The following is a 144,179-nucleotide window of genomic DNA, read 5'->3' as shown; positions in this document are numbered from 1 at the left end:
CAGTTGGAGTTGTGAAAAAAAATCAACTGCAAACCACAATGACTTTTGGGGGTACTGTCCAGTCATGGTTGATGTGTACGTGTATCTTTGTATGTGTTTAAATAAATTTATTTTGACTTCACTTTCAATTTTCATTCCTCAGTCCCCTAACTTTCAAAGAAGGTAGTAAAATGAGTTAGCTGCTAATAAGACTGGGTTGAAGTCCAAGAAATACACTTTGTAAAGTACATTAAGCCTTTTGGAAATGTTTTAACAAACAATTGCAAAGGTCATGGACAGCTGACTCTTTGGGTTAATGACATTCTGTTAGGATTGCATATATAAAAAAAATGACAGATTATATAGAGAAATAGCCTGTAGTGACCAAAAGAAGTACTTTCTAACATTTACTCTGCATATGCAGACTACCTAAAATATTTCCTAGTTATTTCTTTCATTGTGACTGGAGGTTTGAACATACCTCACCAGCCAATACATGTGGTGTTTCAGGTATCCGATTGAATTATAATCTGTGTGAATTGTATGAGTCTTGTTATAAAGAAGTCATGGTGACTTGATCAATGGTTTTCAGATCAAATTCTGAGCATGTTGCCCAGATCCTGACAGATTAATACTATCAACTTTATAGCTTATATAAAAAAATCACTGGAAATGATTTTGAGATGTTAAAAGTTATCAGGAAATCTCTTTCTACATCATTAAAATATCCAAGTGAATTTAAATGGTTAATTTAATTACTCACAGTCTTGTAAACTGCTTCTATGGATAATACACCAACAGTCTACAGTGGATGTCCTTCACTACCCTGCAAAACCTGGTTGGAGGTTTTCCAAAATCTGAGAATTTTTATGAGAGCCTATTGTACATGTGAGAATTGTTTCATGTTAAAAAAGAAGATAAGGACTGTTGCTGTAATCAGTAGAAAGCCATTGGTTGGCTGTATTCAGGGATGGAGAATGATTTTAAGTAGCTTTAGGGTTAAGACTCCATCTGAGTTATATATGTGTGGCAGGTGAGTGTAAGAAGAGAACCAGGGGTTAGTAGACCAAAGACCAATAGACCAAAGAGAAGAATGAGTCCTGTAACAGTCTAAACTAATAGCCTAATATAGGAAAAGAATGAAAAGATTTGTGAAATCTTAGGGAAGTATCAGCTATAAAATTAGTGCTATCCAACTCTGTTCTACAGAAATGGGAATTCCATATGACTTGACCTAAATGAATTCAAGACTTAGTAATTAACCTATTGTGAAGAATGAAGAAAAAAAAGCAATTAGGATGTTGGATGCATCATGTCTTCATGGTATAGTATAGATAGAGTATAACTAGGCATAAGGCAATAATAATTATAATTGTTGCTTGTATTTTTATTTAAATTCAATTAGCCAACATGAGCATATCATTAGTTTCAGAGATGCGTGTCATTAATTCGTCAGCTGCATATAATACCAAGTGCTCATCACATCATGTGTCCTCTTTAATGCCGATCACCCAGTTAGTTACTCCATCTCCCTACCCTCTTTCCATTCCGCAACCCTCAGTTTGTTTTCCAGAGTCAAGAGACTTTCATCTTTGTCTCCTGAGGTTTCCTGTCTCACATTGATGTCTTTCAACTTTGAGTTTCTTTTTGTGTATGGTGAAAGAAAATGGTCCAGTTTCATTATTCTGCATGTGGTTGTCCAGTTTTCCCAGCACCATTTGTTGAAGAGACTGTCTTTTTTCATTGGATATTCTCTCCTGTTTTGTGGAAGATTAGTGGACCATAGATTTGAGGATCCATTTCTGGGATATCTATTCTGTTCCGTTGATCTATATGTCTGCTTTTGTGCCAATAGCATACTGTCTTGAAGATTACAAGTTTGTAATAGAGCTTGAAGTCCAGCATTGTGGTGCCATGAGCTTTGGTTTTATTTTTCAACATTCCTTTGGTTATTGGGGGTCTTTTCAGGTTACACACAAATTTTGGGATTGTTTGTTCCAGCTCCTTGAAAAATATCGATGGTATTTTGATAGGGATTATATTGAATGTGTAGATTGCTCTAGTAGCATAGACACTTTAACACTATTTATTCTTCCAATCCATGAGTATGGAATGGTTTTCCATTTCTTTGTGTCTTCCTCATTTCCTTTCATAAGTGTTCTGTAGATTTTAGAGTACATATCCTTTACCTCTTTGGTTAGGTTTATTATGGTTTTTGGTGCGATTGTAAATGGGATTGATTCCTAAATTTCACTCCCTTCTGTCCCATTGTTAGTGTATAGAAATACAACTAATTTATTTGCATTGATGTTATATCCTGACACATTACTGAATTCCTTATGAGTTCTAACAATTTTGGGGTGGAGCCTTTTGGTTTTTCACATAAAGTACTATGTCATTTGTGAAGAGTGAGATTTTGACTTCTTCTTTGTCAATTTCAATGCCTTTTATTATTTTTTTTTGTCTGGTTATTGAGGCCAGGACTTCTAGTATACTGTTGAAGAACAGTGGACATCTCTGTCATGCTCCTGACCTTAGGGAAAAAGCTCTCAGTTTTTACCCATTGAGAATGATACCTGCTGTGGGCTTTTGGTAAATGGCTTTTATGATATTGAAGTATCTTTTCTCTACCCTTACACTGTGGAGAGTTTTAATCAGGAAAGGATGCTGTATATTGCCAAATGCTTTTTCTGCATCAATTGTGAGGATCATATGGTTCTTATCATTTCTTTTGTTAATGTTATGTATCACATTGATTGATATGCAAATGTTGAACTAACCTTGCAGCTCAGGAATAAATCTCACTTGGTCCTGGTGAATAATCCTTTCATACTTACTAGTATCTTGGTGAGAATTTTGGCACCATATTCATCGGGATATTAGTCTGTAATTCTCCTTTTTGATGGGGTCTTTGTCTGGTTTTGGAATCTAGGTAATGCTGGCCTCATAGAATGAGATTAGAAATTTCTTTCCCGGGCGCCTGGGTGGCTCAGTGGGTTAAGCCATTGCCTTCGGCTCAGGTCATGATCTCAGGGTCCTGGGATCGAGTCCCGCATTGGGCTCTCTGCTCAGCAGGGAGCCTGCTTCCCTCTCTCTCTCTCTCTCTCTCTTTCTCTCTCTGCCTGCCTCTCTGCCTACTTCTGATCTCTCTCTGTCAAATAAATAAATAAAATCTTTAAAAAAAAAAAAAAGAAATTTCTTTCCCTATTTGAAATGGTTTCAGAAGATAGGTTTTAGTTCTTCTTTGAAGGTTTGATAGAATTCCCCTGGGAGGGGTGCCTGGGTGGCTCAGTGGGTTGGGGCCTCTGCCTTCGGCTCAGGTCATGATCCCAGCATCCTGGGATTGAGCCCCGCATCCAGCTCTCTGCTCTGTGGAGAGCCTGCTTCCTCCTCTCTCTCTGCCTGCCTCTCTGCCTACTTGTGATCTCTGTCTGTCAAATAAATAAAATCTTTAAAAAAAATTAAGAATTCCCCTGGGAACATGTCTGGCCCCAGACTCTTATTTTTAGGGAGATTTTTGGTTACTGCTTCACTTTCCTTGCTAGTTTTGGATCTGTTCAGGTTTTCTATTTCTTCCTGATTCAGTTCTGGTAGTTTATGCATTTTATGAATACATCTATTTCTTCCAGATTGCCTAATTTGTTGACATATAGTCACTCATAATATGTTCTTAAAATTGTATTTCCTTGGTGTTGGCGGTGATCTCTCCTCTTTTATTCATGATTTTATTAATTTGGGTTCTTTCTCTTTTATTTGATAAGTCTGGCTAAGGGCTTATCTATATTATTCATTCTTCCAAAGAACAAGCTCCTACTTTTGTTGATCTGTTCTATTGTTCTATGGGTTTCTATTTCATTGATTTCTGCTCTAATCTTTATTATATCTCTTCTCCTGATTGCTTTAGGCTTTATTTGCTGTTCTTTATCCAGCTCCTTTATGTGTATGGTTAGGTTGTATATTTGAGGCTTTTCTAATTTCTTGAGAAAGACTTGTATTTCTGTTACTTCCCTCATAGGACTGCCATCGTTGCATCACAGTGGTTTTGAACAGTTGTGTGTTTTGTTTTGTTTTTTGTTTTTTTTTTCAGTAAGTTGTTGGCTTTTTTTAAAAAAATTATTTTAATTTTTAATTTTTTATAAACATATAATATATTTTTATCCCCAGGGGTACAGGTTTGTGAATCGCCAGGTTTACACACTTCACAGCACTCACCATAGCACATACCCTCCCCAATGTCCATAACCCCACCCTTCTTCTCCCAACCCCCCTCCCCCAGCAACCCTCAGTTTGTTTTGTGAGCTTAAGAGTCACTTATGGTTTGTCTCCCTCCCAATCCCATATTGTTTCATTTATTCTTCTCCTACCCCCTTAAGCCCCCATGTTGCATCACCACTTCTTCATATCAGGGAGATCATATGATAGTTGTCTTTCTCTGCTTGACTTATTTCGCTAAGCATGATACGCTCTAGTTCCATCCACGTTGTTGCAAATGGCAAGATTTCATTTTTTTTTGATGCAGTTGTGTGTTTTTAAAAAGATTTTATTTATTTATTTGAGAGAGAGAATGAACATGGAGAGCAGCAGATGAAAAGGGATAAGAAGGCTTCTTGCTGAGCAGGGAACATGATGCAGGACTCAATCCCAGGATGCTGGGATCATGACCTGAGCAGAAGGCAGATGACCAACTGACTGAGCCACCTGGTTGCTCAACAGTTGTGTTTTCTTTTTCCTTTTTTTCCATGAAATGTTTAATTTATCTTTAATTTCCTGGTTGACCCATTCATTCTACAGTAGGATGCTCTTTAACTTCCAAGTATTTGAGTTCCTTCCAATTTCCTTTTGTGATTGAGTTCAAGTTTCAAAGTTCTGTGGTCTGAAAATACACAAGAAATAATCCCTGTCTTTTGCTACTGGTTGAGACCTGATTTATGCCATGGTATGTGAGCAATTCTGGAGAATATTCCAGAAAGAACCCAAATTAATAAAATCATGAATAAAAGAGGAGATATCACGGCCAACACCAAGGAAATACAATTTTAAGAACATATTATGAGTGACTATATGATATATATATATCGAAAGAGAGAATTTGATCCTAAAACAACAGAATATACATTCTTCTCAAGTGCACCTGGAATAAATATATATATATATATATATATATATATATATATATATATATATAATCTGTGAAGTCCATCTGGTACAGTGTGTCATTCAAAGCCCTTGTTTCCTTGTTGATCTTCTGCTTAGATGATCTGTCCATTGCTATGAGTGGAGTGTTGATGTCCCCTACTGTTTATTATTATCAACATGTTTCTTTAATTTTATTATTAATTGTTTTATATAACTGTCTGCTTGCAAGTTAGAAGCATAAATATTTATAATTGGTAGATGTCCTTGTTAAATAGACACTTTAAGTATAATACAGTGTGCCTCTATGTCCCTTACTACAGTCTTTGGTTTAAATCTAATTTGCCTGAAATGAGGACTGTTACCCCAGTTTTCTTTTGATGTCCATTAGCATGATAAATGATTCTCCACCCCCTCCCCTTCAATGTGGAAGTGTCTTGGGTCTAAAATGAGTCTCTTGTAGACAGTGTATGGATGGATCCTGCTTTTTCTATATAATCCCTGTGTCATTTGGTTAGAGTTTTTAGCCCATTTACATTCAGAATAACTACTGAAAGATATGAATATATTGTCATTGTATTACCTCTAAAATCACTGTTTTTGTGTATTGTCTCTGTTCCCTTTGGTCTATGTTACTTTTGGGCCTCTTCACTTACAGGATCCCCTTTAATATTTCTTGCAAGCCTGGTTTAGTGATCACAAAATCTTTTAGTTTCTGCTTGTCCTGGAAGCTCTCTATCTCTCCTTCCATTCTGAATGAAAGCCTTGCTTGATAAAGTATACTTGATTGCATTTTTTCCTCATTTACTACCCTGATTATATCATGTCTGCTTTTTTTCTCGCTTGCCAAGTGTCTATGGATGGGTCTACTGTCAGTCTAATGTTTCTACCCCTGTAGGTTAGAGACCTCTTGTCTCAAGTTGCTTTCTTTTTTTTTTTAAAGATTTTATTTATTTATTTGACAGAGAGAAATCACAAGTAGATGGAGAGGCAGGCAGAGAGAGAGAGAGGGAAGCGGGCTCCCTGCTGAGCAGAGAGCCCGATGCGGGACTCGATCCCAGGACCCTGAGATCATGACCTGAGCCGAAGGCAGCGGCTTAACCCACTGAGCCACCCAGGCGCCCTCAAGTTGCTTTCAAGATTGCCTCTCTATCTCTGAAATTTGTAAGCTTCACTATTATATGTTGGGATGCTGATGCATTTTTATTGATTTTGAGGGGAGTTCTCTGTGCCTCCTGGACTTGAATGCCTGTTTCCTTCCTCAGTTTAGGGAGGGTCCCAGCTACAATTTGCTCAAATGTACCATCTGCACCTCTCTGTCTCTTTCTTCTTCCTCTGGAACCCCCAAAACTCTAATATTGTTTCACTTTATTTTATCACTGATCTCTTGAATTCTCCCTCATGGTCCAGTAATTGTTTATCTCTCCTTTGCTCAATTTCTTTATTCTCCATAATTTTATCTTCTATGTAACTTATTTTCTCTGTTGCCTCATTTGTTGTAGCAGTAAGAGCCTCCACTGTTGATTGCATCTCAGCAATACCTCTTTGATTTCAACCTTTTAGATCTTAGTTCTATTAGTTATCCAGAAAGGGATACTCTAGTGTCCTTTATACTTTTTTCAAGCCCAGCTATTATCTTTATAATCATTATTCTGAATTCTAGCTCTGACATTTTACCAATATCCATATTTATTAAGTCTCTGGCAGTGATTTCACTCTCGACCCTTTTTCTAGGAATTTCTCCTTCTGGTCATTTTGTCCAGAGAGGAATAGATTAACAAGAGTACAAAAAAGAAATAAAAGATAAAAAAAATATCAACCATGACCCCAGCGAAAGATACACTGAAATCAAAAAAGGAGGGGAAAAAAAGGAAAAACTAGAGACTAAAATCAAACTGGTAGACAATCAGGTTGATACACTTTGTCCTGGGTGTATTTTGGTCTGTTTGTTAGAACAAACAAACTTCAATCAGTGACAGCATTTTATTTTACCTTATGTTTATATCAAATTTCTAAAATAGATAGGTATAGATATAGATATAGATATAGATGTAGATATAGATATAGATATTGCTCTTTCTATAGAATGGCTTCTTAGAAGTATGTCTCCTGGCTCATTGAGTGTGCATATTTCAAATTTTTATAGATTTTGCCAAATAACTATTCCAAATCTTTACCAATTAACAGTCTCATCAACAATATATGAAAGCGTATGTCTCCCTCCTTAAGCCTAAGTAAGAATGGGTCCAGAGGATCACAATCTGGGAGAGGGTTACAGTCCAAGTTTCTTGAGCACAATTGAAGAACATGAGAATATTGAACCTGGAAAGGAGAAAACTCAAAATGACATAATAGTGGCCTACATATCTCTGAAAGACAGAGAATATAAACCTAATGAGAATATTCTCAAAGCACAGAAACATCAGATAAGTGGATTCTGTCTATTTGGCATAAGAGTGCTTCCTAACAGATTTGTCTTGAGATGGAACAGTCTATATCTGAGGAAAGTGTACTCCACATTGCTGGAGAAGCACAAGCAGAGGTTTAAAGGTCATCTGACAGGTATAGCAAGCCTTGTAAGTGGAACTGGATTAGAGAATCTTGTCTACCCTGTTTTTTTTTTTTTAACCTGAAAGTCTATTAGAAAATACATTTTTTAGTCCATTCCCATTTTATTTTATTTTGTTTTATTTATTTTTTTGTGTTCCAAAATTCTTTGTTTATGTACCTCAACCAGGGCTCCAAGCAACACATGCCCTCCTTAATACCCAGCACCAGGCTCACCCATTCCCCCCACCACTCCCCTCTAAAACCCTGTTTGTTTCTCAAAGTCCACAGTCTCTCATGGCTCATTTCTCTCTCCGATTTCCCCCAATTTACTTTTCCTTTCCTTCTCCTAATATACTCCATGTTATTCTCTATTTTCCATAAGTATATGAAACCATATGTTAATTGACTTTCTCTGCTTCACTTATTTCACTCAGCATAATCTCCTCCAGTCTCATCCATGTTGCTACAAAAGTTGGGTATTCATCCTTTCTGATGGCCACATCTTCTTTATCAATTCATCTGTTGAAGGGCATCTCAGCTCTTTCCACAGTTTGGCTATTGTGGACATTGCTGCTATGAACATTGGGATAGATATGGTCCTTCTTTTTACTACATCTGTATCTTTGGGGGGTAAATACTAGTAGAACAATTTTTGAAGTGGGAGGAAGAGAAGGAAAACCAAGAGTTCTACTTTGCACCCAGAATTGCAGTGTTTCTGGGTAATAGGTCTGGGGACTCTTTTATTCCTGCATTCTTAGGTAAAGGCAGATTTCCAAAAGCCCAACAGGCATTTTTTTTTTCTGAAGGTCAAGCAAAGCTTTATTTTGCACCAAGCATCAGGAATCAGACCGACCATCAAACAGACCAGTCGGGACCGCCCCTCCAGAGAGGACGACCCCTCCCAACAGGCATGTTTATATGCTGCAGAAAACCTCTGCTAACTTCTCTTAGATGTTTTCCCCAGCTAGCATTATGGGACAATTTATAGGCCAAAGAACTCATCTTGAATGAAGTCAGAAAATCATTGTCTGTACAGAATGGCAGTTAACCTTGGACCATAAGTTAACTGAGTTTGATACTCTAAGCCAGAAACCAAGCTCTGCCACTGGCTGGTTGAATGGTCTTGGACAAATCCCTTCAATATTATGGGTCTCACTTTTTTCATCTGTACAAAGAAGGGGTTGGACTGAATATTCTGTTTTTTTTTTTCAACCCTGATGTTTTATGAGCCTATATGTCTTTCTGTCATGTGACCTTCCTCTATGCTTCTGTAGCATACTGTCCTGGCCTCCATCACTCCACTTACTACTTTGTGTTGAAATTCTGTTTACTCTTTCTCCCTTTAAGCTATGAACATCTTGGCTTAACACATGGTCTGTCATTTAGTAGGCATTAAGTTCAATGTTTATTGAAATGGCATTCAGTTAAATGTTTATTAAAATAAACTTGAATTCTTTTTTTAAAAGATTTTATTTATTTATTTGACAGATAGAGGTCACAATTAGGCAGAGAGGCAGGCAAAGAGAGGGAGAGGAAGGGAAGAAGGCTCCCTGCTGAGCAGAGAACCTAATGCGGGGCTTGATCCCAGGACCCCAAGATCATGACCTGAGCTGAAGGCAGAAGCTTTATCCCACTGAGCCATCCAGGCACCCCTTGAATTCTTTTTTAAATATTTTATTTACCTGAGCAAGAGAGAGGGGGAACAAGGGGAGGGGCAGGAGAAGAATCAGATTCCCTGCTGAGCAGGGAGCCCAATGCAGGGATTGATCCTGGAACCTTGAGATCATGGCCTGAGCCAAAGGCAGATGCTTAACCACCTCAGCCACCCAGGCATCCTGAAATTGAATTCTTTATGTTGTGTCTATAAGACTTGGTCTCTGGAAAAACTTGAAATTTGATATTATAGAGTCCAAGGGGATTTTATTCTTGAGCACCACTCCTTTCTCTGTTAGCTCCTCAGCAATGAACAAATGGAAATAGGGTCAGTAGTAAAAAGGGGCAGCAGCCTGATAGAGGAATGACTCCTTGCATTCTCTGATGTCATGTTTACTGCTTCTTTTCCTAGCTTATTTCAGCAGTTTGAGCTCAAAGTTCCTTTCCTTTCTCCTTTCTACAGTTCCAATGGAATCAGTCAGAGTCTATTTTCTGAGGATTCTCCTTCAGTGTCTCACCCTTGGAAACCACATTACTGCCAAAGAATTCATATCTTCTATGGAGGTTTACCTTTTTTGCACCCCTTTCATTGCTAAAACAAAGAAAAGATTCTCATTCCATTATGTTCTTTGGCTCAGTCTCTACCCAGCCCAGGATCAGGATTCCTGGTAGGAAGCATAAGCCAAGGCTTGCCCTTGCCCTATCTTCTTCTGAGATACCAGATGTAAAGCAAGTGGTGACAGCAACACTATTCCCTGTACTTCAGGATCTGGCTGGAGGCAATTTCATTTATATTTAGACTTGTTCCAACCACAAAATTAACAGAAGAATAAATAAAGATGGAAGGAGAGATATTAGAGAGCACAATTTGGTGAGAGAAACATTTAAAATCTATTTACTTTCTAATTTTGGAGACTGGCCCATCTTTCCTAAATAGTAACCCCCTCCCACATAGCCCTGAATACTGCCCAGTGGGAATGAGAAAAAATATCATGATAATAGTTAGGGTTTCCCTTTCTGCCACCACAAAGCTAGAGACTGGAATTAAAACAGACTAAAGCAATGCCAGAAGTAGAAGGCAGAGATCAGTCGCTATGATCTTTCTTTGCCTGCATAATGACCATGCCTGGGAGAATGAAGAAGGATCTCAAAACAGTCCTCTTCAGGTAGGACACTCCTCTCTATGCCTGTCAACTCTTAGACTATCAGTACTAGGGATCTCAGGATAATTTAGTCTGTTTGGGATTTTGTTGTTGCTGGTAGTGGTGGTCAGTTTGATGGTTGGTCGGTTGATGAAGTCATTTCCTCAAAAAAAAAAATCTTACATTTAATTAAACATTCACAAGAGAAAATGAAGAATGGGTTTGGATGAGTAGGGATATGGACCTAGAGCCCTCTTAATAAGTCTCCTTTTGTTTCCTGGAGTGTCTTCTGAAGTTGTTCTCCAGGGGCCCAAGGAAACATATTGATCTAGCCCACTTTTCTCATGTTATAGATGAAAAAGCTAAGGCTTTAAGTCACACTGAGATTTCGTTCATTCCAGATCTAGTACCCAGATTTCTTGATTAGTAAGCTAAGGGTCTTTTATGACTCCATATTTCATCTTCTTAAATTATTATGGGCTAGAATAGATTTTCCAAAACAGCAAGAATGAAAACTGAGGTCCCACTAATAAAATTGGTTTTGCAGAGAGCATTGCAGTGGTACAGTTTTTATTCTATAAACATCAATAAGACAATCCCAGATTTCTAAAGCTTGTGAATAAAATTGATATACAACTTCAAGAGAAAACATCTGTCTAAATAAAAAAAAAGGCTTAATTGCTTGTAACATGTAAAGGGAGAACCTATGAATCAGGAAGAGGGGAGATCATTATGAACACAGAAATACAAGGTGTCAGAAAGATCCTAGTTGGTGGTGTCTATTCAGAAAAGTTGAAATAACCACCAGAATCTGAAGAGTCTTCTAACTCAAGTTACTAGACAAAGTGTTTCTAAGAGGTGGAAATGCTCTGAATAAACTCCTTTCAATTTACCACTCTCATTTTTTTGTCTGGCTCCTTGCTTATTAAGAAAACTTCTCATTTGTTCAATAATTTGGCTTTCCAGGAGGTGATAGTGTTCCCTCTTTGCAGGCTCTTGCCTGTCTTAAGTTCTCCTTTCACTCTACACTCTTACTGGGCAATTATTTCTACTGCCACAGTTTCTAATTCCTCCTATAGCCAATGAATACCAAATATCTAACTCTCCTTTCGTCCTCTATCCTGAGCTCCAAATCATTTGTCCAGTTATCTATTACTGTATGGCTCTAAGCCCTACATGACCTTCAAATGCAATCTGTTAGAAACAGTGAATTAGTTGGGGTCCTAACTGAGCACAGAGCACACTCAATATATAATTATTTAAGCTAAGGTTTTTGTTTTGTTTTGTTTGTTTTTGGTTTTGTTTTTACAGAAGATGCTATTTACAAAGTGATAGACGTAGAGGAACTCAAAGGATTGAGGCAGTATGCCAAATTAGTAGCCCCTGAGCTGTTATGACCCCTAAGGGAGGGTTAAAGGAGGAGAAGTTGCTAGAATCTGGAAGAAGATAAAGTTCTGTAGAGTTGGCCACCTTGAAAGGAGTAGTGTTTTTCAGTTGAGAGACTCATGCAGCCCAAGACAAGTTCTCTTATTCTGCATTTTGTGAACAAAGCTATTTTCCCCTTCTTCAAGTCCTTCATGATAATGGTCTTTTTGATTTTTACTCCCTCTCAGTCTCTGTCTTTTAATCCAGAAAACACACGGAACTGAGTTAGGAGTGGCATTAAGGCTAAGCACTACTAATGAGCTGCACAGTATTCTTGAGCAAGTCATATTTATGGTCCTCAATTCCTTGATCTGTAAAAGTAAAGGAGCAGGTGCTGGAAAATAGCTCAGTAGATGCTTGGATGTTTTCTTAGAATCTGTGACTTAGAATTCTTGGGCTTAACATAGGATTCTCAATGTACCTGCTTCTTGATTTTACATAAGATCAAGTTGATGATAGGTAAGGAGGTCATGTGCTGTTTCTTATATATATATTTTTCCAATTATGAGGGAGGATGAGTAAATTTTACTTATTTCAAATCCATCACGGTAATTTCAAAACTTTTAGTGTGTTGCCTTATATTTACCCATGTTAAAACTCATCTCCCATCTTTCTGCTCTCTCATGTAGCATCCTAGAGAGAACCCTGACATTTATTTTTGTAAGGTGGTCATTTTCCTACCTGCAAGAGTAACATTTAAGCTAAAAGCCCTATTCTATGCAATTTATAGGGATATTAAGATATACTCAGAGCAACAGAAGAGCTTCAAGTTTTTAGCTTAATATACCAAATCATTTTTCTTCTGCTATTTTATTCTGAAAATTTGAAATGTACAGATAATTGAAAAGGTGCTGGATATCTCTATCACATCATCATCCTGAAGAAAATCATTAATTCAATAATATAATCTAATATATAGACCATATTGAAATTTCCCCAATTGTCCCCCAAATATAATTTTTTCAGGCCTTTATCCAAGCAGTATTCATAAATGCACATTTGTTGTTTCTGTAGTTTCTTTTAACCTAGAAGAGTTCCCCTAATCTCTTTTTATTTGAAGAGCTCAGATGATCTATTTGGTTTATAGAATTTCATATATTCTAATTGTTTCTTTATGATTATGACTCAGGTTAAACATGTTTGATAAGAATTCATCATTGGCAGAGTTTTGGATTTTTCATGGCATTACATTCAGAGGTGTATAACATCAGGTTATCCTTCTATTGGTGATGCTAATGTGAACACTTGATCAAAACTGTGGCCATCAAATCTCTATCAGATTTCTACAATCCATTCTTTTTAATTACTAAGTAATTAGCAACAGTTTATGGCCATGTGAATACCTTGTTCATTAACAATGTTTTGCTAAATAATGTTAGTATTGACTGATGATACTAAATGACTGAATCAGTCATACAGTGAAGGAGACAGAATGGTGTTTTATCATTCTTTCATTATTTATTAGTGGCTATTCTTTCATAAAGAATAGTATTGTACCACCATATACAGAGATTTTCTAAATTTAATCTTCTTCCCCTTCCCCCACAATGAAAGTATTTAAAGAGTATTGCAATGAAGGCATGATATATTTTTCTTTTAATTTTGAAGTGTTATAGTACAACCATAGGCGTTCTTTTTATGATAAAACTGTCTGAAACGTGACCAGTAACAACTCCCAAAAGCCAACTCCAGTGTCTTTTTGACATTATCTCATTAGACATTAAGCATGTCCTCTCTTTATGATATTGCCAAATTATTTTAATAACATTCATGTTTTACAAAAAAATATACAATATACATAATTTTAGTATCATGACGTAACCATTGTTACCTATTTTTTCTTAACAGTACTACCAGTCTCCTACTCTTGCCACTTTTATTCCATAGTAGAATAGTAAAAGTCCTAGTGGAAGCAATCAGACAAGAAAAAGAAACTAAAGTCATCCAAATTGATAGGGAAATAGTTAAAGTGTTACTATGTTCAGATAATACAATAATACACATTAAAACTCCTAAAGACTACAGCAAAAAATTACCAAAAGTAATAAATGAATTCAGTAAATCGGCAGGATACAAAATTAATATCCAGAAATTTGTACCATTTCTATACTCTAATAAAGAGAAACTAAGAAAACAGCTCCTTTAGAATTGGACCAAAAAAAACAAAATACCTTGGAATAAATTTAAGCAAGGAGGTGAAATACTAATACTCTGAAAACTAGAAAACATTGATGAAAGAAATTGAAGATAAAAGAAACAAATGAGAAGATATTCCATGCTCGTGAATTACAAGAATTAATAGTGTCAAAGTGTCCATATTGTCCAAGGAAATCTGAAGATTCAATATAATCCTTATCAAAATATGAACAACATTTTTTTCACAGAATTAGAACAAATAATTCTAAAATTTGTATGGACCCACAATTAACCTCAAGTAGGTAAAACAATGTTGAGAAAGAAGAGCAAAAATGGGGGTACCTGAGTGACTCAGTCAGTTAAGTGTCTGACTTTAGCTGAGCTCATGAACTTGGAATCCTGGAATTTAGCCCCACATTGGGCTTCCTGCTCAGCAGGGAGCCTGTTTCTTCCTCTCCCCCTTGCTTGTGTTCTCTCTCACTTTCTCTCTTTCAAATAAATAAAATATTTTTTTAAAAAAAGAAGAGCAAAAATGGAGGCATCACAACCCAGATTTGAAGATATAAATTTGTAGTAATCAAAACAGTTTAACGCTAGTACACAAATAGAAAAAAAGAATCAATGTAACAGAATGCAGTCCAGAAATAAACCCTTTATATGGTTCATTAATCTACGACAAAGGAGGAAATAATATGCAATGGGGAAAATACTGTCTCTTTAATAAATGGTGCTTGAAAAACTGGACAGCTACATGTTAAAGAATGACACCAGACTGCATTCTACTACCATACATAAAAATAAACTCAAAATGGATTGTATACCTTAATTTGAGACCTGAAACCATAAAAAACTGTAGATGAGAACATAGACAGTAATTTCTCTGGATATTATACATAACAACATTTTTCTAGATATGTCTCCTAAAGCAAGAGAAACAAAAGCAAAAATAAACTAAAAAATAAAAATAAACTAAAAAAAATGAATTGGAGGAAATCGGAGTGGGCAACAAACTATGAAAGACTGTGGACTCAGAAACAAACTGAGGGTTTTGGAGGGGAGGGGGTGGGGGCTTGGGTGAGCCTGGTGTTGGGTATTAAGGAGGGCATGTATTGCATGGAACACTGAGTGTGGTGCATAACAATCAATTTTGGAACACTGAAAAATAAAATAAAATAATGCATCACTATATTGTACACCTGAACCTAATACTGTAATTAAAAATTAAAAACTTAATAAAAAAGTTACTTGTAAAAAAGTTACTCACAAACTACATTCAGCACCATGTTATTTTTCTGAATAGACATGATACCCATTCTATAATATCTATAGTAAAGTTTTTAAGAACAATTCTAAACAAAATAAAATTAAAAAAAAAAAGACTCTGGCACAGCAAAGGAACCCATCAGCAAAGCAAAAGGACAACTTACTGAATGGGAAAAGATATTTACAAATGATACATCTAAAATCTATAAAGAACTTTAACAACTCAACATCAAAAAAAATTAAAAAATGAACAGAATGCCTGAATATTTTTTCAAAAGAAAAAACAAAGATGGCCAACAGACACACAGAAAGATGCTCAACATCACTAATCAAGGGAATGCAAATCGAAACCACAATTATATATCAACTTTCACTTTTTAGAATGGCTAAAATTAAAAAGATGAGAAAAAGCAAGGCAAGGATGTGGAGAAAAAGGAATTCTCATGTACTGTTGATGGGAGTAAAATTGGGTACAACCACTGTGGAAAAGAGTATGGAGGTTTCTCCCAAATTAAAAATACCAGGGTGTCTGGGTTGCTGGGTCATTAAGCATCTGCCTTTGGCCCAGGTCATGATCAACCAGGGTCCTGAGATTGAGCCTCACATCAGGCTTCCTGCTGAGCAGGAAGCCTCCTTCTCCCTCTCCCACTTCTCCTGCTTCTATTCCCTCTTTCACTGTCTCTCTCTCTGTCAAATAAATAAATAAGCAAATAAAATCTTTTAAAAAATTAAAAATAGAAACACCATATGATCCAATGATTTCATTACTGTGTGTTTACCCAAAGAAAATAAAGACATTAATTTTAAAAATATATATGCACCCCTGTGTTTATTGCAAATTTATTTACAATAGCCAAGATATTGAATCAACTGAAGTATCCATAGACAAATGGATAAGGTAGATATGGTTTATATATATAATGGAATACAACACAACCATAAAAATGATAGCCTTGTGTCATTTGAAACAACAGAGATGAACCTAGTGGGTGTTATACTAAGTGAAATAAGTTAGAGAAAGATGACTTTTTCATCCTCTTCCCTATCCTCCTCTCCTTTTCTTCTTCTTCCTCTTCCTCTCTTCTTTCTCTTCCCCTTCTTACCTCTCATCCTTCTTTTTTTCTTCTTCCTCTTCCTTATTTGTCTTATCATCATCATCATCATTGTCTTTGTCATCATGTTCTTTTCTTTTGTTTAGTTCTAGTCTTGCATTTTCATATAAATTTTAGAATTTACAACCCAGTGTCCAACCATAGATGGATAGGAAAATAAGTATATATATAGCCACAAAAAATAATAGAATCTTGCCATCTGCAACAACATGAATGGATCTAGAGGGTATACTACTAAGTGAAATAAGTCAAAGAAAGACAAATACCATAATACTTTACTCATATGTGGAATTTAGGGGGATAAATGAAGAAAAAAAAAAAAGAAGAGACAAACAAAAAGCCACACTCTTAAATATAGAGAACAAACTGGTGGTTACCAGAGGGGAGGTGAGTGGAGGGAAGGTTGAAATAGGTTAAGGGGACTAAGAGTACACTTATCATGATGAACACTAAGGATGGATAAAAATATAGAATCACTATATTGTACATCTGAATCTAATATAGCAATATGCTTTAATTATACTTGAATGAAAAATAGAATTAGGTTACAATTTATTTTTCTTAAAAAAAAAGGAAAAAAAATCCTGGGATTTTTATTGTGTTTGTGTAGATTGTGTGGGAAACTATATATCAATTTGGGAAGAATAGATATCTTAATAACACTGAGTGTTCTGAGACATTAATATGATATAGCTCTCCATTTATTATTGCTTTTAAAAACATTATCCCAACAATGTTTTGTAGTTTCTGCATGTTTTTCTACATATTTTGCTAAATTCTCCCCAAATAGTTCATTTGGAAATTTACTGTAAGTGTTAATGAATTTTAAATTGTATTTTCCAATTGTTCATTTCTAGCACATAGAAATACAATTAGTCTCTTGTAAGGAGCATATCAACTCTCTCTCTCTCTCTCCCTCTCTCTTTCTTTCTCCACACACAAACACGCACACACACACATACACTGGAATATTACTCAGCCATCAAAAAAATGAAATTGTGCCATTTGCAATGATGTGGGTGGAACTAGAAGGTACTATGCTAAGTGAACTAAGTCAGAGAAAGACAAATACCATATGATTTCACTCACATATGGAATTTAAGAAGCCGAACAGATAAGCATTAGGGGAAGGAAAGGAAAAATAAATCCAGAGGAAAAGAAGAGAGGGAGGGAAACCACAAGAGACTTTAACCATAGGGAACAAATTGAGGGTTGATGGAGGGGAGGCAGGTGGGGGGATGGGGTAACTGGGTGATGGGCATTAAGAAGGATAATTTTTTAATGTGTTATTTTAGTCAACATAAGATACATCATTAGTTTTTGATGCAGTGTTCCAAGGTTCATTGTTTACATATAACACCCAGTGCTCCAATGCAATACATGCCCTCCTTAATATCCACAACCAGGCTCAAGCATCCACTCACCCTCTTCCCCTCTAAAACCCTCAGTTTGTTTGAAGTAATGAGCACCATGTGTTGTAAGCAATGATGAATCACTGAATTCTACCTCTGAAACTAATAATACAGTATATGTTCATTAAATTGAATTTAAATAAAAAAGGAAATACAATCAAGGTTTGTATATTGACCTTGTATCCTGTGCACCTAAAGTTACTTATCAGTTCTTATAACTTTTCTGTGATCCTTCTAATTTGTTTGGTGATATCACCGGTGAATAAAGACAGTGCTACTTTTTCACATATTGAGTCACTAAAGCCTTTTTTTTTTCCTTTGCTTTATTGTACTTGTTAGGACCTCCAGAACAATGTTCAATAAAAGTGGTGAGAGTGGAAATCCTTGACTTATTTCCTATTATGGGGAAAGCTTCCTTTTTTTAAGATTATTTATTTGAGAGAGAGAGAGAGAATCAAGAGAGGGGAAGAGGGAAAGAAAATCCTCAACAAGACTCCCCACTGAACACAGAGCCTGATGCTGGGCTCTATTCTAGGACCATAAGTTCAGACGAGATCGGGCGCGTTCAGGGTGGTATGGCCGTAGACTAGGACCATAAGTTCATAACCTGAAATGACACCAAGAATTGGCTGCTTAACCAGCTGAGCCACCAAGGTGCCCCAGTGGAAAAGCATTCTATATTTAATCATTAAGTATCATTTAAGCTTTAGGTATGTAGATACCCTTTATAGGGTTAGGGAACTTTCTTTATATTCCTTGAATTTTAACCACAATAATATTTTATTATAAGTGTGTGTTCATTTCACTTACCAAACCATTTATCATTAATAAGTTCTGTGACATTATTTTTAAACATCTATTGAGATAATAAAATGGTTTTCCTTTTATAGTCTTTAAATAAGATGAATTAAATTGATTTTTAAGTGTTTATTGAGATATAATTTTTATGTTGGGGTATCTGGTGGCTCATTCAGTTCAATGTCTGACTCTGATTTCTGCTCAGATCATGATATCAGGGCCCTCAGATTGAGCCTTGCTTCTGGCTCCACATGTAGCAGGGAGTCTCCTTGAGGATTCTCTCCCTTTCCTTTTGTCCCTCCCCTTGCTCATGCTTTCTCTCTATAATAAATAAATAAATCATAAAAAGAGAGATATAATTTGTATTCCATAAAGTCCACCCACTTAAAGTATAGAATGTAATAGATTTTGGTATATTCACAGAATTTTAAATCATCAAAACTATCTAGTTTTAAATATTTCCCTAAGGGTGCCTTGGTGGCTCAGTCAGTTAGGCCTCTGCCTTAAGCTCAGGTCATGATCCCAGGGTCATGGGATTGAGTCCCACATCAGGATCCCTGCTGAGCAGGAGCCTGCTTCTCCCTTTGCCTGCTGCTCCCTCTGCTTTTGCTCACTCTCTCACTCTCTCTCTCTCTGACAAATAAATAAGTAAAATCTTTAAAAAAAAGGTAAATTCTGTCTGTTAGTAGTCATTTCCCATTGACACCTCCTCTCCTATACCAGCAACCTCTAGTATGCTTTCTATCACTATGGATTTGATTTGCCTATTCCAGACATTTAAAAAATATAATCATATAATATATACTATTTTATGACTGGACTCTTTCATTTTACCACATTGTGTTCAGGGTTCATTGTAACATATATTTGATATTTGTTACTTTTTTATTGCTGGATAATATTCCATTATATAGAAAAATCATTTTTATCCATTCACCGATTGATGGACATTTGGGTCATTTTCATTTGGACACTATTATGGATACTACTACTATGAACATTTACATATTATTTTGGGGTACATATAAATTTACATTTCTCTTATACCTTAAAGTACATTACTGAGTCACTTGATAAGTATTTTCAAGTTTTTATAGACACTTTTGAGAAAGTGTCTATAACAATTTGTATTCTCACCAACAATGTATCATGGTTGAATCTATGCACGTCCTTGCCAATACTTATTTTGTCTTTCTTTTTGGTGTTTATTTAAATTCCAGTTAGTTAACAAACAGTGTAATACCAGTTTCAGGTGTACAATATAGTGATTCAACACCCATCCAATACCTGGTGCTCATCACAAGTATATCCCTAATCCCCATCACCTATTTAACCCATCCTTCTCATCTCCCTCTGGTAACCACCAATTTGTTCTCTATAGTTAATGTTGGGCCCCAAGAGGCTAAGATGGCGCCGGGTGGCCTTCTCTTCCGGATCGGGAACCCACATGGCCGACCACAAAGGCGCCAAAGTGGCGGTTTCGGTTTCCCATCAGTTTTGTTTCCAGGGAGTCTCCACCCCCTGCAGGGCGTGTCTCTCCCAACTCCCGCCGACAGGGCACATCCCCATTGGCCCCCACTTTGCTGACCTCACTTCCCTTCCCTCACCCCATATAAGCCGCTGCCCTGCTCAATAAAGCGAGATCCTGCTTCGACAGACCTCCCGAGCCCGGTGTCTTCTGTGGGTGCGTTCCGGGTTCACGACACTCGCCATCCCGCTCAGCCCCAAGGAGAGGCCTCCGGCTGGCCCGGGCGCCTCCTCCCCTCGGCGGGGAGCCCAACAACTGGTGCCCCGTGTGAGGAACCTCGCTCTTCTCGCTGACGGGCCAATCGGTCTACGGGTGAGTGTACCCCCATAAGCTATGGGGCAGTCCTTTTCTAAAAATGACCCTTCCTTAGAATCCCTACGCTTCCTTCTGAAGAGCCGTGGTCTTTCCCTCACCGACTCCCAGGCTCTCAAAACATGGGAAACCCTTATTAAAGCCGCCCCTTGGCTGCCTGAAAGTAATCTCTTTGACTGGGACACCTGGGACCGTATCGAACAATTAGTTCGCAAAGCCCATGTCAACCCTCCCGAAGCAGCTGCCCCAAATGAATCCCACCAGCCCTCAAAGGAGCCCGCCTCCACCGTCTCAAACACCACTGGAGACCCCCCTGTTAAACCAAAGAGGCTCTATCCCTCCCTAGATCCCTTTGATGCAGCTCCTTGGCCCCCGGATCTCCAACCCAAATCTCGGGCTGAAGGCCCTCCTACGCGCCCCCCTTCTACTAACCCCTTCCTCCAACCATCAGCGCCCACTCCTCCGCCTCCTTATTGCCCCCCCTCCGGAGCATAGGACAATGTTTTATCCTTATCGCACGCGAGGACGCCTCTTCACTGTCAGCGCTGGATTCAGCTGCCTCCACCTTTCGTAACTCCCTTATACGTCCCTACCCTGACCAATATTGACCGGAGCAGGTAGGGACAGCTCTACGCCCCTATTCAGCATGAAGAAGTTACAGAAGATGAGACCTTCCACCTTCAACCACCTTAGAGATTTAAGGGTCAAAATTGTTCAGGGGGGAATGATGAGGGAGCAGGAGGCTGGCTGAGGACAAAGCAAAAGCTGGCGCCTTGCACCCCCCCTTCACCCGCTCCCCTCCATATGTGTAGCATTCCTCAGGCACCCCTGACTGCCATAAAACGATAAATAGCTAACTTGCAGAAATCACAGTCCTGCAGGGTAAGAGTCTCCCTTGGTTTGCAAATGTCCTTGAGATTTACAACAAAGAAGTTACCTTATCAATAGCCCTAATGTCACCCTACCCTCCATGAAAAACTGAAGGAGGCGGAGGTAGAAGGAAAGGTAAATAAAGTTAAATTTCTTCTAAACCTAAATCTCATTAACAAGGATGTTTGATAGCAGGAATGTAACATTCCACCAGGAGACTCCCAATTGTAACCAGGCCTTCAATATCACTGCCTTAGAAAAATCCCTAACCTCCCTCTCCGAGGTGGTCCTACAAAACAGGAGAGGGCTGGACCTATTGTTCTTGAGAGAGGGGGGATTATGCGTAGCCCTCAAGGAAGAATGTTGTTTTTATGCGACCATACAGGGGTTGTTAGGGAAACCATGGATAAACTCAGAGAAAGACTAGCCCAAAGAAAAAAGGATTTTGAATCCCACCAGGGCTGGTTTGAAAATTGGTTTAATCGATCTCCTTGGCTCACCACCTTACTATCCACCATCTTAGGGCCCCTTATTATACTTCTACTAAACCTCTCCATCGGCCCTTGTATCTTAAATAAACTCGTACAGTTTATAAAAGACCGCTTGTCAGTAATCCAGACCATGGTACTGACGCAGCAATATCAACTCCTTAAACAAACCGAGCCCCAGACTGAACAGGACAAATGGATATAAGATTCTATCCATGATAAAGAAAAAGGGGGGGAATGAAAGACCCTTCCCCCAGTTGTTAACTAATTAACTGCTCTTTTGCCTTCTTGTAACCGCTTGTGCAAGAATACCCCTCCTCCCCTTGCAATGAAAGACCCTTCCCCCAGTTGTTGACCAATTTAACCGCTCTTTTGCCTTTCTGTAACCGCTTGGCTTTTAGGGTGTGACATTTGTCTCCTGTTTGAACAAGATACCTTCTGCTAATAGCTGAGGCATAGTCACGTAGGCAGGGGTCCACATAGTCACGTAGGCAGGATGCTTCTCTGCTGAGTAATAAGGTCCAACTCCCCCTCCTCACTCCCCCTTCCCGCCTTTTTCTTCGCGCGCACGGGTCCTCCAAAGCCAATCCACTAACACCAAGTAAATTGTCAGCCAATCAGCTCCGCCCCACCCAAAACTTGTTTGTACCTGTCTATAAAAATCCTGCACCACCCCAGCCTGGGGTGCTCAGCTAGCAGGAGCTGCTGACCACCCGCAGGCGCCTGCGATACAATAAAGATCATTGGACTCCTGCCCAAGGACCCAACTGACTCCCACCGGGAGGTAAGCTGGCCAGCACTTGTGTTTCGATATCGATGTTCCTGTTCCCCTGTTCATCTGTCTCGTCTGTCAGTTATTGGTGCTCTGTTTTCTGTTTCGTACAACAACGTTGTTGCTTCGTATTTTGGGCAGCTTGAGAAGGAGTTGACGAACTCGGACTTCTCCCCTGCCACCCTGGGGGACGCCCCAGGGATTAGAGGGGCCCGCTTTTTCGGGGCCCCATTCGTTTGTGGGCCACAGGGGAAACTCGCGGTTCCCCTTGGCTGTTTGAATTTGTACTTTCGGTTCTGTACCGAAATCGCACAGCGTCTTTCTTTGCCGGCTCGTTAATTGTTTTGTGTGTCTTTCTCGTTGCCCTTTGTGTTTCCCTTGATTAAGGTTACATTCTGTTTAAGGGGAGGATGTCTGCCCCGTTTGAATCTGAGGACATCGTACATGTCGGGAGGGAATATAAGAGATAGGTATTAAGAGCTAAAACCAGATTCGGTGAGTCAACTAGTAAATTTCCTCCTGACATATTGGATAATAATTATGCAAATAAGCCTTCTTCTAGTGCTTTCTTCTAGTAAACCCAGGTTGCTGGGCCATCCCTAACAAAGGGGACTCTTGCTGTATTTCTCTCTGTTTCTCCTAATAGATGTGGGGGCTTCTCCCTCACTCACTTCCCGTGTTAATGGCTATAACTGGAGCCAACTGGGGTTGGTCTAACTCGAGACAGAGACTATAGGGAATATTCCCAAGCAGCTGCCGAAACTCTCTTTGTTTCGGGGAAGTTTCCCTGTGTTCTCTGGCCTGACTTGGACTGCCTAACCCCTCCCCCCTGGCTGATGGGAAAGCATGGTGTCTGCTCCTCTGTTGGGCCTTATGAGCTCTAAAACCGGGAATCTTTTCTCTGCCTCCTGGCAGCACTTTGTTTACGTTAACCCAGGAGGCAACCGTCCGGCTCCTTGGTACCCATGGGAACCTGGGGACCTTAAGGAGCTCAAAAAGGCAGTATTAGAGGACGGGCCCAATGCCCCATGGACAGAAACCATCCTCCGAGGTCTGGCCCATGCCCCATGTACAGCAGCTGACTGGCGGTCGCTAGCTAGGGCCGTTCTTCCAGGGGCCTTATATATAAAGTGGACAGCCCTATACAAGGAGGAATGCCAACAAATTGCAGAGAGAAATGCTCGAGCCAATCCCGCCATCCCTCTCTTATTGGGGCTCGGCATCACTGCTGGGGTAGCCACTGGGTCGGCCGGTTTGGGCACCTCTCTCCATTTTTATAAAACACTCTCCCAACAAATGATTGATGATCTCCAAACAATAGCGGGAACCATCTTAAACCTCCAGGAACAATTGGACTCCTTAGCCACTGTGGTACTCCAAAACCGGCGAGGCTTAGATCTATTAACAGCCGAAAAGGGAGGCATATGTTTGTTTTTACAGGAGGAATGTTGTTTCTTTGCCAACCGGTCAGGTATTGTATGAGACAAAATCAAGAAGCTACAGGAGGACCTAGAGAAGCGCCGCCACGCCCTGATGACCTCCCCCTTCTGGACAAGCTTTAATGGCTTACTTCCCTTTCTCCTCCCCCTCCTGGGACCCATCCTAACCCTACTTCTCCTGCTGACCTTTGGCCCCTGTATTATCAATAAGATTGCCCAATTCGTCCAAAAAAGAGTGGAGGCCATTCAACTCATGAACGTCCATGTTCAATACCAGAGACTGGCCACCCGTGACGACGAGTCCTACGAGGGGCCCCATCAATAGTCTCACGACCTATGGCAGATGGGATTCCTTGCAGGAACAACCCACGCCAGGTCAGGGACCAAACCCCTATACAGGTATGATATTCAATGACGGGTAAGACCGGCGGGGGACGCAGAGCAACCTAAGACAGGGGGTACACCAAAGCAATGTGATTCCCCAATGATGGGTAAGCCTGAAGGCCCGCCGCCGGCGACCTAAGACAGAAGTCATGCATACAAAAACAAAAGGGGGAGATGTTGGGCCCCAAGAGGCTAAGATGGCGCCCGGTGGCCTTCTCTTCCGGATCGGGAACCCACATGGCCGACCACAAAGGCGCCAAAGTGGTGGTTTCGGTTTCCCATCAGTTTCGTTTCTGTGAGTCTCCACCCCCTGCAGGGCGTGTCTCTCCCAACTCCCGCCGACAGGGCACATCCCCATTGGCCCCCACTTTGCTGACCTCACTTCCCTTCCCTCACCCCATATAAGCCGCTGCCCTGCTCAATAAAGCGAGATCCTGCTTCGACAGACCTCCCGAGCCCGGTGTCTTCTGTGGGTGCGTTCCGGGTTCGCGACACTCGCCATCCCGCTCAGCCCCAAGGAGAGGCCTCCGGCTGGCCCGGGCGCCTCCTCCCCTCGGCGGGGAGCCCAACAAGTTAAAAGTCTGTTTCTTGATTTGTGTGTGTTTGTGTGTCTATGTCTTTTTTCCTTTTGCTCATTTGTTTTGTTTCTTAAATTCTACATAGATTATAGCCATCCTAATGGGTGTGAAGTATTATCATGTTGTCTTTTTTATTTCCATTTCCTTGATGGCTAATTATTTGAGGGTTTTTTTTTCCCCATGGGCTTATTAGCCATTTGTACATCTACCTGGGATAATGCCTACTCAAAGTCTTTGCTCATTTTTTAACTGGGGTATTTGTCTTTTTATTGTTGAGGTTAGCTTCTTCAGATCAGGCTGCTATAAGAAAATAATACAGACCAAGTGACTTAGCAGGCTTTTATTTCTCAAAGATCTGGAAACTGAGAGGTCTGAAATCGGAGTGCCAAAAAGGTTGAAGTCAGGTGAGGGCTCTCTTCTTGGTTGGCAGAAGGTGTCATCTTGCTGAGTCCATATTAGTGAAAAAAGAGTGGTCTCTGGTCTCTGCTTTTTATAAAGTCACTAATCCCATCACATGGGGGTTCCTTGGACTATGTCAAATGATTTTTGCATGTCTATTGAGATCATGTATTTTTTAGTCATTTGTCCTTTTAATATGGTATATTATGTTAATTGATTTTCATGCTTTAATCCAACCTTCAATTTCTGAGATAAATTCCACTTGATCATAGTTTGTAATCCTTTTTATATATTGCTGGTTTGGTTTTCTAGTATTTAGTTGAGGATGTTTTCATTTATATTCAAAAGGGATGATAATTTCTAGTTTACTTTCCTTTTGATGTCCTTGGTTTTGACATGTGAGTAATATTGGTCTTGTAGAATGAATAGAGGAGTGTTCCTTCATCTTATATATATTTTTTGAAAGACTTTGGAGATATTGGTATTAATTCAATATAAATGTTTCATAGAATTAATCAGCGAGGCTATTTGAGCTGAAGTCTTTTTTGCTAAGAATTTTTAAAATTTCTAATTCATTATCTTTATTATTCAAACTTTAAGATTTTTGTTCTTCCTTGAATTTTGATTGTGTCTTTATAGAAATTTGTTTATTTCATCTCAGTTATCTGATATAACTTTTCATTTAAGTTATATTTGTTAGCATATAGTTTTTCATAATATTCCACTATGCTCCTTTTTACTTCTGTAAGATTTAGAGTGATGTTTCCTCTTACCTCTTTTATTCTTTTTTTTTAAAGTTTCAACTTTTTTGTTTATACTCTAGCTTGCTAATATACAGTGCAATACTGGTTTCAGGAGTAGAATTTAGTGACCTATCACTTACATGTAACACCCAGTGCTCATGACAAAAAACACACTCTTTAACACCCATCACCCATTAAGCCCATCCTCCACCCACCTCCCCACCATCAACCCTCAGTTTTTTCTCTATAGTTAAGAGTTTCTTGCTCACCATCACCAGGACCTACTATCATTCTTTATCAAGTTAACAGGTATAAATGATGTTAGGTGAGCTTTTTATTTTATTTATTTTCTTTTTTTAAAGATTTTATTTATTTGTTTGACAGATAGGGATCACAAGTAGGCAGAGAGACAGGCAGAGATAGGGGGAAGCAGACTCCCTGCTGAGCAGAGGGCCCTATATGGGGTTTGATCCCAGGAAACCGAGATCATGACCTGAGCCGAAGACAGAGGCTTTAACCCACTGAGCCACACAGGCCCCTCTAGGTAACTCTGGCCTCATAAAATGAGTTAAAAAGTGTTCCCCTGTCGGAGGAGTCAAGATGGTGGAGAAGTAGCAGGCTGAGACTACTTCAGCTAGCAGGAGATCAGCTAGATAGCTTATCTAAAGATTGCAAACACCTGAAAATCCATCGGCAGATCGAAGAGAAGAAGAACAGCAATTCTGGAAACAGAAAAACAACCACTTTCTGAAAGGTAAGACTGGCAGAGAAGTGAATCCAAAGCGACGGGAAGATAGACCCCGGGGGGAGGGGCCGGCTCCCGGCAAGCGGCAGAGCAACGGCACACAAAATCAGGACTTTTAAAAGTCTGTTCCCCTGAGGGTCATCCCTCCAGAGGCTAAACCGGGGCGAAGCCCACGCGGGGTCAGTGTGGCCTCAGGTCCCACAGGGTCACAGAAGGATCGGGGGTGTCTGAGTGTCGCAGACCTTGCGGGTATTGGAATGGGAAAGCCGGCTACAGAGACAGAGCTGACAGTAAAATCACAGCTCGGGGTTACCTTGAACTGGTCGCAGGCTCGGTGAGCTCAGAGCGTGGCCAAGGTCAGGCAGATGGGAGTAACTGGGTGCTGTTCTCTGAGGACACACTGAAGAGTGGGGCCCCGGGCTCTCGGCTCCTCCGGGCCGGAGACCAGGAGGCCGCCATTTGTATTTCCATCCATCGGAACTCTACAGAAAGTGCTCAGGGAACAAAAGCTCCTGAAAGCAAACCCGAGCAGATTACTCAGCCCTTGGTAAGGGCGGTGCAATTCCGCCTGGGGCAAAGACACTTGAGAATCACTACACCAGGCCCCTCCCCCAGAAGATCAATAAGAAATCCAGGCAAGACCAAGTTCAACTATCAAGGAGTGCAGTTTCAATAAAAAGGAGAGCAGCATAATTCCAGAAGAGGAGAAAGCAAAACACGGAACTCATGGCTTTCTCCCTGTGATTTTTTTAGTCTTGCAGTTAATTTAATTTTTTTCTTTTTCATTTTTTTTCTTTTTCTGCTAATTTTTTTTAACTTTTACCCTTTTCTTTTTTAACGTTTTTTAACTAGTTTATCTAATATATATATTTTTTCTTTTTTATATTTTTCTTTATTCATTTTCTTTTTTTTAATTCTTTCTTTTCTTTCTTTTTCTTTCTTTCTTTCTTTTTGAACATCTTTTTATCCCCTTTCTCCCCTCTCACGATTTGGGATCTCTTCTGATTTGGTTAAAGCATATTTTCCTGGGGTTGTTGCCACCGTTTTAGTATTTTACTTGCTCCTCCATATACTCTTATCTGGACAAAATGAAAAGGTGGAAAAATTCACCACAAAAAAAAGAACAAGACGCAGTACCGAAGGCTAGGGACCTAATCAATACAGACATTGGTAATATGTCAGATCTAGAGTTCAGAATGACAATTCTCAAGGCATGGAAGATATTAGAGAAACCCTCTCGGGAGATATAAAAGCCCTTTCTGGAGAAATAAAAGAACTAAAATCTAACCAAGTTGAAATCAAAAAAGCTATTAATGAGGTGCAATCAAAAATGGAGGCTCTCACTGATAGGATAAATGAGGCAGAAGAAAGAATTAGTGATATAGAAGACCAAATGACAGAGAATAAAGAAGCTGAGCAAAAGAGGGACAAACAGCTACTGGACCACGAGGGGAGAATTCGAGAGATAAGTGACACCATAAGACGAAACAACATCAGAATAATTGGGATTCCAGAAGAAGAAGAAAGAGAGAGGGGAGCAGAAGGTATACTGGAGAGAATTATTGGGGAGAATTTCCCAAATATGGCAAAGGGAACGAGCATCAAAATTCAGAGAACATCCCTCAAAATCAATAAGAATAGGGCCACACCCCGTCACCTAATAGTAAAATTTACAAGTCTCAGTGACAAATAGAAAATCCTGAAAGCAGCCCGGGAAAAGAAGTCTGTAACATACAATGGTAAAAATATTAGATTGACACTGACTTATCCACAGAGACCTGGCAGGCCAGAAAGAGCTGGCATGATATTTTCAGAGCACTAAACGAGAAAAACATGCAGCCAAGAATACTATATCCAGCTAGGCTATCATTGAAAATAGAAGGAGAGATTTAAAGCTTCCAGGACAAACAAAAACTGAAAGAATTTGGAAACACCAAACCAGCTCTACAGGAAATATTGAAAGGGGTCCTCTAAGTAAAGAGAGAGCCTACAAGTGGTAGATCAGAAAGGAACAGAGACCATATACAGTAACAGTCACCTTACAGGCAATACAATGGCACTAAATTCATATCTCTCAATAGTTACCCTGAATGTTAATGGGCTAAATGCCCCTGTCAAAAGACACAGGGTATCAGAATGGATAAAAAAACAAAACCCATCTATATGTTGCCTCCAAGAAACTCATTTTAAGCCCGAAGACACCTCCAGATTTAAAGTGAGGGGTTGGAAAAGAATTTACCATGCTAATGGACATCAGAAGAAAGCAGGAGTGGCAATCGTTGTATCAGATCAATTAGATTTTAAGCCAAAGACTATAATAGGAGATGAGGAAGGACACTATACCATACTCAAAGGGTCTGTCCAACAAGAAGATCTAACAATTTTAAATATCTATGCCCCCAACGTGGGAGCAGCCAGCTATATAAACCAATTAATAACAAAATCAAAGAAACACATCAACAATAATACAATAATAGTAGGGGACTTTAACACTCCCCTCACTGAAATGGACAGATCATCCAAGCAAAACATCAGCAAGGAAATAAAGGCCTTAAATGACACACTGGACCAGATGGACATCACAGATATATTCAGAACATTTCATCCCAAAGCAACAGATACACATTCTTCTCTAGTGCACATGGAACATTCTCCAGAATAGATCTAAATGCTCTAAATCTAGAACTCAACCACAAGAGGAAGTTTGGAAAGAACCCAAATACATGGAGACTAAACAGCATCCTTCTAAAGAATGAATGGGTCAACCGGAAAATTAAAGAAGAATTGAAAAAAAATCATGGAGACAAATGATAATGAAAATACAACGGTTCAAAATCTGTGGGACACAACAAAGGCAGTCCTGAGAGGAAAATATATAGCGGTACAAGCCTTTCTCAAGAAACAAGAAAGGTCTCAGGTACACAACCTAACCCTACACGTAAAGGAGCTGGAGAAAGAACAAGAAAGAAACCCTAAGCCCAGCAGGAGACGAGAAATCATAAAGATCAGAGCAGAAATCAATGAAACAGAAACAACAACAACAAAAAAACAATAGAACAAATCAACGAAACTAGGAGCTGGTTCTTTGAAAGAATAAATAAAATTGATAAACCCCTGGCCAGACCTATCAAAAAGAAAAGAGAAAGGACCCAAATAAATAAAATCATGAATGAAAGAGGAGAGATCACAACTACACCAAAGAAATACAAACTATTATAAGGACATACTATGAGCAACTCTATGCCAACAAATTGGACAATATGGAAGAAATGGATGCATTCCTAGAAACATATAAACTACCACAACTGAACCAGGAAGAAATAGAAAGCCTGAACAGACCCATAACCTGTAAGGAGATTGAAACAGTCATTAAAAATCTCCAAACAAACAAAAGCCCAGGGCCAGACGGCTTCCCGGGGGAATTCTACCAAACATTTAAAGAAGAACTAATTCCTATTCTCCTGAAACTGTTCCAAAAAATAGAAATGGAAGGAAAACTTCCAAACTCATTTTCTGAGGCCAGCTTCACCTTGATCGCAAAACCAATATCCTTGATGAACACAGATGCGAAAATTCACACCAAAATACTAGCCAATAGGATTCAACAGTACATTAAAAGGATTATTCACCACGGCCAAGTGGGATTTATTCCAGGGCTGCAAGGTTGGTTCAACATCTGCAAATCCGACAGTGTGATACAACACATCAATAAAAGAAAGAACAGGAATCATATGATACTCTCAATAGATGCTGAAAAAGCATTTGACAAAGTACAGCATCCATTCCTGATCAAAACTCTTCAAAGTGTAGGGATAGAGGGCACATACCTCAATATCATCAAAGCCATCTATGAAAAGCCCACTGCAAATATCATTCTCAATGGAGAAAAACTAAAAGCTTTTCCTCTAAGGTCAAGAACACGGTAGGGATGTCCAGTATCACCACTGCTATTCAACATAGTACTAGAAGTCCTAGCCTCAGCAATCAGACAACAAAAGGAAATTAAAGGCATCCAAATCGGCAAAGAAGAAGTCAAATTATCACTCTTCGCAGATGATATGATACTATATGTGGAAAACCCAAAAGACTCCACTCCAAAACTGCTAGAACTTATACAGGAATTCAGTAAAGTGTCAGGATATAAAATCAATGCACAGAAATCAGTTGCATTTCTCTACACCAACAACAAGACAGAAGAAAGAGAAATTAAGGAGTCAATCCCATTTACAATTGCACCCCAAACTATAAGATACCTAGGAATAAACCTAACCAAAGAGGCACAGAATCTATACTCAGAAAACTATAAAGTACTCATGAAAGAAATTGAGGAAGACACAAAGAAATGGAAAAATGTTCCATGCTCCTGGATTGGAAGAATAAATATTGTGAAAATGTCTCTGCTCCCTAAAGCAATCTACACATTTAATGCAATTCCTATCAAAGTACCATCCATCTTTTTCAAAGAAATGGAACAAATAATTCTAAAATTTATATGGAACCAGAAAAGACCTCGAATAGCCAAAGGGATATTGAAAAAGAAAGCCAACGTTGGTGGCATCACAATTCCGGACCTCAAGCTCTATTACAAAACTGTCATCATCAAGACAACATGGTACTGGCACAAAAACAGACACATAGATCAATGGAACAGAATAGAGAGCCCAGAAATAGACCCTCAACTCTATGGTCAACTAATCTTTGACAAAGCAGGAAAGAATGTCCAATGGAAAAAAGACAGCCTCTTCAATAAATGGTGTTGGGAAAATGGACAGCCACATGCAGAAAAATGAAATTGGACCATTTCCTTACACCACACACGAAAATAGACTCAAAATGGATGAAGGACCTCAATGTGCAAAAGGAATCCATCAAAATCCTTGAGGAGAACACAGGCAGCAACCTCTTCGACCTCAGCCGCAGCAACATCTTCCTAGGAACATCGCCAAAGGCAAGGGAAGCAAGGGCAAAAATGAACTATTGGGATCTTATAAAGATCAAAAGCTTTTGAACATCAAAGGAAACAGTTAACAAAATCAAAAGACAACTGACAGAATGGGAGAAGATATTTGCAAATGACATATCAGATAAAGGACTAGTGTCCAAAATCTATAAAGAACTTAGCAAACTTAACACCCAAAGAACAAATAATGCAATCAAGAAATGGGCAGAGGACATGTACAGACATTTCTGCAAAGAAGACATCCAGATGGCCAACAGAAACATGAAAAAGTGCTCCATATCACTTGGCATCAGGGAAATACAAATCAAAACCACAATGAGATATCACCTCACACCAGTCAGAATGGCTAAAATCAACAAGTCAGGAAATGACAGATGCTGGCGAGGATGTGGAGAAAGGGGAACCCTCCTACACTGTTGGTGGGAATGCAAGCTGGTGCATCCACTCTGGAAAACAGCATGGATGTTCCTCAAAATGTTGAAAATAGAACTGCCCTATGACCCAGCAATTGCACTACTGGGTATTTACCCTAAAGATACAAACGTAGTGATCCAAAGGGGCACGTTCACCCGAATGTTTATAGCAGCAATGTCCACAATAGCCAAACTATGGAAAGAACCTAGATGTCCATCAACAGATGAATGGATCGAGAAGATGTGGTATATATGCACAATGGAATACTATGCAGCCATCAAAAGAAATGAAATCTTGCCATTTGCGACAACATGGATGGAACTAGAGCGTATCATGCTTAGCGAAATAAGTCAAGCAGAGAAAGACAACTATCATATGATCTCCCTGATATGAGGAAGTGGTGATGCAACATGGGGGCTTAAGTGTGTAGGAGAAGAATCAATGAAACAAGATGGGATTGAGAGGGAGACAAACCATAAGTGACTCTTAATCTCACAAATCAAACTGAGGGTTGCTGGGCGGAGGGGTGTTTGGAGAAGGGGGGTGGGGTTATGGACATTGGGGAGGGTATGTGCTTTGGTGAGTGCTGTGAAGTGTGTAAACCTGGCGATTCACAGACCTGTACTCCTGGGGATAAAAATATATGTTTATAAAAAATAAAAAATAAAAAAAAATAGTTTTTTATGGTTTGCCTCCCTCTTTTGCTTTCCCCTTCCTCTATGTTCATCTGCTTTTTTTCCTTAAATTCCTCATATGAATGAAATCATATAGTATTTTTCTTTCTCTGACTGACTTGTTTTGCTTAGTATAGTATAGTTTAGCTACATCCACATTGTTATGAATGACAAGATTTCATTCTTTTTTATGGCTAAGTAATACCAACTCTTCTTTATCCTTTCATTGTTGCATGGACATTTGTGCTCTGTCTATAATTTGGCTATATTTGATATTAAACGTTGGGATGCATATATCCCTTTGATTCAGTATTTTTGTACCAGTAGGTAAATACCTAGTAGTGCAATTGCTGGATTTTTGGGTAGTTCTGTTTTTAACTTTTTGAGGAAGCTTCATGCTGTTTTGTTGATAGGTATGTACTTACTGCTATTTGTTGTTTTCTGGTTGATTTTGTAGTTATCTGACCCTTTCTTCTCTTGCTCTCTTGTTTTGTCATTGATTTTCTTTACTGTTATGCTTGGATTCCTTTCTCTTTTTTTGTGTGTTTCTATTATAGACCTTTGGTTTTTGATTACCATGAGGTTTGCATATAGCATCCTAATTATATAGTAGCCTATATTAAGTTGATGGTAACTTAATTTCAAACACATTCTAGGAGAATTATATGTGTACTCCCCCACCCACATTTTATGTATATGATGTCCTATTTTACATTTTCCTTTATTTTGTAAGCCCCTTAACTATTTTTGTAGATATAACTGACTTTTGTTACTTTATTTTTTTCACTTTATTTTATTTCTTTTCAGTGTTCCAGACTATTTTAAACTTTCATACTGCTTTTGTTTGTGATTAATTACTACATTTTTTTCAGATACTTCTACTTTGGTGAAATGGGTAAAGGGTAGTGGGTATTGTCCAAGTGTGTCACAGTGAATGTCATGCTGGGTTCACTTTATGGAGACTCCTTGAGGGAATATCTATGGCTAATTCCAGCTAGGGTCCAAGGGCTTGATGAGGTGACAGGTCTGGCAGGGTACACATACCCTGCTCTTGTCTGTACCTCAAGCTGCAGGGGCGATTTAAACAATGGTGCTTGCCTGCTTGTCTGAACACAGCGAATGTTCTGCAGCAGGCCTGACATTTGGCAGAGCTCTTGGGCTTTTAAAATTTTTTTTCTTAATTCCAGTTTCTCTTTCAAGCAGCGACTTAATTAAAGTGTCTATTTAGCAAGAATATTTAACAATTATAAATATTTATTCTCTTAACTTGGGAGCAGCACATTATATAAACCAATTAATAACAAAATTAAAGAAACACATTGATAATAATACAATAATAGTAGGGACTTCAGGCCCCTACTCACAGCAATGGGCAGATCATCTAAGCAGAAGATCAAGAAGGAAATAAGGCCTTTGAATGCCATACTGGACCAAATGGACTTAACAGATATAGAGAGATCATTTCATCCTAAAGCAGCAGAATACACATTCTTCTCAAATGCATATGGAACATTCTCCAGAAGAGATCACATACTGGGTCACAAATCGGGTCTTAACTAGTAGCAAAAGACTAGGATTATTCCTTACATGTTTTCAGATGAAAGTGTTTTGTAACTTGAACTCAATCACAAGAGGATTGGAAGGAACCCAAACACTGGAGGTTAAAGAACTCCTATTAAAGAGTGAATGGGTCAACCAGGAAATTAAAGAAGAATTTAAAAAATACATGGAAAGATAAGAAAATGAAAACACAACTTTTCAAAACCTCTGGGATGCAGCAAAGACAGTCATAAGAAGGAAGTATATAATAATACAAGCCCTTCTTAAGAAAATAGAAAATCTCAAATAACCAACCTACCATACACATAAAAAACAAAACAAAACAAAACAAAACAAAACAAAAAAACAGCAGGAGGAAACAAAATGGCGAGGAGGTATGAGGAGAAGCCATTTCAAACTATACTTGAGAGTGAGCTGATTACCTACCAAAGAACTCCAATCACCCATGAAATCAGCCTGAGATCAGAATTACACACGTCTGGACCTCTATGGGGGCAGAAGATGCCAGTGGGCAGGAAAAGTAGAGTGGGAACATCAGACTGATATCAAAAGATAAACAAAAGGGGGAGGGAGCCACCAGAAGTGACCCATTGGAAAGTAATACCCCAATACGAGAGTGCCCTGCGTCTGGGGATCATCATTAACTTGGAGTCTGGTTAAAAACACTCAAAAAGAGCAAAGGATCATGGGGGGAAATTGTGGGAATTAGGGTGGTTACGGACAGGGGCTTAAGTCCCCAGACCCAGGACAGCCACCCCTGGCGCTGAGCCAGAGAGAATGGGTTGGAGAAACCAATTCTTGGTCCCTGAGCTGCAGCGTGCCTGAAAGGCATAGGGTCCAGCTCCAATGAGGGGCTGGGAGCCTCACCAGCAGGCAGAAGCACAGACTTTTTACAGTCTTCATGCGAGTGCCATGTCGTGCTATCAGAGTCTGAGCTACGGCCAGTGACCTCCCCTGAGAGAGGTGTGTGCAGGTGCCAGCCAGGAGCTCTCAGACCCGGAAAGACCAGGCACTCCCAGGCCAGGCCAGTGGAAAAATCTCAGTGTGCAGTCGCTGCTTGGAACCTCTCTGGAGGTCTGGAGCTGCTCACACAGCCGCCACTGTCATGGTTTTGGGTACAAACAGGAGTTCCTGTGTTCCCAGGGACCGCGAATCAGACGTGCTCTGCCAGCAGCCAAGGGGGAACTTATGTGATCTGGAGCACTCACAGCGGAACAGACTGAGGCTTCCCTCTGAGAGGGAGGTCTGGGTGCAGTATGCTTTCCTCTGAACCTCCAAAAACCATCAAATCTGTCAAGGCGAGAGAAAAAAACAAACAAACAACAACAAGAAAAAAAAAGCAAACAAAACAAAATAACAACAACAACAAAAAAGAACAAACAAACATAAAAACAACCAGAGAACAAAAGCCTGAAAAACCGGTTTACTCAGAGCCCACCCTCTTGAGGGGTGCGGGAAGACTTAACTCAGGGAACATTGCCTGAAAACACATGTGGCAGACCACTCCCCCAGAAAGCAAACCAGGAAAAAAAAAAAAAAAAGGAAAAAAAAAAACTACAAGAGAACAACCACCACTACTTCATAGATACAACTTTTATTTTTAATTCATTCCCACAATTCTGGTTCATTTTTTATGTAGATAATTTTTTAACCTATTTACCATCACAGTGAGATGTCAAGTACATCAAATTCTGTAATAACCTTTCAACTTGAACATTTTGATACATATACCCATGTTTTTCTTTTGATTTTCTATTTTTTTTATTATTTTTTTAAATGTTAGTTTAGTTTAGTTTATACTTTTTTATTTTATTTTTTATTTACTTTTAGCATAACAGTATTCATTATTTTTGCACCACACCCACTGCTCAATACAATCCATGCCCTCTATAATACCCACCATCTGGTACCCCAACCTCCCACCCCACCCCCGCCACTTCAAACCCCTCAGATTGTTTTTCAGAGTCCATAGTCTCTCATGAATCACCTCCCCTTCCAATGTCCCCCAACTCCCTTCTCCTCTCTAGCTCCCCATGTCCTCCAAGCTACTTGTTATGCTCCACAAATAAGGGAAACCATATGATAATTGACTCTCTCTGCTTGACTTATTTCACTCAGCATAATCTCTTCTAGTCCCGTCCATGTTGGAACAAAAGTTGGGTATTCATCCTTACTGATGGAGGCATAATACTCCATAGTGGATATGGACCACATCTTCCTTATCCATTCATCCGTTGAAGGGCATCTTGGTTCTTTCCACAGTTTAGCAAACATGGCCATTGCTGCTATAAACATTGGGGTACAGATGGCCCTTCTTTTCACGACATCTGTATCTTTGGGGTAAATATCCAGGGGTGAAATGGCAGGGTCATAGGGAAGTTTTATTTTTAATTTCTTGAGGAATCTCCACACTGTTCTCCAAAGAGGCTGCACCAACTTGCATTCCCACCAACAGTGGAAGAGGGATCCCCTTTCTCCACATGCACTCCACCACATGTTGTTTCCTGTCTTGCTAATTTTGGCCATTCTAACTGGTGTAAGGTGATATCTCAATGTGGTTTTAATTTGAATCTCCCTGATGGCTAGTGATGATGAATATTTTTTCAGTGTCTGATAGCCATTTGTATGTCTTTAATGGAGAAGTGTCTGTCCATATCTTCTGCCCATTTTTTGATATGATTGTCTGTTTTGTGTGTGTTGAGTTTGAGGGGTTCATTATAGATCCTGGATATCAACCTCTTGTCTGTACTGTCATTTGTAAATATCTTCTCCTATTCCATGGGTTGCCTCTTTGTTCTTTTGACTGTTTCCTTTGCTTTGCAGAATATTTTGATTTTGATGAAGTCCCAAAAGTTTATTTTTGATTTTTTTCTTTTGTCTTTGGAGACATATCTTGAAAGAAGTTGCTGTGGCTGATATCGAAGAGATTACTACCTCTGTTCTCCTCTAGGATTCTGATGGATTCCTGTCTCATGTTGAGGTCTTTTATCCCTTTTGAGTTTATCATTGTGTATGGTGTAAGAGAATGGTCGAGTTTCATTCTTCTACAGATAGCTGTCCAGTTTATCCAGCACCATTTATTGAAGAGGCTGTCTTTTTTCCACTGTATGTTTTTTTCTGTTTTGTCAAAGATTAATTGACCATAGATTTGAGGGTCCATATCTGGGCTCTCTACTCTGTTCCACTTGTCTATGTGTCTGTTTTTATGCCAGTACCATGCTGTATTGGTGATCACAGCTTTGTAGTAAAGCTTGAAATCAGGTAACGTGATGCCCCCATTTTTATTTTTGATTTTCAACATTTCCTTAGCAATTCGGTGTCTCTTCTGATTCCATACAAAATTTTGGATTATTTGTTCCAACTTTTTGAAAAATACTGGTGGAATTTTGCTCAGAATGGCATTAAAAGTATACGTTGCTCTAGACAGTATAGACATTTTAACAATGTTATGGTTTTCCATCTTTCTGTGTCTTCTTCAATTTCTTGCATGAGTTTTCTGTAGTTCCTCGAGTACAGATCCTTTACCTCTTTGGTTAGGTTTATTCCCAGGTATCTTATGGTTCTTGGTGCTAGAGTAAATGGAATCAATTCTCTAATTTCCCTTTCTGTATTTCATTGTTAGTGTATATGAAATCAACTGATTTATGTACATTGACTATATATCCTACCACGATACTGAATTGCTGTATGCGTTCTAGTAGTTTGGGGGTGGAGTCTTTGGGGTTTTCCATATAAAGAATCACGTCATCTACAAATAGAGAGAGTTTGACTTCTTCATTGCCAATTTGGATACCTTTAATTTCTCTTTGTTTTCTGATTGCTGTTGCTAGGACTTCTAATACTATGTTGAACAAAAGTAGTGAGAGTGGGCATCCTTGTTGTGTTCCTGATCTCAACAGGTAGGCTGTGAGCCTTTTCCAATTGAGGATGATATTTGCTGTGGGTCTTTCATAGATAGATTTGATGAAGTTCAGGAATGTTCCCTCTATACCTATACTTTGAAGTGTTTTAATCGGGAACGGATGATGGATTTTGTCAAATGCCTTTTTTGCATCAATTGAGAGGACTGTGAGTTTCTTCTCTCTTCTCTTACTGATTTGTTCTATCACATTGATTGATTTGTGAATGTTGAACCATCCTTGTAGCCCAGGAATGAGTCCCACCTGGTCATGGTGGATAAACTTTTTAATGTGTTGTTGGATCCTGTTTGCTAGGATCTTGTTGAGAATCTTAGCATCCATATTCATCAGTGATATTGATGTAAATTTCTCCTTTTTGGTTGGGTCTTTGCCTGGTTTGGGGATCAGGGTAATGCTGGCTTCATAGAAAGAGTCTGGAAGTTTTTCTTCTGCTTCAATTTTTTGAAACAACTTCAAGAGAATAGTTTGGTAGAATTCCCCGGGGAATCCGGCATGTTCTGGGCTCTTGTTTTTTGGGAAGTTTTTGGTCACTGCTTCAATCTTGTTACTACACATCGGTCTATTCAGGTTGTCATTTTCTTCCTGGTTCAATTTTGGAAGTTTATAGTTTTCCAGGAATGCATCGATTTCATCTAGGTTGCTTAACTTTTTGACAAATAACTTTTGATAATAACTCCTGATGATTGTTTTGACTACCTTGGTGTTAGTTTTAATCTCTCCTTTTCCATTCATAATTTTGTTAATTTGAGCTTTCTCTCTTTTCTTTTGGATTAGTGTGGCCAATGGTTTATCGATCTTTTGATTCTTTCAAAAAACCAGTTTCTAATTTCATTGATATGTTCTATTGTATCTCTAGTTTCTTCAACATTGATCTCTGCTCTAATTTTGATTATTTCCCTTCTTATGTGTGGAGTTAGTTTAACTTGTTGTTGATTCTCCAGTTCTTTAAGGTGTCGAGAGAGCTGGTGTATTCTGGATTTTTTTTTTTTTTTTGAGGGAGGCTTAGATGGCTATCTATTTCCCCCTTAGGACCGCCTTTGCTGTATCCCATAGGTTTTGGACTTAAGTGTATTCATTCTCATAGGTTTCCATGAATTGTTTCAGTTCTTCTTTGATCTCCTGGTTGATGCAAGCATTCTTAAGCAAGGTAGTCTTTAGCTTCCAGGTGTTTGAGATCCTTCCAACCTTTTCCTTGTGATTGAGCTCCAGTTTCAAAGCATTGTGTTCTCTGAATATGCAGGGGAAATCTCAGTCTCTTGGTACTAGTTGATTCCTGTTGTGATCCAGTATGTGGTCTATTCTGGAGAAGGCTCCATGTTCACTTGAGAAGAATGAGTGTTCTGTTGTTTTAGCGTCCTGTATATATCTATGAGGCCCATCTGGTCTAATGTGTCATTCATTGTTTCTTTATTGATTTTCTGCTTGGATGATCTGTCTATTGCTGAGAGAGGCATGTTAAGATCTCCTACTATTAATGTACTCATATCAATATGACTCTTTATCTTGATTAACAGTTTTCTTATGTAATTGGCCACTCCCATATTGGGGGCATAGATATTTACAATTGTTATATCATCTTTGTGGATAGTCCCTTTAAGAATTATGTAGTGTCGGGGCACCTGGATGGCTCAGTGTGTTAAAGCCTCTGCCTTCAGCTCAGGTCATGATCCCAGGGTCCTGGGATCGAGCCCCACATCAGGCTCTGTGTTCAGCAGGGAGCCTTCTTGCCCCTCTCTCTCTCTGCCTGCCTCTCTGCCTACTTGGGATCTCTGTCTGTCAAATAAATAAATAAAATCTTTAAGAAAAAAAAGAATTATGTAGTGTCTTTCTTTATCTCTGACTACAGTCTTTAGTTTAAAATCTAATTTATCTGATATGAGAATTGCTACCCCGGCCTTCTTTTGAGGCCCATTGGCATGGAAGATGCTTCTCCATCCCTTCACTTTCAGTCTGGGTGTATCATTAGGATCAACATGGGTCTCTTGTAGACAACATATGGGTGGGTCCTGTCATTTTATCCAATCTGCAACCCTGTGCCGTTTTATGGGCGCATTTAGGCCATTCACATTGAGAGTGATTATTGAGAGATACGTTTTTATTGACATCGTGTTACCTTTAAAGTCTTTCTTTCTGTAGGTTTTCTCTATATTTCTGTTCAATGCTATTCTTGGAATTTTTCCTCTTTTATAGAACCCCCCTTAATATTTCCTGCAGTGTTGGCTTGGTGGTTGCATAGTTTTTTAAGCCTTGCCAGTCTTGGAAACTCTTTATCTCTCCATCCATTTTGAATGTCAGTCTTGCTGGATAAAGTGTTCTTGGATGCATGTTCTTCTCATTTAGTGCCCTGAATACATCTTGCCAGCCCTTTCTGGCTTGCCAGGTCTCTGTGGACAGGTCTGACATTATTCTGATGGGCTTTCCTCTGTAAGTAAGGAGCCTCTTTGTCCTAGCAGCATTCAAGAGTTTGTATCTATAATTCTGATTTCCAATTTTAATATCCCATGCCTTGATTTTTTTTTTTTTAGAATCTATAATCTTGGGGGGAGACCATTCAGCCTCTAGTACATGAAAACTGGTTTCATTCATGAGATTGGGAAAATTTTCATGAAGAACTTCTTCCACTATATCTTCTAGACTTCTTTCTTTCTCCTCCCCTTCAGGGATTTCAATGATTCTGATGTTGGAACTTTTCATGGAATCATTTATTTCCCTGATTCTGTTTTTGTGGTTTCTAAGCTGTTTGTTCCAGGCTTCCTCCTGATCTTTTCTCTCTATCTGTTTGTCCTCCAGATCACTAATTCTATCTTCTGTCTCAGTTACCCTAGCTTTGAGAGAATTTAGATTAGATTGGAACTCATTGAGAGCATTTTGAACATCATCCCTGGTGGCTTTCAGTTCTGCCCTAACATTGTGTACATCATCCCTGGTGGCTTTCAGTTCTGCCCTAATCAATTCCATTTGGTCATCCATGGCTTTCTCCAACCTAGCTATTTCCTGGAAAATTGTTTGCCTGAATTCTCTTTCTGACATATTGTCTATGTTGATAGCATTTAGCTCTGCTGCAGAAAGTCCATCCTCTGAATTTTTCTTCTGTTGGGCATTCCTCTTCCTAGTCATTTTGGTGAGAGATGGCTGAACGGATGTAGCTGGATGTATCAGTTGTGGTGCAGTCAAGTTGAACCCTGGAACGTTTCTGAGCAATCAGGAGTCCCCACCCAAATGAAAGAAAAAAGAAAGAGACAAAAAAGAAAAGAAAAAGAAAAAGAAAAGAGAGAGAGAGGAAAAAAATTAAAGAAAGATAAAAGAGAAGGCTTAGCCCAAATGGGCCCCAAGGTAAGATTTATGACATATACAAACAAAAACAGACAAACAATAAAACTGATAGAACCATAAGTATAAGATTTATATACTATCAGGACAAACACAAATACACAGAAACACTGGTAGAAGAAAACCTAGAAGAGTGGTTATAAGTTCTCAGTGTGGGTGAGGAGGGTTATTTTGATTCTTCTTGGATGTATCTTGTTAAAGGACTCAACTTTCCTAGGATAAGGGGGGCTTAAAAATTGGTTTACCTATAGGGGTAGCATTGATTGGGGAAAGGGATTTACCTTGAAGTTAACTCTACATGAATGTTAAAAAATAAAAATAAAGGGGGAAAGATGGCGGGGAAGTAGGAAGAGGCGCCTTTTCAACCTGTACCCTAAAGTGAGCTGATTACCTACCAAAGAAGTCCAATCACCCATGAAATCAGCCTGAGATCAGAATTATACATGTCTGGATCTCTACAGGGGCAGAAGATGCCAGTGGGCAGGTAAAGCCAATTGGAAAAGGCGGACTCATAGTGTAAGATAAACAAAAGGGGGAGGGAGCCACCAGAGGTGACTGATTGGAAAATAATACCCCTCAATACGAGCAAGAGTGCCCTGCGTCTGGGGACCAGCATTAACTTGGAGACAAGTTGAAAGCACTCCAAAAGAGCAAAGGATCACAGGGGAGAAACTGTGGGAATCGGGGCGGCTAAGGACAGGGGCTTAAGTCCCTGTTCCCAGGACAGCCTCCCCTGGCGCTGAGCCAGAGAGAGTGCAGTGGAGAAACCAGGTCTTGGTCTTAAGCCACCAGCAGGCCCGAGAACACGTGGGGTCCGGCTCCTGTGAGGGGCTGGAAGTCTCGCCAGATGACAGAAGTTGCAAGCCCTGCTATAGTGCCTGAGATGCGCGCACCCCTCATACTCCCCTGAGAGAAGTACAGAAAGGCCCAGCCGGCGCTCTTTCACCCATGCCATTGTTTCAGAACCTAAGACGCGCGCCCCAAACTCTCCCCTGAGAGAGGTGTCTGAAGGCCCAGCCTGGTGCTTTCGGACCCGTTCTCAGAGCCTGAGACATACGCGTGACCCACAGCCTTCCCTGAAAGAGGTGCGTGCAAGCCGGGTGCTCTTAGACCCAGGAAGACCAGGCACTCCCAGCCTGGGCCAGCGGGAAAATCTCAGGGTGCAATTGCAGCTTGGAACCTCTCTGGCTGTCTGGAGCTGCCCAGACAGCCACCGGGGCAGTGGTTTTCGGTACAATCAAAAGATCCTACCTCCACAGGGACCGCAACTCGGAACCTGCTCTGCCAGCGCCCAAGGGGGAACTTATTTGGGCTCTGCAGCCAGACTGAGGCTTCTCTCTGAGAGGGAGGTCAGGGTGCAGTTTGTTTTCCACTAAAACAACGAAAACCATCAAAAGCGGTCAAGGTGAGAGAAAAAAAAAGTGAACAAACATAAAAACTGCCAGAGAACAAAAGCCTGAAAAAAACCAGTTTCCTCAGAGCCCACCCCCTTGAGGGGGGCGGGAGGACTTAACTCGGGGAACATCACTGACTGACAACTCACGTGGCAGGCCCCTCCCCCAGAAAACAAACCAAGAAAGGAAAATTTAAAAAAAGACAAGAGAACAACCTCCACTATTTCATAGGACAACTTTTATTTTTAACCATTCCCACTATTCTGCTTCATATTTTTTATATAGATATTTTTTTAACCTATTTACCATCACAGTGAGCTATCCAGTACATCAAATACCATAATAGCCTTATAACCTGAACTTTTTGATACATACACCTGTGTTTTGCTTTTGCATTTCTATTTTTTGAATTTCTTTTTTTTTCAATTTTAGTTTAGTCTAGTTTATTCCTTTTTATTTTTATTTTCTAATATTCATATAGAGTTATACTTCAAAGTAATCCCCTTTCCCCAATCAATACTACCCCTACAGGTAAACCAATTTGTAATCCCCCTTTATCTTAGGAAAGTTGAGTCCTTTAACAAAGATATCAAGATACATCCAGGAAGAATCAAGACAAACTCCTCGCCCACACTGAGAATGTATAACCATTCTCCCGGTTTTTTCTTCCACCGCTGTTTCTGTGTTTTTGTATTTGTCCTGATAGTATATAAATCTTACACTTGGGGTTCTTTTTGAAGAGGTTCTTCTTTTATTTGCCTATACATATATATATAGATATAGATACATATATATCTAGATATATTAATAGTAGGAGATCTTCACATGCCTCTCTCAGAAATAGACAGATCATCGAAGCAGAAAATCAATAAAGAAACAAGAGCATTGAATGACACATTGGACTAGATGGACCTCATAGATATATACAGACCACCAGAATACTCATTCTTCTCTCTCTCTCTCTCTCTCTCTCTATATATATATATATATATATATATATATATATATATAATTTTTTTCTCTTGTCATATACATTTATCAGTCTTTTTGTTTGTCTGTTTTTGTTTGTATACTTCATAAATTTTACCTTAGGGCCCATTTGGCCTGAACCTTCTCTTTCATCTTCCTTTCTTTCCTGTCTCTCTCTCTCCCTCTCTTTTTTTTTTCTTTTTATTTTCTTTTATCTCTCATTTGGGTGGGGAATCCTGATAGCTCAAAAGTGTTCCAGGTTGCACCTTGACTGAACCACGGTCGATATCTCCAGCTACATCTATTCAGTCATCTCTCAGCAAAAGGACAAGGAGGAGGAATGCCCTACAGAAGAAGAATACAGAGGATGGACCTTCTGCAACAGAGCTAATGGCTATCAACATAGACAATATGTCGAAAAGAGAATTCAGGCTAACAATTATCCAGGCAATAGCTAGGCTGGAGAAAGCCATGGATGACCAAACAGAATTGATTAGGGCTGAGGTGAAAGCGACCAGAGATGATGTTCACAATGTTAGGGCAGAGCTAAAAGCTATCAGGGCTGAGGTTCACAATGCTCTCAGTGAGTTGCAATCTAATTTAAATTCTCTAAAAGCTGGGGTAACTGAGACAGAAGATAGAATTAGTGATCTGGATGACAAACAGATAGAGAGAAAGGATCAGGAGGAAGCCTGGAACAAATAGCTTAGAAACCACAAAAACAGAATCAGGGAAATAAATGATGCCATGAAACTTTCCAACATCAGAATTAATGGAATCCCTGAAGGGGAAGAGAAAGAAAGAAGTCTAGAAGATATAGTGGAACAAGTTCTTCATGAAAATTTTCCCAATCTCGCGAGTGGAACCAGCGTTCATGTACTAGAGGCCAAATGGTCTCCACCCAAGATTATAGATTCCAAAAAAACATCACGGCACCTGATAGTCAAATTGAGGAATGATAATTGTAGTTATAATCTCTTGAAAGCCGCTAGGACAAAGAGGCTCCTTACTTACAGAGCAAAGCCCATCAGAATAACGTCAGACCTGTCCACAGAGACCTGGCAAGCCAGAAAGGGCTGCCAATATATATTCAGGGCACTAAATGAGAAGAACATACATCCAAGAATACTTTATCCAGCAAGACTGACATTCAAAATAGATGGAGAGATAAAGAGTTTCCAAGACTGGGTAGGCTTAAAAGACTATGCAACCACCAAGCCGATACTGCAGGAAATATGAAGGGGGGTTCTATAAAAGAGAAAAATATCCTAAGAATACCATTTAACAGAAATATAGAGACAACACAGAAAGAAAGACTTCAAAGGTAACACGATGTCAATAGAAACGTATCTATCAATAATCACTCTCAATGCGAATGGCCTAAATGCACCCAGAAAACATCACAGGGTTGCAGATTAGAAAAATGACAGGACCCATCCATATGTTGTCTACAAGAGACCCATTTTGAACCTAAAGATACATCCAGACTGAAAGTGAAGGGATGGAGAAGCATCTTTCATGCTAATAGGCCTCAAAAGAAGGCTGGGGTAGTGATTCTCATATCAGATAAATTAGATTTTAAACTAAAGACTGTAGTCAGAGATACAGAAGAACACTACATCATTCTTAAAGGGACTATCCACCAAGATGATCTAAGAATTGTAAATATCTATGCCCTAATAAGGGACCAGCCAGTTACATAAGCAAACTGTTAATTGAGATAAAGAGTCATATTGATATGAATACATTAATAGTAGGAGATCTTCACATGCCTCTCTCAGAAATAGACAGATCATCGAAGCAGAAAATCAATAAAGAAACAAGAGCATTGAATGACACATTGGACCAGATGGACCTCATAGATATATACAGAACATTCCACCCTAAAACAACAGAATACTCATTCTTCTCAAGTGCACATGGAACCTTCTCCATAATAGACCACATACTGGGTCACACATCAGGACTCAACCAATACCAAAAGACTAAGATTATTCCCTGCATATTCTCAGATCACATTGATTTGCAACTGGAGCTCAACCACAAGGAAAAGTTCCTAAGGAACTCAAACACCTGAAAGCTCAAGACCATCTTGCTTAAGAATGTTTGGGCCAACCAGTAGATCAAGGAAGAACTGAAACAATTCATGTAAACCATTGAGAATGAAGACACTTAGTCCAAAACCTATGCGATACAGAAAAGGCTGTCCTAAGAGGAAAATACATAGCCATCCAAGCAGCTCTCAAAAAAATTGAAAAATCCAGAATACACTAGCTGTCGTTACACCTTAAAGAACTGGAGAATCAAGAAGAAATCAAACCAACTCCACACATGAGAAGGGAAATAATCAAGATTAGAGCTGAGATCAGTTAGGTAGAAACCAGAGATACAGTAGAACATATCAATGAAACTAGAAGCTGGTTTTTTGAAAGAATCGATACGATCAATAAACCATTGGCCACACTAATCCAAAAGAAAAGAGAGAAAGCTCAAATTCATAAAATTATGAATGAGAAGGGAGAGATCACAACTAACAACAAGGAAGTAGAGACAGTCATCAGAAGTTATTATCAACAGTTATATGCCAATAAGCTAAGCAACCTAGATGAAATGGATGCATTCTTGGAAAACTACAAACTCCCAAAATTGAACCAGGAAGAAACTGACAACCTGAATAGACCAATATGTAGTAACAAGATTGGAGCAGTGATCAAAAACCTCCCAATACACAAGAGCCCAGGACCTGATGGATTCCCTGGGGAATTCTACCAAACCTTCAAAGAAGAAAAAAGCCCTATTCTTCTGAAGCTGTTTTAAAAAATTGAAGCAGAAGGAAAACTTCCAGAGTCTTTCTATGAAGCCAGCATTACCCTGATCCCCAAACCAGGCAAAGACCCTATCAAAAAGGAGAATTTCACACCAATATCACTGATGAATATGGATGCTGAGATTATCAACAAGATCCTAGCAAACAGGACCCAACAGTACATTAAAAAGATTATTCACCATGACCAGGTGGGATTCATCCCTGGGCTACAAGGATGGTTCAACATTCGCAAATCAATCAATGTGAGAGAACAAATCAATAAGAGAAGAGAAAAGATCCACATGGTACTCTCAATTGATGCAGAAAAAGCATTTGAAAAAATCCAACATCCATTCCCGATTAAAACACTTCAAAGTATACAGATAGAGGGAACATTCCTGAACTTCATCAAATCTATCTATGAAAGACCCACAGCAAATATCATCCTCAATGGGAAAAAGCTTGCAGCCTTCCATTTGAGATCAGGAACACGTCAAGGATGTCCACACTCACCATCTTGTTCAACATAGTATTAGATGTCCTAGCAACAGCAATCAGAAAACAAAGAGAAATTAAAGGTATCCAAATTGGCAATGAAGAAGTCAAACTCTCTCTCTTCGCAGATGGCATGATTCTTTATATGGAAAACCCAAAAGACTCCACCCAAAAACTACTAGAACTCATACAGCAATTCGGTATCGTGGTAGGATATAAAGTCAATGTACATAAATCAGTTGATTTCTTATACACTAACAATGAAATACAGAAAGGGAAATTAGAGAATCGATTCCATTTACTATAGCACCAAGAACCATAAGATACCTGGGAATAAACCTAACCAAAGTGGTAAAGGATCTGTACTCGAGGAACTACAGAATACTCATGCAAGAAATTGAAGAAGACACAAAAAGTTGGAAGACCATTCCATGCTCTTGGATCAGAAGAATAAACATTGTTAAAATATCTACACTTCCTAGAGCAATCTATACTTTTAATGCCATTCCAATCAAAATTCCACCGATATTCTTTAAAGACCTGGAGCAAATATACCAAAGATTTGTATGGAATCAGAACAGACCCTGAATCGCTAAGGAAATATGGATATGGTCCCAGATATGGACCCTCAACTCTATGGTCAAATAGTCTTCGACAAAACAGGAAAAGATATACAGTGGAAAAAAGACAGTCTCTTCAATAAATGGTGCTGTGAATATTGGACGACTATATGTAGAAGAATGAAGCTCGACCATTTTCTTACCCTGTACACAAAGATAAACTCGAAATGGATAAAATACCTCAATGTGAGACAGGAATCCTTCAGAGTCCTAAAGGAGAACATAGGCAGTAACCTCTTCTATATAAGTCACAGCAACTTCTTTCAAGACATGTCTCCAAAAGCAAAGGAAACAAAAGCGAAAATGAACTTTTGGGACTTCATCAAGATCAAAAGTTTCTGCAGAGCCAAGGAAACAGTGAACCAAAAAAGAAGCAACCCACAGAATGGGAGAAGATATTTGCAAATGACAGTATAGACAAAAGGTTGATATCCAGGATCTATAAAGAACTCCTCAAACTCAACACACACAAAATAGACAATCATATAAAAAATGCCAGAAGATATGACAGACACTTTTTCAATGAAGACATACAAATGGCTATCAGACACATGAAAAAAATGTTCATCATAACTAGGCATTAGGGAGATTCAAATTAAAACCACATTGAGATACTACTTTATACCAGTCAGAGTGGCCAAAATTAGCAAGACAGGAAACAACATGTCTTGGAGGGGTTGTGGATAAAGGGGAACCCTCTTCCACTGTTGGTGGGAATGCAAATTGGTGCAGCCACTTTGGAGAACAGTGTGGAGATTCCTTAAGAAATTAAAAATAGAGCTTCCCTATGACCCTGCAATTGCACCACTGGGTATTTACCCCAAAGATACAGATGTAGTGAAAAGAAGGGCCATCTGTACCTCAATGTTTATAGCAGCAATGGCCACGGTCACCAAACTGTGGAAAGAACAAGGATGCCCTTCAATGGACAAATGGGTAAGGAAGATGTGGTCCATATACATATACACTATGGAGTATTATGCCTCCATCAGAAAGGATGAATACCCAACTTTTGTATCAACATGGATGGGACTGGAAGAGATTATGCTGAATGAAATAAGTCAAGCAAAGAGAGTCAAGTATCATATGGTTTCACTTATTTGTGGAGCATAACAAATAACATGGAGGATGTAGGGAGATGGAGAGGAGATCAGAGTTGAGGGAAATTGGAAGGGGAGGTGAACCATGAGAGACTATGGACTCTGAAAAACAATCTGAGGGTTTTAAGGAGTAGGGGGTGGGAGGTTGGGGGAGCCAGGTGGAGGTTATTATGGAGGGTACGTATTGCATGGAGCACTGCATGTGGTGCAAAAACAGTGAATTCTGTTATGCTGAAAAGAAATAAAAAAAAATAGCAAATACAGGCTAAACCAAGCAGGAAGAAAGATATAATAAAGGTTAGAGCAGAAATCAATGAAATGGACACCAAAAGAACAAAGAACAGATCAATGAAACTAGGAGATGGTACTTGGAAAGAATGAATATGAACGATAAACTGCTATGCAGACTGAAACAGAAAGAAATAGAAAACCTGAATCAAAACCCATACGATACATAAGAATAAATTTAACTGAAGAGTTAAAGTATCTGCACTTTAAAATCTACAGAACACTTATGAAAGAAATTGAGGACGACACAAATAGATAGAAAAACATTCTCTGCTCCTGGACTGGAAGAACAAATATTGTTAAATTGACTATGCTACCCAGAGCAATCTATACGATCAATGCAATCTCTATCAAAATATCATCAATGTTTTCAAAGACCTGGAAAAAACAATCCTAAAATTTGTATGCAACCAGAAAAGACTCCCAATAGCCAGAGGAATGTTAAAAAATAAAACCAAGGCTGGTGGCACCACAATGCTGGACTTCAAGCTCTTTTACAGAACTATAATCATCAGGACAGTATGGTACTGGCATGAATACAAACCCATAGATCAATGGAACAGAGAAGAGAACCCAGAAATGGACCTTCAAATCTATGATCCACTATTCTTCCACAAAACAGGGAAAAATATCCCATGCGGAAAAAAGACAGTGTCTTCAACAAATGGTGCTGGCAAAACTGGACAGTCACCTGCAGAAGAATGAAATTGGACCATTTTCTTTTACCATACATAAATATAAGCTCAAAATGGATGAAAGAGCTCAATGTGAGACAGGAAACCACCAAAATCCTTGAGGAGAAAACAGGCAGCAACCTCTTTGACATCAGCCACAGAAACTTCTTTCAAGATGTGTCTCTAAAGGCAAAGGAAACAAAAAAATTAATTTTGGGGACTTCATCAAGATAAAAGTCTTTTGCATAGCAAAGGAAACAGTCAACAAACCCAAAAGGCAGCCTATAGAATGGGAGAAGATATTTGAAAATGACATATCAGATAAAGGGCTAGTATCTCATATCTATAAAGAGCTTATCAGACTCAACATCCAAAAAAAAATAATAGAGTCAAGAAATGGGCAGAAGACATAATCAGACATTTTTCCAAAGAAGACACACAAATGGCCAACAGACACATGAAGAAATGCTCCATGTCACTTGGCATTAGGGAAATACAAATCAAAACCACAATGAAGTATCACCTCACACCAGAATGGCTGAAATTAACAAGTCAGGAAACAAGATGTTGAAAAGATGAAAAGAATTGGGAGCCTTCTTATACTCTTGGTGGGAATTCAATCTGGTACAGCCACTCTGGAAAACAGTATGGAGGTTCTTCAAGAAGTCGAAAATAGAGATAGCCTACAACCTAGCAATTACACTACTGGGTACTTACTCCAAAGATACAAATGTAGTGATCTGAAGGGGCACCTGCACCCCAATGTTTACTGCAGAAATTTCTACAAGAATCTAATTAACAAATAGGCAGTGTTTTCTATTCTGTTCTATTGGTCTATGTATACATTTTTGTGTCCATACCATGTTTTGATTGAAATAAGTCTGTAATATAACTTGAAGAACAAAAACTCCAAAAATAATCCCACAATGGTATGGTAAATTAATCCTTGACAGAGCAGGGAAGAATATCCAGTTGGAAAGACAGTCTCCTCAAAATATGGCATTGGGGAAACTGGAAAGAAACATGCAAAAGATGAAACTGGAACACATTCCTAAACCAAACACAAAAATAAATTCAAAATGTTAAAGGTCTAAGACCAGAACCATAAGATACCTGGGAATAAACCTAACCAAAGAGGTAAAGGATCTGTACTCGAGGAACTACAGAACACTCATGAAAGAAATTGAAGAAGACACAGAAAGATGGAAGACCATTCCATGCTCTTGGATCAGAAGAATAAACATTGTTAAAATGTCTATACTGCCTAGAACAATCTATACTTTTAACGCTATTCCGATCAAAATTCCACCGGTATTCTTCAAAGAGCTGGAGAAAATAATCTAAAAATTTGTATGGAATCAGAAGAGACCCTGAATCGCTGAGGAAATGTTGAAAAACAAAAATAAAACAGGGGGCATCATGTTACCTGATTTCAAGCTTTATTACAAAGCTGTGATCACCAAGACAGCATGGTACTGGCATAAAAACAGACACATAGACCAGTGGAACAGAGTAGAGAGCCCAGATATGGACCCTCAACTCTATGGTCAAATAATCTTCGACAAAGCAGGAAAAAATATACAGTGGAAAAAAGACAGTCTCTTCAAAATGGTGCTGGGAAACCTGGGCAGCTATATGTAGAAGAATGAAACTTGACCATTCTCTTTTACACCGTACACTAAAATAAACTCAAAATGGATAATGTGAGACAGGAATCCATCAGAATCCTAGAGGAGAACATAGGAAGTAATCTCTTCGATATCAGCCACAGCAACTTCTTTCAAGATATGTCTCCAAAGGCAAAGGAAACAAAAGCGAAAATGAACTTTTGGGACTTCATCAAAATCAAAAGCTTCTGCACAGCAAAGGAAACAGTCAAAAAAACAAAACAAAAACAAAAACAAAAACAAAAACAAAGAGGCAACCCACGGAATGGGAGAAGATATTTGCAAATGACTGTACAGACAAAAGGTTGATATCCAGGATCTATAATGAACTCCTCAAACTCAACACAAAACAGACAATCATATCAAAAAATGGGCAGAAGATATGGACACTTCTCCAATGAAGACATACAAATGGCTATCAGACACATGAAAAAATGTTCATCATCACTAGCCATCAGGGAGATTCAAATTAAAAGTACATTGAGATATCACCTTACACCAGTTAGAATGGCTAAAATTAGCAAGACAGGAAACAACATGTGTTGGAGAGGATGTGGAGAAAGGGGAGCCCTCTTCCACTGTTGGTGGGAATGCAAGTTGGTGCAGCCTCTTTGAAGAACAGTGTGGAGATTCCTCAAGAAATTAAAAATAGAACTTCCCTATGACCCTGCCATTGCAATCCTGGGTATTTACCCCAAAGATACAGATGTAGTGAAAAGAAGGGCCATCTGTACCCCAATGTTTATAGCAGCAATGGCCACGGTCGCCAAACTGTGGAAAGAACCAAGATGTCCTTCAACGGATGAATGAATAAGGAAAATGTGCTTTATATACACTATGGAGTATTATGACTCCATCAGAAAGGACGAATACCCAACTTTTGTAGCAACATGGATGGGACTGGAAGAGATTACGCTGAGTGAAATAAGTCAAGCAGAGAGAGTAAATTATCATATGGTTTAACTTATTTGTTGAGCATAACGAAAAGCATGGAGGACATGGGGAGTTAGAGAGAAGGGGTTTGGGGTAAATTGGAAAGGGAGGTGAATCATGAGAGACTATGGACTCTGAAAAACAATCTGAGGGATTTGAAGTGGCGGGGGGGGTGGGAGGTCAGGGTACCAGGTGGTGGGTATTATAGAGGGCATGGATTGCATGGAGCACTGGGTGTGGTGAAAAAATAATGATACTGTTATGCTGAAAATAAATTAAAAAAAAAGAAAAGAAACCACAAAAATGCTAGAACAAAACAGAGGCAGTAACTTCTTTTGCATCAGGTGTACCAATTTCTATATATGTTTCCTGAGATGAGGGAAACAAAAGCAAAAATAAACTTCTGGGACATCCCCAAAATAAAAGGTTTCTGCACAAGAAAGGAAACAGTCAACAAAACTAAAAGTCAACCTACAGAATGGGAGAAGATATTTGCAAATGACATGTCTGATAGAGGGTTTATATCCAAAATATATAAAGAATTTATAACACTCCAACACCCCAAAAAACGAATACTCCAATTAAAAACTGAGTAGAGGACATGAACAGACATTTTCTTCTTTTTTTTATTTTTTAAGATTTTATTTATTTATTTATTTGGCAGACAGAGATCACAAACAGACAGAGAGGCAGGCAGAGAGAGAGAAAGGGAAGCAGGCTCCCCGCTGAACAGAGAGCCCAATGTGGGGCTTGATCCCAGGACCCTGAGATCATGACCTGAGCTGAAGGCAGAGGCTTTAACCCACTGAGCCACCCAGGCGCCCCTGAACAGACATTTTTCAAAAGAATACATACACATGGCCAATACACACATGAGAAGATGCTCAACATCACTTATCACCAGGGAAATTCATATAGTAACTACAGCAGTGGACCTTAACTATGAAGAACAAACTGAAGGTTGCTGGAGGGGAGGTCGGTGGGAGGACAGGCCAAATTGGTGATGGGCATCAAGGAGGGCACTTGTTGGCATGAGTACTGGGTGTTATAGTTAAATGATGAATCACTAAATTCTACTCCTGAAACCAATACTATACTATATATTAACTGATTTGAATTTAAATAAAAGTAAATAAATAAAAAAATAAACCATGGCAATAACAACAAAAATAACTGCAGTAAACTAAGTAAAACAAAACAAAACAAAACAAAACAAAAAACACTACAGTGAGATATCACCTCACACAAGTCAGAATGGCTAAAATACAAAACTCAAGAAACAAATGGTGCTGGTGAGGATGTGGAGATTGGGTAACACTTCTGCACTATTGGTGGGGATGTACACTTGTGCAGATACTGTGGAAAAGCATATGGGGATTACTCAAAAATTTAAAAATATAGCTACCCTATGAGCCAGTAATCACACTAGTAAGATACAAGAACACTAATTTGAAGGGATATGTGCACCCCTATGTTATTGCAGCATTATTTACAACAGCTAAATTATGAAAGCAGCCCAAGTTTCCATTGATAAATAAATGGATAAGAGCTAAAATTTTATATATGTGAATATTATTCAATCATGAAAAAGAACAAAATCTTGCCATTCGCAACAATATAGATGGAACTAGAAAGTATAATGCTAACTGAAATAAGTCAGTCAGAGAAAGACAAATGCCATATGATTTCATTCATATATGGAATTTAAGAAACAAAACAAATGAAGGGCAAAGGACAGAAAGAGATAAACCAAGAGACAAATTCTTACCTATAGAGAAAAAACTAGCAGTCACCTGGGAGGGGAGTTGGCAGGGAGATGGGTGAAATATATGATGGAGAGTAAAGAGTACAATTATCTTGAGCACTGAGAAATGAATAGAATTGGTGAACCACTGTGTTGTACACTTCAAACTTGTATAACACTGTATTTTAACTATACTGGAATTGATTTTTAAAAACAGTAAAATTAAAAAAAACTCAATAAAAAATTAAAGAATCAAAAAATATCAGAAGTAACAAAATAAGTAACTAAGTATAAAAACATACTAAGTATCAATATTTTCCATGTATACCATTATTAACAACTTTAATGAAATTATGAATAACAGATAAGTCAAGATGGTGGAGGAGTAGAGGACCCCATTTAAACTGTTACCTGGAGTTTAGCTGGATATCTGTAAAACCATTTGAACCCCAAAACATCAACTGGAGTTGTGAAAATATATATCCAGATCTTTACAAGCAGAAGGGCAGCTGCTTTTAGCAAGGTAGGAAAAGCAGAGTCTTGAATCAGCAAGGATATATCAGAAGGTAAACAGGAGGAAGGAGCCATCATAAGTTATGCCTGGAAAGTGATGTAATACTTGAGTGCAAAATTGGAACCCTGAGAAATCTGTTCTAGTAAAAGATATCCCTCCCTGAATGGGGACTTTGAAAATTCAAAGGTAGAATTCTAAGTAGGGCATTGTGAGGGACCACAGAGCAAACAGAGATTCCTGAAGTGGTAGAAGGCCCAAGCATTGGAGTCAGGAAGCAGGTTATGGTCAGTAAATGCAGGAAGGAACTCTCAATGAGAATCATCAGAAACCTCGAACCAGGTGGGTCACTAACCACTCATTCCTTGAACAGCCTGAAAAAGTTTGGAACCAGCACATGTAGAAGAGCCATAGTGGCTGGGAAAGTGCATTAATATAGAACCAGGCCTGATGCCAGAGCTTCATGTGCGTGTGTGAGTCCCCAGCCATTTCATGGTTTTAAAATCACAAAAGGCAGAGGTAATTCTGGGTCCCTGAGAACACCTCTGAGCATAGATGTAGGCATGTACCATGGGAAGTGGTGGTTTTCAGTGGTGCAAACGTAAGTTGAGAATGTTTGTTCTACAGAGTTCATTAAAGAGGGCAGACTGAATTTTCTGTTCCCAGCTAGAGGTTTGGTCGCAGCCATTTCTGCTTTGATCCCCTGAAGAGGTGTGGAAAGGTCCCAGGGTACAAAAGACACTCAAAATTCCAGTTTCCACAGAACCCCTCCAGAAAAGGGGGTGGGGAAACTCTGCACAGGCAGGATTATCTGAGAAACAGAGGGGCAAGAAGGACAAGTGGATGACAATCCTTTTGAGTCCTATAGGACTGTAAAATCCCAACACTAGGGAAAAATTCAATATTGAGCTCAAGGTGTGGCCTCATGACTTATTTATTTTTTAGATATAATTTTCCTTTTCTTCTCATTTTTTCTTTCTTTTTGTTTTCTTCACCTTTTCTCATGCTGTTTGCCCCTGCTGTTTTCTTCTTTATGCCTTCTACTCATTTCAACTACATGTCTATTATACCAATTAATTTCTTCATAGGTGCTTTTAACCTTGTATTTTTGCACTCGTATTTTTTATTGATACATGCTTTACTTTAGCCCAGTTTTCATTCTACTTAGTTTTACGATATATATATATATATATATATATATTTTAACTTTCCTAGTAATTTGGGACATATTGTCTTCTAACACATGGCCTGAAATATACCCCCAAACAATGAAACACCCTGCTTTGTCTACACTGATAATTTAACCCCCTCCTTTAAAAATTATTTTTATATATTTCTTTTTATTTTTTTTTTATTTTTTCAATGTATTAATTTTATTCCTGTATTTCATTTTGGCTTTTTTTTGGTTGTTATATCTGACCACTTTGGATTTTGCTAAGATGCATCTAGCTTGGATTAGGGTTGATATTTTGGAGTCTGTCCATTTGTTCAAACATCCATTAACAGAATGACTAGGAGGAGAAACTCCTAACAACAACAAAAAAATCAAACAAACAATGTATCCTGCCACAGAGCTAATGGATATAAATATAAGCAAGATACCAGAGACAGATTTCAGGAAAGCAATCATGAAGTCAATAGTTAGGCTTGAAAAAAGCATCAGTGACAATATAGCATCTCCAATGACAGAAATGAGATCTAATCAGAACAAATTTTAAAATACTATGAGTGAGATGCAGTCTAAACTGGTTACTCTAACAGCCAGGGTAAATGAAGTAGAAGAACAAATTAATGACAAAGAGGATAAGCTGATAGAAAGGAAGCAAGCTGAACAAATTAGGAATAAGCAGCTAATAGCAAATGATATTGGACTTAGAGAGCTCGGTGATGCCATGAAATGGTCCAATGTCAGAATTATTGGGATCTCCAAAGGACTGAAGAGAGAGAGAGAGGACTTGAAGGTATATCTGAGCAAATCATAGCTGAGAACTTCCCTGATCTGGAGAAGGAAAGAAGCATTCAAATGCAAGAACCAGAGAGGACCACTTTTTAAATCATTGGAATAGATCAATGTCCCAAAATGTAATTGTGAAGCTTGCAATTCTTAGAGCCAAGGAAGTTATCCTGAGAGTAGCTATGGGGAAGGGATTTCCTACATACAGAGGAAGGAACATTAGAATAACATCAGGCCTGTCCACAGAAAATTGGCAAGCCAGAAAGGGCTGTCAGGACAAATTTAGGGTACTAAATGAAAAGAACATACAGCCAGGAATACTTTATCCAGCAAGACAGTCAATCAGAATGGATGGCCAGATAAATAGATTTTGGAACAGGCAGAACTGAAAAAAATATGTGACCAATAAGCCAGCCCTACAAGAAATATTAATGGAGATTGTGTAAATGAAGAGAAACCCTAAAAGTCACATAGACCAAAAAGAAACAGAAAACAGAAACAGAGACCTTACAGGCAATACAAGGGCACTAAATTCATATTTTTTAATAGTCACTTTCAATATGAACAGACCGAATGCTTCCATCAAGAGATACGGGGTTTCAGATTGGGGGAGAAAAAAAAAAGCAGGACCCATCTGTATGCTATCTATAAGAGACTCATTTTGAACCTAAAGAAACCTCCATACTGAAGGTAAGGGGATGGCGAACAATTTAGCATGCCAATGGACCACAAATGAAAGCTGGGGTAACAATTCTTATATCAGACAAGTTAGATTTTAAACCAAAGACTGTAGTGAGAGATGTAGAGGGACACTATATCATACTTAAAAGGTCTATCCAACAAGAAGATCTGACAATTGTAAATATATATGCCCCCAACATGGGAGCAGCCAATTATATGACTAAATTAATAAACAAAATAAAGAAACATATGGATAGAAAACATTAATAGTAGGAGACCTAAACACTCCACTCAGCAATGGACAGATCCTCTAAATTGAAGATCAACAAAGAAATAAGAATTTTGAATGACACATTGGACAAGATGGACTTCATAGATATATTCAGAACATTACATCCTAAAACAACAGATATTCATTCTTCTTGACTGCACATGGAACTTTCTCCAGAATAGACCACATACTGGTCACAAATCAGGTCTAAACATATACCAAAAACCTGAGATTATCCCCTGCATATTTTCAGACCACTGTTTTCATGTTTTCAGACCAATGTTATGAAATTGGAACTCAACCACAAGAAGAAATTTGGAAGGAACTCAAACACTTGCTAAAGAATTATTGGGTCAATGAGGAAATTGAAGAACTTAAACAATTCATGGAAACTAATGATAATAAAAACACATCTGTCCAAAAGCTATGAGATACTGCAAAGATGGCCTTAGAGTGAAATACATATCCATCCAAGCTACTCTCAAAAAGTTAGAAAAAATCCCAAAAGTATAAGCTAATCTTACACCTAAAGGACCTGGAGAGAGAACAGAAAATAAGGTCTAAATCAAGAAGGAAAAGAGAAATTATAAAGATTAAAGCAGGAATCAATGAACAAGAAACCTAGAGCAGAAATCAATGAAATGGAAATGAGAAAAACTGTAAAACAGGTGAATGAAACTAGAAGCTTGTACTTTGAAAGAAGTAGTAAGACCTATAAACTTCTGGCCAGTCTAATCCAAAAGAAAAGGGAAATGACCCTAATTAATAAAAATCATGAATGAAAGGGGAGCGATCATGGCTAACACCAAGAAAATAGAAACCATTGTTAGAAATTATTACCAGCAACTATATGCCAGGAAATTAAGCAATCTAAGAGAAATGGACACATTCCTGGAAACTAATAAACCACCAAGAGGTTTCAAGGAAGAATTAGTCAATCTGAACAGACCAGTAACCGGGAAAGGAATTGAAGCAGAAATCAAAAACCTCCAAAAAAGCAAGAGTCCAGGGCCAATGGCTTCCCTGGGGAATTTTATCAAACATTTAAGAAGAAATCATGCCCATTTTAAGCATGATTTTTTTGAAGCTGTTCAAAAAAATAGAAATGGAAAGAAAACTTCTAAACTTGTTCCATGAGGCCAGCATTACCCTGATCCTCAAACCAGACAAAGATTCCAGACTAATATCCTCCAGTAACATGGATGCCAAAATACTCGACAAAATCCTAGCCAATAGGATCCAACAGTACATTGAAATGATTATTCACCACGACCAGGTGGGATTTATTCCTGGGATGCAAGGGTGGTTCAACATTCGCAAATCGATCATTGTGATAGACCACGTTAACAAAAGAGACAAGAACCATATGATCCTTTCATCTGATGCAGAAAAAGGATTTGACAAAATACAGTATCGTTCCTGATTAAAACTCATCAAAATATAGGGATAGAGGGAACATACCTCAATATCATGAAAACCATCTATGAAAAGCCCACAGTAAATACAATTGTGAAATTGGAAAAACATAGACCTTCTCTTTTAACCTCAGGAACATGGCTGGAATGCACACTCTTACCATTAGTGTTCAACATAGTACTGGAAATCCTAGCCTCAGAGATCAGACGAAAAAAAAAAAAGGAAGAAAGATATTCAAACTGACAAAGAAGAAGTCAAATGCTCTGTCTTCACAGATGACATGATTCTTTGTGTGGAAAATCCAAAAGACTCTACTCCCAATTACTAAAACTCATATAGCAATTCAACAACATGCCAGGATACAAAATCAATGCACAGAAATAAGTTGAATTTCTATACACTAACAGTATAACTGTAAAACCAGAAATTAAGGGATCAATTACTTTTACAATAGCTCCAAAAAACATAAGATACCTAAGAATAAACCTAAGAAAAGAGGTAAAGGAGTTATACTCTAGAAATTTCTTTTTCTTTTTATTTTTTTTAATTTTTTTTAATTTTTTATAAACATATATTTTTATCCCCAGGGGTACAGGTCTGTGAATCACCAGGTTTACACACTTCACAGCACTCACCAAAGCACATACCCTCCCCAATGTCTATAATCACACCCCCTTCTCCCAAACCCACTCCCCCCAGCAACCCTCAGTTTGTTTTGTGAGATTAAGAGTCACTTATGGTTTGTCTCCCTCCCAATCCCATCTTGTTTCATTCATTCTTCTGCTACCCACTTAAGCCCCCATGTTGCATCACTACTTCCTCATATCAGGGAGATCATATGATAGTTGTCTTTCTCTGCTTGACTTATTTCGCTAAGCATGATATGCTCTAGTTCCATCCATGTTGTCGCAAATGGCAAGATTTCATTTCTTTTGATGGCTGCATAGTATTCCATTGTGTATATATACCACCTCTTCTTTATCCATTCATCTGTTGATGGACATCTAGGTTCTTTCCATAGTTTGGCTATTGTGGACATTGCTGCTATAAACATTCGGGTGCATGTGCCCCTTTGGATCACTACGTTTGTATCTTTAGGGTAAATACCCAATAGTGCAATTGCTGGGTCATAGGGCAGTTCTATTTTCAACATTTTGAGGAACCTCCATGCTGTTTTGCAGAGTGGATGCACCAGCCTGCATTCCCACCAACAGTGTAGGAGGGTTCCCCTTTCTCCGCATCCTCGCCAGCATCTGTCATTTCCTGACTTGTTGATTTTAGCCATTCTGACTGGTGTGAGGTGATATCTCATTGTGGTTTTGATTTGTATTTCCCTGATGCCGAGTGATATGGAGCACTTTTTCATGTGTCTGTTGGCCATCTGGATGTCTTCTTTGCAGAAATGTCTGTTCATGTCCTCTGCCCATTTCTTGATTGGATTATTTGTTGTTTGGGTGTTGAGTTTGCTAAGTTCTTTATAGATTCTGGACACTAGTCCTTTATCTGATATGTCATTTGCAAATATCTTCTCCCATTCTGTCAGTTGTCTTTTGATTTTGTTAACTGTTTCCTTTGCTGTGCAAAACCTTTTGATCTTGATGTAATCCCAATAGTTCATTTTTGCCCTTGCTTCCCTTGCCTTTGGCGTTGTTCCTAGGAAGATGTTGCTCTGGCTGAGGTCGAAGAGGTTGCTGCCTGTGTTCTCCTCAAGGATTTTGATGGATTCCTTTTGCACATTGAGGTCCTTCATCCATTTTGAGTCTATTTTTGTGTGTGGTGTAAGGAAATGGTCCAATATCATTTTTCTGCATGTGGCTGTCCAATTTTCCCAACACCATTTATTGAAGAGGCTGTCTTTTTTCCACTGGAAATTCTTTCCTGCTTTGTCAAAGATTAGTTGACCATAGAGTTGAGGGTCTATTTCTGGGCTCTCTATTCTGTTCCATTGATCTATGTGTCTGTTTTTGTGCCAGTACCGTGCTGTCTTGATGATGACAGCTTTGTAATAGAGCTTGAAGTCCGGAATTGTGATGCCACCAATGTTGGCTTTCTTTTTCAATATCCCTTTGGCTATTCGAGGTCTTTTCTGGTTCCATATAAATTTTAGAATTATTTGTTCCATTTCTTTGAAAAAGATGGATGGTACTTTGATAGGAATTGCATTAAATGTGTAGATTGCTTTACGTAGCAGAGACATTTTCACAATATTTATTCTTCCAATCCAGGAGCATGGAATATTTTTCCATTTCTTTGTGTCTTCCTCAATTTCTTTCATGAGTACTTTATAGTTTTCTGAGTATAGATTCTGTGCCTCTTTGGTTAGGTTTATTCCTAGGTATCTTATGGTTTTGGATGCAATTGTAAATGGGATTGACTCCTTAATTTCTCTTTCTTCTGTCTTGCTGTTGGTGTAGAGAAATGCAACTGATTTCTGTGCATTGATTTTATATCCTGACACTTTACTGAATTCCTGTACAAGCTCTAGCAGTTTTAGAGTGGAGTCTTTTGGGTTTTCCACGTATAGTATCATATCATCTGCAAAGAGTGATAATTTGACTTCTTCTTTGCTGATTTGGATGCCTTTAATTTCCTTTTGTTGTCTGATTGCTGAGGCTAGGACCTCTAGTACTATGTTGAATAGCATTGGTTGTAATGGACATCCCTGCCATGTTCCTGAACTTAGCGGAAAAGCTTTCAGTTTTTCTCCATTGAGAATGATATTTGTGGTGCGTTTTTCATAGATGGCTTTGATGATATTGAGGTATGTGCCCTCTATCCCTACACTCTGAAGAGTTTTGATCAGGAAGGGATGCTGTACTTTGTCAAATGCTTTTTCAGCATCTATTGAGAGTATCATATGGTTCTTGTTCTTTCTTTTATTCATGTGTTGTATCACATTGACTGATTTGCGGATGTTGAACCAACCTTGCAGCGCTGGAATAAATCCCACTTGGTCGTGGTGAATAATCCTTTTAATGTACTGTTGAATCCTATTGGCTAGTATTTTGTTGAGTATTTTCGCATCTGTGTTCATCAAGGATATTGGTCTATAGCTCTCTTTTTTGATGGGATCCTTGTCTGGTTTTGGGATCACGGTGATGCTGACCTCATAAAATGAGTTTGGAAGTTTTCCTTCCATTTCTATTTTTTGGAACAGTTTCAGGAGAATAGGAATTAGTTCTTCTTTAAATGTTTGGTAGAATTCCCCCGGGAAGCCGTCTGGCCCTGGGCTTTTGTTTGTTTGGAGATTTTTAATGACTGTTTCAATCTCCTTACTGGTTATGGGTCTGTTCAGGCTTTCTACTTCTTCCTGGTTCAGTTGTGGTAGTTTATATGTTTGTAGAAATGCATCCATTTCTTCCAGATTGTCAAATTTATTGGCGTAGAGTTTCTCATAGTATGTTCTTATAATAGTTTGTATTTCTTTGGTGTTAGTTGTGATCTCTCCTCTTTCGTTCATGATTTTATTTATTTGGGTCCTTTCTCTTTTCTTTTTGATAAGTCGGGCCAGGGGTTTATCAATTTTATTAATTCTTTCAAAGAACCAGCTCCTAGTTTCGTTGATTTGTTCTATTGTTTTTTTTTTTTTGTTTCTATTTCATTGATTTCTGCTCTGATCTTTATGATTTCTCTTCTCCTGCTGGGCTTAGGGTTTCTTTCTTGTTCTTTCTCCAGCTCCTTTAGGTGTCGGGTTAGGTTGTGTACCTGAGACCTTTCTTGTTTCTTGAGAAATGCCTGAACCGCTATATATTTTCCTCTCAGGACTGCCTTTGTTGTGTCCCACAGATTTTGAACCGTTGTATTTTCATTATCATTTGTTTCCATGATTTTTATCAATTCTTCTTTAATTTTCCGGTTGACCCATTCATTCTTTAGAAGGATGCTGTTTAGTCTCCATGTATTTGGGTTCTTTTCAAACTTCCTTTTGTGGTTGAGTTCTAGCTTTAGAGCATTGTGGTCTGAAAATATGCAGGGAATGATCCCAATCTTTTGATACCGATTGAGTCCTGATTTAGGACTGAGGATGTGATCTATTCTGGAGAATGTTCCATGTGCACTAGAGAAGAATGTGTATTCTGTTGCTTTGGGATGAAATGTTCTGCATATACCTGTGATGTCCATCTGGTCCAGTGTGTCATTTAAGGCCTTTATTTCCTTGCTGATCTTTTGCTTGGATGATCTGTCCATTTCAGTGAGGGGAGTGTTAAAGTCCCCTACTATTATTGTATGACTGTTGATGTGTTTCTTTGATTTTGTTATTAATTGGTTTATATAGCTGGCTGCTCCCACGTTGGGGGCATAGATATTTAAAATTGTTAGATCTTCTTGGACAGACCCTTTGAGTATGATATAGTGTCCTTCCTCATCTCTTATTATAGTCTTTGGCTTAAAATCTAATGGATCTGATATAAGGATTGCCACTCCTGCTTTCTTCTGATGTCCATTAGCATGGTAAATTCTTTTCCACCCCCTCACTTTAAATCTGGAGGTGTCTTTGGGCTTAAAATGAGTTTCTTGGAGGCAACATACAGATGGGTTTTGTTTTTTTATCCATTCTGATACCTTGTGTCTTTTGACAGGGGCATTTAGCCCATTAACATTCAGGGTAACTATTGAGAGATATGAATTTAGTGCCATTGTATTGCCTGTAAGGTGACTGTTACTGTATATGGTCTCTGTTCCTTTCTGATCTACCACTTGTAGGCTCTCTCTTTGCTTAGAGGACCCCTTTCAATATTTCCTGTAGAGCTGGTTTGGTGTTTGCAAATTCTTTCAGTTTTTGTTTGTCCCAGAAGCTTTACATCTCGCCTTCTATTTTCAATGATAGCCTAGCTGGATATAGTATTCTTGGCTGCATGTTTTTCTCGTTTAGTGCTCTGAAAATATCATGCCAGCTCTTTCTGGCCTGCCAGGTCTCTGTGGATAAGTCAGCTGTCAATCTAATATTTTTACCATTGTATGTTACAGACTTCTTTTCCCGGGCTGCTTTCAGGATTTTCTCTTTGTCACTGAGACTTGTAAATTTTACTATTAGGTGACGGGGTGTGGGCCTATTCTTATTGATTTTGAGGGTCATTCTCTGAACCTTCTGAATTTTGATGCTCGTTCCCTTTGCCATATTTGGGAAATTCTCCCCAATAATTCTCTCCAGTATACCTTCTGCTCCCCTCTCTCTTTCTTCTTCTTCTGGTATCCCAATTATTCTAATGTTGTTTCGTCTTATGGTGTCACTTATCTCTCGAATTCTCCCCTCGTGGTCCAGTAGCTGTTTGTCCCTCTTTTGCTCAGCTTCTTTATTCTCTGTCATTTGGTCTTCTATATCACTAATTCTTTCTTCTGCCTCATTTATCCTAGCAGTGAGAGCCTCCATTTTTTATTGCACCTCATTAATAGCTTTTTTTGATTTCAACTTGGTTAGATTTTAGTTCTTTTATTTCTCCAGAAAGGGCTTTTATATCTCTCAAGAGGGTTTCTCTAATATCTTCCATGCCTTTTTCGAGCCCGGCTAGAACCTTGAGAATTGTCATTCTGAACTCTAGATCTGACATATTACCAATGTCTGTAGTGATTAGTTCCCTAGCTTTTCTTACTGCCTCTTGTTCTTTTTTTTGCGTTGAATTTTTCCGTCTTGTCATTTTGTCCAGATAAGAGTATATGAAGGAGCAAGGAAAATACTAAAAGGCTGGCAACAACCCCAGGAAAATATGCTTTAACCAAATTAGAAGAGATCCCAAATCGTGAGGGGGGAGAAAGGGGATAAAAAGAGTTTCAAAAAGGAAGAAAGAAAAAAAATAGAAAAAAGAAAAAAAAAAGAAAAGAATTAAAAAAAAGAAAACAAATAAGAATATAAAAAAGAAAAAAATATATATATTAGATAAACTGGTTAAAAAACGTTAAAAAAGAAAAAGGTAAAAGTTAAAAAAAATTTTATTAGAAGGCAAGAAAAAAAAAACAAAAAATGAAAAAGAAAAAAATTAAATTAACTGCAAAACTAAAAAAAATCACAGGGAAAAAGCCATGAGTTCCGTGCTTTGCTTTCTCCTCCTCTGGAATTCTGTTGCTCTCCTTGGTATTGAAACCGCACTCCTTGGTAGGTGAACTTGGTATCGGCTGGATTTCTTGTTGATCTTCTGGGGTTGGGGCCTGTTGTAGTGATTCTCAAGTGTCTTTGCCCCAGGCGGAATTGCACCGCCCTTATCAGGGGCCGGGGTGAGTAATCCGCTCGGGTTTGCTTTCAGGAGCTTTTGTTCCCTGAGCGCTTTCCGTAGAGTTCCGGAGGACAGGAATACAAATGGCGGCCTCCTGGTCTCCGGCCCGGAGGAGCCGAGAGCCCAGGGCCCCACTCCTCAGTGCGCCCTCAGAGAACAGCGCCAGTTACTCCCATCTGCCTGACCTCTGGCTGCACTCCGAGCTCACCGAGCCTGCGACCGGTTCAAGGTAACTCCTAGCTGTGAGCTTACTGTCGGCTCTGTCTCTGTAGCCAGCTTTCCCGTTCCAATACCGGCAAGCTCTGTGACACTCAGACACCCCCGATCCTTCTGTGACCCTGCGGGACCTGAGGCCACGCTGACCCCGCATGTACTTAGCCCCGGTTTAGCCTCTGGAGGGATGTCCCTCAGCGGAACAGACTTTTAAAAGTCCTGATTTTGTGCGCCGTTGCTCTGCCGCTTGCCGGGAGCCGGCCCCTCCCCCCGGGGTCTATCTTCCCCTCGCTTTGGATTCACTTCTCCGCCGGTCCTACCTTTCAGAAAGTGGTTGTTTTTCTGTTTCCAGAATTGCTGTTCTTCTTCTCTTCGATCTGCCGATGGATTTTCAGGTGTTTGCAATCTTTAGATAAGCTATCTAGCTGATCTCCGGCTAGCTGAAGTAGTCTCAGCCTGCTACTTCTCCACCATCTTACTCTAGAAATTTCAAAGCATTTATGAAAGGAACTGAGGAAGACACAAAGAGATAGAAAAACATTCCATGCTCATGGATTGGAACAACATCATTAAAATGTCTATGGTATCCTGAGCAATTTACACTTTCAATGCAATCCTTACAAAAATAGCATTGACATTTTTCACAGAGCTGGAACAAACAATATTAAAATTTGTATGGAACCAGAAAACCCCCAAATTTCTAGGGACTGTTGAAAAAGAAAACCAAAGCTGGGGGCATCATGTTCTCTGATTTAAAGTTATATTATAATGCTATAGTCATCATGACAGATTGGTCTTGGCACCAAAACATAGATCAATGGAACAAAATAGAGACCCCAGAAATGGACCCTCAAGTCTATGGCCAATTAATCTTTGACAATGCAGTAAAGAGTACCCAACAGAAAAAGACCGTCTGTTCAATAAGCAGTCCTGGGAAAACTGGTCAGCTACATGCAGAAGAATGAAACTAGACCATTCTCATATACTATAAACAAAGGTAAACTCAAACTGAATGAAAGGCCTCAATGTGAGACAGGTGTCCAACCAAATCCCAGAGGAAAACAAACGCAATTGGCCACAGCAACTTCTTTCAAGACGCATCTCTAAAGGTGAGGGAAACAAAAGCAAAATGAACTTTTGGGACTTCATCAAGATAAAAAGCTTCTGCACAGCAGAGGAAGCAGTAAAAAACAAAACAAAACAAAAACAAAAACAAAAACAAAAGCAAAAAAAAACTAAGAGGGAATCCATGGAATGGGAGAATGTATTTTCAAATGACATTATGGATAAAGGGATGATATCCACGATCTATAAAGAACTCTGCAAACTCAACACCCCAAAAACCAAATAATCAAGTCCAAAAAGGGCAGAAGACAAGAACAGACATTTCTCTAACGAAAGCATACAAACGGCTAACAGGCAAACAAAAAAGTTTCCAAAATCACTAGTCATCAGGGCATACAAATCAAAACAACAATGAGATACCACCTTACACCAGTTAGAATGAAAAAAAAAAAAAAGACAGGAAACAAATGTTTGAGAGGATGTGGAGAAAGGGGAACCCTCTTACACTGTTGGTGAGAATGCAAGCTGGCACAGCCACTCTGGAAAAGAGTATGAGGGTTCCTCAAGACATTAAAAATAGAGCTACCTGATGACCCAGAAATTGTACTACTCAGTATTTACCCCAAAGATCATGATATAATGAAAGAAGGGGCACATGCACCCCAATGTTCATAACAGCAATATCCACAATTGCAAACTGTGGAAAGAGTGGAGATGGCCTTAAACAGATGAATAGATAAAAAGGTGTGGTTCATATATACAATGAAATTTTACTCAGCCATCAGAAAAGATGAATACCCACCATTTATACGGACATGGATAGAACTGGAGGGAACTATGCTAAGTGAAAGAAGTCAGGCAAAGAAAGACAGTTGTCATGTGGTTTCACTTACATGTGCAACATAAGGAATAGAGTGGATGACCACAGGGCAATGGAGGAAAAACTGAATGGGAAAAAATCAGAGAGGGAGGCACACCATGAGAGACTCTGGACTCTAGGAAACAAACAGGATTACAGAAGCAAGGGTGTTGGGGTGAGGGGGTAACTGGGTGATAGGAATTAAGGAGGGCATGATTTGTAATGAACACTGGGTTTTATACACAACTAATGAATCATTGAACTTAATGTCAAAAACATGCACTGTATGTTCATTAACTGAATAAAAAATAATAAAAATCTTTAAAATAAAAAAGAAAAAATTATCAGTCACATTATAAATAATAGCTATGAAATATTTCACGCCCTTCAAAATATGAGAACCTACATAAGTGAAATTAGAACACTTTAGTAAAGAATGTAAAGAATGCATAAATGGTGACCCATGCTGTATTCTTACATAGGATCAATAACTATTGTTAAAATGCTAAACTCCCCAAATTATTCCTCATTTCAGTGCATATTTAGTCAGAATTCCACTAAGAGTTTTATAGATCCCTAGAAGCTTAGTGTAAAATTTATCGGAAAGAAAAAATTGCAAGTAGGTAGGCAAAGAAATTTTGAAAAAGAACAATGTTGAAGTAGAAGTGGTATAGGTTTATAGATATGAAAATATATCATGGATATGACTTAATGTGGTATTGTCATGAAAAGGGAAAAATGTGTGAAAGGATTAGAATTGAGAGCATAGAAATATATTTATTGATAGAAATATAGATAAAGAAGGGAGGGGCAAGATGGTGGAGAAATAGGAGACCCCATTTCAACTGGTTCCCTAAAGTGAGCTAAAGATCTGCCATAACACTCTGAATGCCCATAAAACCAGCCTGAGATGTAGGATTGTACACTTCTTGATCTCTAGAGGAGCAGAAGACACCAGTAGAGAGGAAAAGCAGAGTGGGAATGCTCAGACTGATATCAGAGGATAAACAGAAGGGGGAGGGAGCCACCAGAAAGGACCCACTGGAAAGTAATACCTGACACTAAAGTGCCTTGTGATTGGGGACCCGCATTAACTTGGAGTCCAGTTAAAAGCACTCAAAAAGAGGGGCACCTGGGTCGCTCAGTGGGTTAAAGCCTCTGCTTTCGGCTCAGGTCATGATCCCAGGGTCCTGGGATCGAGCCCCACATCAGGTTCTCTGCTCAGGGGGGAGCCTGCTTCTTCCTCTCTCTCTCCACCTGCCTCTCTGACTACTTGTGGTCTCTGTCTATCAAATAAATAAATTTAAAAAAATCTTTACAAAACACTCAAAAAGAGCAAAAGATCTTAAGGGGCATCTGGTGGAATTGGGCGGTTCTGGGCGCAGACCTAAGCCAACGGACCCAGGATGGCCACAGCCATTGACCACCCATGCCAGAGAGTGCGGCAGAGCTTCTGGTTCCTCGTCCTTGAGCACCTGGAATTGCAGGCTTGCACCACTGCTTGGCTGGGCACACTCCTGCCCCCAAAGAAGGATTCTGGTGTGGACACCAGCCTGCACTCTCTAGAACTACAGCCTTTTGTGCTCTGCTCTCACTGTGTGACCGGGATTCCCACCCGCACCTGAGAGAGCTCTGTATGGGCACTAGCCAGTGGTCTCTAGGATGGGCCCAGGGACTGGAGTGTTCTCAGCACCAGCCTGAAGTAACTCAGTGTGATCTCTGGTCAGGATCCCTAGGTGACAACCTGTGCAACCATGAGGTCTGGACCCCAGACAGCAGTCCTGGCAAAGGTAGCCACTGGAAACAGGCTCCCTGGACCAATATCACTTGCAGTTTTAGTGGCAAGGGAGTGCAGCGAGAAGCTGGCACTTTGAGCTACCCCTGAGATGGTGGCTGGAGGTATGCACTGCCTGTAGGAGGTTGCATGGTTCAGTGGAGTTTTCAGAGGGGGAGTCTGTGTGTTCTAGACCACCCAGAAGGGAGTAGACTGAGACTTCTCTCTGATGCAGAGGTCTGGGTGCAGTTTGATTTCCATTAAACATCTGAAAAGCCACAAAAAGCTGCCAATTAACAAAAAATCTCCAGAGAACAGAAGTCTGAAAAACCTGTTTCCATAGAGCCCAGCCCCTTGATAGGGGGCAAGAGGACTCAACCCAAGCAAGACTGACAGAAGAACAATGCAGTAGGCCTCTCCTCCAGAAGGCAAGCCAAAAGAGAGGACAACCATCACAGGTCCCCATGAAACTCCTAAAACCCCCAAATCAGGGGGAAACAATATATTACATTCCTGGTATTGCCCTAAAACCTGTATATTTCATAGATACAACTTTTATTTTTAATTTGTTCTCACTATTCTTGTTCAATTTAATTTTTTAACCTACTAACCAATACAACAAGAGGTTGAATACTATATATTCCATAATAACCTTTTAACTTGAAATCTTTCATACATATACCTGGGTTTTCTTTTTATTTTCTATTTTTTTAATATACATATAGATATAAGCTTCAAGGTAATCCACTTTCCCTAATCAATCAACTATCCCTATATATAAACCAGTTTTAATCTCCCTTTATCTCTGGAAACTTGAGTCCTTTAAAAAAGATATCAAGACAGACCAAGGAAGAATCAGAACAAACTTCCTTGTCAACATCAAGGATTTATAACTACCCCTCCATCTTTTTTTCTGTCAGTGTTTCTGTGTATTTGTTTTTGTTCTGGTATAATATAAATCTTATCCTTGATGTTCATTTTGGCTGGGTTCTCTCTCTCTCTCTTTTTAAGTTGAACTATTTATTTATTTATTTATTTATTTATTTATTTATTTATGTTTTATTTTTTTACTGACATATAATGTATTATTAGCCCCAGGGGTATAGGTCTGTGAATCACCAGGTTTACACACTTCACAGCACTTGGATTCTTTTTTTTTTTTCTTCTTCTTCTCATTTACTTGTTGCTCTTTTTGTTTGTCCGTTTTTGTTTGTATACTTTATAAATCTTACTTTTGGGGCTCGTTCTGGCTGGGTCTTCTCTCTCTCTCTCTCTCTTTTTCTTTTTTTTTTTTTTCCTACTTTTTGGCAATGACTTCTGATTGTTCTGAAGTGTTCCAGGATGCACCTTGCCTGGGTTGTGGTTGATATATTCAGCTATATTTCCCCTCAACCACCTTTCACCAAAATGACTAGGAGGAAAACACCCAACAGAAGAAAAACTCAGAGACTGTGCCCTCTCCATCAGAAATATTGGATATAGACATAAACAGCATGTCAGAAAGGTAATTCAGGGTAACAATTATCCAGGCAATGGGTAGGTTGGAGAAAACCATTAGTGACAACATAGAATCTCTAAGGATGGAAGTGAGAGCCTATCCGGCAGAAGTTGAAAGTGCTATCAATGAGATCCATTCTAATTTAAATACTCTAATGGCTAGGGTAACCAAGGCAGAAGATTGAATTAGTGATCTAGGGGACAAATTGATAAAGAAAAAAGATCAAGAGGAGGCATGGAACAAACAGCTTAGAAACCATGAAAACAGAATTAAGGAAATAAATAATGCCAGGAAACATTTCAACATCAGAATTATTGGGATCCCTGAAGGGATGGAGAAAGAGAGAAGACTAGAAAATATAGTTGAACATATTCTGGATGAAAATTTTCCCAATCTGGGGAATGGAACCAAGTTCATTCCCTAGAGGAAGAAAGAACAGCCCCCAAGATCAATGAATCTAGAAAGACCTCGAGGCACTTATTGTGAGAATGACACATCATATTTTTAGACAAGAGCTTCTGAGGGCAGCTGGGGGAAGAGATTGGAAGGTCCATCAGAATAATGTCAGACCTGTCCACAGAAACCTGGCAAGCCAGAATGTGCTGGCAAGACATATTCAGGACACTAAATGAGAATAACATGCAGCCAAAAATATTTTACCCCAAAAGGTTGACATTCAAAATTGATGGAGAGCTAAAGAGCTTCCATGACCAGCAAGGTTTAAAAGAGTATGTGAACCCAGCCAACACTACAAAAAAAAAATAATAAGGGGGGTTCTATAAAAGAAGAAAGAACCCAAGAGTGACATAGAACAGAAATTTACAGAGATAATCTATAGAAGAAACAAGGACTTCACAGGCAACACTATGTCAGTAAAATGTATCTTTCAATAATCATTCTTAATGTGAACAGCCTAAATACTCTCATAAAATGTCACTGGGATGCAGATTGGATAAAATGACAGGACCCATGCATATGCTGTGTACAGGAGACCCATTTATAACCTAAAGATGCATCTAGAATGAAGGTGAAGGGAAGGAGAAGAATCTTTCATGCCAATGGGCCTCAAAAGAAAGATGGGGTAGTGATTCTCATATCAGATAAATTAGCTTTTTGTTTTAAAGATTTTATTTATTTGACAGACAGAGATCACAAGTAGATGGAGAGGCAGGCAGAGAGAGAGAGAGAGAGAGAGAGAGAGAGAAGCAGGCTCCCTGCTGAGCAGAGAGGCTGATGCGGGACTCGATCCCAGGACTCTGAGATCATGACCTGAGCCGAAGGCAGCGGCTTAACCCACTGAGCCACCCAGGTGCCCCAATAAATTAGCTTTTAAATGAAAGACTATAGTCAGAGATACAGAAGGACACTACATCATTCCTAAAGGGTCTATCCACCAAAGAGATCTAACAATTATAAGTATTTATGTCCCCAATATGGGAGCAGCCAATTATATAAATAAACTGTTAATCAAGATCAAGAGTCATATTGATATAAATACATTAATAGTACAGTATCTTAACATGCCACTCTCAATAATAGATCATCCAAGCAGAAAATCAACAAAGAAACAAAACAATTGAATGACACATTGGACCAGATGGACCTCATAAATATACACAAAACATTCCACCCTGACACAACAGAATTCTCATTCTTCTCAAACACACATGGAACTTTCTCCAGAATAGAACACATATTGAGTCACAAATCAGGGCTCAACTGAAACCAAAAGATTGAGATTATTCTCTGCATATTCTCAGACCACAATCCTTTGAAATTGGAGCTCAACCACAAGAAAAAGTTAAGAAAGAATTCAAACACTTGGAAGCTAAAGCATCCTGCTCAAGAATGCTTGGATCAACCAGGAAATCAAAGAAGAACGAAAACAATTCATGGAAACCAATGGGAATGAAGACACATCAGTCCTAAACCTATGGGATATGACAAAGGCAGTTGAAGGGGGAAATACATAGCCACCTAAGCCTCCCTCAAAAAACTTGAAAAATCCAGAATAACCAGCTCTCTTTACACCTTAAAGCACTGGAAAGTCAACAACAAATTAAGCTAACCCCATGCACGAGAAGAGAAATAATAAAGAGTAGAAGAGAAATCAATGATATAGAAACTAGAGAGATAGTAAACACATAAACAAAAGTAAAAGCTGGTTTTTTGAAAGAGTCAATAAGATAGATAAACCACTGGCCAAACTAATCCAAAAGAAAAGAGAGAGGACCCAAATCCATAAAATTATGAATGAAAAGGGAGAGATCACAACTAACACCAAGAAAATAGAAACAATCATCAGAAATTATAATCAAAAGTTATATGCCAATAAGTTAAGCAACCTAGAAGAAATGGATGGATTCCTGGAAACCTATAAACTTCCAAAACTGAATCAGGAAAGAATTGACAACCTTAATAGACTGATATCTAGAAATGAGACTGAAGCAGCGATTAAAACCTCCCCCACCCCCCCAAAAAAAAACCCCAAAACAGAGCCCAGGACCTGACAGATTCCCTGAGGAATTCTACCAAACATTCAAGGAAGGAAGAATATCTATTATTTTCAAGCTGTTTCAAAAAATAGAAACATAAGGAAAACTTCCAGACTTTTTCTATGAAGCCAGCATTACCCTGATCCCTAATCCAGATAAAGAACCCATCCAAAAGGTGAATTTCAGACCAATAACCCTAATGAATATGTATGCCAAGATTCTCAACAAGATCCTAGTTAATAGGATCCAACAGGGCATTAAAAAGGCTATTCACCATGACCAGGTGGGATATATCCCTGGAATGCAAAGGTGGTTCAACATTTACAAATAAATCTATGTGATAGACCAAATCAATAAGAGAAGAAAGAAGAACCACATGGTTCTCAATTGATGCAGAAAAAGCATTTGACAAAATACAGCATCTGTTCCTGATTAAAACTCTTTGAAGTATAGGGATAGAGGAAACATTCCTCAACTTCATAAAATCTATCTGTGAAAAACCCACAGTGAATATCATTCTCAATAGGGAAAAGCTGACAGCCTTCCTTTTTTTTTTTAAAGATTTGATTTGTTTATTTGACAGAGAGAGAGATCACAAGCAGGCTGAGAGGCAGGCAGAGAGATAGGGGGAAGCAGGCTCCCCGCTGAGCAGAAAGCCAGATGTGGGGCTTGATCCCAGGACCCTGGGATCATTACCTGAGCCGAAAGCAGAGGCTTTAACCCACTGAGCCACCCAGGCACCCCATGACAGCCTTCCCTTTGAGATCAGAAATGCGACAAGGATGCCCACTCTCACCACTGCCCTTCAACATAGTACTAGAAGTCGTAGCAACAAAAATCAGACAACAAAAAGATATAAATGTATTCAAAATGACAAAGAAGAAGTCAAACTCTCTCTCTTTGTAGATGACATGATACTTTATATGGAAAACCCAAAAGACTCCACCCCAAAACTACCAGAACTCATACAGCAATTCCGTAATGTGGCAGGATGCAAAATAAATGCACAGAAATCCGTTGCTTTCTTATATTCGAACAATGAAAATATAGGAAGGGAAATTAGAGAATCGATTCCATTTGCTATAGCACCAAGAGCCGTAAGATACCTTGGAAAAAAACCTCACCAAAGAGAGAAAGGATCTATACTCGAGGAACTACAGAACACTCATGAAAGAAAATGAAGAAGACACAAAAAGATGGAAGAGCATTTCCAGCTCATGGATTGGAAGAATAAACATTGTTAAAATGTCTATACTGCCCAGAGCAATCTATACTTTCAATGCTATCCTGATCAAAATTCCACAAGCATTTTTCAAAGTGCTATAACAAACAATCCTAAAATTTGTGTGGGACCAGGAAAGACCCTGAACTGCTAAAGCAATGTTGAAAAAGAAAATACAAAACTGGGGCATCATGTTGCCTGATTTCAAGCTTTACTACAAAGCTGTGGTCATGAAGACAACATGGTAAAGCACAAAAACGGACACATAGACCAGTGGAACAGACCAGAGAGCCCAGATATGGACCTACAACTCTATGGTCAAATAATCTTTGACAAAGCAGGAAAAAATATACAGTGGAAAAAAGACAGTGTCTTCAATAAATAGTGCTGGGAAAACAGGATAGCTATGTATAGAAGAATGAAACTCGACAATTTTCTTACACCATACACAAAGATAAACTCAAAATGGATAAAAAACCTCAACATAAGGCAGGAATCTATCAATACCCTAGAGAAGAACATAGGCAGTAACCTCTACGGCATTGGCCACAGTAAATTCTTTCAAAATATGTCTCCAAAGACAAAGGAAACAAAAGCAAAAATTAACTTTGGGGACTTCATCAATATCAAAAGCTACTACACAACAAAGGAAACAGTCAACAAAACGAGGTAACCCACGGAATGGGAGAATATATTCCCAATTTATACTACAGACAAAGGGCTGATATCCAAGATCTATAAAGAACAAAACAGATAATAACGTCAAAAAATGGGTGTAAGTCAGGAACAGACACTTCTCCAAAGAAGACATATAAATGGCTAACAGACACATGAAAAAATGTTCATCATCACTAGCCATCAGGAGATTCAAATCAAAACCACATTGAGATACCACCTTACACCAGTTAGAATGGCCAAAATTAACAAGACAGGAAATAACGTGTGTTGGAGAGGATGTGGAGAAAGGGGAACCCTCTTACACTATTGGTGGGAAAGCAAGTTTGTGCAGCCACTTTGGAAAACAGCGTGGAGATTCCTTAAGAAATTAAAATAGAACTATCCTATCACCTTGCATGGCACTACTGTGTATTTACCCCAAAGATACAGACATAGTGAAAAGAAGGGCTATCTGTACCCCAATGTTCATAGCAGCAATGGCCACAGTGACCAAACTGTGGAAAGAGCCAAGGTAACCTTCAACAGACTAATGGATAAAGAAGATATGGTCCATATATACAGTGGGGTATTACACTTCCATCAGAAAGTATGAATACCCAACTTTTTTATCAACATGGATGGGACTGGAAGAGATTATGCTGAGTGAAATAAGTTAAGCAGAGAGAGTCAATTATCATATGGTTTCACTTACTTGTGTAGTATAAGGAATAGCATGGAGGACATTGGGAGATGAAGAGGAGAAGTAAGTTGGGGGAAATTGGAGGGGGATACAAACCATGAGAGACTGTGGACTCTGAGAAACAAAATGAGGGTTTTGGAGGGGAGGGGGTTCGGGGGTTGTTGAGCCTACTGGTGGGTATTAAGGAGGACACATACTACTGCATGCAGCACTGGGTGTAGTGCATAAACAATGAATCTTGGAACACTGAAAAAAATAAAATAAAATAAAATTACAAAAAAAAAGAAATTTTGATAAATCTTAAAAGATAGTAGCATTCTAATTGGTGTCAAAATTGAGTATTCATTAATTATGTTAATTGACTCTACAGTTGGAACAACTTTTGAAGCCCTAATATGCAATAAATGTAGAAATAAATTTTTGATCTTTAAAATAGCTTAACCTTACAGATGAGTGGGTAAATATGTAACATATAATTATATATACATATATGTAATTTTTATTTTTTATTTTTATATACATTTTTATTTTTGTGTTATATATTTATACATATGAATATTACTCAGCCATAAAAAAAAAAAACAATGAAAGCATAACATTTGCAATGACTTAGATGGAGCTACAGATTATTATAAGTAAAATAGGTCAGTCAGGATAATACAAATACTGTATGATTTCACTCATATATGGAATTTAAGAAATGAAACAGCTGAACACAGGAGGAAAAGAGGAGAGAGGCAAACCATAATGCAGACTCTTAACTATAGAGAGTAAATGAGGGTTGCTGGAGGGAAGTGTGAAATGGGTGATGGGTATTAAGGAGGGCTCTTGTGATGAGCACTGGGTGTTATATGTAAGTAATGAATCGCTAAATTCTACTCCTGAAACTAATACTATGCTATATGTTGCCTAACTGGAATTAAAGTAAAAACTTGAAATTACAAAAAAAAAAAGATTTTCAAAAAAAGCTGTATTTTAGAATTATATTCTATTTGAATATATGTAGAAGGATGTTTAAATAATTACTGGTATATAGGTGGTTTGATAAATAGCATTCAAAATTCAGAAACTAAGAAAATAGAGAATTAAAGATTTAATTGCATGAATATTTAAAACTGATAAATGACAAAGATATTATATAGTTTAAAAGTGACTGATAGAGAATATATTTATGATAACAAGATTTACATAATCTGTAACTAATAATCAATAATATCATATATATCAATAAGAAAATAATAACAGCCTAATGGTAAAATAGCAAAATTTATGAGCAGTTATCTATAAAATTATAAGAAATGCAAATGTCTAATAGATATGTTAAAAGATGTTCTTGGGACACCTGTGTGGCTCAGTGGGTTGGGCCTCTGCCTTCCACTCGGGTCCTGATCTCAGGTTCCTGGGATTGAGCCCCACACAGAGCTCTCTGCTCAGCAGGAAGCCTGCTTCCCCCCGTCTCTCTGCCTGCCTCTCTGCCTACTTGTAAACTCTATGTAAAAAAAAAAAAAAGATGTTCTCTTTTTTCACTGTTTTATTTTTTTTATTGATATAAAATTGACATATAACAGATTCAGAAGTACAAAGTAATGATTTGATATCTATATATATGTTGCAAGATGATCAAAATAAGTGGACTTGTGAGCTAAAGTTCACATCCAGTACCACACAGAGTTATAATTTGTTTCTTATAATAAATTTCAAATATACAATACAGTGTTATTAGCCATAGTCACCATGCTGTAGATTACATCCCATGACTGATTTATTTTTGAACTGGAGTTTATACCTTTTGACTGTATTTATGCATTTTGCCTTCCCCACACTGATTCCTTAATTGTATTACTTTACATTTTCTGTAGTGATTTTAGTGATTTCATTGCAATTATCTGGTTTTACATTCCCAATAACACTCAAAAATATTTATGTATTTATTTATTTATTTTTATTATGTTCAGTTAGCCACTATATAGTACATCGTTAGGTTTTGATGTAGTGTTCAAAGATTCACCAGTCATTCATAGTTCCCAGTGCTCATCACAGCATGTGCCTTCCTTAATACCCATCATCTCATTACTTCCTCCTTTCACCCCCCTCCACTCTGAAACCCTCAGTTTGTTTGTCAGGGTTCGTAGTTTCTCATGGTTCAACTCCCTCTCTGATTTCTCCCACTTCAGATTTCCCTCCATTTTCCTATGGCTTTCCATGCTATTGCTTTGTTCCTTATATGAGTGAAGCCATATGATAATAGATTTCTCTGCTTGACTTACTTCACTAAGCATAATCCCTTTTAATTCTATCCATGTCAGTGCAAACAGTGGATATTCATCCTTTCTGATGACTGAGTAATATTCCATTGTGTATATATGGACCACATATTCTTTATCTATTCATCTGTTGAAGGGCATCTCAGCTTCTTCCACAGTTTAGCTACTGTGGACATTTTTGTTATGAACATTGGGGTGCATGTGCCCCTTCTTTTCACTACATCTGTATCTTTGGGGTAAATACCTCGTAGTACAATTGCTGAGTCATAGGATAGCTCTATTTTTCATGTCTTGAGGAACCCCCATACTGTTTTCCAGAGTGGCTATACCAGCAGTATTTCCATCAATAGTGAAAGAGGGTTCTGCTTTCTCCACATTCTCACAAAAATTTGTTGTTTCTTGTTTTGTTAAATGTTTCCATTCTAACTGGTGTTAGGTGTTATTTCATCGTGGTTTTGATTTGAATTTCTCTGATGACTGTGATGTTGAGCATTTTTTTTTCATGTGTCTGTTAGCCATTTCTTTGTCTTCTTTAGAGAAGTGTCAGTTCATGTCTTCTGTCCATTTTTTGAGTTATTTGTTTTTTGGGTGTTGAGGTTGAGAAGTTCTTTATAGATCTTGGATACAAGCCCTTTATCTGTAATATCATTTGCAAATAACCTTTCCCATTCCATAAGTTGTCTTGTAGTTTTGTTGACTGTTTCCTTTGCTGTGCAGAAACTTTTATTTTGATGACATCCCAAAAGTTCAGTTTTGCTTTTGTTTCACTTGCCTTTGGAGACATATCTTGAAAGAAGTTGCTGTGGCTAATGTCGAAGAGGTTACTGCCTATGTTCTCCTCTAGGATTTTAATGGATTGCTATTGCATATTGAAGTCTTTCACCATTTTGAGTTTATCTTTGTGTGTGGTGTAAGAGAATGGTCGAGTTTCATTCTTCTGTATATAGCTGTCCAATTTTCCCAGCATCATTTAATGAAGACTGAGTGTTCTACGTTGGATTTTTTTTTTCTGCTTTGTCAAAGATAAGTTGACCATAATTCTGAGGGTGCATATCTTGGCTCTCTACTTTGTTCCATTGGTCTCTATATCTGTTTTTGTTCCAGTACCATGCTGTCCTGGTGATCAGGCAATGTGATGCCCCCAGCTGTGTTTTTCTTTTTCCAAATTTCCTTGGTGATTCAGAGTCTTTTCTCATTCCATACAAGTATTAGGATTGTTTGTTCTAGCACTTTGAAAAATGCCATTTTTTAAAAATTGAGATTGCATTGGATTCATTCCTAGTATGCAAGGGTGGTTCAACATTTGTAAATTAACCAGTGTGATAGAACACATTATAAAGGTAAAAGACGTGAACTATATGATCCTCTCAACTGATGTAGGAAACACATTTGAAAAAAATATGGCATCCTTTCCTGATTAAATTCTGTTCAGAGTGTAGGGAGAGTGGGAACATTTCTCAGTTTCATAAAAACCATCTATAATCCCACAACAAATATTATTCTCAGTGGGGGAAAGCTGAGAGCCTTTCCCTTAAGATCAGGTACACAAGGATGACCACTCTTACCATGCTCTAGAAAGTGCAGAAACTTATGAAAGAAATTGAAGAAGACACTAAAAGATAGAAAAACATTCCATGCTCATGTATTGGAACAAAAAATATTGTTAAAATGTCTATGTTGCCCAGAACAATCTATACTTTCAATGCCATCCTGATAAAAAAATAGTATTTTGACTTTTATTCCTTCATGGACAAGTTCCTTATTATGCCTAAGCACATAGAAAATATATTATTTATAATAAAAATAAATTTATTATCTATCTATTTATTTATTTCAAAAGTGTCACCAAAATCTGTGTGTTTTTATTTTCATCATTTTGTAAAAGTAATAAAACTTTCAATATGTAAACTTATGTATTTATCTTTTTGACTACTTATTTTATAAACATAAAATACTATATTAGTTATAGGTATAAAACACAGTGATGCAACTATTCCATACATCATCCATTGCTCATCACAACTAGCTCCTTAATCCCCATCACCTATTTAACCCATTCCCCCCACCATCCTCCCCTCTGGTAACCATCAGTTTGTTTTCTATGTGTAAGAGTCTGTTCCTTGTTTCATCTCTTATTCCCTTTGTTCATTTGTTATGTATCTTAAATTCCATATATGATTGAAATTGTTTTGTATTTGTCCTTTTCTGGCTTATTTCACTTAACATAATACTCTTTAGTTCTATCCATGTCATTGCAAATGGCAACATTCCATTCTTTTTTAGATTTTATTTATTTATTTATTTGTTAGAGAGAGAGAGAGAGAGGGAGAGAGAGAGAGCACAAGCAGGCATATATATATATATATATATATATATATATATAATATTATTCATCTATTAAAAAAGAATAGAGGAACTCCTGACATATATATATAATCTTTTATATATATATAAAATATATATATATATATATATATATATATAATCTTTTTTCCATCTAATTGATGGACAGTTGGTCTACTTCCTTAGCTTTATGTATTTATTAATTTTACTAAAATGACATCAAAAGAATGAGGAAGTATAACCACAAATACAAAATAAAAACAGGAGAAGAAGCAGTATCAGAGGAAAGCTGACAACAAAGTTTAGAACCTGGAAATTTAGGTAAGTGTGAAACTTCAGAAATGCAAAATAGAAAAATTGCTGAAAATTCCAGACAAAAGAAATGTCAAAGAAACAGATCCATGTTGACAAATAATCAGACTTTATAGCAAGGAAACCGGAATCTAGAAGACAATAGAACAATACTTTGAGGAAAAGTTTTTTTTTTTAATTCTAGAATTCTCTACTCAGTGAAACTATCAATCAAACATGATGTAGTAAAAACACATTTTCAAACATGAAATATTTTTTAAAAAATTACCTAACATGCACTCTTTCAACTGAAGAATGTCTTCTTCCAAAATATGGGGAATCAACTAAGAAAGAGCAAAAGGGGAAGACATGAGACCAAAGAAAGGTGAATCAAACACAGGAGAAATAGAAATTGCAGTCCTAAGACAGTGACTGAGATAAAAGAAAACTGTGCATTAGGTGTGAGAATGAATAAATCCAAATGGAAGCAAGAGTAAGAGTTGTCCCAAAAGGAATCTCTCACATTTTAGAAGAAGAAAGAAAGATAGAAAGACTGAAGGAAGGAAGGAAGGAAAAAAGAAAGGAAGAAAGAAAGACCAATATACTATTTAATTGCATCAAAAGTATTTTTATATCTCTGGGATATATTTTAACAATTATTATTGGTATTTACATGGAAAAATAAGCAAACAAAAATATGAAGGGGGCAACCTTGGGGTCTGAGAACAACCTCTTAGCCACAGGCTAGAATTTGAGTGAACTTCATCAGTCTCTAGAAACAACCAGGACTATCTTTGATCTCTAGTTTTTAAACATTTTTTTCCTTCATTTTGAACTCCTATTACCTGAGGTCTTCATACAAAAATGATACCATATGCTGCATAATAGTGAATAAACAAAAAAGTAGAATCTCTTCAACAGATGACTAGATAAAGAAGATGTGGTTCATATATATAATTGAATAATAGTCAACAGGAAGGATGAATACCCACCATTTGCATCAGCATGGATGTAACTGAAAGGGATTATGCTAAGTGAAATAAGTCAAGCAGAGAAAGACAATTATCATATGGTTTCACTCATATGTGCAACATAAGGAATAGCACGGAGGACAATAGGGAATGGAAGGGAAAATTGAAGGGGAAGAATCAGAGAAGGAGACAAGCCATGAAAGACTCTGGACTCCAGGAAACAAACTGAGGATTACAGAAGTGAGGGGCTGGGCGGATGAGGAGGTATAAAAGTGATGGGTATTAAGGAGGGTACATATTGTGATTACACTGGGTATAATATGTATACTGAATCACTGAACACTACATCAAAAACTAATGATGTACTATACAGAGGCAAAATGAACATAATTTGAAAAAAAGAAACAGTATATAATTAACTATATATTTCAGTTTTGTGATTTTTTTCTGATTATGGTATCATTGTAATATTGGCCTCCTCACATGGAGTATGTCCCTAATTTTCCTATATATATATATATTAATATATATATATATATTTCTCTGTAAGTACTCCTTTACATGTATTACATGTATTACACGTAAGTACTCCTTTACATGTATATATATATGTATATCTGTAAGTACTCCTTTACATGTATTTGTTAATGCTTGGTATATTGTGTTTTTGCTTGAGTTCATCTAAAAATGTTCTCTAATTTCTGGTGTGATGTATTCTTTCACCCACTGGTTATCTAAGGGTTTGATGTTTAACTTCTCTATAGAGCCTGAAATATTATTACTTATTCTTCAAAATAAATTTTATGATTTTATATTTTATGCATGAGTTATTCATCAGTGATTTTTTTGAGGGGGAATAATGTATGAGGAAGCATTCCAGCATTATTTTTTTTCCAAACTGCTAGTGATTTGTACCAATATCACTTGTTAAAGGTTACATTTTCTTGAATGTTTTGAAGTTAGACTTTTAAAACACACAAGATACCTTAGTGATTTGGATTCAGTTATGTATTCTATTATGTGGGTTTTTTTTTTTCTATCTGCCTATCTCTTCTCCATTTTCAAAGCTTTTCAATTTCACTATCTTTCTAATATATTTAAATATCTAGCTGAGGTAATCTCCATATATATTTTCCCCAAATTTTATTGCTACCGTAGCATAGTTATTGTCACTGATGAACACTTTTTTTTTCTTTTTTTTTTTAATTTATTTTTATTTCCAGCATAACAGTATTCATTATTTTTGCACCACACCCCGTTCTCCATGCAATCCGTGCCCTCTATAATACCCACCACCTGGTACCCCAACCTCCCATCCCCCGTCCCTTCAAAACCCTCAGATTGTTTTTCAGAGTCCATAGTCTCTCATGGTTCACCTCCCCTTCCAATTTCCCCCAACTCCCTTCTCCACTCTAAGTCCCCATGTCCTCCATGCTATTTGTTATGCTCCACAAATAAGTGAAACCATATGATAATTGACTCTCTCTGCTTGACTTATTTCACTCAGCATAATCTCTTCCAGTCCCGTCCATGATGCTACAAAAGTTGGGTATTCATCCTTTCTGATGGAGGTGTAATACTCTATCCCCAGGGGTACACTTTTTTAAATTTAAACTCGTTAGATAATGTATAGTGTAGTATTGGTTTCAAGAGTAGAATTTAGTGATTCATCACTTTAATATAATACCCAGTGCTCATCCCAACAAGTGCCCTCTTTAATGCCGACCACCCATTTACCCCATACTCCCATCCACCTCCCCTACAGCAACCCTCACTTTGTTCTTTTAACTGTAGAGATGCTTATGAACATTTAAATGATTATGTCATGTTACCAAGGAAACCTAGTGTTTACCTGATGGTAAACACTACACACTATTGTCTTTCTTTATAAACACAATATATTTAATTCCATTCATTCATATTCTTTAATGCCATAGACTAGCTTGAAAACAGACTTTATATTTATGTAGCAAAATTTCTGTTAAAAAGCTTTAATAGAGGTATTTATTTTGCTCACTCTTACAAATTTATATTAACTTACATTACTTTTTTGATTTTTTTGTGGAAATTTTAATTAAACTTCAATTAGTTAACATACAGTGTGATATTTGTTTCATGTGTACAGTTTAGTGATTCAACACTTCTCGTGCTCATCAAAAGTGTACTCCTTAATTTCCATCACCTATTTAAACCCCCCCAACCTAATTCCCCTCTGGTAACAGTTTATTGTTTATAGTTAAGAGTCTGTTTCTTGGTTTATTCTCTCTTTTTTCCTTTACTCATTTTTATTGTTTCTTAAATTCCACATATGATTGAAATCATATGGTATTTGTCTTTTTTGGACTGACTTATTTCCCTTAACATAATACTCTCCACTTCCACCCATGCCCTTGCAAATGCGACTATTTCCTTATTTTTTATGGATGAGTAATATTTCTGTGTGTGTGTGTGTGTGTGTGTGTGTGTGTGTACCATGTCTTTATCCATTCATCAGTTGAAGGACATTTGGGCTTTTACCATAATTTGACTATTGTTGATAATGCTGCTATAAACATTGTGCGCATGTATCTCTTCGGATCAGTAGTTTTGTATCCTTTGGGTAAATACCCATTAGTGCAATTGCTAGTTAATAGGATAGTTCTATTTTTAACTTTTTGAGGAACCTCCATACTGTTTTTCAGTGGCTGCACCAGTTTGTATTACCACCAATACTTGAAGAGGGTTTCTCTTTCTCCACACCCTCGCTTGTGAGAGAGAGCACAGGTGCAGGGACCTGATGATTCCTGAGTTGTTGACTATAGCCATTCTGACAAGGGTGAGGTGACATTTCATTGTAGTTTTGATTTTTATTTCCCTGATGATGAGTGATGTTGAACATCTTTTCATGTGTCTGTTGTCCATCTGTATAGCCTCCTTGGGGGAAAAAATGTCTATTCATGTCTTCAGTGCATTTTTAATTGGATTATTCATTTTTGAGGTGTTGAATTTTGTAAGTTACCTATATTGCTAACCTTTTATCAGATATGTCATTTTTCAGTATCTTCTCCCATTGCATAAGATGTTTTTAGTTTTATTGATTGTTTACTTTGCTGTGCTGAAGCTTTTTATTTTGATTCAAGCTGAATAGTTTATTTTGCTTTTCTTTCCTTCATCTCAGGAGAAATATCCACAAAGAAGTTGCAATAGACAATGTCAAATAGATTAAAGCCTGTGTTGTCCTCTAAGACTCTTATGGTTTCATGTCTCACATTTAAGTCTTTAATTTGAATTTATTTTTATGTATGGTGTAAGAAAGTGGTCCAGTTTCATTGGATGAATACCTAACTTTTGTAGCAACATGGACAGGACTGGAAGAGATTATGCTGAGTGAAATAAGTCAAGCAGAGAGAGTAAATTATCATCTTATTTGTGGAGCATAACAAATAGCGTGGAGGACAAAGGGAGATGGAGAGGAGAAGGGAGTTGGGGTAAATTGGAAGGGGAGGTGAACCATGAGAGACTATGGACTCTGAAAAACAATCTGAGGGTTTTGAAGGGGTTTGGTATGGGAGGTTGGGGGAACCAGGTGGTGGGTATTATGAGGGCATGGATTGCATGGAGCACTGGGTGTGGTGCAAAATAATAAACACTGTTATGCTGAAAATAAATAAAAATAAATTAAAAAAGAATCTATAGGTCAGTATCTCTGATTAACATGGATTCAAATATTCTCAATCAAATACTAGCAAACCAAATCCAACAATTCTTTAAAGGAATTATTCACAATGTTCAAGTTGGATTTATTCCTGTGTTGCAAGTGTAGTTCAATATTCCCAAATCAATCAACATCATACACCACCTCAGTAATAGAAAAGGTAAGAACATATGATTATTTCAATAGGTGCAGAAAAACAATAAAAACCCTCAACAAAGTAGGTTTAGAGGGAACAAACATCAACATAACAAAGGTCATCCACGAAAAATTCACAGCTAATATCATCCTCAATGGGGAAAAAGTGAGCAGTTTTCCTCTATAGTCAGGAATATGACAGGGATGTCCACTCCCACCACTATTATTTAACATAGTACTGGAAGTCCAACTATAGAAATCAGACAACAAAAGGAAAGAAAAGGTATCTAAATCAGCAAGGAAGAAATAAAACTTTCACTCTTTACAGATCATATGACATTCTATACAGGAAACCTGAAAGATTCTACCAAAAAAAAAGTGATAAAACTGATATACTATTTCAGTAAAATTGCAGATTACAAAATCAAGGTACTGAAATCTGTTGCATTTCTATGCACCAGTATTGAAGCAGCAGAAAGATAAATTAAAGAATCAATTACATTTATAATTGTACCAAAACCAGTAAGACACATAGGAATAAATCTATCCAAAGAGGTCAAACACCTGTATCCTGAGAATTATAAAATACTAATGAGAGAAATTGAAGATGACACAAAGAAATGGAAAGACATTCCATGCTCATGGTTGGAAGAACAAGTATTTTTAAACTGTCTATAATACCCAAATCAATCTACACATTTAATGCAATCATTATCAAAATGACAACAGCATTTTTCAAAATATTATTTATTTATTTGAGAGAGAGTGTGTGTAAAAGAGAGAGCACAAGGAGGGCCAACATGCGGAGGCAGAAGCAAGCTCTTCACTGAGCAAGGAGCTTGATGAGCAAGGACTTGATCCCAGGACCCTGGGATCATGACCTGAGCCTAAAGCAAAAGCTTAACCACTAAGCCACCCAGGGGCACCAGTATTACTCCCTTTTAAATGTTTAGTAGAATTCGCCTACGAAGCAATAGCCCTGGATTAATATCTTGTGATTTTTTTGATTACTGATTGAATTTCCTTGTGTCTTATCAGTCTATTCAAATTGTCTATTTCCTTGAATTTCAGTTTCAGTAGTTTGTGGGTTTATAGGAATTTATTAATCTCCACTAGGTCGTCCAATTAGTTGGCATGTAGTTTTTCATAATATCCTTGTATTTTAGTGCTCTTTGTTGTTATTTATTCTCATCTTTTGCAATTTTATTCGAGTCCCTTTTTTTTCTTTTTATTAAAATTATTTAATAATTTTCTTAATTTATTCAAAGAACAATATCCTGTTTTGTTGATCTGTTTTATCGTTTGTTTTTGTTTTGTTTTGTTTTAGTTTACATATAATTAATTTCTGCTGAAATATTTATTGTATCATTCCTTCTACCGGTTTAGTATTCAGTAGTTCCTTTTACAGCTTCTGTAGGAGTAAAGTTAGGTTTTTTACTTAGGATTTTTGTTCCTTCTTAACATTGGCTTCTATTGTACAGACATCTGCTCTTATACCACTTTTGCTGCATCTGAAAGTTTTGGACCATTGTGTATTCATTTTCATTTGTTTGCATGTAATTTTTTAATTTCTTTTCTTTCCTCGTTGATCCATTGATTGTTTAGTAGTATGTTGTTTAGCCTCCCTGTGTTTGTGGTCTTTACAAAGTTTTTATTCTGCTTAACTTCTAGTTTCATAGCACTGTGGTCAGAAAATATTCATGATATGATTTTAATCTTCTTATGTTTGTTGACTCCTGTTTTGTGGTCCAATCTGTCGTATTCTGGAGAATGTCTCATGTACACTTGAAAAGAATATGTATTCTGCTGTTTCAGAGTGGAGAATTTTGAATATATCTGTTAAGTCCATCTGGTCAAATGTGTCATTCAAAGGAATTGTGTTCTGTTTATTTAATAGTACCCTACTTTTTCTATTTTTACACTCTTGGTTTTATTTTATTTTATTATTTTTATTGTGTTATATTAGTCACCATTAAATACATCATTAGTTTTTGATGCAGTGTTCCAAGATTCATTATTTATGTACAATACCCAGGACTCCATGCAATACGTGCCCTCCTTAATACCCACCACCAGGCTCATTCCCCCCACCTCCCGCAAAACTATCAGTTTGTTTCTTGGAGTCCACAGACTCACATTGTTCCTCTCCCCCTCTTATTTCCCACAATTCACTTTTCCTATCCTTCTAATGTCTTCCATATTATTCTTTATGTTCTACAAGTAAGTGAAATCATATGATAATTGACTTTCTCTGCTTGATTTAATTCACTCAGCATAATCTCCTCCAGTCCCATCCATGCTGATGCAAAAATTGGGTATTCATCCTTCCAGATGGCTGAGTAATATTCAGTTTTATAAATGGACCACATCTTCTTTTTCCATTCATCTGTTGAAGGGCATCATCTTGGCTCTTTCCACAGTTTGGATATTGTGGACATTGCTACTATGAACATTGGGGTAAATATGGCCCTTCTTTCACTACATATCTATCTTTGGGGTAAATACCCAGTAGTGTAATTGCCAGGTCATAGAGTAGCTCTATTTTTAATTTTCTGAGGAATCTCTGTGATGTTTTCCAAAGTGGCTGCACCAACTTGCATTCCCACCAACAGTGTAAGAGGTTTCCCCTTTCTCCACATCCTCTCCAACATTTGTTCTTTCCTGCCTTGTTAATTTTTGCAATTCTAACTGGTGTAAAGTGGTATCTCAAGGTAGTTTCGATTTGAATTTCCCTAATGGCTAATGATGATGAACATTTTTTATATGTCTGCTAGCCATTTATAGATCTTCATTGAAGAAGTGTCTGTTCCTGTCTTATACCCATTATTTTTTTTTTAATTTTTAATTTTTTATAAACATATATTTTTATCCCCAGGGGTACAGGTCTGAGAATCATCAGGTTTACACACTTCACAGCACTCACCAAAGCACATACCCTCCCCAGTGTCCATAATCCCACCCCCTTCTCCCAAACCCCCTCCCACCAGCAACCCTCAGTTTGTTTTGTGAGATTAAGAGTCACTTATGGTTTGTCTCCCTCCCAATCCCATCTTGTTTCATTCATTCTTCTCCTACCCACTTAAGCCCCCATGTTGCATCACCACTTCCTCATATCAGGGAGATCATATGATAGTTGTCTTTCTCTGCTTGACTTATTTTGCTAAGCATGATACGCTCTAGCTCCATCCATGTTGTCGCAAATGGCAAGATTTCATTTCTTTTGATGGCTGCATAGTATTCCATTGTGTATATATACCACCTCTTCTTTATCCATTCATCTGTTGATGGACATCTAGGTTCTTTCCGTAGTTTGGCTATTGTGGACATTGCTGCTATAAACATTCGGGTGAACGTGCCCCTTTGGATCACTACGTTTGTATCTTTAGGGTAAATACCCAATAGTGCAATTGCTGGGTCATAGGGCAGTTCTATTTTCAACATTTTGAGGAACCTCCATGCTGTTTTCCAGAGTGGATGCACCAGCTTGCATTCCCACCAACAGTGTAGGAGGGTTCCCCTTTCTCCACATCCTCGCCAGCATCTGTCATTTCCTGACTTGTTTATTTTAGCCATTCTGACTGGTGTGAGGTGATATCTCATTGTGGTTTTGATTTGTATTTCCCTGATGCCGAGTGATATGGAGCACTTTTTCATGTGTCTGTTGGCCATCTGGATGTCTTCTTTGCAGAAATGTCTGTTCATGTCCTCTGCCCATTTCTTGATTGGATTATTTGTTCTTTGGGTGTTGAGTTTGCTAAGTTCTTTATAGATTCTGGACACTAGTCCTTTATCTGATATATCGTTTGCAAATATCTTCTCCCATTCTGTCAGTTGTCTTTTGATTTTGTTAACTGTTTCCTTTGCTGTGCAAAAGCTTTTGATCTTGATGAAATACCCATTATTTTTTATCTTTTATTTTTTTAATTAAATTCATTTATTTTCAGCATAACAGTATTCATTATTTTTTCACCACACCCTGTGCTCCATGCAATCCGTGCCCTCTATAATTATCTGTTTTTTAGTGGTATTGAGTTTGAGAAGTTCTTTATAGATCTTGGATATCATCCCTTTGTCATGTCATTTGCAAATATCTTCTCCCATTCACATTCAGTGGATTACCTCTTTGTTTTGTTGACTGTTTCCTTTACTCTATAGAAGTTTTTTATCTTGACAAAGTCTTAGAAGTCCATTTTCACTTTTGTTTCCCTTGACTTCGGAGACATGTCTTGAAAGAAGTTGTTGTGGCCAATGTGGAAGAGGTTACTGCCTATATTCTCCTCTAGGATTCCTGTCTCACACAGAGGTCTTTCATCCATTTTGAGTTTATCTTTGTGTATGGTGTAAGAGAATGGTTGAGTTTCATTCTTCTATACATAGCTGTCCAATTTTCCCAGAAGCCTTTTTTGAAAAGACTGTCTTTTATCCACTGGATATTTTTTCCTGCTTTGTCAAAGATTAGATGACCAGAGTTGACTGCATATCTGGCTCTCTACTCTGTACCATTGGTCTCTGTGTCCTTTCTTGTGTCAGGACAATGCTGTCTTGATGGTCACAGCTTGGAATAAAGCATGAAATCAGGCAACGTTACGCCCCCAGCTTTGTTTTCCTTTTCAACATTCCCTTAGCGATTTGGGGTATTTTCTGGTTCCATACAAATTTTAGGATTGTTTGTTCCAGCACTTTGAAAAATGCCTTTAGTATTTTGATTAGGATGGCATTGAAAGTATAGATTTCTCTGGGCAGTATAGACATTTTAACAATGATTATTCTTCTGATCCATGAGCATGGAATGGTTTTCTTTTTGTGTCTTCTTCAATTTCTTTCATGAGTGTTCTGTAATTCCTCAAATATAGATACTTTACCTCTTTGGACAGGTTTATTCATAGGTATCTTATGGGTTTTGGTGCTATTTGAAATGGAATCAATTCTCTAAGTTCCCCTTCTACAGTTTCATTTTTAGTATATAAGAAAGCAACTGATTTCTGTGCATTGATTATGTATCCTTCCCCATTATGGAATTGCTGTATGAGTTCTAGTAATTCGGGGGTGGAGTCTTTTACACATAAAGTATCATGTCATCTCTGAAGAAAGAGAGTTTGATTTCTTCTTTGCCAGTTTGAATACTTTGTATTTCTTTTTGTTGTCCAATTGCTGTTGCTAGGATGTTGCTAGGACTTCTAGTACTATGTTAAACAACAGTGGCAAGAGTGGGCATCTTTGTCATGTTCCTGATCTCAATGGATGGGCTCTCAGCTTTTCCCTATTTAGAATGATAATCCCTGTGGGTTTTTCATAGATGAATTTTATGAAGTTGAAGAATGTTCCCTCTATCCCTATACTTTGAAGAGTTTTAATTAGGAAAGGATGTTGTATTTTGTCAAATGCTTTTTCTGCATCAATTAAGAGGACCATGTAGTTTTTGTCTCTTCTCTTATTTATGTTTTCTATCACATTGATTGATTTGTGAATATTGAGCCACCCTTGAATCCAAGGGATAAATCCCACCTGGTCTTGGTGAATAATCCTTTAAATGCACTGTTGGATACTATTAACTTAACTTATTGGCATATAACCATAGATAATTTCTAATGATTGTTTCTACTTCCTTGGTGTTAGTCGTGATCTCTTCCCTTTCATTCATAATTTTATTAATTTGGGTCCTCCCTCTTTTCTTTTGGATTAGTTTGGCCAGTGGTTCAATCTTATTAATTCTTTCAAAGAAACAGCTTCTGGTTTTGTTGATGTGTTCTACTGTACCTCTAGTTTCATCTCAGTGATCTCTGCTCTAATCTTAATTAGTTCTTTTCTTGTGCATGGGGTTGGCTTAATTTGTTGTTGATTCTCCAATTCTTTAAGATGTAAAGAGAATTTGTGCATTTGGGAATTTTTGTCTTTTTTTGAGTGAGGCTTGGTTGGTTCTGTATTTCCCCCTTAGGACTGTGTTTGCCATATCCCATAGGTTTTGAACAAATGTGTCTTCATTCTCATTGGTTTGCATGAATTGTTTTAGTTCTTCTTTGATTTCCTGGTGGATCTAAAAATTTTGAGCAGGATGATCTTTAGCTTCAAAGTGTTCAAATTCTTTTGAAACTTTTTGTTGTGATTGAGTTCCAGTTTCAAAGCATTATTGTATGGGAGCACCTGGGTGGCTCGGTGGGTTAAAGCCTCTGCCTTTGGCTCTGGTCAGGATCCCAGGGTGCTGGGATAAAGCCCCACATCAGGCTCTCTGCTCAGCAGGGAGCCTGCTTCTTAGTCTTTCTCTGCCTGCCTCTCTGCCTACTTGTGATCTCTATCTGTTAAATAAATAAGTAAAATCTTTTTTTTAAAAAAGCATTATAGTTTGAGAATATGCAGGGAATAATCTCAGTCTTTTGGTATTGGATGAGACCTGACTTGTGACCTCATGTGGTCTAATGTTGACAGAGTTCCATGTGTGCTCAAGAAGAATGAGTATTCCATAGTTTTATGATCGAATAATATGTATATTATCTATGAAGTTCATCTGGTCCAATGTGTCATTCAAAGCTCTTGTTTCTTTGTTGATTTTCTGCTTAGATGACCTGTATATTGTTGAGTGGCTTGTTAAGATCCCCTACAATAAAAGTGCTCTTATCAATATGAATCTTTATCTAACCATATAGCTTATGTGGCTAGCTGCTCCCACGTTGGAGGCATAAATATTTACAATTGTTAGATCTAATAGGTGGAGAGACCCTTTAAGGATCATGTAGTATCCATCTATATCTCTGACTACAGTCTTTCACTTAAAATGTAATTTGTCTGATATTAGTATTGCTACCCCAGCTTTCTTTGGAGGTCCATTGCATGAAGGATGGTTCTCCATCCCTTCACTTCAGTCTCCATCACTTCACTTCAGTATCTTTAGGTTCAAAATGTGTCTCTTGTGGACAGCATATGGATGGGTCCTGTCTTTTTATCCTGTCTGCAACCCTGTGTTGTTTTATGGGAGCATTTAAGCTGTTCGTGTTCAGAATGATTATCGAAAGATAAGTTTTTATTGTCATCATGTTGATTGTGTAGTTCTTGTTTCTATAGATTGTCTCTGTAAATTTCTGTTTTATATTACTCTTGGGGTCTTTCTTCTTTTGTACAACCACCCTTAATATTTCTTGTAGTGCTGACTTGTTGGTCACATAATCTTTTGTACTTTGTGGGTCTTGGAAGCTCTTTATCTCTCTAACAATTCTGAATGTCAGCCTTGACAGATAAAGTATTCTTGGTTTCATGGTTTTTGCATTTAGTGCTCTGAGTCTGTCTTGCCAGACTTTTCTGGCTTACCAGGTTTCTGTGGCCATGTCTGACATTATTCTGATGGTCCTCCCTTTGTACATAAGGAATCTCTTCCTCCAACTGCCCTTAAGACATCTTCATTGAATTTATGATTCATGAATTTCACATTCACATGTCTGGAGGTCTTTGTACTCTTGTTGATCTTGGAGGTGTCCTCTCTGCCTCTAGGACATGAACAGTTGTTCCATTCCCCAGGTTACAGAAATTTTCATCTAGGGTTTGTTCAACTGTATCTTCTAATCCTCTTTTTCTCTCCACCCCCTCAGGGATTCAATAATTAGGACACTGGAATATTTCATGGCATCATTTATTTCCCTAATTCTGTTTTCATGGATTCTAAGCTGTTTGTTCTAGGCCTCCTCCTGATCCTTCTTTTCTATCAGTTTGTCTTATACATCATTAATTCCATCCTCTGCCTCATTTACCCTAACCATTAGAGTATTTAAATTAGATTGGATCTCATTGATAACATTTTTACATTCTGCCAGATCAGCTCTCACTTCTGCCCTTTGAGATTCTATGTTGCCTCTAATGGTCTTCTCTAACCTAGCCATTGTCTGGGTAATCTTTACCATGAATTCTATTTCTGACATATTGTTTAGGTCCATATCTAATAGTTTTGTGGCAGAGGTCACAGTCTCTGAATTTTTCCTCTGTTTGGTCTTCATTCTCCTAGTCATTTTGGTAAGAGATGGTTGAGGGGATGTATAGTTTAATATATCATCCACAATCCAAGCAAGGTGCACCCTGGAGAGTTTTGGAGAAAGCAGAAGTCACCACCAAAAAGAAAGGAAAAAGAAAAATGAAAGAGAAAAACAAAAAAGAAAAAAAAAAAAACCACTCACAACGAACCCTAAGGATAAGATTTGTAACGTACAAAAACAAAAACATACACACCGAAACACTGACAAAAGAATAAGACTGGAAGGTGGTTATAAACCCTTGGTGTTGGCAAGGAAGATTATTTCAGTTCTGACAGGGTGTATCTTGTTATCTTTGTTAAAGGACTCAATGTTCCAGAGATACAAGGAAATTAAATATTAATTAATTATATAAATAAGTTAAATAAATAATATATATATTTATATATATATGGCATTGAATAGGGAGAAAGGACTACCTTGAAGATATATATATATATACACACACACACAAAGGTATATGTATGAAAAAAGTTCAAATTAAAAATTTATTATGGATATGTTGTATTAAACAATTAGTTGAAATGGTAAGTAGGTAACAAAAAAAAAATAAAAGAACAAGAATGATGAGAACGAATTTTAAAAAAGAAAGATAAAAGTTGTATCTACAGAATATACAGGTTTTGAGGGCTTAATATATTGTTATCCCCTGAGGTTGGGGTTTTACAGTTTTAAAGGGATGCTGTGGTTGTAGTCCTCCTGTTCTTTTGGCTTTTCTTCTGAGGGAGGGCCTGGCCACATTGTTTTTCAGTCAGTTTTGTTTGGGCTGAGTTGCCCTGCCCTCTGTCAAGGGACTGGGCTCTGTGGAAACTGGTTTTTCAGGCTTTTGTTCTCTGGAGGTTTTTGTTCTTTGGTGGCTTTTTGGGCCTTTTTCCAGGGTCAGAGCAAAGTAAACTCTCTGCACCCAAACATCTGCCTCAGAGAGAAGCCACATTCTGCTCCCCTCTGAATGGTCTGGAACACACAGACTCTCCCTCTCTAAACTCTGTTGAACACCAAAAACTCCCACAGGTGGTGCACACCCCCAGCCACCATCGCGACACCAGGTGACACCAGACAACATGGTCGCCTGAGGCCCCGCTTGTCTCTGTACACCTGTGCAACTAAAACCACACGCAATACTGGTCCCAGCACACCTGATTCCCCAGCTGGCATTCCTGGGACTGCTGTGTGGAGCCCACCCCCACGCCGGGGGCACTCATTCCCAGTGGTGATGCAGGCAGCAGATGGTGTTGGACCCAGGGACCACTGACTGGAGCCCATGCTGGGCTCTCTTTGGCACAGTGAGAGAGCACTCACCCCAGCAGTGGTGCAATCAGTGGATGTCTGCGGACCCATGCACAGCTGACTGTAGCCCATGCCGGGCTTTCTCAAGTATGGGTGGGCACTAGCTTTGGCCATCCTGGGATTGTGGGCTTAGGTCCACATATGTGACTACCCAATCCCAGAAATTGCCCCTTAAGCCCCTTTGTTCTTTTTGAGAGCTGTAAACCTGTCTCCAAGCTAAAGCTGGTCGCCAAGCACAGGGCAGTTTTGAATTGGGGTATTATTTTCCAATGAGTCACTTCTGGTGGCTCCCTCGCCCTTCTGTTTATTTTCCAATATCAGTCAGTTTACAAATCAGTTTACAAGTGGATGTCAAAAGAAAGCCAAAGCAGCAGGAGTTATATTGCATAAAGTAGACTTTAAAACCAAGACTGTCAATATAGACAAAGACAAAAATAGACAAAGAATAGACAAAATAGGGCTTTATGTAACCATAAAATGACAATCCAACAAGATTTTCTAACAGTTGTAATTTTTATGCGCCCAACATAGGAGGACTGAAACATATAAAACAATTAATAACAAAGATAAAGGAACTAATTAATAATTCTACATTAATATCAGGGGACTCTAACATCCCACTGACATCCATGGACAGATCATCTAAACAGGAAAACAAAACAAAACAAACAAACTAACAAAATAAAAACAAGAGAACAATGTCTTTGAATGACTCCCTGGACAGATGGACTTATGAGATGTATTCAGAACATTCCACTCTAAAATAGCAGAATATACATTCTTTACAAGTGCAGAATAGATAATACATTGGGTAAAACAGGACTCAACAAATACAAGAAGATTAAAGTCATACCATGCACTGTTTCTGACCATAATGCTATGAAACGAAGTCAACCATAAGAAAAATATGAAAAGAACACAAATACATAGAGGTACTATATCCTGGTACTAAACAATGAGTGGGTCATTCAGGAAATAAAATTTGAAATTATAAAAAACAGAAAAGGATGAAAATGAAAACAAAACTATCCAAATCTTTAAGGATGTAACAAAAGTAGTCCCAAGAGGGAGATGTAGGCCAATACAGGCCTATTGCCAGAATCATGAAAAATCTCAAATAAAAACCTAACCTAACACCTAATGGAACTAGAAAAAGAACAATAAATAAAGTCCAAAGCCAACAGAATAAGGGGAATAATAATGATAAGATTAGAAGTTAATGGGGGTGCCTGGGTGGCTCAGTCAGTTAAGCATCTGTCTTCAGCACAGGTCACGGTTTCAGGGTCCTGGGATTGAGCACCATGTCAGGCCCTCTGCTCAGCAGGGAGTCTTCTTCTCCCTCTCCCTCTGCCCCTCCCAGCAACTCGTGCTCTTTCTCAAATAAATAAGTAAAATATTTTTTTAAAAAAGACATTAATGATATAGAAACTAAAAGAAACAAATGGAGCAGAACAGATTAAAGAAAACAGGAGCTGTTATTTTGAAATAATTAAGAAAACTATAAACTTTTTCAGACATTTCAAAGAGAGAGAGAGAAGGACCCAAATAAATAAAATAAAAAAGGAGGGAGGAGAAATAAAAAACCAACAACGCTGACATACAATCATAAAAGATTATGAAAAAGTATATGTCAACAAATTGGACAACCTAGAATAAATGAATAAATTTTTATAATATATAAACTACCAAACTGAAACAGGAAGACATAGGAAAATTGAATGGACAGAAAACAAAACAAAACAAAACAAACAAACCTGAATCAGTAATCCAAAAACTCCCTATACACAAAAGTTCAGGGCCAGATGACTTCACAGAAGAATTCTAACAAACATTAAAAGAAGAGTAATTATCTATTCTTTTCAAACTATTCTGGAAAAATATGAAGAACATAAAATCTTCCAAATTAATTCAAACCTGATACCAAAACTGGAAACAGAGACCACTAAACAAAAGAACTACAAGCCAATATCCTTGATGAACATAGGTGCAAAATTTATTAATAAAATGTAAGGAGGTGGAGGCAAGATGGTTGAGGAGTAGGTGTCCCTATTTCAACCCATCCCCTGAATTGAGCTGGATATCTACCTGACTACTCTAAATACCCATGAATTCAGCCTGAGATGTAAGAAAATATATAAGGATCTATACCAAAAATATATCTGACAGTTGTTTTCATGGTATGAAGTAGGGAGACATGGTTCTGTGGGCAGATATCAGAAGATAAATGGAAGGGGAAGGGAGCCTCTGGGATCCTGTGCCATCCCGATCCTGCACTGTCAGAGTGCAAAAGCCTCCCATGCTGGGAACCAGATACAGATTTTCAGACCAGTAGTGGCAGGGAAAGGACATTAAGGCAGGCCACCCAGACTGAACCTGGAGCTGTGGGGGCCCATATGTGAACTGGGTGTATCTGGTGGTTTTAGAAGCACAAAAAGCAGAAATGTGCCTGGAGCTGCAAGGGCTGGGAGTGTGGGGCACACAACCCAGTATTCTGTGGTTTTTAAAACCACAGACACAAATGGAGTCAGTATGACCTGGAGGGCTTTCTAGAGAACAGACTGCAATCTCTCTTTTCTGAGACAGAAGTTTGTATACGGTCGTATCTACTCTGACTCTCAGAAGAGATGCTGAAAGCCACCAGCGAAAGGTGCCACAGTACAAAACACCCCCAAAACCGATTTTCAATGAGCTCATCTCCCCCAAAGGGCTAGGGCAACTCTACCCAAAAAGAGCAACATGAGTAACAGCACGACAGGCCCCTCCCCCAGAAGATAAGTTGAAAGAATAAGGCCGACAACCCTAAGGTCCCTATAAAACAGATGCATCTTTCTTGGGTTGTGGTCAATAGTTTGGACTCTGTACATTCCCTCAACCACACCTCAAGAGAATGACTAAGAGGAGGAAAATTTCACGGGAAAACCTTGAGACTGTGACCTATGCCACAGAACTAATGGATATGGATATAAGCAAGAAGTAAGAAATAAACTTCAGGGTAACAATTATGCAGACAATACCTAGGATGGAGAAAACCATTAATGACAACAGATTCGCTAAGGGCAGAAGTGAGAGCTGATCTGGCAGAATGTAAAATTGTTATCAATGAGATCGAATCTAATCTAGATTCTCTAACAGCTAGAGTAAAAAAGGCAGAAGAACAAATTAGAGATCTAGAAGACAAACTGATAGAAAAGAAGGATCAGAGGTGCCTGTTTGGCTCAGCTGGTTAAGTGGCGGCCATTGGTTCAGGTCATGAACCCAGGGCCCTGGGATTGGGCCCCACATTGGGCTCCCTGCTCAACAAAAAGCCTACTTCTCCCTCTCCTTCTGCCTGCTACTCTGCCTGCTTGTGCTCTCTCTTTATCTCTCTGTCAAATAAATAAATAAAATCTTTAAAAAAAGAAAGAAAAGAAAGATCAGGAAGAGGCCCAGAACAAACACCTTAGAATCCATGAAAACAGAATTAGAGAAATCAGTGATGCCATGAAACATTCAAATGTCAGAATTATTGGTATCCCTGAGAGGGTAGAGAAAACTAGAGGACTAGAAAATATATTTGTGCAAATTCTAGCTGAGAACTTCCTTAATCTAAGGAATGAAACAAGTGGGGCGCCTGGGTGGTTCAGTGGGTTAAAGCCTCTGCCTTCAGCTCAGGTCATGATCCCAGGATCCTGGGATCAAGCCCCACATCGGGCTCTCTGCTCAGTGGGGAGCCTGCTTCCTCCTCTCTCTCTGCCTGCCTCTCTGCCTACTTGTAATCTCTGTCTGTCAAATAAATAAATAAAATCTTAAAAAAAAAAAAAAGAAATCAGGAATGAAACAAGAATTCATGTCCTAGAGAAAGAGAGAATGCATCCTAAGATCAAGGAGAATAAAACATCAGCACAGCATGTAATAGTAAAACTTGCAAATCTTAAAACCAGGGAACCATCTTAAGGGCAATTAGGAGGAAGTGGTTTCTTACATAGAGAGGGAGGAACATCAGAATAGCATCAGACCTGTCGGCAGAGACCTGGCAAACTAGAAAGGACTGGCAAGACATATTCAGGGTACTAAATGAGAAGAATGCCGCCAAGAATACTTTATTTGACAAGACTGTCATATAGAATGGATGGAGAGATAATGAGCTTCCAAGACCAGCCAAGACTGAAAGAATATATGACCACTAAGCCAGTCCTGTAAGAAATATTAAGGGGGGTTCTATAAAAGGAGAAATACCCAAAGAGTGATATGGAACAGAAATTTACAGAGACAATTTATAAAAACAAGGAGCTCGCAGGAAAAATGACGACAATAAAATTGTACCTTTCAATAATCATTTTCAATCCGATTGGCCTAAATGCTCACATAAAATGGCACAGGGTTACAGAATGTATAAAAGACAGGACCCATCCATACGCTGTCTACAAGACACTCATTTGAAACCTAAAGGTACATCCAGGCTGAAAGTGAAGGGATGGAGAATCATCTTTCATGCAATGAAAGCTGGGGTAGCCATTCTAATATCAAACAAATTCGATTTTAAGCTAAAGACTGTAGTCAGAGATACAGAATGACACTTTATCATTTGTAAAGGGTCTTATTCAACAAGATCTAACAATTATAAATATCTATGATGCAACTTAGTAACAACCAACCATATAAGCCAACTGTTAACCAAAATAAAAAGACACATTGATAATAATACATTCATTGTATGAGACCTTAACACTTCAATATCAACAATAGACAGATCATCTAGGCAGAAAATCAACAAGAAACAAGAGCTTTGAATGACACACTGGACTAGATGGATCTCATATATATATACAGAACATTCCACCCTAAAGCAACATGAAACTCATTCTTCTCAAGTGCACATGGAACTTTCTCCAGAATAAAACACATAGTGGTCACAAGTCAGGTTTCAACTGATGCCAAAAGACAGATTATTCCCTTCATATCCTCAGACCATAATGTTTGAAACTGGAACTCAGTCACAAGAAGAAATGTTGGGGGGCGCCTGGGTGGCTCAGTGGGTTAAGCCTCTGCCTTCGGCTCAGGTCATGATCTCAGGGTCCTGGGATCAAGCCCCATATCGGGCTCTCTGCTCAGCGGGGAGCCTGCCTCCCCTTCTCTCTCTGCCTGCCTCTCTGCCTACTTGTGATCTCTCTCTTCCTGTCAAATAAATAAATAAAATCTTTAAAATAAAAAAAAGAAGAAATGTTGGAAGAAATTCAAACACTTGGAAGCTAAAGACCATTCTGCTCACAATGATTGGATCCGCCAGGAAATTAAAAAAAAAAAAAAAAAAGAACTTAAACAGTTAACAGAAACAAGTGAGAACAAAAATACATTGGTCCAAAAATTATGGGAAATGGCAAATTTGGTCCTAAGGTGGAAATATACAGCCATCCAAGCCTCCCTCAAAAAAAACTGAAAAATCTAGAACACACCAACTGTCTCTACACCTTAAAGAACTGAGAATCAACAACAAATTAAGCCTAATTCATACATGAGAAGGGAAATAATTAAGATTTAAGAGCAGAGATTGATGAATTAGAAACCAGAAATACCTAGGTATCTTGTGGTTTTGGGTGCAATTGTAAATGGGATTGACTCCTTAATTTCTCTTTCTTCTGTCTTGTTGTTGGTGTAGAGAAATGCAACTGATTTCTGTGCATTGATTTTATATCCTGACACTCGACTGAATTCCTGTACAAGTTCTAGCAGTTTTGGAGTGGAGTCTTTTGGGTTTTCCAGATATAGTATCATATCATCTGCGAAGAGTGATAATTTGACTTCTTCTTTGCCGATTTGGATGCCTTAAATTTCCTTTTGTTGTCTGATTGCTGAGGCTAGGACCTCTAGTACTATGTTGAATAGCAGTGGTGATAATGGACATCCCTGCCGTGTTCCTGACCTTAGCGGAAAAACTTTCAGTTTTTCTCCATTCAGAATGATATTTGCAGTGGGTTTTTCATAGATGGCTTTGATGATATTGAGGTATGTGCCCTCTATCCCTACACTTTGAAGAGTTTTGATCAGGAAGGGATGCTGTACTTTGTCAAATGCTTTTTCAGCATCTATTGAGAGTATCATATGGTTCTTGTTCTTTCTTTTATTGATGTGTTGTATCACATTGACGGATTTACAGATGTTGAACCAACCTTGCAGCCCTGGAATAAATCCCACTTGGTCGTGGTGAATAATCCTTTCAATGTACTGTTGAATCCTATAGGCTAGTATTTTGGTGAGAATTTTCGCATCTGTGTTCATCAAGATATTGGTCTATAGCTCTCTTTTTTGATGGGATCCTTGTCTGGTTTTGGGATCAAGGTGATGCTGGCCTCACAAAATTAGTTTGGAAGTTTTACTTCCATTTATATTTTTTGGAACAGTTTCAGGAGAATAGGAATTAGTTCTTCTTTAAATATTTGGTAGAATTCCCCCGGGAAGCCGTCTGGCCCTGGGCTTTTGTTTGTTTGGAGATTTTTAATGACTGTTTCAATCTTCTTACTGGTTATGGGTCTGTTCAGGCTTTCTATTTCTTCCTGGTTCAGTTGTGGTAGTTTATATGTTTCTAGGAATGCATCCATTTCTTCCAGATTGTCCAATTTGTTGGCGTAGAGTTGCTCATAGTATGTCCTTATAATAGTTTGTATTTCTTTGGTGTTAGTTGTGATCTCTCCTCTTTCATTCATGATTTTATTTATTTGGGTCCTTTCTCTTTTCTTCTTGATAAGTCGGGCCAGTGGTTTATCAATTTTATTAATTCTTTCAAAGAACCAGCTCCTAGTTTCGTTGATTTGTTCTATTGTTTTTTTTGATTTCTATTTCATTGATTTCTGCTCTGATCTTTATGATTTCTCTTCTCCTGCTGAGCTTAGGGTTTCTTTCTTGTTCTTTCTCCAGCTCCTTTAGGTGTAGGGTTAGGTTGTGTACCTGAGACATTTCTTGTTTCTTGAGAAAGGCTTGTACCGCTATATATTTTCCTCTCAGGACTGACTTTGTTGTGTCCCACAGATTTTGAACCGTTGTATTTTCATTATCATTTGTTTCCATGATTTTTTTCAATTGTTCTTTAATTTCCCAGTTGACCCATTCATTCTTCAGAAGGATGCTGTTTAGTCTCCATGTATTTGGGTTCTTTCCAAACTTCCTTTTGTGGTTGAGTTCTAGCTTTAGAGCATTGTGGTCTGAAAATATGCAGGGAATGATCCCAATCTTTTGATACCGGTTGAGTCCTGATTTAGGACCGAGGATGTGATCTATTCTGGAGAATGTTCCATGTGCACTAGAGAAGAATGTGTATTCTGTTGCTTTGGGATGAAATGTTCTGAATATATCTGTGATGTCCATCTGGTCCAGTGTGTCGTTTAAGGCCTTTATTTCCTTGCTGATCTTTTGCTTGGATGATCTGTCCATTTCAGTGAGGGGAGTGTTAAAGTCCCCTACTATTATTGTATGACTGTTGATGTGTTTCTTTGATTTTGTTATTAATTGGTTTATATAGTTGGCTGCTCCCACGTTGGGGGCATAGATTTTTAAAATTGTTAGATCTTCTTGTTGGACAGACCCTTTGAGTATGATATAGTGTCCTTCCTCATCTCTTATTATAGTCTTTGGCTTAAAATCTAATGGATCTGATATAAGGATTGCCACTCCTGCTTTCTTCTGATGTCCATTAGCATGGTAAATTCTTTTCCACCCCCTCACTTTAAATCTGGAGGTGTCTTTGGGCTTAAAATGAGTTTCTTGGAGGCAACATATAGATGGGTTTTGTTTTTTTATCCATTCTGATACCCTGTGTCTTTTGACTGGGGCATTTAGCCCATTAACATTCAGGGTAACTATTGAGAGATATGAATTTAGTGCCATTGTATTGCCTGTAAGGTGACTTACTGTATATGGTCTCTGTTCCTTTCTGATCTACCACTTGTAGGCTCTCTCTTTGCTTAGAGGACCCCTTTCAATATTTCCTGTAGAGCTGGTTTGGTGTTTGCAAATTCTTTCAGTTTTTGTTTGTCCCAGAAGCTTTACATCTCGCCTTCTATTTTCAATGATAGCCTAGCTGGATATAGTATTCTTGGCTGCATGTTTTTCTCGTTTAGTGCTCTGAAAATATCATGCCAGCTCTTTCTGGCCTGCCAGGTCTCTGTGGATAAGTCAGCTATCAATCTAATATTTTTACCATTGTATGTTACAGACTGCTTTTCCCAGGCTGCTTTCAGGATTTTCTCTTTGTCACTGAGACTTGTAAATTTTACTATTAGGTGACGGGGTCTGGGCCTATTCTTATTGATTTTGAGGGGCGTTCTCTGAATTTTGATGCTCGTTCCCTTTGCCATAATGGGGAAATTCTCCCCAATAATTCTCTCCAGTATACCTTCTGCTCCCCTCTCTCTTTCTTCTTCTTCTGGAATCCCAATTATTCTAATGTTGTTTCGTCTTATGGTGTCACTTATCTCTCGAATTCTCCCCTCGTGGTCCAGTAGCTGTTTGTCCCTCTTTTGCTCAGCTTCTTTATTCTCTGTCATTTGGTCTTCTATATCACTAATTCTTTCTTCTGCCTCATTTATCCTATCAGTGAGAGCCTCCATTTTTTATTGCACCTCATTAATAGCTTTTTTGATTTCAACTTGGTTAGATTTTAGTTCTTTTATTTCTCCAGAAAGGGCTTTTATATCTCTCGAGAGGGTTTCTCTAATATCTTCCATGCCTTTTTCAAGCCTGGCTAGAACCTTGAGAATTGTCATTCTGAACTCTAGATATGACATATTACCAATGTCTGTATTGATGAGGTCCCTAGCCTTCGGTACTGTCTCTTGTTCTTTTTTTTTGTGGTGAATTTTTCCGTCTTGTCATTTTGTCCAGATAAGAGTATATGATGGAGCAAGTAAAATACTAAAAGGGTGGCAACAACCCCAGGAAAATATGCTTTAACCAAATCAGAAGAGATCCCAAATTGTGAGGGGGAGAAAGGGGATAAAAAGAGGTTCAAAAAGGAAGAAAGAAAAAAAGATTAAAAAAAAAGAAGAAAACAAAAGAATTAAAAAAAAGAAAACGAATAAAGAAAAATATAAAAAAGAAAAATATATATATATATTAGATAAACTAGTTAAAAAACGTTAAAAAAGAAAAGGGTAAAAGTTAAAAAAAAAATTTTACCCGACGGCGTGAAAAAAAAAATGAAAAAGAAAAAAATTAAATTAACTGCAAGACTAAAAAAAATCACAGGGAGAAAGCCATGAGTTCCGTGCTTTGCTTTCTCCTCCTCTGGAATTCTGCTGCTCTCCTTGGTATTGAAACCGCACTCCTTGGTAGGTGAACTTGGTATCGGCTGGATTTCTTTCTGATCTTCTGGGGGAGGGGCCTGGTGTAGTGATTCTCAAGTGTCTTTGCCCCAGGTGGAATTGCACCACCCTAACCAGGGGCTGGGCTGAGTAATCCGCTCGGGTTTGCTTTCAGGAGCTTTTGTTCCCTGAGAGCTTTCCGTAGAGTTCCGGAGGACGGGATAACATATGGTGGCCTCCTGGTCTCTGGCCCGGAGGAGCCGAGAGCCCGGGGCCCCATTCCTCAGTGCGCCCTCAGAGAACAGCGCCCAGCTACTCCCGTCTGCCTGACCTCCGGCCGCGCTCCGAGCTCACCGAGCCTTTGGCTGGTTCAAGGTAACACCGAGCTGTGAGCTTACTGTTGGCTCTGTCTCTGTAGCCAGCTTTCCCATTCCAATACCGGCAAGCTCTGTGACACTCAGACACCCCCGATCCTTCTGTGACCCTGCGGGACCTGAGGCCATGCTGACCGCGTGTGGGCTTCACCCCGGTTTAGCCTCTGGAGCGATATCTCTCAGTGGAACAGACTTTTAAAAGTCCCGATTTTGTGCTCCATTGCTCCTCCGCTTGCTGGGAGCCAGCCCCTTCCCCTGGGGTCTATCTTCCCGTCGCTTTGGATTCACGTCTCCGCCAGTCCTACCTTTCAGAAAGTGGTTGTTTTTCTGTTTCCAGAATTGCTGTTCTTTTTCTCTTCAATCTGCCGATGGATTTGTAGGTGTTTGCAATCTTTAGATAAGCTATCTAGCTGATCTCCTGCTAGCTGAAGTAGTCTCAGCCTGCTACTTCTCCACCATCTTGACTCCCTCCACAGCCTCTTAAGGTTTGTCTCAACCTCCAGTTTCCCCCAATTCACTTTTGCTTTCCTTCTCCTAATGTCCTCCATATTATTCCGTGTGTCCCACAAGTAGGTGAAGCATTATGATAATTGACTTTCTCTGCTTGACTTATTTCATGCAACATAATCTCCTCCAGTCCCAGCTATGCTTATGCAAAAGTTTGGTATTCATCTTTTCTGATGGCTGAGTAATATTCCATTGTGTATATGGGCCACATCTTCTTTATCCATTCATCTGTTGAAGGGCATCTTTGTTCTTTCCAGTTTGGCGATTGTAGACATTGCTGCTATGAGCGTCAGAATACATATGGCCCTTCTTTTCACTACATCTGTATCTTTGGGGTAAATACCCAGTGGTGCAATTGCCAGGTCATAGGGTAGCTCTATTTTTAATTTCTTAAGGAATCTCCACACTGTTTTCCAAAGTGGTTGCACCAACGTGCATCCCACAAACAGTGTAAGAGGATTCCCCTTTCTCCACATCCTCTCCAACATTTGTTGTTTCCTGCCCTGTTAATTTTGGCCATTCTAACTGGTGTTAGGTGGTATCTCAGTGTTGTTTAGCTTTGGATTTCCCTGATGGCCAATGATAATGAATTTTTTTCCTGTGTCAGCTAGCCATTTGTATGTCTTCTTTGGAGAAGTGTATGTTCATGTTTTCTGCCCATTTTTGACATGATTATCTGTTTTTTGGATGTTGAGTTTGAGAAGCTCTTCACAGATCTTTGATATCACCCCTTTGTCTGTAGTGTCATCTGCAAATGTCTTCTCCCATTTCTTGGGTTGCCTCTTTGTTTCATTGACTGTTTCCTTTGCTGTGCAGAAGATTTTGATCTTGATGAAGTCCCCAAAGTTCAATTTCCCTTTTGTTTCCTTTGTCTTTGGAGATGTGTCTCGAAAGATGTTATTGTGACCGATGTTGATGCCTATGTTCTCCACCAGAGTTTTATTGGATTCCTGTCTCACATTGAGGTCTCTCATTCATTTTGAGTTTGGAAATAGAAAAGACCCCAAATCACTAAGGAAATGATGAAGAAGAAAAACGGATCTGGGGGCATCATGTTGCCTGATTTCAAGCTTTATTATAAAGTTCTGATCACCAAGACAGCTTGGTACTGACACAAAAGCAGACACATAGACCAATGGAATGGAGTAGACAGTCCAGTTATGGACCGTCAACTCTGTGGTCAAATAATCCTCATCAAAGAAGGAAAAAATATGCAGTGGAGAAAAGACAGTCTCTTCAAAAATGGTGCTGGGGAAATTGGACCATTGCATATAGAGGAATGAAGAACATTCTCCTACACCACACACAAAGAGAAAGACATTTGTTGTTCTAATTAATGGATGGTATCAAGCTTTACATGATAGTGGATTAGGATTTTAAATAACTGCACATTTGTTCAGGTTGGAGCAAAGTGACATTTAGTAGAAAAATATTAAATCCCTGTATATGTACATGTTTTACCATACAGAGTCAAGGCAGCATATATAACCTAGGCTTTGATAAGCATCTCAGTTTCAGGCAGCATTCAGTGTCTATCTCTAAAGAACAGACCCTCACTTAGTACATATGCCAAGCTTTGGGCCCTTGAGTATTAATAATATTAATATTTTTAATTATAAATTTGCAGATACATTAAAATGTGTCCTGAAGGTAGTGAGGAGGTTGGAGAAAAACCTTTAGTTGAAGTCCCATAATGGACAGCTGAAAACGATGGTGGTGTTCTGCCTGAAGAAGATTCAGAACAACAGGGACTGGGACCTTGGAAGGACTCTCACAGGGTAAAAGAAACAGACCAATTCTAAGAGACCCATTTAGCCACTTCAGAGCAAGAAAATACTTATTTTATAATAAGAAATAACTTTCTGCCAGTCAATAATATCCCTGGAAAGAGTAGGCTTCTTCAAGAAGTAGTAATTTTCTTGTCATCAGAGCTGTACAAAGAGAAGCTACCTTAGTATTACTATAGAACCAGATTTCCACTATAAATATAATGATGGTTCTCAAACTTGAGGGTGTGGTGCATCAGTATCACCTGGAAAACTAGATATAAATCCAGACTCTTGGGTTTCTAGCCTCAGGTTCTAATTCAGGAGGTCTTGGATAGGTCCTGTGGATGTGCATCTTTAATAAATATTTCTAAGTAATTCTAATCCCACTTTGGAAAATAGTCTGTTGAAGGTTGATTGATTAATATTTACTGAGGCCAGCATTAAGGAGGGCTGAGGACACCAGACTGGTAATCACGCAAGCTGATCCTGGCTCTTTTTTTTTTTTTCCAGTGTTCCAAGATTCATTGTTTACATACCACACCCAGTGCTCCATGATATAAGTGCCCTCCTTAATACCCACCACCAGGCTCACCCATCCCCCCACCTCCCTCCCCTCAGTTTGGTTCTCAAAGTCCACAGCCTCTCATGGTTCGCCTCCTTCCCTGGCTTTTGCACCCATAGAAACTTTTTCAAATCCCTTCCCCTTTTGGGCCCCAGGCTGTACCATGGTGAATACCCTTTTAAAATCTTCACTTTAAATCTGGAGAACTCATCCTTCCTTCAGACAAAATCTCATACAGAACCCCAATACTTAAAGCAAATATTGAACTCTTCTGGTGCCTGTGTGTGTGTGTGTGTGTGTGTGTGTAATAAAGAAGTGTCCTTCCCTTTCACCACATCCCACCAAAAGCCCCAGAGGTTCTTTTATTATGTTTCAAAGTCACTACTCTTTGGTCTTCCAAATGCCCAGGCTCTGATGACCCAGGCATTTGGGTTATGTGACCCTCATGTCTGAATCCCTGTATTTGTCCCTGATCTGGTACCTATATCCAGCCCTACCATCTCCCTCTATCCTGCACACACTGAGAACAAGTGAACATTGTGGCCCCTTAGGCATCTAAGCAAGACTTTCTCCTCTACCTCATGCCAGGTCACTGGTCCCACATATCACACATGTCTTCACAGGGCCAGCCTGTCCTCCTGCAGCCCCTGCCTATTTCATTGCCCAGCCTCCAGTTCATAGTGCACTCCTGTCCCTGGAAATAACTTTGAACAGGGCTTTGGAAAGTCTCCTCCAGATCTCTTAATCTAGGCTTCAGTTCCCCAAATTGTTTCTCAAGCCTGTTCTATCATCCCACTACTTCAGATGGGTTCCTATGCAAGGAAGACCAGGAACCCCTGGTGATCAGCTTCTGCTTATTTCTCCAGCTTTATCTCCAGCCTCCTCTGAGTCATCAGATTTTGTTGCTGTCTGAGGATTGGAAATAAAGAGGTTGAATACACTCAACCTTCATAGAATCATATAGAGAGTCAAAGGACTTTAGAATTGTCTGCATAATGGGGTGTCTGGGTGGCACAGTTGGTTGAGTGTCTGAATCTTGATATCATCTCAGGTATGGATCTCAGAGTTTTTAGTTCAAGCCCTGAATTGGGCTCCACATTGGGCATGAAGCCTACTTAATTTTTTTTAATTGTCTGCTTGAACCTGGGTGATAAAATAACAGTTGAAAGCCACTTGGAACCAGAAAGACTTTGTGAATAACAACAGTAGGTATCATTATAAATTCTCTCCTATATGTCAGCTAATTTTCTGTCCATTGATTTATTTAACTTTTATATCAACCCTGTGAAGTCAGTACAATTTGTACCTTTCTTTTCTAGATGAGGGAACTTGGGCTCAGAGTAGTTAGCCTGTTGAGATGTGAATACAGAGCTGGGATTATGGGCCCATGCTCTAGTGATCATTGAGGTGGTAACTGTGAACTTCATGACACATAGCAGTAGATGGAGGTTACTCTGATCACTCTAGAGGAATAGGCACAAGTTCTAGTGGAGTGTGATGTTTAGCTTCCTGTGGTCCTGGGAATAAGTCATCATTTTCTTAGTTTGGTTCTTATCTGGTGGCAGAATTCTTCTCTAAGTCTCCACAAATCAGCAAGATGGGAATCTCTTACTGTTTAGCTGGGCAGTGCCAGCAAAGGGGGAGGAAACACAAATTATTGCAATGACCCTGGGCATTTCCTAGAAAAGGAAATTGAGAGTCCCTGGGGTGGATGGCAGATCTAATTAGACTCATAGTTTCCAATCTTGATTGGACATAAGAGCGTCCCATAGAATGAAGCAGGTTCTTGGGCCCCATCTTAGAAATAATGATCAAGGACATGGCCTTAAGACCCAAGAATGTGCATGTAGAATACACTTCTCAAGTGATTTGGATGCACGTTTTTCTGAACTACCTTGCCCTTACTAGAGAGTTAAACCAAATAGACTTACAGGTCTCTTCCAGCTCTTACGTCCTCATTCTTTATTAAATACAAAGCTGCCTAACATAAAAGATAACTACCACAACCAAATAAAAAAGAGAGGGAAGAAATGTGGTTGTCAATAGTTAGAAATGTATGATCAAAACTGAATTAAAGACAGAAATGATTATGATTTTTTTTTTTTTTTGCATGGTGGGGTGTGGTGAGAAGGCTAAGAATAAGAACCCCAGTCAGTTTCTAAAGAGACTGAGTTAACTTTGGTAGAGAGGGGCCAAATAAAAATGGGGATTGAATGCTACCCAGAGGATTTAGATTTGAGAAACAAATGAGGGCATTCTGATGTACAGAAGAAAGGCTGTCAGGGTAATATTTTGGAAATTTTTCTGAATATGTGCATCACTATTTGATACATTCATACATGTGTGCATGTATATATATATGTGTGTGCAAGACAAAGACCAAACTTTCCTGAAAACAATCATTATTAAGGACCAGTGTGATGCACTCTGATGTCATGTGTATTTGTATGTGTGTGTGTATGAAGTAAATTGAATCCACAGATAGATAAATTTAATATATGTATATTATAAATATAAAATAAGTACATGCACATTCATGTGTACATTATGTGTATAGATTGAATGTATACTATATATATAGACTATATATATATATATAGACTATATATATATAAACAGTTTTATATAAAACTGCTAGTACCAATCCACCAATTAAATTAATTTTGCAACTTCTTAGTGGGTTAAAAACCACAGATAAAGAAAAACTGATCTTAAGGAAATTAGGTAATTCCTGATTACTTTTCATACATATAGGCAGCAATTATCTGACCTAGTGAAATGCTTCAGAAAATCCACAGATATTTTATCTTAGTTTAATTTTTGAAATATATGGAAGAACAAACATTGTTAGAGTGCCATTACAACCAAAGCAATCTACATTTGATATAATCCCTATCAAAATAACAATAACATTTTTCAGACTTGGAAAAAAAAAAAAAACCTCTTAAAATTTGTGTGGAAGCACAGAAGATCCCAAATAGTCAAATCAACCTTGAAAAAAACCTGTTGGCTTCACAATTCCAGGTGTCAGGTAATATAACAAGGTTATAGTATTCAAAAACAGTTTGGTAGTGGTACAAAAATTGACACATTTATCAATGCAATAGAATAGAAAACCAAGAAATGAACCCGCAACTATATGCTCAATTAATCATTGACAGAGCAGGAAGGAATATCCTATGGGTAAAAGACAGTGTCTTCAACAAAGAGTGCTGGGAAAATGAGAGCAACATGCAAACAATGAACCAGTAACACTTTCTTAAACCATACCCAGAAATAAATTCAAAACAGATGAAAGACCTAAATGTGAGACATGAAACCATAAACATACTAGAGGCACTAAAGTCTTTGATATCAGCCGTAGCAACTTCTTTCTAGAATATCTCCTGAGGCAAGGGAAACAAAAGCAAAAATAAACTACTGGAAATTCACCAACATAAAAGATTCTACTTAGCAAAGCAAAGAGTCATCAAAACAAAGAGGCAACCCACGGAATGGGAGAAGATATTTGCAAATGACACAATGCAAGATTTTTATCTTGATGAGGTTCCAGTAGTTTATTTTTGCTTTTGTTCTCCTTTAGGATTTTGATGATTCCTTTCTCACACTGAGGTCTTTTACCCATTTAGAGTTTCTCTTTGTGTATGTTGCAAGAGAATGGTTTAGATTCATTCTTCTATATATAGCTGTCCCATTTTCCCAGAACCATTTGTTGAAGAGACTGTGTTTTTCCCATTGGATATATTTTCCTGCTTTGTCGAAGATAATCTGACCATAGAGTTGAGGGTCTTTATCTGGGCTCTCTATTCTGTTTCATTGGTTTATGTGTCTATTTTTGTGCCAACACCATGCTGTCTTGGTGATCACAGCTTTGTAATATATGTTGAAATCAGGCAACATAATGTCTGAAGTTTTGTTTTTCTTTTTCAACATTTTCTTGGTGATTTGGGGTCTTTTCTGGTTCCATACAAAATTTAGGATTGTTTGTTCCAGCACTTTGAAAAGGGCTGATATCCAAGACGTATAAAGAATTCCTCAAACTCAACAATCAAAAAACAGATAATCACATCAAAAAGGGGGGGCAAAAGACATGAACAGACACTTCTCCAAAGAAGATATACAAATGGCACATGAAAAACTGTTCATCACTGTTAGCCATCAGGAAAATTCAAATCAAAACCACATTGAGATACCACCTTACACCAGTTAGAATGGCCAACATTAATAAGACAGTAAACAAAAAGCATTGGAGAGGATGTGGAGAAAGGGGAAACTTCTTACACTATTGGTGGGAATGCAAGCTGGTGCAGCCATTTTGGAAAACAGTGTGGAGATTCATCAAAAAAATTAAAAATAGAGCTCCTCTATGACCCAGAAATTGCACTACTGGGTTTTTATGCCAAAGATAGAGATGTAGTGAAAAGAAGGGCCATCTGTACCCTGATGTTCATATTAGCAATGACCACAATCTCCAAACTGTGGAAAGAGTCAAGATGCCCTTCAACAGACAAATGGATAAAGAAGATATGGTCCATATATACAATGGAATATTCCTTAGCCATCAGAAAGGATGAATACCCAACTTTTGTATCAACATGGATAGGACTGGAGGAGATTATACTGAGTGAAATAAGTCAAGCAGAGAAAGCCAATTATCACATAGTTTCACTTATATGTAGAAAGTAATGAAGAGCATGGAGGACATTAGAAGGAAGGGAAAAATGAAGTGGGGGAATCAGAGAAGGAGATGAACCATGAGAGACTATGGATTCTGGGAAACAAACAGGTTTTTGGAGGGGAGGGGGATGGGAGGGATGGGTTAGCTGGGTGATGGGTATTAAGGAGGGCATGGATTTCATGGAGCATTGTGTGTTACATGCAAGCAATGAATCATGGACCACTACATCAAAAGCTGATGATGTACTGTATGGTCGATAACATACTATAAAAATTAAAAACAGAATTGCAAAAAAAAGATAAAAAGCTTCTACATAGCAAAGGAAGCAATCAACAAAACTAAAAAGCAAACTATGCAATGGGAGAAGATCTTTGCAAATGACATATCAGATAAAGGGCTAGAATCCAAAATATATGTAGAACTTATAGAACTCAATGCTCCCAAAATAAATAATCCAACTTAAAAATGGGCAGAAGACATGAGTAGATATTTTTCCAAAGAAAATATCCAGATGGCCAACAGACAAATGAAAAGAGATTCAATATTGCCATCATCAGGGAAATGCAAATCAAAACTATAATGAGATATCAACTCACACCTGCCAGAATAAATAAATTCAACAACACAGGAAAACAACAGGTCTTAGTGAGGTGGTGGAGAAATGGGAACCCTCTTGCACTGGTGATGGGAATACAAACTGGTGCAGCCATTCTGGAAAACAGTATGGAGGTTCCTCAAAAAGCTAAAAATAGAACTACCCTATGACCCAGGAATTGCACTATTAGGTATTTATCCAAAGGATACAAAAGTAGTGGTTCAAATGGGTACATTCACTGCAATGCTTATAGCAGCATCATCTACAATAGCCAAATTATGGAAACATTCCAAGTGACCATCGACTGATAAATTGATAAAGCAGATGTCATACATAGATATAGATATAGATAGATATATCTAAAGATGTAGAGATGATATAGATAGATGATATATATAGATATGATTTATGGAATACATTAATTGAATATTGTTCAGCCATAATAATAAAGAATAAAATCTTATTATTTGAAAGATCCTGGGTGGAGCCAGAGGGTATTATGGTAAGTGAAATAAGTCAGTTAGAGAAAGACAAATATCATATGACTTTACTCATATTTGGAATTTAGGAAACAAAACAAATGAGCTAAGGGGGAAGAAGAGGGAGAAGGGCAAACCAAGAAACAGACTCTTTTTTTAAAGATTGATTTATTTATTTGAGAGAGAGAAGGAGAGAAGGAGAAGGAAGGAGGGATGAAGAGTGAGGGAGAGAAAAACCTGAAACAACTCCATACTGAGCATGGAGCCAATGTGGGATTGATTTCCTGACCCTGAGATTAGACCTCAAACAAAAGCAAGAGTCAGATGCCTAACTGATTGTACCACCCAGGTACAGTTGCTCCAGTACAGAGAGCAAACTTATGGTTACCAGGGGGTGGTGGGAGCATTGGTTAAATAGGTTATGGAGATTAAGAAGTGCATTTGAGATCTTAATTTTATTCTTTACATGTTCCAAAATTCATTGTTTATGCATCACACCCAATGCTCTATGCAGTTTGTTGTGGGGTGCCTGGGTGGTTTAGTCCTTAAGCATCTGCCTTTGGCTCAGGTCATGATCTCAGGGCCATGGGATCTAGCCCCACATCAGGCTCCCTGCTCAGCAGGAAGCCTGCTTCTTCCTCTCCCACTTGCTCTGCTTGTATTCCCTTTCTCACTGTCTCCCTGTCAAATAAATAAATTAAATTAAAAAAAGAAGTACATTTGTTGTGATCAGCACCAGGTGTTGTATAAAAGTGTTGAATCAATATATTATACACTTGATACTAATATTGCACTCTATGTTAACTGGGGTTTAAATAAAAAATTAAAAGGTAAATAACTGCAGTAAAAAGTTACACTCATGTATGAAAATATGTGATGCACTAAATTCAAACTCTTTGGAAACTAGCATTAACTTTGACAGCATTGTTGATTTGTTTCTCATGCAGATATTGAAATAAGGCTCCTGAGGGCCTACACTTTATTTGTTTGTTTGTTTGTTTATTTATTTATTTATTTCAGTGTTTCAAGATTCATTGTTTAATCATCAAACCCAGCGCTCCATGCAATACATGCCCTCCTTAATACCCACCACCAGGCTCACCCATCTCCCACTCCCACTCCTCAGTTTGTTTATCAGAGTCCAGTCTCTCGTGCTTCCTCTCCCCCTCCAATGCCCCCCCTTCACTTTTCCTTTCGTTCTCCTAATGTCCTCCATGTTATTCCTTATGCTCCACAAGTAAGTGAAACCATATGATACTTGATTTTCTCTGTTTGACTTATTTTCACTCAGCATAATCTCCTCCGGTCCCATCCATGTTAAACCTTCTTCTAAGACTGTCATTTTTTAATGAAGGTGCCAGTTCTGTCTAAGTCTTGCTTTAAACGCAGCCTGTACGTATCCACTCAGGTGAACAACTAAGGATCAGGCTGACTGGTTTGGTATATACACTCCTTTGGGCATGATAGCTGTGCAATATCAAAAGAATATGTAACATCTTAGATTGTGATGACAGTCTATTATGAATAGTTTAAGTACTTTCACTAAAGTTCAGGGATTTGTTTTCTAACTTTTGTATTTATTACTAGCTGTTCTAACTGTTGCTACCCAGAGACACCAAGAACTTAATTAAATACAGTTTTAAAGGACTAATAAAGTATTCCCTGATTTATATTATTAATTATATTAACTGAGGTAATTTTAAACTTTGAAGCAAAGTACTTTATAGACTAACTTTCTTGTTCTACTATAAATTCATGAAGCTCCTCAGTTTACAGCATGCTATGTAGAGTTGCCCATGTGAGAAGCAGCTTCCTCACAAGCTAATGCCTCCATTTGGGACATTTGGTATTGTGACTTTTAATAGTGATTGTGCTATAGAGCAAATATTCCCAGGTATTAAGGATTTTGAAAGCAAATGAGGTCTTTCAAGGACACCAGGAGGATTTATATTTATGCATTTTACCACACCATTTTGAAATATACTATTGTAACCTCTGTTTTTAGCTGTGTTCCAAATGTACTACACAATTTCAGATCTCAACTCGGCTGGGAACTGAGAAGCTGGCTCAAACATGACCTGATTATTAGAACAGAGTGTACTTTCAGGCTCACCTTTCCATTTCAGGGACTGAAACAATGATTACTTAGCCCATTTGAGCTTATTTGAAACCAGTTTGTTTTCTCTTTCCAGTGCCTGTCTCTTTCCAAGTGGCTTCCAAATGTCCCCTTTGCTGGACTTCTCAAGTGCATGGGAAAGAGTGTCTAGCATTGGCAATCAAGTGACTCTTGGATGTGTCTTTCTTTCATCTGTTCTGGAAGTAAATGCTTCTTTTCTGGTACTTAGCTGCTTCTCATATTGAGCTTCAGTCACAGTTGCTGCTGTGTCAATGGCACCGAACACAGGCTAGACATTTGGTAGATGCCCCATCAATCTTTGTTGAAAGAATGAATGAAATGTCACTTTGTGCATTAAGGCATCTCTGGTCCATCCAAAATTTATTGCTTCTGGCTTTTAGGTCCAGGAGATTTTGGTCCATATGTTTAAAACTGAGGGTTTTGGATAGGAGGGGGATGGGGGTATGGGTGAGCCTAGTAATGGGTATTAAGGAGGGCATATATTGCATGCAGCACTGAGTGTGGAGCATAAACAATGAATCTTGGAGCATGAAAAAATAAAATTAAATGAAAAAAATTTAAAGGTGTTTTCTAAGAAAAAATCTCTTGTTAATTTTAGATTATAATTTTTTATAATTTTTAAAATTTAATTTTTAATTTTTATTCCAGATTAGTTAACATACAGTGTTATGTTTGTATCACGTGTACAATATAGTGATATGACAATTCTATATATTACTCAGTGCTCATCAAAATAAAGGTATGCTTAATCCCCTTTACCTATTTCACCCATCCTCCCACCTACCTCCCTCTGGTAACCATCAGTTCTCTATAATTAATAATCTGTTTCCTTATTTCTCTCTCTCTCTCTCTCTTTTTTTTCTTTACTTTACTATTTATGTTTTGCTTCTTAAATTCAACATATGAGATCATATGGTGTTTGTTTTTCTCCGATTGACTTATTTCATTTAGCATTATACTCTCTAGCTCCATACATGTTGTTGCAAATGACATTTCATTCTTTTTATGGCTGAATAATATTCCACTGTATATGGAATATTTTATATATATATATATTTTATATATATATATATATAATCACTTCTCTATCCATCCATCTATCTATGAACATTTGGGCTGCTTCCATAATTTAGATATTGTAAATAATGTTGCAATAAATATAGAGATGTAAATATCCTTTCAAATTAGTAATGTCATATTCTTTGGGTAAATACCCAGTACTGGAATTCCTGGACCAGAGGGCAGCTCTATTTTTAAAAATTTTTTAAATTAATTAATTTATTTATTTCACACAGAGAGAGAGAGAGAGAGAGAGATCACAAGTAGACAGAGAGGCAGGCAGGACAAGCAGGCTCCCTGCTGAGCAGAGAACCCAATGTGGGGCTCGATCCCAGGATCCTGAGACCTGAACCAAAGGCAGAGGCTTAACCCACTGAGCCACCCAGGTGCCCCTCTATTTTTAATTTTTGAAGAAACCCCATATTCTTTTCCACAGTGGCTGGATCAGTTTTCTTTCCCACCAACAGTACAAGAGGATTCCTTTTTTCTCCTCATCCTTACACTTTCTGTTTCTTGAGTATTGATATTAGTTGATCTCACAGGTGTGAGATGATTTCTTATTGTAGTTTTGATTTTAATTTCCCTGATAATGAGTTAAACATATGTTGAATATCTTTAATGAGTCTGTTGGCCATCTGTATATCTTCTTTGAAAAAATGTCTCTTCATGTTTTCTGCCCAATTTTAATTGGATTATTTGTGTGTTTTTTGGGGTGCTGAGTTTTATAGCTCATTTATATATTTAGGATACTAACCTTTTATCTGATATGTCATTTGCAAATGATCCATTTGCATATGCATATTCCATTCAGTAGATTATCTTTTACCCATGTGGGTTGTTTCTCTTGTTATACAGAAGCTTTTTATCGGGATGTAGTCAACAGTTTATTTTTGCCTTTATTTCCCTTGCCTCAGGAGACATACATAGAAAGAAGTTGCTACAGCTGATGTCAAGGACGTTACTGCCTGTGTTCTCTCCTAGTATTTTAATGGCTACCCATCTCACATTTAGATCTTTAGTTCATTTTGAATTTATTTCTGTGTATGATATAAGAAAGTGGTCTGTTTTATCCTTTGGATGTAGCTATCCAGTTTTTCTAACATGGTTTGTTGAAGAAACTTTTCTTTTCTCCCATTGGATATTCATTCCTGCTTTGAAAAAGGTTAATTGACAATATAACTGGATTTATTTCTGGGCTTTCTATTCTGTTCTATTGATCTTTGTGTCTGTTTTTGTTCTGATACTGTACTCTTCTCATAACTCTAAGTTTGTAATACGACCTGAAGTCTCAAATTGTGATACCTCCAGTTTTGTTTTTCTTTTTTTTTATTTTTAATTTTTAAAATTTCTTTTCAGTGTACCAGAATTCATTGTTTATGCACCACACCCAGTGCTCCATGCAATACATGCCCTCCATAATACCACCACCAGGCTCACCCAACCTCCCACTCCCATCCCTTCAAAATCCTTAGATTGTTTTTCAGAGTCCATAGTCTCTCATGGATCATCTCCCCCTCCAATATTCCCCAACTCCCTTCTCTTCTCCATCTCCCCATGTCCTACATGTTATTTCTTATGCTCCACAAATAAGTGAAACCATATGATAATTGACTCTCTTTGTTTGACATATTTCACTCAGTGTAATCTCTTCCAGTCCCATCCATGTTGCTACAAAAGTTGGGTATCCATCCTTTCTGATGGAGGCCTAACCACAGTGTATATGGACCACATCTACCTTATCCATTCATCCGTTGATGAAGGGCATCTTGGTTCATTCCACAGTTTGGCGACCGTGGCCATTGCTGCTATGAACATTGGGGTACAGATGGCGCTTCTTTTCATGACATCTGTATCATTTGGGTAAATATCCAGTAGTGCAACTGCAGAGTCATAGGGAAGCTCTATTTTTAATTTCTTAAGGAATCTCCACACTATTTTTCCAAATTCGCTGCACCAACTTTCATTCCCAACAACAGTGTAAGAGGGTTCTTCTTCCTCCACATCTTCTCCAACGTTTTTTGCTGTCTGGTTAATTTTGGCCATTCTAACTGGTGTAAGGTGGTATCTCAATGTAGTTTTGATTAGAATCTCCCTGATGGCTAGTTATGATGAACACTTTTTCATGTGTCTGATAGCCATTTGTATGCCTTCTTTGGAGAAGTATCTGTTTAGGTATACTGCCCATTTTTTGACATGATTATATGTTTTGTGTGTTGAGTTTGAGAAGTTCTTTATAGATCCTGGATATCAGCCTTTTGTCTGTACTATCATTTGTGAATATAGAAATGACAATATCGGGGCGCCTGGGTGGCTCAGTGGGTTAAGCCGCTGCCTTCGGCTCAGGTCATGACCTCGGGGTCCCGGGATTGAGTCCCGCATCGGGCTCTCTGCTCCGCAGGGAGCCTGCTTCCTCCTCTCTCTCTCTGCCTGCCTCTCTGCCTACTTGTGATCTCTGTCTGTCAAATAAATAAATAAAATCTTTACAAAAAAAAAATTAAAAAAAAAGAAATGACAATATCTTCTCCCATATCTTTTCCCTAATATCTTCTCCCATTCCTTGGATTGCTCTTTTGTTTTGTTGACTGTTTCCTTTGCTGAGCAGAAGCTTTTGATCTTGATGAAGTCCCAAAGTTAATTTTTGCCTTTGTTTCCTTTGCCTTTGGAGACATATGTTGAAATAAGTTCTTGTGGCCGATATCAAAGAGGTTACTGCCTTTGTTCTCCTCTAGGATTCTGATGGATTCCTGTCTCATGCTGAGGTCTTTTATCCATTTCGAGTTTATCTTTATGTATGGTGTAAGAGAATAGTGAAGTTTCATTCTTCTACATATAGCTGTCTAATTTTCCCAGCACCATTTATCAAAGAGACGGTCTTTTTTCCACTGTATATTTTCTCCTGTTTTGTCGAAGATGATTTGACCATAGAGCTGGGGTTCCATATCTGGGCTCTCTACACTGTTGCATTGGTCTATGTGTCTGTTTTTATGCAAGCACCACGCTGTCTTGGTGATCACAGCTTTGTAGTAAAGCTTGAAATCAGGTAACGTGATGCCCCCAGTTTTATTTCTGTTTTTCAATATTTCCTTAGCTATTCGGGGTCTCTTCTGATACCATACAAATGTTAGGATTGTTTGCTCCAGCTCTTTGAAAAATACCAGTGGAATTTTGATTGGAATGGCATTAAAAGTATAGATTTCTCTAGGCAGCATATTCATTTTAACAATGGTTATTCTTCTGATCCAAGAGATGGAATGGTCTTCCATCTTTTTGTGCCTTCTTCAATTTCTTTCATGAGTGTTCTGTAGTGACTTGAGTAAAGATCCTTTACCTCTTTGATTAGGTTTATTCCCATGTATCTTCTGGTTCTTGGTGCTATAGTAAACAGAATCGATTCTCTAATTTCCCTTTCTGTAATTTCATTGTTAGTGTATAAGAAAGCAACTGATTTCTGTACATTGACTTTGTATCCTGCCACATTACTGAATTGCTGTATGAGTTCTAGTAGTTTGGGGGTGGAGTCTTTTGGGTTTTCCATATAAAGTATCATGTCATCTGCGAAAATAGAGAGTTTGACTCTTCATTGCTAATTTCGATACCTTTTAGTTTTCTTTGTTGTCTGATTGCTGTTGCTAAGACTTCTAATACTATGTTGAACAAGAGTGGTGAGAGTGGGCATCCTTGTCATGTTCCTGATCTCAATGGGAAGGACACAAGCTCTTTCCCATTGAGGATGATATTTGCTGTGGGTCTTTCATAGATAGCTTTTATGAAGTTCAGAAATGTTCCCTCTATCCCTATACTTTGAAGCGTTTTAATCAGGAATGGATGCTGGATTTTGTCAAATGCTTTTTCTGCATCAATTGAGAGGACCATGTGGTTCTTCTCTCTTCTCATGTTAATTTGTTCTATCACATTGATTTATTTGCGAATGTTGAACCATACTTGTAACCCAGGGATGAATCCCACGTGGACATGGTGAATAATCTTTTTAATGTGCTGTTGGATCCTATTAGCCAGGATCTCGTTGAGAATCCTAGCATCTATATTCATCAGTAACATTGGTGTGAAATTCTCCTTTTTGGTAGGGTCTTTGACTGGTTTGAGGATCAGGGTAATGCTGGCTTCATAGAAAGGGTCTGGAAGTTTTCCTTCTGCTTTAATTTTTTGAAACAGCTTCAGGAGAATAAGTGTTATTTCTTCTTTGAAAGTTTGGTAAAATTCCCCAGGGAATCCGTCAGGCCCTGGGCTCTTGTTTTTTGGCAGGTTTTTGATCACTGCTCCAATCTCATTATGAGATATCGGTCTACTCGGGTTGTCAATTTCTTTCTGGTTCAATTTTGGGAGTTTATAGTATTCCAGGAATGCATCCATTTCATCTAGGTTGCTTAACTAATTGGCATATAATGTTGATAATTTCTGATGATTGTTTCTACTTCCCTGGTGTTAGTTGTGATCTCTCCCTTTTCATTTATAATTTTGTTAATTTGGGCCTTCTCTCTTTTCTTTTGGATTAGTTTAACCAATGGTTTATCGATCTTATTGATTCTTTCAAAAATCCAGCTTCTAGTTTCCTTGATGCATTCTACCATATTTCTAGTTCTAATCTCATTGATCCCTACCTGACACTTGATTATTTCCTTTCTTGTGTGTGGAGTTGGAGTTGGTTTAGTTTGTTGTTGATTCTCTCACCATTCCTTAAGGTGTAGAGACAGCTGCTGTATTCTGGATTTTTCCTTTTTTTTTTTTTTTTTTTTTTTTTGAGGGAGGTTTGATGGCTACGTATTTCCCTCTTAGGACTGCCTTTGCTGTATCCTATAGGCTTTGGACTGAAGTGTCTTCATTCTCATAGGCTTCCATGAATTGTTAAAGTTCTTCTTTGATTTCCTGGTTGATGCAAGCATTCTTAAGCAAGGTTGTCTTTGGCTTCCAGGTGTTTGAATTCCTTCCAAACTTTTCCTTGTGATTGAGCTCCAGTTTCAAAGCATTGGGATCTGATAATATGCAGGGAATAATGTCAGTCTTTTGGTTTTGGTTGAGCCCTGCTTGGTGACCCAGTATGTGGTCTATTCTGGAGAAGGCTCCATGTTCACTTGAGAAGAACGATTATTCTGTTGTTTTAGGGTGGAATGTTCTGTGTATATCTATGAGGTCCATCTGGTCCAATCTGTCATTCAATGTTCTTGTTTTTTTATTGGTTTTCTGCTTGGATGATCTGTCTATTACTGAGCATGGTGCCTTAAGATCTTCTACTACTAATGTATTCATATCAATATGTCTCTATCTTCATTAACAGTTTTCTTATGTAATTGGCTGCTTCCATATTGGGGGCATAAATATTTACAAGTTAGATCTTCTTGGTGGATGGACCATTTAAGAATGATGTAGTGTCGTTCTGTATATTTGACTACAGTTTTTAGTTTAAAATCTAATTTATCTTATATGAGAATCGCTACCCCAGCCTCTTTTGAGACCCATTGACATGAAAGATGCTTCACCATCCCTTCACTTTCAGTCTGGATATATTCTTAGGTTCAAAATGGGACTCTTGTAGACAAAATATGGATGGATCCTGTTATTTTATCCAATCTGCAACCTTATGCTATTTTATGGGCGCATTTAGGCCATTCACGTTGTGAGTGATTATTGAGAGATATGTTTTTATTGACATCATGTTACCTGTGAAGTCTTTGCTTCTATAGATTTTCTGCATATATTTCTGTTCAATGATATTCTTTGGATTTTTCCTCTTTTATAGAACCCCCCTTATTATTTCCTGCAGTGATGGCTTGGTGGTTGCACACTTTTTTAAATCTTGCCTGTCTTTGAACATCTTTATCTCTCCATCTATTTTGAATTTAAGTCTTGCTGGATAAAGTATTCTTGGCTGCATGTTCTTCTCATTTAGTGCCCTGCATACATCTTGCCAGCCCTTTCTGGCTTTCCAGGTTTCTCTGGGCAGGTCTGACGTTATTCTGATGGGCTTTCCTCTGTACATAAGTAATTTCTTTCCCCTAGCTGCTTTCAAGAGCTCCTGTCTACAATTATGATTCATCATTTTCACTCTCAGGTGTCTCAAGGTCTTTCTAAATTCTATGAACTTTCAGAACTTTCTTTCCTCTAGTACATGAGCGCTGGTTCCCTTCGCCAGATTGGGAAAATTTTCATGGAGAATTTGTTCAACTATATCTTCTAGTCTTCTTTCTTTCTCCTCCCCCTCAAGGATTCCAATAATTCTGATGTTTGAATGTTTCATGGCATCATTTATTTCCCTAATTCTGTTTTTGTGGCTTCTAGGCTGTTTGTTCCAGGCTTCCTTCTGATCCTTTTTCTCTATCTGTTTGTCCTCCAGATCACTAATTCTATCTTCTGCCTCAGTTACCCTGGCTTTTAGAGAATTTAGATTAGATTGGAACTCATTAAGGGCATTGTGAACATCATCCTTGGTGGCTTTCATTTCTGCCCTAATCAATTCCATTTTGTCATCAGTGGCTTTCTCCAAGCTATCTATTGCCTGGATAATTGTTAACCTGAATTCCTTTTCTGACATACTATTATAATATCCAATAGCTCTGAAGCAGAAGGCCCAGTTTATGAATTTTTCTTCTGTTGGGCATTCCTCCTCCTCATCATTTTGGTGAGAGATGGCTGAATGGATGTGTAGCTGAATGTATCAACTGTTGTGCAGGCAAGGTGTACCCTGGAATGCTTTGAACAATCAAGTGTCCCACCAAAAAGATAGAAAAAAGAAAAAAAAAAAGAGAGCAAGGGACAGGAAAAAAAAAGAAAGATAAAAGAAAAGAGAAGGCACAGCCCAAATGGGCCCCAAGGTAAGGTCTATGAAGTATACAAACAAAAACTGACAAACAAAAAGACTGACAAAAGTAGATGAGAAGAGAAAAAAAAAAAAAAAAAGAACCTCGTCAAAACGAACCTCAAGTATAAGATTTATTTACTACGAGGACAAAAACTGTTTGGTCCCCCAGTAATGGGTCCATGGCCAAAGGAGCGAAACTGATACAAAGGGCGACCCCTCTCTGTCTTACAGACTAGCTTTTAACAGCAAAGGCCATGTGGTTGGGCCTGGCCATGCACAGGTGGCCAATGAGATTGTAACACACAGAGAAAGCTGCACAGACATGCTAGATCACACATAAGTGACCAACTGAATTACAATTTACCCTACAGTAGACATTTGAACTAGGCTATCGCCCTGGTCAAAATTGGCGCCCAAAAGGTGCCCAAAGGGCAGGGCCTATACTCCTTCATAGCTAGTGAGGCAGTACGTGCATTCTACTGATTGGATGTTTCCACCTGACCCAACTTATCCTTGCATTTGGGCTGTTATCTCCACCTGACCTGACCCACCCTTGTATTTGGGCTTTGTTACCTGGAAGTGGTTTCCCAGACTTGCTTTTAAGTAAGTTCCCTGGGGCGGAGGGGAGGGGCAAGATCAGTTTAAGTTTTACTGCATAAACAACAAAATGGCTGTTCAACTGAGGTGGGGCTGCTCTGGCTAAATAGGCCCTTACAAAACAAATACACAGAAACACTGACAGAAGAAAAGGATGGGAAAGTGGTTATAAATTATCAGTGTGGGCAAGGAAGTGTATTTTGATTCTTCCTGGATGTATCTTGATATCTTTGTTAAAGACTCAACTTTCCTAAGATAAAGGGGGATTAAAACTGGTTTACTTATAGGCGTAGCATTGATTGGGGAAAGGGGATTACCTTGAAGCTTATCTCTATATGAATATTTTTAAAAAATAAAATAAAATAAATTGAAAAATAGAAAAGCAAAAGTAAAACACAAGTATATGTATAAAAAAGTTCAGGTTAAAAGGTTTTTATGGAATATGATTTACTGAACATCTCATTGTGATGATAAATATGTTAAAAAGTTATATATTAAAAAATGAAAAGAACCAGAGTAGTGGTAATGAATTAAAAATAAAAGTTTTATCTATGAAGTAGTGTTGGTTGTCCTTTTGGTTCTTTGTTTTTGTTTTTGTTTTTTTGGTTGGATTTCTGAGGGAGGGGCCTGTCCTGTGGGTTTTCAGGCAATGATGTTCCTAGAGTTAAGTCCTCCTGCTGCCATTAAGGGGGTGGGCCCTGAGGAAACTGGTTTTTCTGGCTTTTGTTTTCTGGAGGGTTTTTTTGTTTTGTTTTGTTTTTCATTTGTTTTCTTGCCCCTTGGTCGCTTTGACAGTGTTTGGAGGTTTAGAGGAAAGCAACCTGCACCCGGACCTCCATCTTAGAGAGAAGCCTCAGTCTGCTCCCCTGAGGGTGCTCCAGAGCACATAAATTCCCCCTCTGCTGCTGGCAGAGCATGTCCCCAGTCACAGTCTCTGGGGTCACAGGAACTCCTGCTTGTACCCCAAACCACGAGAAATACTAGCCACAGCTGTCTGGGCAGATCCAGACCACCAGAGAGGTCCCAACCAGAGACAGCACACTGAGATTTTCATGTTGGCCCTGACTGGGAGTGTTCAGACTGTCTGGGTCCTAGAGAGCACCAGATAGTGCCTGAACAGACCTCTCTCAGTGAGGGTGTGGAGCGGGACTCAGACCTTGCTTGCAAGGCACACATGCAGAGTGCAAAAGGTTGTGTTTCTAGAGAGTGCCAGCTGGCATCCACACCAGACTCCCTCACTTGTGCTGCCACCCAGATGCTCTCAGGCTCACCAGCAGCTCAGGGACCAAGACCTGGCTTCTTCAATGCACTCTCAGGTTCAGTGCCAGTGGTGGCCATCCTGGATCCATTGGCTTAAGTCCCTGTCCCTAACCAATTCCACCAATTTTCCCTTAAGATCCTTTGCTCTTTTTGAGTGTTTTTGTCCAGACTTCAAGTTAATGCTGGCCCCCAATCACAGTGCACTCTCGTATTGGGGTATTATTTTCCAGTGGGTCACATCTGGTGGCTACCTCCCGCTTTTGTTTATCTTCAGATATCAGTCTGATGTTCCCACTCTGCATTTTTTTTTAATCCCGATGAAGTCCACTGGCATCTTCTGCCCTTCTGCCCCCATAGAGATCTGGAAGTGTATAATTCTAATCTCAGGCTGATTTCATGGGATATCAGAGTTCTTTGGTAGATAATCAGTTCTTTAGGGGACTGTTGAAACAGCACCTCCTACTTCACCATCTTGTCTCTTTCCCCAACCCTGCTCAGGATATCAGCCCTTTGTCTGTAGTATCATTTTGGAATTTCTTCTCTCATTCCATGGGTTGCCTATTTGTTTTGTTGACTATTTCCTTAGCTGTGCAGATTTTTTTTTAATCCCGATGAAGTCCAAAAGTTCATTTTCGCTTTTATTTCCTTTGCCTTTGGAGATATGCCTTAAAAGAAGGTGCTGTGGCCAATGTCAAAGAGGTTACTGCCTTTGTTCTTCTCTAGGATTTTGAGATATTCCTGCCTCATGTTGAGGTCTTTTATCCATTTCAAGTTTCTCTTTGTGTATGGTGTAAGAGAATGATTGAGTTTCATTCTTCTATACATAGCTGTCTAATTTTCTCAGCACCATTTATTGAAGAGACTGTCTTTTTTCCACTGTGTATTTCCCTTGAAAAAGTACAATAGAACATTCTCCATAATATATCACGTATTATAACACAAAACATGGACAAAAAGTCCCAATAAATTTAAGAATATTAAAGTAATTTCATGTATCTTTTCTGACTGCAATGGTATGAAACCAGAAATTAATCACAAGAAAGAAAAAAAAAAAAACTGGAAGAAACGTGCATGTAAAGAATTTGCTATTAAACAGCCAATGGGTAAACAAAGAAATCAAACAGGAAATTAAAAAAAAATACCTTAAGACAAAAGAAAATGAAAACAGAGTGGGCTGGTTTCTGACACAGTGAAAGCAGGTCTACGAGGGAAATTTATAACAATACAGACCTACTTCAAGAAACAAGTAAAATGTCAAATAAATGATTTAACTTTATACCTAAAAGAACTAGTGAGTAAGAAATTATGCTCAAGGTGACTAAAGGGCATAATGATTAGAGCATAAATAAATGAAATAGAGACAAGAGAAATAGTAGAAAAGATGAATGAAAAAAAAAAAACTGGTTCTTTGAAATGATATGGAAAAATGATAAGCCTTGGGGTGCCTGGCTGGCTTAGTCAGTGGAACATACAGCTCTTGATCTCAAGGTTGGAAGTCTGAATGGAACTTTGGGTGTAGAGATTATTCAAAAATAAAATCATTAAAAAATTGATAAACCCGGGACACCTGGGTGGCTCAGTGGGTTAAAGCCTCTGCCTTCAGCTCAGGTCATGATCCCAGGTCCTGAGATCGAGCCCTGCATTTGGCTCTCTGCACAGCCAGAAGCCTGCTTCCTCCTCTCTCTCTGCCTGCTGCTCTGTGACCTCTGTCTGTCAAATAAAAAATAAAATCTTTAAAAAAATCTTGATAAACACTTAGGGAGCCTCATCAAGAAAAAAATATGAGTATAAAAAGAAATAAAACTGAAAACAAAATAGAAAAAAATAACCAAGACCATGGGAATATGAAGGATTATAAGAGAATACTATAAAAATTATATGCCAATAAATTGTGTAACATAGAAGAAATTGATAAATTCCTGAAAACATAGAATTTTCTGAAACAAAATCGGCAAAAAAGAGAAAATCTGAAAACACCTATTACCAGTAAGAAAATTGAATTGGTAATCAAAAACTGCAACAAACAATAATCCAGGACCACTTCCATTTGCAATCGAATTCTACTAAATACTTCCAGAAAATTAATACCTATTCTTCTGAAATTATTCCAAAAAAAGGAGGGAAGAAATCTTCCAAATTCATTCTACAAAGTGACCATTACCCTGATATGAAAACCAGGCAAGAACACCATAATAAAGAAAACAACAGGTGATATCTTTGATGAACATAGATGCAAAACTCCAACAAAATATATTAGCAAACTGCAGTCAATAATATATTGAAAGGATGATTCAGAGTGTGTCTGGCTGGCTCAATCAGTGGAGCATGTGACTCTTTATTTTGGGGTCATGAATTCAAACCCCACTTTGGACACAGAATATAGTTAAACAAACAAACAAATAAATAAATATGTAAATGAGTAATCAAACAAACAAAATTTAAAAACAAGAGAAAGGATGATTTTTACTACAATCAAACTAAACTTATTCCAAGAATGCAAGGATAGTTCAATATCCACAAATTAACATGACACACCAAATTAAGAAATTGAAGGATACAAATAATATAATCATCTCAATAGATGCAGAAAAGTCATTTGACAAGATTCAATATCCGTTTACAGTAAAAATCTCAATGAAGTAAGTTTAGAGGAAACTTGCCTCAATATAATAAGAACCATACAAGAAAATTTTAAATCTATCACCATACCCAATGGTGAAAAACAGACTTTTTTCTCTAAGATCAGGAACAAGAAAAATATATCTACTCTTGTTATTTTTATTCAATATAGTACTGGAAGTCCTAACTACAATGAGATAAGAAAAATAAATAAGAGGCACCTAACTTGTAAGGAAGAAGTAAAACTTTTAGTATTTGTAGATGATGTAATATTATACAAAGAAATCCTTAAACACCCAACAAAAATATTTAGAAATAATAAATGATTTCATTAAATTTGCAAAATACAAAATTAGTGCACAGAAATTTGGTACGTTTCTATACACTACTGATTAAGTAACAGAAGCAGAAGTTAAGAAAACAAGTGTATTTACAATCATATAGAAAAACAATAAAATAGCTAAGAATAAACTTGACCAAGAATGTTAAAGATCATTCTCTGAAAACTATGAAACAGTGACAAAAAAAAAAAGATGACACAAATAAAAAGATATTCCACTTGTGATGAGCACTGGGTTCTATATGTAAATGATGACTCACTACACCTAAAACTAATATTACACTGTATGCTAACTAACTGGAATTTAAATAAAATTTTGATACTTCAGGGGCACCTGGGGGGCTCAGTCAGGTAGGTGGCTGACTCTTGATTTTGGCTCAGCTTATGATCTCACTGTCCTAGGATTGAGCCCCACTTAGGGCTCCATACTCAGTGGGGAGTCTGCTTGAGGATTCTCTTTCTCCCTCTCCTTTTCCCTCTGCTTCTCCCTTGCTTTCTCTCTCAAATAAATAAATAAATACTTTTTATAAAACCTTAAAGCTCCAAAAAAAAAAAGACATTCCATGCTTATGGATTGAAAGGATTAAAATTGTTAAATATTGTTAAAATGCCCATACTAAAAGCAATCTACAGTTTCAATGTATTCCCTATCAAAATACCAACAGTAATTTTCACTTACTAGAACAAGTCATATGGAAATTTGAATAGAATTATAAAAATTCCAAATAGTAATTTTTTTTTCTTGAGAAAGAAGAACAAAGCTGACGAGATCACAATTCCAGATTTCAAGATACAACCACAAAGGTGGAGTAATCAGTAGTAGGGAACTGTCAAAAAAAATATATTTATATATATATATATACACACATATACACATAGATCAATGGAATACATTAGGGACCCCAGAAATAAACCCACATTTAGATGTTTAACTAATCTATGACAAAAGAGGCAAGAATATACAACAGGGGAAGTCAATCTCTTCAACAAAGACTACTGGGAAAATCGGATAGCTACCGGAGCATTTTCTTACCCCATACACAGACATCAACTCAAAATGGATTAAAGAAATAAATGTGAGACCTGAAATCATAAAATTCTTAGAAAAAAAACACAGGAAGTAATCTTTTGGACATCAGGTTTAGAAACATTTTTCCTGGATATGTCTCCTAAGGCGGGGGAAACAAAAACAAATATAACTATTGGGACTAAACCAAAATGAAAAAGTTCTGAACAGCAAAGGAAAGCATTATCAACATGAAAATGCAACCTACTAAATGAAAGTAAGTATTTGCAAATAATATGTCTTATAAGCTACTGGTATCCAAAATATATATAAAAAAACTTATACAACTGAGCTCCAAAATATCAAACAATAATACAAAATTTAATTTGAAAAATAGGCAGAGGACTTGAATAGAACTTTTTCTAAGTAAGACTCAGATAACAAAGAGACCCATAAAGAATGCTTAAAATTAAAATCGTCAAGAAAATGCACATCCAATCCACGAAAAGATTTTATTTTATATCTGTCAGAATGGTTAGAATCAGAAAGATAAGAAATAAGAAGTATTGGCAAGGATGTGTAGAAAAAGGAACTCTCACACATGGAGGGCAGTATAGAGGTTCCTCACAAAGTTAAAAATATAAATACCATATTATTGAGTAATTCCAATACTGGGTATTTACCCAAAGAACATGAAAGCACTAATTTGAAAATTTATAGGCACCCCTATGTTTGCTGCAACATTACTGATAATCGCCAACATATGGAAGCAAACCAAGAGTCCATTGATAGCTGAATGCTGAAGAAGATGTGGTCTTTATGATGGAATACTACTAAGCTATGAGAAAGAATGAACTCTTGCCATTTGTGAAAACATAGATAGACCTGGAGGGTATCATACTAAATGAGATAAGTCAGATAGAGAAAGACATTTATGACTTCACTTACATGTGCAACATTAAAAAAACAAATGAATAAATAAACAAAAAGGAGAATCAGACATAAATATAGAGAAGAAGCTATTATCAGAAGGAAGGGTTTGGTGGGATGTAAAGAATGAGTGAAAGAGAGTGGGAGATACTGGCTTCCATTTATGGAATGAATAAGTCACAGTAATAGGGGCCCCTGTATAGCTCAATCCCTAAGTGTCTGCCTTTGGCTTAGGTCATGAACCCAGGATCCTGGGACCAAGCCCCACATCAGGCTCCTGGCTTGGTGGGAAGCCTTCTTCCTCTTCTTCTGTCCCTACTTGTGTTCCTTCTCTCACTGTGTCTCTCTCTATCAAATAAATAAATAATCTTTTAAAAAGTGACAGGAATAAAAGATACTGCATAATAAATGTGATCAATGGCATTGTAGAATTGTTGCATGTTGATATATGGTTGTTAAACTTGCATTGAAGATAGCATAATTTATAGAGCTTTTGAATTATTATGTTGTATACCTGGAAGTAATGTAATATCATGTGTCAAATATACCCCTCAAATAAAAGAATATTAATGATCGTGAGGCAATCCATTACTTATTTCAGTGAACTATTTATTAACAATATTAAATATATAAACAAATAAAAACAATATTTGGAAAATATTAGAATAAAAAACAAATAAAATAGAGAGTAGAAAGTTAATAGAAAAAATAATGAAACCCAGAAGTTTTTCTTTTTAAAAAGTATACAAAATTTAAAAATCTTCAGCTAGACCAACTAAGAGAGAAAATAAAGATTAATAAAATTAGAAATGAAGGATGAAACATTAGAGCTGATGCTACAGATATAAAAAGGATAAAAAACCACTGTAAACAATTGTATGCCAAGAACTGTATAAGCTAGAAGAAATAGATGAATTTTTAGATATATACTACCTACTAAGACTGAATACTGAAGTCATAGATAATCTAAACAGACCAATAATGAGTAAGGAGGTTCAGCTGATAATCAAAAATCTCCCAACAAATAAAATCCTAGGACCGGATGAATTCACTATTGAATATTACCGAACATTTAATAATGATTATTCTAAAATTCTTCCAAAAATTTGAAGAAGAGGCAATACTTTCAAACTATTTTATGAGTCCAGCATTGCCCTGATAACAGAGTATAGAAAGATATTATGAGAAAAAAAAAATTACAGCCCAATATCCCTAGGGAACAAAGATGGAAAATTCCTTAACAAAATTAGTAAATCAAATTCAAAAGCACATTAAAAGGATCATACACCCCAATTAAGGAAGATTTATCCCTAGAATAAAAGGGTGTTTCAACATGTACCAAATGAATCAGTGTGATACAGCTCTTGAAATAATGAAAGATAAAAATCACACTATTTTTAATACATAGAGAAAAAGATCCAATGAGATTAAATACTTTTTAGGACAAAATGTTCAATAAACCAAATACAGAAAGAACTTACTTCAATATAATAAAAGTTATATATAAAATGTCTAGAGCTAGCATCATACTAACAGAAAAAAAAATTGAAAGGTTTTTAATACCAAGAACAAAGTGAAGATGCCCATATGGCACAACCCTAAATTGCTTTGAATAGTATGGACATTTTAATGTTGGGTTTTTTTTTCCAATCTATGAGCATAGAATATATTTCCATTTGTTTCCTCTTCAATTACTTTCATCAAATTTTCATAGTTTACAGAGTATAGGTCTTTCACCTCGTTTGTTAATTTTATTCCTAGGTATTTTATTATTTTTGAAGCAATTGTAAGTGAAATTATTTTTGTAATTTCTTTTTCTGCTACTTTCTTGTTAGGATAGAAACACAACTGAGTTCTTGATATTAATATTATATACTGAAACTTTATTGAACTTATTTGTTATTTCTAATAGTTTTTTTGTGTGTGTGTGAATTCTTTAGGGTCTTCTATGTACAGTATCATGTCATCTGCAATGTGTAAGAGTTTAACTTCTGCCTTACCAAACTGGATGCCTTTAATTTATTTAGTTTTGTCTGATTGCTGCAGCTAGGACTTTTAGGACTGTGTTGAATAAAGTGGCAAGACTAAATATCTTTGTCTTATTTTTGTTCTTGAGAGGCAAATCTCTCAATTTTTCCTCATTGAGTTGATGTTAGCTGTAGGTTTTTCATATATGACCTTTATTATGTTCTTCCTAAACTCACTTCTTTGAGATTTTTTATCATGAATAGATATTGAATTTTGTCAAATGATTTTTCTGAAATGATTGCAATGATCGTATAATTTTTATACTTTGTTTTGTTACTGTGGTGCATCACATTGATTTACAAATAAATCAATGTGATGCACCACAGTAACAATATTCTTGCATTCCTGAAATAAGTTCCACTTGATCATGGTGAATGAAACTTTTAATTATTTTTGAAGTTGATTTGCTAATATATGAACCCTTATGTTTATTTCAAGATTATTTAAACAGCCAAGATATGCAAGCAGCACAAATGCCCATCAAAAGATGAAAGGATAATTAATATGTGGCTCATATAAAATATATGATATGTTATATATACTAGAATATATGATATAATATAGAATATATAATATATAGTACATATACTGTACTATATACTATATAGTATATACTATTATATATAATATGTTATATGTTATATGATATTATATTATATATTATATTATACAATAAGGAAAGGATAATTAATATTTGTCCCATAGTATATTACTATATATACATGTAATATATATGGTCCATAGTGTGTATATGTGTGTATAGGATGTTATATTATATTATATTATATTGTATTATATTATATTATATTATATTATATTATATTATATTATATATAACTCAATAGCAGGAAACCAAATAACCTGATTTAAAAGTGGACAATGAACATGATCAGACATTTTTTTCAAAGAAGACATACAAATGATTAACATATATGAAAGGAGTTCAACATCATTACTTATCAGGAAAATGCAAATCCAAACAACAATGAGCACATTATGCTAAGTGAAGTAAGTCAGTCAGAAAAAGATAAATACCATGATCTCATTTACATGTGGAATTTAAGAAACAAAAGAGGAAAGAGGAAGAGAAAGACAGACAGAGAGAGAGAGATGTATACCAAGAAACATAGGCAAAATCTCAGAATATCACCATAAATATATTAAATTATAGTATAGTTGAGTTTAAAAGAACTTTACAGAATATGTTTAACCTCTTCTTTCATAGGTAATGAAACAAGCCCAGAAAAGAGAGAAAATTGCTTTAAGTCGCAGTGTGAATCAAAAAGGGATTGGGGAATAAGATTCAGATATTGTAATCGCTAGAGTATTTCTACCCTTCCCAACTCCCATTTCAATTCATTTTTGTACCTTGAGATGAATAGTTTTAAGAATTTTGTCTATTTTTCCAGAGATTTTATGTATATATTTATATATAGTACTTACATCAAATAGGATCTACAATTGGGGTCACATTTTATGTATTATTCTGTGGCATGACTTGTTAACTAAACCATATATCTTAAAGCTGCTTTTATTTTTTTTTAATTTTACTTTTTATAGCTCATCAATAGCTCTTGATGTAATGTTCAATGATTCAGTAGTTACATATAACACCCAGTGCTCATCAAAACATGTGTCCTCCTTAATACCCATCATCCTGTTAGCTGCTACTCCCACCCCCATCCCCTCTGAAACCCTCAGTTTTTGTTCTGGGAGTCCTTGGCCTCTCATGGTTCATTTCCCTCTATGATTTTTCTCCTTTCCATTTTCCCTTCCTTCCCCTAATGTTCTGTGTGCTATTGCTTATGTTCCATGTATGAGTGAAATCATATGAAAACTGTCTTTCTCTTCTTAAATTACTTCACTAAGCATAATCCCCTTCAGTTCCATCTATATTGATGCAAGTGGTGGATATCCATCCTTTCTGATTGTTGGATAATATTCCATTGTATATATGGACCACATCTTCTTTATCCATTCATCTGTTGAAGGACATCACTGTTCCTTCCACAGTCTGGCTATTGTGGACATTACTGTTATGAACATTGGGGTACATGTGACCCTTAACTCATTACATCTGTATCTTTGGGGTAAATACATAGTAGTGCAATTTCTGGCTCATAGGGTAGCTCTATTTTTAACATCTTAAGGAAACTCCATACTGTTTTCCAAAGTGGTTTTACAAGCTTGCATTCCCACCAACAGTGTAAGAATGTTCCCCTTTCTCCACATCCTCCCCCAAATTTGTTGTTTCCTGTCTTGTTATTTTTTTTCCATTTTAACTGGGGTAGGGTGGTATCCCATTGTGGTTTTGATTTGTATTTCCCTGATGACAAGTTATATTGAACATTTTTTCATGTTTATGTTATCCATTGGTATGTCTTCTTTGAAGAAGTATATGTTCCTATCTTCTGCCCATTTTTAGAATGGATTATTTGTTTTTTGGGTGTTGAATTTGAGATTATCTTTATACATCTTGGATACCAGTTCTTTATCTGTAATGTCATTTGCAAATATCTTCTCCCATTCCATAGGTTGATTATTAGCTTCATTGACTGTTTCCTTTGCTATGCAAAAGCTTTTTACCTTGAGGAAGTCCTTAAAGTTTGCTCTTGTTTCCCTTGTCTTCAGTTAATGTGTCTAGAAAGAGGTTGCTGTGGCCAGTGTTGAAGAGTTTTTTTTTTTTTTTTTTTATGTTCTCCTCTAGGATTTTGATGGATTCCTGTCTCACATTGAAGTCTTTAATCCATTTTAAGTTTATTTTTCTGTATGGTGTAAGAAGTCCCGTTTAACAAGCAGACCAAAATACACCCAGGATCTAGATTTTCCTTTCATTCTTCTTGATTCTTGTTTAATTCTCTCTTATTTTGTTTTGATTTTGTTTTCTTCTTCTTTTCTATGTATTTTTTTCTGTTGCTGCTATTGCTATTGTTGTACTTTCTCTTTCTTCTTTTATGGACGTAATGACAACACAGAGAAATTCATCCCTTAAGAAAGAACCAGAGGTAGTACTCACTACCAAGGATTCAATCAATACATATTAAAGTAAGATTCTTAAACTATAATTTAAAACAAAGATTGGAAAAATACTCTGTGGGCTTGTAAAAAAGCATAGAAGAAACTGGAGAATCCCTTAATATAGATATAAAAGAATAAAATCTAATTAAGCTGAATTTTAAAATGCTATTACTGAGATACAGGCACAAATGGAAGCTCTATCTAAGTATAAATAAAGAAGAAGATAGAGACAGTCATAAAGAAGACAAAATGTTGGAAAAATAAGGAAGCTAAAAAGAAAACAGAAGGGCAACTACTGGATCATGAAGGGAGACTTCAAGAAATCAGAATTTCTCTAAAGCAAAATAATATCCAGATAATAAGGGCTCCAGAAGAAGAAGAAGAGAGAAAAAGGGACAGAAGGTTTATTTGAACAAAAATATAGCTGAGAACTTCCCTAATCTGGAGGAGAAACAGGCATTCAAATCCAGGAAAAACAGAACCCCTCTCAAAATGAATAAAAATAGGTCAATATATTGACATATAATAGGGAAACTTGTAAATTTCAGTAATAAAGAGAAAATATTGAAAGAAGCTTGGGAAAAGAGGTCCTTACATACAAGGATGGAAACATAAGGCTGGCAGCAGGTCTATCCTTAAAGACCTGGAAGACCAGAAAAGACAGGCATGATACATGAGGCATGTTGAATGGGAAAATATGCAGCCAAGAATAATTTATCCAGCAAGGTTTTCACTCATAATAGGAGAAATACTGTTTCTGATAATCAATAAAATCAATAATAAATAAGGCATCTGTGAACACTAAACCAGCCCTGCAAGAAATATTAAAAGGGATCCTTTGAGCAAAGACAGAGAGCCCAAAATTAATAAAGACTAGAAAGAAACAGAGACAATCTATAGAAATAGCAAATTATAGGTAATATAATAGCACTAACTTCATATATTTCAATAATTACTCTGAATGTAAGTGGACTAATTGTTCCAATAAAAAGACATAGAGTATCAGACTAAATTAAAAAAAAATAAAAGACCATCAATATGCTCTCTACAAGAGAATCATTTTAAACCCAAAGCACCTCAAGATTGAAAGTGAGAAGGTACATAACAATTTATCATACTAATATATAGCACAAGAAAATTGGAATAGCACTCCTTATACCAGACAAACTAGATTTTAAACCAAAGACTGCAATAAAAGCTGATGAAGGACACTTTATCATAATAAAATGGTCTATCCAACAAGAAGATCTAAAAATTGTAAGTATTTATTCTCCTAACTTGGGAGCAGCCAAATATATAAATCAATTAATGACAAAACTGAAGGAACACATTGATAGTAATGCAATAATAGTAAGGGATATTAACACCTCACTCACAGAAACAGACAAATTTAGCAGAAGATCAGCAAGGGAAAAAACGCTTTGGATGACACACTCAACTAGATGGACTTAACAAATATATTCAGTGTCGGAGGCAGGCCCCTGGCCAGGGCAGCCTCCGCCATTAAAAGATGGCGCCTGGCGAGCTGCCAAGAAAAGTTGCCTCATGAGACTAAGCGGAATGCCCAAAGAGGAGGTAAACAGCATTGGTTGCTAGTGAAGTTGTTCGTTTAGGTGCGCAGCCTGATTCGCTCCCTCCTATACCATGCTCGCTGATTGGTCATGTAAGCTTATATAAGTGTGTAGACTTGCAGAAATAAAGAGAGAGAAGATACACCTGAACTGGGGCTTCTTGTCATCCTTGCGGGTCGAGGGCGATAAATGGCGCCGGCACCCGGGAACTAAATAAAGGAATCTTGCAAGGTAATCCGCAGGAAAGCAGGGAGTAAAGGCCACGTTCAAAAGTGGGAATTTCACGGTAAAGCGGGGAGTAAAGGTCCGCAGGTAAGTGGGACATTAGCCACGTTCAAAAGTGGGAATTCCGTGGTAAAGCGAAGTAAAGGCCACATTCAAAAGTGGGAATTCCGCGGTAAAGCGGGGAGTAAAGGTCGACTGAAGTATATGCGTGTAAAAAGTTAATGTGTTAGTGTCTTTAACATCCACGTCTGTTGTCTGTGTGTTCATAATGGGATCTGAAGTATCTAAAGTGTGGTTGGAAGGGTCTTTAAAAGACCTGCTGAAAGCCAATGGAACTTCACTAAAAGCAAAAACTGCTCAGGCCTTTTTGAATACAGTGGAAAAGGCGGCTCCATGGTTCCTAGATGAAGGCTTGCTAAATATACCTCAATGGGACCACTTAGGGGAGGATTTGAAGAAACAGGACAATAAAACACCTTTGCCACCTGGGACCCTGGCAATATGGACCTTAGTCTGGGGATGCCTGGTGGGGCCTAAACCCAAATGTGAATCAGGTCTACAAGAGGGAGCAGACGCATTGGAGGAAATGAAAGAGGAACGGTCTTCTCGTGCCTCAGAGGGGAGTAGTTCTAGTGAATCATATACCCTAGGATCACTCACCATAAACCCCTCAGTAATGTAAGGTGTATATTCACTGATGGATGAAAGCAATGAGTAGGAGCTATAGTTACCAAAGAAGAGAGTTCGACCTTCCTATTTCAAAGCTCCTCTCCCCAAGAAACCGAGCTGCTCACAGTGATAAAAGCAATTCAAATGTTTTCATTAAGAACCCTTCAACCTTTTAACAGATAGTAGATATGTGGTGCAAGCTGTCTCTATCATTGAAAATGTGGGTTCTATTAATGCCAGGTCTACTATCTCTAAGGCATTACAAGAAATCCAAACATTAGTTTGGGACAGGAAGGCTCCATTTCATATTGGCCACATATGAGCTCATACAACCTTACCAGGCCCCCTGACAAAAGGTAATCGGTTAGCAGACTCCTTAACCAGGGGAGAATTTGTCTTTGCCATTGAGGACCCGGAGCAACAGGCGAGACATTACCATAAGCTGTTCCATGTGAATGCTTTAACTCTTTGCCTCAAATTTAACATAACAAAAGCACAGGCACGGGACATAGTAGTCTCCTGCAGAAATTGCGTGACCTTACTACCTGCACCGTCCTTGGGGGTTAATCCTAAGGGTTTGTTACCTAATCATATATGGCAAATGGATATCACACATGTTTCAGAATTTGGAAAGTTAAGATATGTTCATGTCTCTGTAGATACCTGCTCTGGAATAATTTTCGCCTCAGTGCATACGGGGGAAAAAATCCAGAGATGTTATCGCCCATTGCCTACAGGCTTTGGCGGCATGGAGAAAGCCACGCCAGTTAAAGACAGATAATGGTCCTGACTACACCTCACAACCCTTTAAAGCCTTCCTACAACAACTTGACATTCACTTGATACATGGAATACCCTATAACCCACAAGGACAGGGTGTTGTGGAGCGCACGCATCTTACAATAAAAAATGCGCTTTATAAACAAAAAGGGGGAATAGGGGACACCTTCAGATCCCCTAAAGATAAGCTCAACACCATTCTCTTTATTTTGAATTTTTTAACGTTGGACAAAATGGGTAAATCAGCTGCAGACAGACATGCAAGTGCTGCTGCTGCTCCCCCTAAGCCTTTAGTACTTTGGAAGGACATCCTCACAGGAAAGTGGAATGGACCAGATCCAGTGTTAGTATGGAGTAGGGGGTCTGTATGTGTTTTTCCACAGGAAAAGAGGCTCCAATTTGGATCCCAGAGCGGCTGGTGCATGCAGCCTTGCCTCCAAACACCAGTCATGATGCTGAAGATGCTGATGATAACTCTGGGGATGCTACACCTCCTGCGGCAGACTCAAGCCAGGGAGCTGTGAGCAGTGGTTAAAGCATGGCCATATCCTTTACCGATGGCTAACTCTTCTCTCATATTCCCTCCTCTCCCTTTGATGCATGGCAGGTCTGTAACTTGCTAGGAGCATGTACTGATATCTCAGCAGTGTCCATGTTAAATGGTGGCAAATTCCTCAACTGTTCTTATAAACAAAATGACTCTAGTACCTTTGAGACAACAGTTAATGTGTCTTGTCCCAATAATATTACTTATCAGCTCACTCCCATATGGGTCTCGCCACCGTTCCTTTTCCTCGTAACAAATGCTAGTGAGCTGAATGATACATTAAATTGAACTAAGAAATGCTGTCTTTCCCAGTGCTGGAATGTCACGGCCTTCAAGCTGGCTGTGATTATGTGTATCCCTACCCATGTTCCTATCCCAGTTTCCATTCCAGAGGACAAGTTACCGGTGGTGCTATCCAGAAAGAAGAGAGATTTTGGTATCACAGCTGCCGTTGTGACAGCATTGGCTATATCTACAGCAGCTGCCACGGCCGCAGCAGTCTCGCTTGCTGCAACTATACCCACTGCGGAAGCTGTGAACACCCTTGCAGAAGGAACGGCGGCTGCCCTTCAAACACAGACTCAGATCAATGCACATCTGCAAGCAGGAATCCTGATAGTCAACCAGAGAGTTCTTGGTTCAAGAACAAGTGGACATATTGGGGGCCCTATTGGGACTGGGATGTATAGCACCCTTCCTGGCAATTTGTGTAACTCCCATAGCCTATACTAATATGAGTGACTTACAGAATGTCTCCCGACAGCTCTCCCAATGCTTGCGGGGGAATTGGTCCGCAGAATTCCAAAACTATACTCAGCACCTGCTACTAGGCATAACAAGGATAAATATCACCAGAGGCGAGCTTGCAACCCTCCCAGAGATAATCAAAACATTGCAAGATGTGTTAACCTTTACGAAACATGGGCTAGCATAATTGGTCTGATGACAATCCTCGTAGTGGGCTTGATTCTGCTAGTAAGGAAACTGCAAATTTGGAGGCAACAGCAACAAAGGCAACAGCAAGCCATGGTGCAGGCCTTGTTAGCTATCGAGGCTGGAACATCCCCCCAAGTATGGCTAAATATGCTGGATCGGTAGTCAACGACGGGTAAGATTGGTGGGGGAAATATACTAACCTAAGACAGGACGCAGATCATTGATATCTGCCGTCTGATGACGGGTAAGGATATTCCCCGCCACTGACAACCTAAGACAGGCACGATCCCTGCCATAAAAGAAAAAAGGGGGAGATGTCGGAGGCAGGCCCCTGGCCAGGGCAGCCTCCGCCATTAAAAGATGGCGCCTGGCGAGCTGCCAAGAAAAGTTGCCTCATGAGACTAAACGGAATGCCCAAAGAGGAGGTAAACAGCATTGGTTGCTAGTGAAGTTGTTCGTTTAGGTGCGCAGCCTGATTTGCTCCCTCCTGTACCTTGCTCGCTGTTTGGTCATGTAAGCATATATAAGTGTGTAGACTTGCGGAAATAAAGAGAGAGAAGATACACCTGAACTGGGGCTTCTTGTTGTCCTTGTGGGTTGAGGGCGATAATTCAGAAGATTTCATCCAAAAACAACAGGGTACACATTCTTTTTTTTTTTTTAAAGATTTTATTTATTTGACAGAGAAAGAGATCACAAGTAGGCAGAGAGGCAGGAAGAGTGAGAAGGGGAAGCAGGCTCCCTGCTGAGCAGAGAGCCCGAGTGGGGCTCAATGCCAGGACCTTGGGATCATGACCCGAGCTGAAGGCAGAGGCTTTAAACCACTGAGCCACCCAGGTGCTCAGTACACATTCTTCTTAAGTGCATACGGAATATTCTCAGAATAGATTACATACTGGGTCACACATCAGTTCTCAACCAGTACAAAAAGACTGAGATTATACTATTCATATTTGCAGATCACAATGTTTTAAAACTTGAAGTCAGCCACAAAAATAGTTGGTAGAAACACAAATACATGGTGGTTAAAGATGATCTTGCTAAAGAATGAATGGGTCAACCAGGAAATTAAATAAGAATTTTAAAAATGCATGGAAGCAAGTGAGAATGAAAACATGACAGTTCAGAACATCTAGGATACAGGAAATGTTGTCTTAAGAGGGAAGTATATAGCAATACAGGCTTTCCCCAAGAAACAAGAAAAATGTCAAATACACAACCTCATGTTCAACATAAAAGAGCTGGAAAAAGACATCACATAAAGCCTATATCGAGCAAAAGAAGAGAAATAATAAAGATTATAGGAGAAATAAGTAATACAGAAATTAAAGTAAAACAGTAGAAGAAATCAACATGACTAGGAGCTGGTTCTTTGGAAGAATTAATAAGATTGATAAGCACTTAGCCAGACTTATCAAAAAAAAAAAGAAGAAGAAGAAGAAGAAGAAGAAGAAGCAGATAGATAGATAGATAGAGAGAGAGAGAGAGAGAGAGAAAAGGCCCAAATAAATAAAATCATGAATGAAAGAAGAGCTATCACAACCAACAAAAAAGAAATACAAACAAAATTAAGAGAATTGTAATTATTTATCTGCCAACAAATCAAGAAATCTAGAAGAAATGGATGCATTCCTAGAAACATATAAACTTCCAAAACTGAAACAGGAAGAAATAGAAAACCTGAACAGACCCCAAAGCAGCAAATAAATAGAATCAGTACTCAAAAATCTCCCAACAAAGAATCCAGTGCCAATGACTTCCCAGGGGATTACTATAAGCATTTGAAGAATTAATATCTATTCTTTTGAAACTGTTTCAAAAAATAGAAATGGAAGGAGAACTTCTGAACTCATTCTATGAGGTCAGTATTATCTACATCCCAAAACCACAGAAAGATAGCACCACAAAGGAGAACTACCAACCAATATCTCTGATGAACATGGATAGAAGATACTGGCCAATAGGATCCAACAATAAATTAAAAATTATTATTCACCAGGACCAAGTAGGATTTATTCCTGGGCTGCAAGGGTGGTCCAAGATCCCTAAATGTGATATACTGCATTAGTAAAAGAAAGATCAAGAACTGTATGACCCTCTCAATAGATGCAGAAAAAGCATTTGACAAAATAGAGCATCCTTTTTTGATAAAACCTCTCCTCTGTGTATGGGTAGAAGGAACAAATATCAGTATCATAAAATCCATGTACAAAAAGTCACAGCAAATATCATCAAAGGACAAAAACTGAGAACTTTCCCTTAATATCAGGAACACAACAGGGATGCCCAGAGCATCCTTTCTATATGTATTTTTTTAAAGATTTTATTTATTTGACAGAGAGAGACACAGCAAGAGAGGGAACACAAGCAGGAGGAGTGGGAGAGGGAGAAGCAGGTTTCCCACTGAGCAGAGAGCTAGATGAAGGGCTTGATCTCAGGACTCTGGGATCATGACCTGAGCCAAAGCAGTTGCTTAACGACTGAGCACTGAGCCACCCAGGTGCCCCACATAGCATGCTTTCTTGATAAAAACCTTTAACAGTGTAGGGATAGAGGGAAACATACCTCAACACCATAAAGGCCATATACAAAAAACCCAGAACTAATATCACTCTCAACAGGAAAAAACAAACAAACAAACAAACTGAGAGCTTTTCTCCTAAGGTCAGGAACATGATGGGGATGTCCACTCTCATTGCTATTGTTCAACATAGTACTGGAAGTTCTTGCCTCAACAATGAGACAACAAAAATAATTAAAAGGCATCCAAATCGGCAAAGAAGTCAAGCTTTCATTCTTTGCAGACGACATGATACTCTGTGTAGAAAACCTAAAAGACTCCACCCCCCAAATTGTTAGAAGTGACAAAGGAAGTCAGCAGAGTTGCAAGATATAATAGCATGGAGGACATGGGGACTTAGAGTGGAGAAGGGAGTTGGGGGAAATTGGAAGGGGAGGTGAACCATGAGAGACTATGGACTCTGAAAAACAATCTGAGGGTTTTGAAGGGACGGGGGATGGGAGGTTGGGGTACCAGGTGGTGGGTATTATAGAGGGCACGGATTGCATGGAGCACGGGGTGTGGTGCAAAAATAATGAATACTGTTATGCTGGAAATAAAAAAAAAATAAAAATAAAAATAAAAAAGTCCCTCTGCCAAAAAAAAAAAAAAAAAAAAAAAACCAATGCACAGAAAGCAGTTGCATTCGATACACAAATAATTAGGCAGAAGAAAGAGAAATTCAGGAACCAATTCCATTTATAATTGCACCAAAAACCTAAGATACATTAGGAATAAACCTAACCAAAAAGTAAAGGATCTGTACTCTGAAAACCATAGAACACTTATGAAAGAAACTGAGGAAGACACAAAGAAATGGAAATCCTTCCATATTCTTCATTAGAAGAACATATATTGTTGAAACATCTGTGCTACCCAAAGCAACCTACATATTCAAAGCAATACATACCATCAACGGTTTTTCACAGAGCTGGAAGAAACAATCCTAAAATTTGTATGGAATGGGAAAAGACCCTGAATAGACAAAGGTATGTTGAAAAAGAAAACCAAAGCTGGAGGCATCACAATTCTGGACTTCAAGCCATATTACAAAGCTATAATCATCAAGACAATAGACACTGGCACAAAAACAGACATATACATGAGTGGAATGGAAGAAAGAACACATAAATGAGCCCTCAGTCAACTGAGGGTTATAGTCAACTGATCCTCCACAAAGCAGGAAAGAGCATCCAATGGAAATAAGGCAGTATCTTCAACAAATAGTATTGTGAAAATTGGACAGGCAAATGCACAAGAATGAAACTGGACCACTTTCTTACACCATACACAAAAATAAATTGAAAATGGATGAAAGACCCAAATGTGAGATAAGAATCCATCACCATCCTTAGGAGTACAGAGGCAGCAACCTCTTTGACCTCAACTGCAGTAACTTCTTACTAGGCACATCTCCAAAGGCAAGAGAAACAAAAGCAAAAATGAACTATTGGGACTTCATCAAGATAATAGCTTTTGCACAGAAAAGGGAGCAGTTGGCTAAACCAAAAGACAATCAACAGAATGGGAGAAGATATTTGCAGATAACATATCAGACAAAGGGCAAATATCCAAGATCTATAATGAAATTATCAAACAATACAAAACCAACCAACCAACCAAACAACAACAACCAGATAATGCAGTCATGAAATAGGCAAAAGATATGAGCAGACATTTCTCCAAAGAAGATGTAGATATAGTGAACAGACACATGACAAAAATGCTTAACATCAGTGGTCATCAGGGAAATACAAATGAAAGCCACTATGAGATACCACCTCACACCACTCAGAATGACTAAAATTAATAAGGCAGGAAGCAGCAAATATTGACTAGGATGTGAAAGGATGAGGAAAGGGGAATCCTCTTACACTATTGGTGAGAGTGTAAACTGGTACAGCAACTCTGGAAAA

The sequence above is a fragment of the Mustela erminea genome, chromosome X (genome assembly GCF_009829155.1).
Source record: "Mustela erminea isolate mMusErm1 chromosome X, mMusErm1.Pri, whole genome shotgun sequence".
NCBI classification, from domain to species: Eukaryota; Metazoa; Chordata; class Mammalia; order Carnivora; family Mustelidae; genus Mustela; species Mustela erminea.
This window is presented reverse-complemented; position numbering follows the sequence as displayed.